The 144,179-nt window shown below is 38.9% G+C and overlaps 2 protein-coding genes, 1 long non-coding RNA gene and 1 pseudogene across 3 annotated transcripts in view; 3 read left to right on the top strand and 1 right to left on the bottom strand.

Annotated features, from left to right (window-relative positions):
• The window catches only part of BIRC2 (baculoviral IAP repeat containing 2), a 19,916-nt gene extending 5,986 nt beyond the window's left edge, over positions 1–13,930 (top strand). The window contains exons 4-9 of the mRNA XM_029208772.1: positions 2,571–2,649; positions 3,222–3,270; positions 8,827–9,069; positions 12,111–12,365; positions 13,098–13,139; positions 13,220–13,930. Of these exons, the coding sequence (XP_029064605.1) occupies positions 2,571–2,649; positions 3,222–3,270; positions 8,827–9,069; positions 12,111–12,365; positions 13,098–13,139; positions 13,220–13,413 (862 nt within the window). The 3' untranslated portion in view covers positions 13,414–13,930. The remainder of the gene's footprint in view (positions 1–2,570; positions 2,650–3,221; positions 3,271–8,826; positions 9,070–12,110; positions 12,366–13,097; positions 13,140–13,219) is intronic.
• A 21,475-nt stretch (positions 13,931–35,405) lies between these two features.
• TMEM123 (transmembrane protein 123) lies at positions 35,406–108,024 on the bottom strand. The gene is made up of 5 exons (XM_029207673.1): positions 107,774–108,024; positions 103,524–103,580; positions 42,311–42,730; positions 40,998–41,151; positions 35,406–38,435 (listed from the first exon to the last, which is right to left on the bottom strand). Exons 1-5 carry the CDS (start codon positions 107,871–107,873, stop codon positions 38,411–38,413), a joined length of 756 nt encoding a protein of 251 aa, XP_029063506.1. The 5' UTR covers positions 107,874–108,024; the 3' UTR covers positions 35,406–38,410.
• LOC114886748 lies at positions 63,629–65,428 on the top strand (annotated as a pseudogene).
• Positions 108,025–108,151: 127 nt separating the features above from the next.
• On the top strand, positions 108,152–128,464 carry LOC114887206. The gene is made up of 3 exons (XR_003791503.1): positions 108,152–108,336; positions 122,010–122,475; positions 127,180–128,464. It is a non-coding gene; the product is annotated as an uncharacterized LOC114887206 (long non-coding RNA).
• The last annotated feature ends 15,715 nt before the right edge of the window (positions 128,465–144,179 follow it).

Below are 144,179 nucleotides of genomic sequence, written 5' to 3'. Positions count from 1 at the left end.
AATTAATAGGCAGACAAATGCAGATTTTGCAGCAGACCAGGAAGAATACTGGGATTCATTTCGATTGAGCATGATAATTCATGACAGTAACAGCATTGTCTGAAGGCAAGAGTCCTAGGAATAAATAGTTGAAAGTAATGATGGGAAATCAGACATCATCATGAGGATCTTTTTTTCCCTTCTAATATCTTTTTTTTTAATTGAAATATGTGACACAATATTATATTAGTTTGAGGTGTACTACATGGTGATTTGATATTTGCATACATTATGAAATTGTTACCATGATAAGCCTAGTAACCATCTGTCCCCATACAGAGTTATTGCAATATTATGACCATATTCTTTATGCTGTATATTACATCCCCATGGCTTATTTATTTTATAACTCAGGTTTGTACCTGTTAATCCCTTTCACCTATTTCCCTATATCCCCCTGATAACTATTTTAGATGCTGGGAATATATCAGTGAATAAGACAGACAAAAATCTCTGTCCTCATAGAATTTATTGGAGAAGGGGGAAATACGGGGCAGCCAATGTTCATTATACTTCCTGTCTTTAGTCGTTATGAATATAAGTTAGTCCCAGAATAAAAATACTTTAGAACTATATTAAGATCATGAACAATGACAAGCTGTATTCTCTGCATGATGAACTTGAGTCTTGAGCATGCTTACATGATCTCTACTAAATCTAACCATTTACCAGTTGAAGGACATTTGGGGCAATAATGAATAAAGCCACTCTAAACATTAATAAACCTTTGTGAACATATGTTTTTGTTTTGCTTAGGTAAATGTTGTACTTAGGAGTGGGATTAGTGGGTTGCATGGCAAGTTTTGTTTACTATTGTAACTTTAGCAGGAACTGCCAAATCGTTTTCTGAAGTGGCTGTACCATTTTAAATTCCCACCAGGAATGTATGATACCTCTAAGAATTCCAGATTCTTAATGACACATGGTATTGTCAGTCTTTTTGATTTTAACCATTCTAATTGATGTGTAGTGGTATTTCACTGTGATTTTAATTAGCATTTCCTTAATGATTAATGATGGTGAGCTTCTTATTTGCCATCTATATACAGTTGTCCCTCAGTATCAGTGGGGGATTGGTTCCAGGACACTCCCAGGGATTCCCCTCAAGAAACCAAAATTCATGGATGCTCAAGTCCCTCATATGACATAGTACAGTCAGCCCTCTGTATCTGTGGGTTCTTCATCCTTGGAACTGTATTTTCTTTGATGCAGTGTCTCTTTTAAATTTTTTTTTGTTTTCATTACTAAGTTCCAAGACTTTTCAATATATTCTGGATACAAGTCTTATATCAGATGTCTTTTGCAGCGTTTCAGTCTGTGGCTTGTCTTTCCTTTTCTTATTAGTGTATTTGATGAGCAGAAGTTTTTAATTTTGAAGATGTCAGTTTATCAATTTTATCTTTTATGGATTGTGCTGTTGGTCTCTTAGCTAAAAAATCTTTACCTAACCTAAGGACAGAAAGATTTTCTCCTAGGGTTTCCCTGGTGGTGCAGTGGATAAGAATCTGCCTGCCAATGCAGGCGACACAGGTTCAATCCCTGGTCCAGGAAGATCCCACATGCATGAGCAGCTACGCCTGTGTGCCACAACTACTGAGCCTGTGCTCTAGAGCCCGTGAGCAGCAACTACTGAAGTCCCGTGCCTAGAGCCCATGCTCCGCAACAGGAGAAGCCACTGCAGTGAGAAGCTCGTGCACCGCAACGAAGAGTAGCCCCAGCTCGCCGCAACTAGAGAAAGCCCGCGTGCAGCAACGAAGACCAACACAGCCAAAAATAAATAAAATAAAAATTAGAAGAAAAAGAAAAGATTTTCTCCTGTGTTTTCTTCTGGAAGTTAAATTGACAGGTTTTGTATTTAGGCATATGATTCATTTTTAGTTTGTTTTTGAGTATACTATGGACATAAATCAAGGCTTGTTTTTTGCATATTATATCAAGTTGTCTAGCACCGTTTGTTGAAAAAACAAAAGAGAAGAAACAGAAACAGAAGTTCATGTTATATGAACTTCCTGGAACACCATTGAGAAATTCTAGTAGTTTGAAAGCGAGTATTTGGGAAACACTGTCACATGTATAGATGAAAATACTTGATTCTCTATTTTTTAGAGAGAGGGTTTGTGTTAAGTATAATGGTAGAGTGGACAATGGAGATAGATTAGCAGATATTTTGTGAAAGATCACATTTTAGGAATAGCAAATTAAAGTTTCTGCTATGTTAAGTCCCCAAAGTAAATTATCTAGAACAGTATTTTTCAAGCCTTAGCTTGTGCTCCTTTGAGATCCAGACCTTTTTATTGTTGTGATTGTATTAGTGCAATCAAACAAAATATGACAATGCATCAATGCATAGTAAGAATTTGTAATATTGTATGAGAGTTTTGTTCCTGTTAGATGTGTATATGTACTAGGTTGTGATGTAAAATGTTTGTACTTTGGGGTACAATCAAATAATTTGAAAGCCACTTTTCTAGAATAATCAGATTATATTTTTGATATAAAAGAACTTAAAAATTTTTCCTCTTACGTTTTAGGTGTGAGTTCTTGATACGCATGAAAGGGCGGGAGTTTGTTGATGAGATTCAAGCTAGGTATCCTCATCTTCTTGAACAGGTAAATATGTTTTTATAATTGGCAACATTGAGTTCTCCTAGATAATAATTACAAATATGATTAGAAGTGACAATTACATCTGTTTTCTCATTAATTATAGTTACATGTTTTGTGTCCATCTTAATGGACATGTTTGTTCAGGGGCTTTTAAAAAAAGACTCTTTTTTCCTTTTTTTTGAAAAATCACTCAACCTGCCACTGTACAAATTTGTGGTGGGGTTGGAGAAGAGTCCTTAGTGTCTCCTCCATATTTTTGAGAAAAACAAAATAACTTGTTAGCAGTTTGGAGTCTCTGAGAGTGATTCAGCTGAAATATGACTTTCTAAGTGGGATGAGAAACCATTAATACTTTTTCCTGTTTTCTTGAAACTAGAGAAATACTTGAATTCTAATTTGGAATTGGGTGATGTATAAGGAAATGTTTTTTGATGATTAAAGTAAAACATAGCAAATTGAAGTATGTTTTCAAAAGCGTGTATACAGTAATTAAGATAAACTTATCTTAATGTTGCTATGTTCAGGTTGTTTGAGATTTCTGATTTTATCTATTATTTTTTTCTCCTGTTTCATAGCTATTGTCAACTTCAGATACTCCTGGAGATGAAAATGCTGATCCACCAAGTATGTATGAAAATATTCCAAATGTAGGATAGGATTTTTTTGTAAGAATATTAAGAATTGAAGTATGTAAACAAAGGACTTCTGAGGTCATAGAAAAAAGTGCTAGAAAGTTAATAAATATTATGTATCTACTAAGATTCATGACATTTTTAGAGGATTCTTGGAAGTATTCTAGTTTTTGTTCTTAAAGTGCTGACATTCTCACTGGAGAGACAAGACAAGTGCAAAAGAAAAACAACTTCAGGGAATACCAAATGAGAAGAGCAAATAATAAGCCCTCCAAAGAGGAAATGTTTGTATAAGCTAGCATGTTTGGAAAGACCCAGTTCACATGGTTTGAAAATCGGGCTAGATATTAGGTATTTGCCAGGTATGTAGTAGTTTAGTGCAAGGATAGGAAATATGTCTTCTGGTTATAATCTAATTTTAGCCACATCTGGCATTTAGTGTATAGTGTTATTCAGGTCTCCTTTTTCCTTATTAACTTTCTGTCTGGATGATCTAGCCAGTCTTGAAAGTGGGATATTGAAGTCCCCTACTATTATTGTATTGCTCTCTATTTCTTCCTTTAGTTATGTTAATATTTGCTTTAAATATTTAGATGCTTCAATGTTTGTTGCATATAAATTTACAATTGTTTTGTGTACTTTTAATGAGTTGACCCCTTCATCACTACATACAGTGATCTTTGTCTCTTGTCACTGATTTTAACTGAAAGTCTATTTTATTTTATGTAAGTATAACCATTCCTCATTACTTTTGATTACCATTTGCATAGAACACCTTTTATATCTTTTCATTTTCAACCTTTCTGTGTCCTTAAAACTAAAATGATTCTTTTATAGGCAGCATACTGTTGGATCTAGTGGGGTTTTTTTAATCCATTCAGCCATTCTGTGTCTTTTGATTGGAGAATTTAGTCCATTTACATTTAAAATAATTATTGGTATTGTAATTATTGATATATAAGGACTTTTTATTATGATTTTATTAATTGTTTTCTGACTTTTTTTAGTTCCTTCGTTCATTTCTTCCTCTTTTGCTCTCTTCCTTTCTGATTTATTTTCTGTAGTAGTGTGCTTTAATTTCTCTATTGTATTTTCTGTATGTACTATAGGTTTCTTCTTTGTGTTTACCATGAAGCTTATGTAAAATAGCTTAGATACAATAGTCTATTTTAAGCTGATAACAACTTACCTTCATTTACAAAAACTCTACAGTTTTACTTCTTCTCACCCCATGTTTTACACTATTGATGTCATACTTTTTATCTTTTTATATTCTGCATCCAGTAACAAGTTATTATATAGTTAATAATATTATTGTTTTGTGTTTTTTATTTTTATGTTTTTTTCTATAAATATTTCTTTTTTCTTTTAACTTTTATTGGAGTATAGTTGGTTTACAATGTTGTGTTAGTTTCAGGTGTACAGCATAGTGATTCAGTTATACATATACATATATTCGTTCTTTTTCAGATTCTTTTCCCATATAGGTTATTGTAGAATATTGAGTAGAGTTTCCTCTGTAAGTCCTTGTTGGTTATCTATTTTATATATAGTTATGTGTGTATGTTAATCCCAAGCTCCTAATTTATCCCTCCCCCCCACATTTCCCTTTTGGTAACCATAAGTTTGTTTCTGAAATCTGTGAGTCTGTTGCATTTTGTAAATAAGTTCATTAAATCAGTTTTTAAAAAATTAGATTCCATATGAGTGATACCATATGATATTTGTCTTTCTCTGACTTCTCTTAGTATGATAATCTCTGGGTCTATCTATGTTGCTGCAAATGGCATTATTTCGCTCTTTTTTATGGCTAATATTTCATTGTATATATGTACCACATTTTCTTTATCCATTCCTCTACTATCAGTGGACGTTTGGGTTGCTTCCATGTCTTGGCTATTGTAAACAGTGCTGTAGTGAACATTGGGGTGCATGTTTCTTTCCAAATTATGCTTTTCTCCAGATATATGCCCAGGAGTGGGATTGCTGGATCATATGGTAGTTGTGTTTTTTAGTTTTTTAAGAAACCTCCATACTGTTCTCCATAGTGGTTATACCAATGTACATTCCCACCAACAGCATAGGAGGGTTCCCTCTTCTCTACACCCTCTCCAGTGTTTATTGTTTGTAGACTTTGATAATGGCCATTCTGACTGGTGTGAGGTGATACCTCACTGTAGTTTTGATTTACATTTCTCTGATAATTAGTGATGATGAGCATCTTTTTATGTGCTTTTTGGCCATCTGTATGTCTTCTGTGGAGAAATGTCTATTTAGATCTTCTGCACATTTTTTGATTGAGTTGTTTTTTTTTGACATAGAGCTGCATGTGCTGTTTGTATATTTTGGGAAGTAAGCTCTTGTTGGTCGCATCATTTGCAAATATTTTCTCCCATTCTGTGAGTTGTCTTTTCATTTTGTTTATGGTTTCTTTTGCTGTGCAAAATATATTGTTGTTTTTTAACTTATGCTAGAGATACAGTATAGGGTGTTATGAATTTGACTACATATTTACCTTTACCAGTAAGTTTTATTTCATGTTGTTACTTAGCATCTCTTCATTTTAACTTGAAATCACTTTAGTATTTCTTCTAAGGCAGGTTTAGTGTTGATGAACTCCCTCAACTTTTGCTTGTCTGGAATGTTTTTATCTCTCCTTCATTTCTGAAGGACAGTTTTGCCAGTGTTCTTGGTTGGCATTTTTTTTTTCTTTTAGCACTTTGATATATTAAGTCATTCTCTCCTGGCCTTCAAGGGTTTCTGCAGAGAAATGTGCTGATAGCCTTAGGGGGTTCCTTTGTATAGGAGGAGTCATTTTTTTCTTGCTGCTTTCAAAATGGTTTCTCTGTCTTTTCACTTTTAATATTTTGACTATAATGTGTCTTGGAGTAATCTTTGGGCTGATCTTACTTGAGGTTCCTTGAGCTTACTGTTTGTGGATATCCATATCTCTCCCAAGATTTAGGAGCTGAAGTTTTCAGCTATTATTCCTTTAAGCTTTCTTCCCTTTTTTCTGTCTTCTGGGATTCCCATGATTTGACTGTTTATTCATTTGGTTGTGTCCTATAATTCATGTAGGCTTCCTTCACTCTTTCATTCTCTTTTCTTTTTGTTCCTATAACTGGCTAATTTCAAATGATCTCCATTTGAGTTCTCTGATTCTTTCTTCTGCATGAGCAAGTCTGTTGTTGAAGTTCTCTATTGATGTTTTTCAGTTCTGTCCTTGTATTCTTCAGCTCCAGGTTTTCTGCTTGATTCTTTTTTGTGGTTTCTGTTTCTTGATTAAACTTCTGATTTTGTTCATGCATTGTTATCTTCATTTCATTTAGTTGTTTATCTTTGTTCTCTTGAATTTTGTTGAGTTTTTTTAAGGTGACTCTATTGAGTTCATTGTCAGGCAAATCATAGATCTTCATTTCTTTGGGGTCAGTTCTGGATCTTTATTGGTTTCTTGTGATGGTGTCATATATGCCTGATTTGTATGATATTTGTATGTAGCCTTGCCTTGGTGTCTGTGCATTTGAGGGAGCAAATGCTGCTTGCAGTCTTTATTGACTGGTTTTGGCAGGTAAAGACCTTCTGCTTTCAGTCTTGATGGATACTGAGCTGTTTCTGGGTTTGTAGCTGGGACCTTGGTCAGGGATTCAGGTGCCTGGTACAGGCCAGTCTTCTCAAAATGGCTCTCCTTGGTCTTGGAATACACTTGGGTTTCATAATCTTATACCTAAATCCCAAAGCCTCCCACAAAAGGCACTTTTGTCCTTGGATGGATTCTAAAATGTTGTTGTGTGGGGTACAAGTTGGGGGCATCTTAACCGGCAATCTTGCTATCATAGTTTCCTGCATCCTTCTTAAGGTACGTTCCTCACTTGGCTTCCTGGACACCACATTCTTTTTTTTTGTTTGTTTTTGTTTTTTTTTCGGTACGCGGGCCTCTCACTGTTGTGGCCTCTCCCGTTGCGGAGCACAGGTTCCGGACGCACAGGTTCACAGGCCCAGCCGCCCTGCGGCATGTGGGATCTTCCCGGACCGGGGCACGAACCCACATCTCTTGCATTGGCAGGTGGACACCAGAGAAGCCCTGGACACCACATTCTTGGTTTTCCCCTATTTCCCTGGTTGATCATGAACAATTTCCTTTGGTGGTTACTCCTTTTTCAAACCTCTAAATGATGGAGTACCTCTCAACATTCAACCCAAATGTATTTCTCCATTTCCTGAGCTGCCGACTGTTCAACTACCTGTTTAAATCTCTACTTGGTTATACTGGGTGTCTCAGAGTTAATATAACCAAAGCAAACATTTTCTCCCCGTCCTTCATCCTTCAAATTTGCTCTTTCTCTGGTCTTCCCAACTCAGTTAATGGCACTCACTTCCTAAGGTCAAAAGTTGACTTAAGTTAGACATCATCCCTGATTCCTCCTTTTACTTTGTATATTTAATCTGTTAGAAGTCCTTCCATCTCTGCCTTTGTAATATGTCCCAAATCTTACCACTTCTCTCCATCTCCACCACTATTAGCCTGATTCAAGCTGCCATGAGTGCCATAACATCCTAACAGGGCTCCCTGATTCCATTTTACCTCATTAAAATTTATCACAGAGCTGCCAGAATCATCTTTTGAAAAAACAAATCAGGTTTTATCAGTACCCTACTTAAAACCCTCTTAGAATATTGTAGCAAACTTAGAATGAAATATAAATTCCTCAAAAGGCTCTACATCTAGGCATCACCCTCGTCTCTGACTTTGCATCACCTTTCTGTTTCTTGAATATATCAAGCTTTTCTCTTGACTTGAGGCTTTTATACTTGCTGTTCTCTTTGCCTGAAAGACTTCTTTCAGGTGTTCCCATAGCTCACTCCTTATCTTTCAGGTGTGTGTTCTGGCGTGTTCTCTCTTCAGACAGGGTTTCCACATATGTTTGAGCAAGGGAGCACATGCACATTGTATATTTATTTTTATTATAAAACAGTTTTCCAGCAGATGGCGGTAAAGTGTCTTGAAGAATTATGTCATTTTGTAATTTTCACAGAAGTGCCATATTGGCTAACATTGGCCCTGTTCTCAGAAAATGCTTCTCTGATCACACTCATCTATCCACCTTTCTAGGTCTTGTCCATCCTTTAAGTTCAAACTCTAATGCCATCTTTTCCATGAAGTTTTTGTTGATTTACCCCACTTTTCTAGCTGAATTAAGATAATTTTTCACTTCTAAATTTGTGTAGCATCTCAGTTTCCAAAATTGACTGTACATCAGAATCATTTGAGGAATATTTAGAATATTCCTATGCCCCATCCCTAAGAGTCTCTAATTAAGTAGGTCTAAGATGTGGGAAGTGGTATTTTTTAAAAGTACAGCCTATTACTACACTCTCATTTGATGCTTATCAGGTTCAAACATTTGTTGGAGTTATAGGTAGTTGGTGTATATAGCTCATCTCCCTTACCAGGACATAATCTGTACTAGAGTAAAGACTGTATCATAGGCATTATTCTCTGTATTTTTATATTTATGGAATTTATACAAATACATGTCTTTTAAACTAGTTGTTCATTTTGGACCTGGGGAAAGTTCTTCAGAGGATGCAGTCATGATGAATACACCTGTGGTTAAAGCTGCCTTGGAAATGGGCTTTAGTAGAAGCCTGGTAAAGCAGACAATTCAGAGTAAAATCCTAACAACTGGAGAGAATTACAGAACAGTTAATGATATTGTGTCAGCACTTCTTAATGCTGAAGATGAAAAGAGAGAAGAAGAGAAGGAGAGACAAACTGAAGAAACAGCATCAGGTATTTGGGAATGTTAGTCACCTGCGTTACTTCCATTGAGGGCTCATAGGACTGTCTCACATGTTGCAGGACAGTGAGCATCCCCCTCTGTCCACTAACTGCTGGTGACAGCCACCAGTCATTTCTAGCCTCACATCCCCTTCTCCACTGTGGGCAATGTATCACCCTAGTCGAGAAGCACTGACTACAGTTGTTTTTGTTTTTTTGAATGCTTATTTTCCAAGAAGATTGCTGATTTATGCTAATCAGAGGATTTTAGCATAATTCCTTTCTTGAGCTATATTGCATTTCTTCCTCATACATTAACAAATTTAAACTATTTTGAAAAAGCAAGATTTTATAGTTGGGTGCCTGTCTTGTTTCTACCTTTTTTTTTTTAAGTTCCTTCAAATCATATTCTTAACATGGTGTTTGACTGTCTAATCCTTGCTTAGTGATCCTTATGCAAAAAATAGAACCCATGATGAAATCCTAGGCTTTGATGAGAAGCACCTGCCCAGTCCAAAGATAGTAGAGAACTGATTTTGGTATTCATCCAGATTATGTTAAGCCTCAGACTCCCAAAACAAGTCTTTTGAGTAATCATTCCTTTAATAAATGTTAATTGAGGATGAGCACCTGCGCCAAATACTGTGCTTGCTATTCATGGTGCTTGCTTTCAAGGAGCTTATAGACTAGCTGTGGAAACTAGTATGCAGAAGATAGGGTTAAAGGGCCAGCAGAGGTGAAGGTTGCATATATAGTGTAAATTGGGGCATTTGGGTTGGAAGACACTTTCTCGGTTTAAGCTCTTAAGTAATGTTAGGAATAGTTTGAGAACCTCATTGTTTGGCCATATTACACAGTGTTTGAAGTCTGATTTCTAGTTGAGATAGGTTTGTGTTTAAACCCTGGCTCTGTCAGTTACCAGGTTGGCAGTTAACTTAACCAGACCTCAGTTTTTCTCATCTGTAAAATGGGGATGATAACAGTACCAATTGCATGGAGCAGCTATAGGAATCAAATGAGATGTTACAAGTAAAACAGTTTAGCACAGTGCCTAGAACATCAAAAAAAAATTCTAAGTAGATTTATTTGGGAAATGGGAAGGGCTTCGTGAAAGAAAGGGCCTGAGGAAAGTGAAAAGATTTTAAGATTGTTAACCAGTAATAAAACACAGGTTAAATGAAATCACTCTAATAAAACTGGTCACCATAGTTTTGTGACTTTCTTATTCTTTGTAAGGTTCAACGAATAGTCTTAAATTATGGGTTTTTTGTTGTTTGTTTTGTTTTGTTTTTGGCCAAGTGGCATGTGGGATCTTAGTTTCCTGACCAGGGATCGAACCATGCCCCCTGCAGTGGAAGTGCAGAATCTTAACCACTGGACTGCCAGCGAAGTCCCTTGAATTACGGATTTGAAATTGTTTCTTAATAAGCAAACAAGTCAGAATAGGAATAGGGAGGAAGAATTTAGGATGCTAATAAGAGAAGATCATTGAGACACCTGACTACATCTAGACTAGAATGGGAAGTAAGCAAAGCCAGGAGACAACTCTTGTGTTAGTAGATGGGAATGACATGGAGATTGAAGAACAAATGTTAGTAGTGAGGTGAATTAGTAAGGTAGAAGGATATAAGTTGTGGTCAGAGAAGGGAATTCAATAGTTTTGAGATGAATAGAGCATTTGACTTCTAGAAAGAAGTAAAAGGTGAAGGAAATGGTCTTTTTTTTTTTCCCAGAACTTTACAATAGACTTCTTTTTTATTTCTCATTAAACTTGTAAATATAGAAATGTACTTTTTTTTTTTTTAAGGTTGAAAGCAGGCAATTAAATATTATGGTGATTGCAGGCAACAGAAGAGGAACTTTTTGAAAAATACTGTAGGAATTTATGCCCGTATTCCATAAATGTAGGAAATTTAACAATGGATTTTGTGCTTTTTAAAAAAGATTAGGCTTGATTCATACGCAGTCTTTTTTAATTGCTATAAACCTAGACCTTTATTATTTTTTATTTTATTTTATTTTTTTTGCGGTACGCGGGCCTCTCCCTGCTGTGGCCTCTCCCGCTGCAGAGCACAGGCTCTGGACGCGCAGGCTCAGCGGCCATGGCTCACGGGCCTAGCCGCTCCACGACATGTGGGATCTTTCCGGAACGGGGCACGAACCCATGTCCCCTGCATCGGCAGGCGGACTCTCAACCACTGCGCCACCAGGGAAGTCCAAACCTAGACCTTTATAAGACAATATTGGTAGCTAATTATGTGCCAGATATTGTGATAAATACTTCACATGTATCTCATTTAATCCTTACAACTCTTTGAGAAAGGTACTATTATTATCTGCATTTTACAGATGAGGAAACTGAGGTGTATGGAGGTTAGGGCACATAGCTAGTAAGTGGCTAAGCCAGTGTGGGGCTCTAGGTCTGTCCTAACTCTACAGCTCAAACTCTTCAACACTGCTTACTGCTTCTTAAACATGGAGTTGAAGACACTAATCTAGGAGACCTGATTCTATAACTGATTCTTTCTGTGACCTTGGATAGTTCACAGTTAATGATATTGTGAGTCTGTCTCTCCCTATCTGAAAATGAGAAGCAGTCATACCTGCCTTGTTTAATTGATAGGATCTTTTTATCAAAGGAGACAATTCATATGAAAATGCTCATAAAAGTAAAGTGATATAATGCAAAGAGAAGTCAGTAGTAATTCCATGGGGGCAAGGTACAGAGGTTGCAAATTTATACTGCCCTCTAAAATTCTCTGCTTACTCAGCAGGATAAAGCAGGGTTCTAAGACAGGTAAATATATAGACTTTAATAAGTTAAAGAAACAGAGACCATGTGTGTACTTATATATAATATGCCTTAGCTAAATCTTCTGAAAGTTTTCCAAGTGACAGACATTAAACTGCAGAGGAGTAATTTTGTCCTTCTTTTTCCAGCTCCTATTTATTTAGTGTCTGAATTGTTCATAGGGTTGGTTGTTAGTATATGAGTGTAGTTGGAGCAGTTTATAATCTAATGGATTTTTCTTTCTTTTTTTTTTAACATGAAGATGATTTGTCCTTGATTCGGAGGAATAGAATGGCTCTCTTTCAACAGTTGACATGTGTGCTTCCTATCCTGGATAATCTTTTAAAGGCCAATGTAATTAATAAACAGGAACATGATATTATTAAACAAAAAACACAGATACCTTTGCAAGCAAGAGAACTGATTGATACCATTTTAGTTAAAGGAAATGGTGCTGCCAACATCTTCAAGAACTGTCTTCAAGAAATTGACTCTACATTATATAAGAACTTATTTGGTGAGTTTGTTGGTAAAGTTATTTTAGAAATTCTTGGGATTATGTTCATCTTTGTGTTTGACAAACAAAACGAATCCAATTAGCAAACTATACATTTAACTTGTTCTGAAAAGTGAAGTCTTTTATTACCCAAGTAGCATGGCTAAATAATTTCTGATGATAAATAGCTAGAATCTGTGTTGTTCGGGATATAGTAGGTGAAAAATAATAGGTAGTAGATGAAGCAGTCTTGTTTTTGGTAGAGTGATGCCTTAAAAAAATTTTTTTTAATTGAGGTATAGTTGATTTACAATAAGTTCCAGGTGTACAGCACAGTGATTCAAAATTTTTGTAGATTATACTCTGTTTATAGTCATTATAAAATATTGGCTATATTCCCTGTGCTGTACCATAAATCCTTGTAGCTTGTTTATTTTATACATAGTAGTTTGAACCCCTTAGTCCCCCTATCCTTATCTTCCCCTCAACTTCCCTCTCCCCACTGGTAACCACTAGTTTGTTCTTTATATCTTTGTCTTTATCTTATTTGTTATATTCACTAGTTTTATTTTTTAGATTCCACATACAAGTGATAAAATAGAGTATATGTCTTTCTCTGTCTTATTTCACTAAGCACAATACACTCCAGGTCCATCCATGTTGTTGCACATGACAAAATTTCATTTTTTTATGAAAAAAAATTTTTTAATGAGTTATTAGAGTGATATTTTTGTTATGTTTTTCTTTCTTCAGTGGAAAAGAATATGAAGTATATTCCAACAGAAGATGTTTCAGGTAAAACAAAATTAAGACTTAGGACCAACATGAAATATTACCCTTTCATTTTTTTTAATGGAAGTTTCTGTTGTTACTAGGTCTGTCACTGGAAGAACAATTGAGAAGGTTGCAAGAAGAAAGAACTTGTAAAGTGTGTATGGACAAAGAAGTTTCTATTGTATTCATTCCTTGTGGTCATCTGGTAGTATGCCAGGAATGTGCCCCTTCTCTAAGAAAATGCCCTATTTGCAGGGGTATAATTAAGGGTACTGTTCGTACATTTCTCTCATAAAAGGAAAATAGGCTATATGTTGCCTACATATAAAAGTCTTTAAAATACTGTTTGAACATTTGAAGCTATCTGAAGTAAAAAAGGAATTATTGGTTCTTTAATTAGTAACATTTTTGTTCTACTCTGCTTTCTTTGGTACTAGTAATCTTGTTTCCAAAAGAATACCATATATAATATTTAATCTTAACCTCTGTTTATATGAAAGGTAAGATTTATGTTTGAGCTATATTACTGTACATGTATGAACACAGGAGGAGTTAAAGGAGCAGTCTTAATGCTATTATGTATCATTTTAGGAGTGACTAGGTTTGGTATTCTTTCTGAAAGCTTTGAGTACTACTTTAGAGTGTAGTTGAAAGAAATGGAAACCAGGAGCTCTGGAGTTTATCACAGTTATATTGCCAAATTCTCATTGGTGTTTTTTCAGTTGTGTTGTAAAATAAGGATTTTTCTCTTACAGGTAAAAAAGCTTTTCCCTAATTTGTGAGAAACATCTTAATAAAGGTCTTTAAAAAGACTACATTATCGATTTTTTTCCTCTGATTTAAAAAGTAATTTCCGTAAGCCTTCACAGGGTTATATAAGGATGAGATAATGTACATAAGCATAGTATCTGTCACATCGTAAGCACTTCAGATGCTAGTTATTAAGTTAAAAAATTGAATTCATGAAACATTACCATGAAGTGTTTTTTTTAATAGTAATGGGATTTATGAGAATTTCCTTTAGATGGTAATATCTGTCTAGTTGCTTTGTATATTATAGATATTATTTGAATTAAAAATCCATATCAAAAATTATTAACAAATAGAATTATGTAAATCTTCATTGGAATTTTAAAAAATAGTTTAATCATTTTGTTGTTGAGTAAGTGTTGGTGGGATGAGGAGGTGGAATACAGGCAATGGTAAGTATCTTCTTTTGGGTCCAGTCATATTTGACCTTTCCCAGGTCTGGGTCTATGGCAGACTTCTGAGGCCAGGTGGAAAGGAGGTCTAATATTAAAAACTCTTCTTATCCTAAAACTCCTTTAGATCCCTTTAAATAGAGAATATAGTAGGAAGAAAGAAAATGTATCTTTTTTTTTTTTTTTTTTGCCACAGAGCATAGGTGCTCTTTAATGACGGTTAAATAAAAATAGGCAGGAGTTCTATAGAAAACAGTATCCACAAGGCCCTGGCATGCATCCCAAGGGCCATGGGGGTGGGTCCTGTGCCACCCTGGCCACAGCATGGCCCCTTTCTTCTGTGACTTGTGGGACGCTCACCACTTTTGGCCTGGGCCTGGGTCCCCAGAAAGCCCGAGTCCTCTGCTGGGCAGAGAGCTGCCCTGCAGGCTCCACGAAATTTCCATGGGCCCAGGCCTGGCCCTATAAGAAGTCTGAGGCTCTGTGTCTGTCAGGGAGCTGCAGCAAGTTTTCCATGATGCAGGAGAGGTCCTGGCTGATGGGGGTGTGTGTGGCAAAGCCAGGAGCAGGTGTGCTTGTAGAGAGTCTGGGGCCCACCAGCCGGGCTCTTGCTTTGTTTCCATCCTGATGTGTTGATGCATTATTTAAGTCCAAATGCATATGTCTTGGTGCAAGACCTTATGTCAGTGAGAGAAAGTTTCTCCCTGCCATCATAGAGGGAATCAAATCATTTTTGACACTGGTCTTTAATAAAACCTATATTGAGGATTCACTGTGTACCAGGCACAGGGCTACTAGATTCTTTTAATAATTAAGATGTGTTGTCAGCTGAATTGTGTCCCCCAAATTTGTATGTTAAAGTCCTAATCCTGAGTATCCCAAAATGTGACTGTATTTCACGATTGGGCATTTAAAGAGGTAATTAAGGTAAAATGAGGCCATGTGAGCCCTAATCCAGTACTGTATGACTGGTATCCTTATAAGAAGAGATTAGGGCACAGACACACCCAGGCAGTGGACCATGTGAGATACCTGAGGAAGACGGTCATCAGCAAGCCAAGGTAAGGACTTCCCTGGTGGCACAGTGGTTAAGAATCCTCCTGCTAATGCAGGGGATATGGGTTCGATCCCTGGTCTGGGAGCATCCCACATGCTGCAGAGCAACTAAGCCTGTGCACCACAGCTACTGAGCCTGCGCTCTAGAGCCAGCGAGCCCTGACTACTGAGCCTGCGTGCCACGACTACTGAAGCCCGCGCACCGAGAGCCGTCTGTGCTCTGCAACGAGAAGCCACCACAATGAGAAGCCCATGCACTGCATTGAAGAGTGGACCCCGTTTGCAGCAACTAGAGAAAGCCTGCACGCAGCAACGAAGACCCAACATAGCCAAAAATAAAAATAATTTTTAAAAACTCTTGGGGAAAAAAAAAAAGCCAAGGTAAAAAAGCTTCAAAAGAAACCACATCTTCCAACATCTTGATTTCAGACTTCCAGCCACCAGAACTCTGAAAAAATAAATTTCTGTCGTTTAAGCCACCCAGACTTAGTACTTTGTATGGCAGCCCTAGCAAAGTAATACAAGGTGCTAAATAATTCAAAGCACGTTAGCTGTAATCCTTTTGTTTGGCTGTACCCTGCAGGCCTGCAAGCCCTTTACTTGCCCCACCTGTAGACAAAGACCGAAGAAAAAGCCCAAAGTCAGTGACAGAGACATCAACGGTTTAATGCAGGGGTCCCCAACCCCCAGGCCACAGACTGGTACTGCTCTGTGGTCCATTAGGAACTGGGCCACACAGCAGGAGGTGAGCGGCGGGATCTGTATTTACAGCCACTCCCCATAGCTTGCATTACCGCCTGAGCTCCACCTCCTGTCAGATCAGTGGCAGCACTAGATTCTCATAGGAGCATGAACCCTACTGTGAACTGAGCATGTAAGGGGTCTAGGTTGTGTGCTCCACATGATAATCTAATGCCTGATGATCTGAGGTGGATCTGAGGTGGTGATGCTAGTGCTGGGGAGTGGCTGCAGATACAGATCATTAGCAGAGAGGTTTGCACACAGACCATAATAAATCAGTTGCTTGCAGACTCATATCAAAACTCAGCGAGTGGCAAGTGAAAACAAGCTCAGGGATCCCACTGATTCTGCGTTATGGTGAGTTGTATAATTATTTCATTATATATTACAATGTAATAGTAATAGAAATAAAGTACACAATAAATGTGCTTGAATCATCCCCAAACCGTCCCTCCCCCCCACCCCCAGTCCATGGAAAAATTGTCTTCCATGAAACTGGTCCCTGGTGCCAAAAAGGTTGGGGACCACTGGTTTAATGGATAGGGGGATTTTCCATGTCTGAAGTAAGGTCCCCCTGGAGTGACATTTCACTGTCTGGTAGAAGGGGGCGGGACATGGCATCAGGTACCAGTTATAAGGTGAATTGATGTCAGGTTGGCTCTTCAGTTACCAGGGAAACCAGCAGAGGTGCCATGCCCCTCACTGCCCCTTTGATAAGCTATCTTAGTGGAGATGTTCTGATCTAAAGTCAGAACAATCATTAGCTGGGACATAGTGCAAGTAGGTAAGGTCAGTAAGGTGAGTAGGGTGTAGGTGAAGCAGGCACTGGTTGAGCAGGGGATGTACAGAGAGCAAGAGAACAGCCATCTTGAGGGCCGGACCATGCACCTTTAAACAACTGCAAAATAAAGTTTGAACATGGGTCTTCTTTGACTCCTTAGCTTGTGCTTTTTAGGCAAATTGTCCAACTAAGCTGTATTAATATTTTTGAAAATTTCATGTGCTACCATCCAGCATAAAAATTAACTTTCTATTTGAGTTTGAGAGTATCTTGTTTGGCTTTATTCAGCTAGTCAGTTTTAATAATGTATAAAAACATTTTCGCATTCAGTAAAAATACTGCATAAAGTATAAGTAAATGGTAATGTAATTAATATGTTATCCACTAGCCAAATCCTCTTATGCACCTAGATCAGAGAGTAGGATTTAACCTCTTGCTGGGTAAGTCCCTTTTTGCCCTTCTAATGATAATAATCAGTGTCATAATGGGATTCATTATGTTGAACAAATAGGTGAAATGTCAGATCTTTGTTAGGTTTATTTATTGCCTTATTTAATCCTTAATACCTTAAGAGACTCGTTATCCCTTTTTTTGTAAATGTGGAAATTTAGGCTCAGTGAAATGATGCAGGTTGCCAGAGATATGTGTCTCAGCATGTTGCTCCTTGGGTTTATCTGTCTGGGACTCTGTGCTTCCTGGACTTGGGTGACTATTTTCTTTCCCATGTTAGGGAAATTTTCAACTACAGTCTCTTCAGATATTTTTCTCAGGCCCTTTCTCTTTCTCTTCTTCTTCTGGGACCTCTATAATGTGAATATTTGTGTGTTTAATGCTGTCCCAGAGGTCTCTGAGACTGTCCTCATTTCTTTTCATTCTTTTTTCTTTATTCTATTCTGTGGCAGTGATTTCCACCATCCTGTTTTCCAGCTTATTCATTCTTCTGCCTCAGTTATTCTATTGATTCCTTCTAGTATATTTTTGTTTCAGTTATTGTGTTGTTCATCTCTGTTTGTTCTTTAAATCTTCTATCTCTTTGTTAAACATTTCTTGTATCTTCTTGGTCCATGCCTCCATTTTTTCCCCAAGATTTTGAATCATCTTTACTATCATTACTCTGAATTCTTTTTCAGGTAGATTGCCTATCTCCTCTTCATTTAGTTGTTCTTGTAAGTTTTCATCTTGCTCCTTCTCTGTTGTCTCATTTTGTCTAACTTATTGTGTTTGTGGTCTCCTTTCTGCAGGCTGCAAGATTGTAGTTCCTCTTGCTTCTGATGTCTGCCCCCTAGTAGGTGAGGTTGGTCCTGCTGCTTGAGCAGGCTTCCCGGTGGGAGGGACTGGTGCCTGCCCTCTGGTGGGTGGAGCTGGGTCTTGTCCCTCTGGTGGGCAGGGCCGTATCAAGGACTGTGTTTTGGGGTGGCTGTGAGCTTAGTACAACTTTAGGCAGCCTGTCTGCTGATGGGTGGGGGTGTGTTTCTGTATTGCTGGTTGTTTGGCTTGAGGTGTTCCAGCACTGGAGCCTGTAGGCTGTTGGGTGGGGCTGGGTCTTGGTGCTGAAATGGGGACCTCTGGGAGAGCTCATGCCAATTAATATTCCCTGGGGCCTCTGCTACCAGTGTTCTTACCCCCACAGTGAGCTACAACCAACCCCCACCTCCCTAGGAGACCTTCCAAGACCTGTTGGTAGGTCTAGCCTAGGTTCCTATGGAGGGACTGCTTTGTGCTGGGTCCCAGTGCATGTGAGACCTTGTGTGTGCCCTCCAAGAGTGGAGTCTCTGTTTCTCGCAGCCCTGTGGGGTTCCTGCACTCAAGCCCCACTGGCCTTCAAGGCTAAGTGCTCTGGGGGTTCTTCCTCCCAATGCCAGACCCTCAGACTGTTTTGGAGGGCTATTTTTATGTGGAAATGCCCCTGTGTAGCCTGTGTGGGTTTTTTTTTAATTTTACTTTATTTTACTTTACTTTTTACTTCACTTCACTCCACTTCACTTCACTTTTTTACCCTCCTTCCTCAGTGTATGCTGGCCATTACCCCTTTGATAGGGGGTGTAAGTGATGTTGTGGTGACCAGAGCCTGCACTGGATGTTGAGTGGGGCCTTCCCTTTGCTCTTGGTTGTCACTGCCCTGTCTGGGGTGGGGCCTGCTCCCTAGTTGTTGGCGTAGAGGCCCCCAGATCTGTTTCTTAGCCGAGCTGTGCAGGCAGCTCAGACTCTGGACTGGCCCAACCCCTGCATGTACATGCCCACAAAGCCCACAGCTGCTAAAGCCACACCCATCTCAGCTACGGGAGCACTTGTCTGGGTGTTCCGCAGGCACTGGATTTATGAAGCCGTCAGCAGAGGTGTAACTCCTGTTTGCTCATCTGCGAGGAGAGATTTCAGCTCTTCTTCCTTAGTCACACAGTCCCTGGGGCTCAACTGTGGTTTCAGCCCCACCTCTGCGTCTGCTCCCAAGGCTGCCAGAGCATGCAAGTCCATCAGGTGGGAGGGTGCTGGGGCAGCAATCGGGGGAAACAGGCAGCCCAGGTGGGGAGGGGGTAGAGGAGGTGATGGCCAGGGTTGTGTGAGCCTACTCCAGCGGGAGCCCTCCCTAGTGTCTGTGGAGGCAGGGGCTGGTGCGCGGGGAGAAAGGCTGAAATGGCGGCCTCACCCTTTGCACGTCACTCACCAATGGCACTTTGCTTCTGTGGTGCTCTGGACTTCCTTCCATGAGCACTCCTGGTTGCGGAGCTCCTCACTCCCATTGTTACTGGGCCCAAGCTCGTTCTGCTCGCCACATGGCAGGCCAATAAATCAGGAGACAAGTTGTTGGAACAAGGAATAATGATTTTGATTGGAAAGCTAGCAGACTGAGAAGATGGCAGACTAGCATCTTCAAAAAACCATCTTACCTCAGGCTGAATTAGGGCTCCTTTTATACAGAAGAGGGGGAGGGGGCGGGCCCACTGTGGCATTGACCAATGGCTGAGCAGGACCACTAGCTGTTGCTCGTTGACAGTTGCTTGCTTGTGGGAGGGGCCCACTGTGGTGCCTGTCAGTGGCTGAGTGGGACCACTACCAGTGGCTCATTGATGGTCGCTCACTTCGGGGAGAGATCCACTGTGGCACCAACCAATGGCTGAGCAGGGCTGCTACAGCTCATGCCTGCCCCGCCAGTATTACTATTACCCACTGTCAATGTCCATTCCACAATCTTGTGGGAAAGGAGGCAATGAACTTTCTGGCCAGTTCCTGCTGAACAGGGGCAATGAGGGAGTGATTGTGAAATGGAATTGATCAGCTTTGGGTCGGGAATACTCCTTAAAATTTTTAGTAACCAATACAATTCTCTTCATCTACAACTATTTGAATCTGATGAAATTACTTCTACAATGAAATTTTCACCTCAATACTTATTCTTTTTGAAGAGCAACCTTAACCCTTCTGAGGGTTCACAAACCCATTGCTCTCTAGGCCTCTCAGGAGTTATGTCATTTTCTGATGACAATGGTGCTGCTTTAACCCAAGTGTGATGAATCCATGGCTTTACTCCAGCTAACTTGACAGATGAGTGTGTGGTAAGTAATATCACTTGTGGTCCTGTCCACCTTGCAGTCAGCTGGTGTTCAGGCCCTTGCTCTCTCCAGGTTTTAAGGAGAACTCAGTCTCTAGGCCAGAAAGGATATAAGGCTACCTTAGTTGGATAGCCAGACCTGCTGGAAGCAAACTCATGAACAAAGGTTAGTATAGTGCCCAGAGTTTTAACATAATTGGCAATTGCTAGATCTTTCAGAGCATTTATATCAATAGATTCTCCCACTTGGGCAGACACCCGAATGGCCTACCATATAATATTTCAAAGGGGCTAAATTTAAGTCTCTTCTGGGAGCCACTCTGATCCATAGCAGGGCAACTGGCAAAGCCTTATCCCAAGTTAAATTAAACTTGACTTATTTTAGCAATGCTCCTTTTTAATGTATAATTCATTTTCTCAGCTTTTCCCATTGATTGTGGTCTCCAGGATGAATGTAGCTTCCAATTAATTTGCAATGCTTTAGACACTTGTTAGGTTATGCTAGAGACAAAAGCAGGCCCATTATCACTTTGAAGGGAGTTAGGCAGTCCAAATCGGGGGATAATTTCCTTAAGGAGGACTCTAATTACTTCAGATGCTTTTTCTGTCCTGGTGGGATATGCCTCTACCCATCCTGAAGGTGTCCACAAATACAGGTGTCTGAAATTTTCTGTGGCTCGAGGCATTTGAGTAAAGTCTATTTGCCAGTCCTCAGTGAGGTAGGTTCCTCTGTGATGAGTCCCCATCTGGGGAAGTCTGATAGCAGTCTTTGGGTTATTTTTAGCACAAAGCATGCAATTTTGAGTGACTCACTGGATGGCCCTTTGTAAGTTAGGACCTATTATATATTTTTGAATCCATTATAAGGTGGCATCTCTCCCGTAACGGGTACTATTATGAATGTGCCGCAGCGCAGTGTCCAAGAGTGCCTCAGGAATCAAAACAAGGCCTTGTGCACTACACTTCCAGCCAGATGAGTTGTGATCGAGAGGGAATCCCTACTCTTTGGCCCTCTCCTTGTCCTTTCCTGAAAACACTGGCTGGTATTTTGACAAGTCAATCTGTGGGAGAAGTGACCCTATCAGGGCAAATCTAAGTATTGGGAAGCTCTCAAGCTCACAGAGGTAGATACAAATTTTCTAAAATTTTAAGTTTTGCTTAAAAGCTTGATTCTTTATCATTTAGCTACAACACTATCAGCTGTTTTCTCAGACTCACTTCAAGAGAATGACTGTCAAATTCTTAAGACTGTCAGTATTTTTTCAGTCATTCTTTTAAATAAAAATGCTATCCCATGAAAAAAGCAACTATTGTACCATCAGTGAAAATGGTAAATAACATCTTAGTATTGTTTTTGAATTTCCAGAGCCCCAAAGAGTTTCAGGAACCCTCAGAGATCCACGAAGCACCCTTTAAGAACCAGTGGTGTGTGGTAACCATAAAGTATTATTCGCTACAAAAATTAATCCAGAAAAAACTGTGTTAAGGGAGAGCATTTAGTCTACTTCTTTGAGGTTTCCTTTGGCATAGAAGGAGCTCTAAACTTTGCCCCTGCAAATTACCTTCTTGGTGCCTTTTGGAGAGAAACTTGGGTATGCCTAGTAGCTCAATCTCATCTTCCCTCTTTTTCCTCTTTGGGAGCCAGCCAGACTGCCTGCAGATTTTGTGATTTTTGGCAACACAGCGGCCTGCTTTTGTTTTTCAGTATTTCCAGTAACTGAGTAGTAAAGTTTCATTTTGGGATTCAGTATTAGGAAATCTACACCTAAGTGTTGTCCTCAAAGTCTTTATCAGTAGTAAAGATGCCATTTTAATCTATGTGTGATCATTTCTTTTTTTCAAATATTTATTTACTTATTTTTGGTTGCGTTGGGTCTTCGTTGCTGCGCGCGGGCTTTTTCTAGTTGCGTCAAGCGGGGGCTACTCTTCATTATGGTGCGCAGGCTTCTCATTGCGGTGGCTTCTCTTGTTGTGGAGTATGGGCTCTGGGCACGTGGACTTCAGTAGATGTGGCACTAGGCTCAGTAGTTGTGGCTCGTGGGCTCTGGAGCACAGGCTCAGTAGTTGTGGCACACGGGCTTAGTTGCTCCACGGCATGTGGGATCTTCCCAGACCAGGGATCAAACCCACGTCCCCTGCACTGGCAGTTGGATTCTTAACCACTGCGCCACCAAGGGAAGTCCCATGTGTGTGATCATTTCTTTTACTCTTTATTGGTTCTGCACTCGGGTAAAAGAGGGGTGTATTATTTATTGGGCCCCACAAGCCCACAACAGATTGTATTGCCTGGTTGATCTGTTGGGATATATGTGATTAGCTTAGTGAAAGCAGAAAAACCATGATAACAATTGATAATTATGCGAGGTCCTGTTACATTTCTGGTATAATGGTGTCCAGACAGGTTTTAACCAGTGAATCCTTGGCACTTTTAATCCTTTGCAGCTCTGGCAATAAAAGGTAGTGTATAATTATCTTGTAAGCCAAGTGACTGTGTATTGTGGTACTGTGAAAAGAGCCCAGAATTTCAAATCCAAAGACTTTGTCTCTAAGCTCAGTTCTACCATTTAATAAGGATTTTAGCAAGCCCTTTATAACCCTCTTTGATCCTCGGCTTTTCTTTGCAGATCAATTTCTGCCTTACTTATTCCTCATAAGATTATAGTGGGGTCTAATGTGGGGCTGCATATAAGAATTTCTGTGTTCTCTGTTAGCGGGCAGTGCTGATGACAGTGTCATTGGTCTCATCCCCAAGTAGCAAGCATCTTCTTCGATGTCAGACCTGGATAAACTGAGTCACAGCATTGTGTTCCACTCAGTGTTTTTTTGTTTTGTTTTGTTTTGTTGTGCTTTGTTTTTTAAAGGCCAGGTAAAACTTGAACAGACACTTGTTGTAAAAGATTCAGAGTATTGATATATAAAGTAGATGTTTAAGTCCTCCTTAATTTCTCCCCACTGCTACTTTCAATCTCATTCCCAGGGCTTAATCACCCAGAGGTAATCATTAAATTTGCTATGTATTTAATGTGTGTGATTGTGTATACATACATGTGCATAGAAAATATGAATGTTCTTGGGACTTCCCTGGTGGTGCAGTGATTAGGACTCCACACTCCCAATGCAGGGGGCCCGGGTTCGATCCCTGGTCAGGGAACTAGATCCCACATGCATGCCACAGCTAAGAGTTCGCATGCCACAACTAAGGAGTTGGCAAGCCGCAACTAAGCAGCCCGCCTGCCACAACTAAGACCCAGTGCAACCAAATAAATAAATATTAAAAGAAAATATGAATGTTCTTTAGGTTGCTTTTTCACTCAACAGTATGCCTTGAAGAACTCTACTTTTCCATGTCAGTAGGTAAATACCCCATGATTTTTCTATGAAAATAGAAATCATAATCTTGGTTTCAAAGTTACAAGGAAACAAAAGATTTTTCTCTGTTCTTATCTGGTATATATAATCTCTGTAGCATTTCAGATGATTGCATGTACAATCTCTGTTTCCACCAGAATTCACTGTCTCTTGAGGAAGTTATCCATTTTGAAGCTATTGTGATTGCTAAAGTAATTCATAGAACAATGTAATTTGGAATAATTAGGATATGCTTTACAGATGTCAAAGGTGAAAAAGCATGGGGGCAGGTATAGAGACTGGTGATAGGTTTGGCATGTGTAAAGGCACAGAGGTGCAAAAGAATAAGATGGGGTACTGAGGCTCTGAGAGATATATTTTAATTCAAAGTAGAAAATAATTGCTGTAAGAGAGGTTCAGATAAAGTGCTATGGGGATTTTTAAGAAGAATTTTAACTAAGGTAGCAATCAATTGGGTATTGAGGATTAAATAGGATTAGAGTATACAAAGTTGGAGAACAGAGTTATTGGGAAGTATTTTCCAGGTAGAAGGAAAAATATGAAGAAAGAGAAAAATGCATGAAGTAGTTTTCGGAAAAAGTGAGTAGTTGTAGGATCAATGAAAGTATTTAGGGAAACAAGGTTAGAAAGTTAGGATGGGAACCAGATTTAAAAGGGCTACAGATTATGGGCTTTGCTGTCTAGACATCATTCTAAAGGTAAAGAAGAACTACTGATTTTTTCAGTAGATGAATTATATGATTGTAGCTGTTATAAAGAATAATGTAGTGGCAGAATTGAATTTCTATATAAAAGGAGTTTGGGAAGGCTAGTTGGTTGGACTTAAAGCTCAATTCATAAACACCATAAATAATACTGAAAAACATCATTTGTGCCAAAAAAGGGAGAAGGGGATGTAGATTATGCAGATGACTAAAGCCAAAAGAGAATCCAGTACCCTTTAAGCAGTCAGTCCCCATGCCCTCTTCCCCATTGCCCCTGGCAAACAATTTGCTTTTTGTCTGTGGGTTTATTTAATTTGGGTATTTTATATAAATGGAGCCAAACAATATGTGGCTTTTTGTGTCTGGCTTTTTTCACTTAGCACAATGTTTCACATTGTAGCATGTATAAGTACTTCATTCCTTTTTATGGATGAGTAATATTCCGTTGAATGTATATACCATTTTATTTATCCATTCATCCATTGGTGGACTTGTGTAGTTTCTACCTTTTGGCTACTGTGATTAGTGCTGCTATGAATGGTCTTCTACAAGTATTTGTTTGGGTACCTGTTTTCAGTTCTTTTGGTTATATACCTGGAATGAGGTTATTTAGGAACTGCCAGACTGTTTTCAACAACAGCTGCACCATTCATTTTACATTCCAAACAGCAATCCACAAGGGATCCCATTTCTCCACATTCCCTGCAACACTTTGTATTTTCTTCTTTCTTGCTCTCTCTTTTTTATACATGTCCTAGTGGATATGAAATTGTTTCTCATCATCGCTTTCATTTGCATTTCCCTAATGGCTAATGACGTTGAGCATCTTTTCATGTGCTTTTTGGCCATTTGTATATTTTTGGAGAAATGTCTATTCCAGCTCTTTGTCCACTTTTCAATTGGGTTGCTTGTCTTTTTGTTGTTGAGTTGTAGTAGTTCTTTATATATGCTGTATATTAGACCCTTCTTAAAAATATGATTGCAAATATTTTCTTGAATTCTATAGGTTATCTTTTTACTTTCTTGATAATGTTCTTGATGCAAAAGTTTGGTTTTTAATTTTGATGAAGTTTGATATATCTAGTTTTTCTTTGGTTGCTCATGATTTTGGTGTTATATTTAAGAATCCATTGCCAAATTCAGGGTCATGAAGATTTACCCATTTTAAGAGTTTTATAGTTTGGCTTTTATATTTAAATTGTTGATCCATTTTGAATTAATTTTTCTATATGGTGTGAGGTGAGGGTCCAATTCCATTCTTTTGCATTTTTGAACAGGGACAACAGGATATTCGTTGAAGAGACTATTCTTTTCCCATTGAATGGCCTTGGAACCCTTGTCAAAAATCAATTGAACATTGAAGGAAAAACTTAAAGAAAAAAATAAATGAAAAGATACCTTGTATAATGAATTGGAAGAATTAATATTGTTAAAATGTCCATACCACCCAAAACAATATACAGATTCAATGCATCCCTATCAAAATTCCAGTGGCATTTTCCACAGAAATAGAAAAAAATTCTAAAATTTGTATGGAACTACACACACACACAAGACCCCCAAACCTCTGACTTGCTACAGCCATCTTGAGAAAGAAGAATAGAGTTGGGGGCATCACACTTCCTGATTTCAAATTATGTTGCAAAGCTATAGTAATCAAAAGAGTATGATACTGGCATTAAAACAGACACATAGACCAATGGAACAGAATAGAGGGCCTAGAAATAAACCCAAGCATATATGGTCAGCTAATTTTTGACAAGGGTGTGAAGAATACACAACAGGAAAAGGGTAGTCTCTTCAATAAAATGTATAGGGAAAATGATATCCACATGCAAAGGAATAAAACTGGACCCATATCATACACCATACACAAAAATAACTCAAAATGGATCAAAGACTTAAACATAATACCTGAAACTATAAAACTTCTGAAGGAAAAAAAATAGGGAAAAAGCTCCTTGACATTACTCTTGGCTATAATTTTTTGTATATGACATCTAAAATTCAGACAACAAAAGCAAAAATAAACAAGTGGGACTACATCAAACTAAAATGCTTCTGCACAGCAAAGGAAACAATCAACAAAATTAAAAGGGAAAAATATTTGCAAACCATATATCTGATAATGTCCAAAATATGTAAGCAACTTGTACAACTCAATAGCAAAAAAACAACTCAATTTAAAAAGTGGACAGAGGAACTGAATAGACATTTTTCCAAAGAAGACATACAAGTGACCAATAGGTAAATGAAAAGGTGCTAATGTGACTAATCATCAGGGAAATGCAAATCAAAGCTACAATGAGATAGCAACAAACACCTGTTAGGATGGCTACTATCAAAAAGACGAGATAAGTGCTGGTGAGAAAGTGGAGAAAAAGGAACCTTGTACACACTTGGCGGGATTGTAAATTGTATACTCACTATGGAGTTTCCTCAAAAAACTACAAATAAAACTATCATGACCCTGCAATCCCTCTTCTGGGCATATAAACAAAGAAAATGAAATCAGTACCTTGAAGAGATATCTGCTCTCTCATGTTTATTGCGGCATTATTCACAATAGGTAAGATGTGGAAACAACCTAAGTGTCCATTCAACAAAGAATGGATTAAAAAATTGAGAGATTTTATATATATAATATATATATTTCAGCCTTGAAAAAGAAAGAGATCCTGCCATTTGCAACAACATGAATGAACCTGGGTGACATTAGACTAAGTGAAATAAGCCAGACACAGAAAGAAATAAAAACATGATCTCACTTGTATGTCAAATCTAAAAAAGTCAAATTTAGAAGTAGAGAGTAGAATTGTGGATGCTGGGAAGAAGAAAGTGGGGAAATGGGGAGATATTGGTCAAAGAGCACAAAATTGCAGTTATATTGGATGCATACATATAGAGATCTAATGTACAGCATGATGACTATTGTTATTATAGTTAATAATATTGTACTGAATAATGGAAATTTGCTAAGAGAATAGAATCAGGCGTTCTCATCACAAAAATATCACATGGTAAATATATTTTTTATTTAAAATATAAAATTTTAAAAAATGGGCACTTGCTCTCAAGTGTACAGCACACACACACATCTTAATTGGCCATAGATTATGGGTTTATTCCTGATGTTCAGTTCAATTCCATTGGTCTATATGTCTATCCTCTGCTAGTATAACACTGTTTTAATTACTGTAGACTTGTAGTAACTTTTTAAATTGGGAACTGTGATCCTCCAACATAGTTCTTATTTTTCAAGATTGTTTCTGCTATTTGGGGGTCCATTGTAATTCCATATGAATGTGAGGAAAAAGCTGATGGACTTTCAATAGGGACTGCATTGAATCTGTGGATTGCCTTGGGTAGTAGTGCCATCTTTACAATATTAAATCTTCCCATCCATGAACATGGGGATTTTTTCCATTATTTAAGTCTTTAATATCAGCAATGTTTTGTAGTTTTCAGTGTACAAGACTTGCACTTTCTTGGTTAAATTTTCTCCTAGGTGTTTTATTCTTTTGAATGTTGTTTTCTTAACGTCCTTTTGGACTGTTCATTGCTAGTGTATAGAGACACAACTGATTTTTGTGTGTTGATCTTGTACCCTGCAACTTTGTGAATTTATTAGCTCTATATTCCTTGTTGTTTTATTGGGAATTTTTATGTCTAGAATCATGCCAGCTACAAATAGAGATAGTTTTACTTTTTTTCCAGTTTTGAAGATTTTTCTCTCACCTAATTTCTTTGGCTAGAATTTTCAGCACAATGTTGAACATCAGTGATGAAAGTGGGCTTCCTTAGTGGGAAAGTTTTAGTCTTTTACCTTTGAGTACGTTACTGGTTTTTGTTTTGTTTTGTTTTTTAATAAATGCCATTTGTCAGGTTGATGAAGTCACTTCCATTTCTAGTTTTCTGAGTGTTATCATGAAAGATGTTGGCTATTGTCAAATACTTTTTCTCCATTGAAATGATCATATGATTCCCCTCCACGTTTGTTTATTAATGTGGTATATTGCGTTGATTGATTTTGTTGTGTTGAAACACCCAGCATTCCTGGGATAAATCCCATTTGATCAGGGTGTATAATATTTTTAATATGTTGTTGGATTCAGATTGCTAAATATTTTGTTGAAGATTTTTGCGTTTATATTCATAAGGGATATTGGTTTGTCATTATCTTGTGGTGTGTTTGTCTGGCTTTGGTATCAGGGTAATGCTAGCTAACTTCACAGAATGAGTTAGGAAGTGTCCCTTCTCAGCTGATTTTTTTTTTTTTTTTTAATATCCTTTGGTGCAGAGCATTTGAAGTTCCTAGAAACTTCCTTCCTGATCCCACAGCAAAAGCAGCAGGACAGGACGTTTTGAGAATCCTTTTGCTATATGCCCTCCTGTCAACACTTTGAAGCAGCAGCAATAGCAGAAAACACAGAACAGAAGAAAAAGAGCAGGCTTGGGGGCATGAGAAAAGTTATACATAAAAAAGGTGGCACTTTAACTGGTTCTTAAGAAATTATTAATGATTATGGTATTTTATTAATAAAAATAAGCAAGGCTTTTGAGTAGTCGGGAGGTGATAAAACTAGACATTTTGGGGCAGAAATCTATCTCTTCCTGAAATGGAATGGAAGAGGGTTAGGATGGATGGATGTGTGTAGGGGGAAGATAGGTGTAGTGGTGCTGCTGCAGGAAAAGGGCAGGAAGCTGAGTACTTTCTATTCACAGTAGAAATTTTCTAGGACTTAATTACAGATCTCCAACTAGTGTTCTTCTTAGTTATCAGCTATTTATATCCAGAGATATGTATTAAATTGTGTTCTCCCCTTTACTACAAACTCACTAATGAATCCGTGAATCTGCAATCACACAACAGCAGAGTAAATATAAAATGTTCATACTTATTAAATGTTTCTTTTTATCATGCATTACTTCTTAGGAAATTGTCAGTCACTGCACTCTTACACAAAATACTTGCAGGGATAATAACAAACATTTCTTTTGCCAGAAACATATTTAATGAAAATATACCATATGCTATTTAAATTACACTCTTAGTTCCTTGCATAGAACAAAAATTAATTTTCCTATATTTATTAAATGTAAGCTATGGATTTGGAGAGATATATTTGTACACATATTACTAATGAAAACTTACATCAAGGATATACAGAAAATTACAAATCAACAAAAAGACAGAAAACCTATCAGAAAAATGGGCAAGAGATTCAAACAGGAACTTCCCAAGAGTATAGCCAAATGGCCAACAAACAAGTGAAAATGTGTGTAACCTTGTATAAAGAGTTATCAGAGAAATGCAAAGTACACCCACAGTGGGATACCACCACACATCTGCCAGAATGACTAAAATCCAGGACAGATAAATCAAGTGCAGATTAGGATATGAGACAATTAGAACTCTCAGGCTACCATGGGGGTGCAGACTGATTGAATCACTTTGAAAAACTGTTTAGCTTTTCTTTTAATGTTCTTTTTAAAAATTTTTTTTAATTTTATTTTTTATACAGCAGGTTCTTATTGTTTAGCATTTTCTACTGCAGCTATACTCACAAATTATCTGACCCAGCAATTCCTGTCCTAGGTATATACCCAAAAGAAATGCTTACAGATTTGCATCAATGGCCATGTATAATTAGTTCATATCCATGTTATTTGTGTAAACCAAATTCTGGAGACCCAAATGTGCAGGAGATAAACAAATCGATATGCTCATAATGGAATACTAAACAGCAATGACTATAAATTAGTGACTGCTTACAATAATGTGAATGAATCTCACAGACGTTGACTGAAAAAACCTAGATGCGAAAGTAGCATGATTCCATCACATGAAATTCTAAAACAGGCAATACTAATCTATGACCTTAAAAGTCAATGGGCTTCCCTGGTGGTGCAGTGGTTGAGAGTTCACCTGCCGATGCAGGGGACACGGGTTCATGTCCCGGTCCGGGAAGATCCCATCTGCCGCAGAGCAGCTAGGCACGTGAGCTATGGCCGCTGAGCCTGCGCGTCCGGGGCCTGTGCTCTGCAACGGCAGAGGCCACAACAGTGAGAGGCCCCCGTACCAGAAAAAAAAAAAAAAAAAAAAGTCAATTAGTTGTTAACCTCAGAAGAGAAGGAGAGAAGTGTGGTTGGGAGGGGGCAGAGAGGGACTTCTAAAGTGTTGGTAATATTCTAGTCTTTGACCTGGGTGGGGGTTAAAGAGGTTTTCTCACTTTGTGATAAACCTTTGTTCACTTTGGGATAATTCATTGTGCTGTATATTTATGATTTATGCATTTTTAATTTTATTGAGATATAATTGACATTTGACACTGTATAAGTTTAAGGTTTACAGCATAATGATTTGACTTACATACACTGTGAAATGATTACCACAGTAAGTTTAGTTAACATCCACCATCTCATATAGATATAAAAGAAAAAAATTTTTTTCCTTGTAATGAGAATTCTTAGGATTTACTCTCTTAACTTTCTTACATATCATACAGCAGTGTTAACTGTTAGTCATCATGTTGTACGTTATATCCCCAGTATATATTTATCTTATAACTGGAAGTTTGTACATTTTGACCCCCTTTATCCAATTGTCCCCTCCCCCTACACCCCACTTCTGGGAAACAAATCTGCTCTCTTTTTCTATGAGTTTAGGTTTTTGTTTGTTTTTTAGATTCTACATATAAGTGAGATATTCACTATTTGTCTTTCTCTGTCCATGTATTTCACTTAGCATAATGTCCTCAAAGTCCATCTATGCTGTTAAAAATGGCAGGATTTCCTTTTTATGGCTGAATAATATTCCATTGTATATATATGCACCACAACTTTTTTATCCATTCATCCATTAGTGGTCATTTAGGTTGTTTCCATGTCTTGGCTACTGTAAATAATGCTGCTAATGAACATGGGGGTGCAGATATCTCTTCAACATAGTGTTTTTATTTCCTTTGGTTACATTCCCAGAAGTGAAGTTCCTAAGTCATATGATAGTTCTATTTTTAATGTTTTGAGGAACCTCCATACTGTTTTCCATAGTGGTTGTACCAGTCTACAATCCCACCAACAGTGAACAGGTGTTCCTTTTTCTCCACATCCTCACCAGCATCTGTTATATCTTGTTTTTTGGGGGATGATAGCCATTCTAACAGATGTGAGCTAATATTTCACTGTGGTTTTGATTTGCATTTCCTAATAATGAGTGATGTTGAGCATATTTTCATATGCTTGTTTGCCATTTGTATCTTCTTTGGAAAAATGTCTAAATGTCTATTCAGTTCCTTTCCCCCTTAATTTTTTTTTTTGTGCTATTATTGCATGAGTTCATTATACACTTTGGATATTAACCCCTTATTAGATATATGGTTTGCAAATATTTTTACCCTTTCCATTGGTTGTCTTTTCATTTTGTTGATCATTTCTTTTGCTATGCAGAAGCTTTTTAGTTTGATGTGGTCCCACTTGTTTATTTTTGATTTTGTTGCTTTTGCTTTGTGTCATATCCAAAAACCATTGCCAAGACCCATGTCAAGGAGCTTTGTTCCTATGTTTTCTTCTAGGAGTTTTATGGTGTTTACATGTAAGTCTTTAATCCATTTGAGTTAATTTTTGTGAGGAGTGTAAGATAGGGGTCTAATTTCACTCTTTTACATGTGAATATCCAAATTTCCTAGCACCACTTATCAAAAAGACTTTTTCTCCATTGAGAATTTTTGGCTCCCTTGTCAAATATTACTTGACCATATATGCAGGGGTTTGTTTTTGGGACCTGGATTCTGCTCCATTGTTCTATGTGTCTGTTTTTATGTGTCAGTACCATACTGCCCTGATTACTATAGCTTTATAATATAGCTTGAAATCAGGAAGTATGATGCCTCCTGCTTTCTTCTCTCTCAGGATTGCTTTGACTCTTTGGGGTCCTTGTGGTTCCATCTAAATGTTTGGATTTTTGTTCTACTTCTGTAAAAAAATGCCATTTGAATCTTGATAGGGATTGCATTGAATCTCTAGATGGCTTTCGGTAGTGTTGATATTTTAACAATATTAACTCTTCCAGTCCAGGAACACAGGATACATTTCCATTTCTTTGTGTCTTCTTCAATTTCTTTCATCAGTGTTTTATAATTTCAGACTAGAGATCTTTCATCTCCTTGGTTAAGTTTATTACTAAGTATTTTATTGTTTTTGATGCTATTGTAAATGGGACCATTTCTTTATTTCTTTTTCAGATAATTCATTGTTAGTGTATAGAAATGCTACTGTTTTTGAATGTTAATTTTGTATACTGCAACTTTACTGAATTTGTTGAATAGACCTAAAGTTTTTGGTGGCATCTTTAGGACTTTTTTATATATAAAATCATGTCTTCTGCAAATAGGGACGATTTTACTTCTTCCTTTCCAATTCTGATGCCTTTTATTTTTCTTGCCTGATAGCTCTGGCTAGGACTTCCAGTATTATGTTGAATAGGAGTGTTGAATAGGAGTGGTGAGAGTGAACTCTTGTCTTGTTCTTGATCTTGCAGGATAAACTTTCAACCCTTTCACTAATGACTATGTTAGCTGTGGGCTTGTCATATATGACTTTTATTATGTTGAGGTACATTCCTTAATACATAAAATGTTAAGTTTTTTTAATCATGAATGGATGTTGAATTTTTCAAATGCTTTTTCTGTGTCATTGAGATGATATTTTTTCATTCATTCTATTAATGTGATGTATCAGACTGACTTATTTGCATATGTTAAATCATCCTTGCATCACTGAGATAAAAATCCCAGGGATTTTGGTGAATGATCATGGTGAATGATCCTTTCTGTGTATTGCTAAATTCAGTTTGCTAATATTCTATTGAGAATTTTTGCATCTATATTCATCAGGGATATTGGCCTCTGGTTTTTTTCTGGTAGTGTCCTTTTCTGGCTTTGGTATTAGGGTAATGCTGGCCTCATAAAATGAGTTTGGGAGTGTTCCTTCCTCTTTGATTTTTTGGAAGCGTTTGAGAAGGATTGCCATTAATTCTTCTCTCAATGTTTTGTATAATTCTCCAGTGATGCTATCTGGTCCTGGTCTTTTTGTGTTGGAAAATTTTTGATTACTGTTTCAGTCTCCTTATTAATAATTGGTCTGTGCAGATTTCCTATTTCTTCTGAATTCAGTTAGGCAGTTTGTATGTTTCTATTTTTTCCATTTCAGCAGTGGGCCAAGATATGACTCAACTTTCTGGGATGGGGGTAGACCAGCCTCCAGGGCTGCTAAGTCTCTTTGTTTGAGGACCCAAATCAGGCAGACCTGCACCCCACTGAGTTCCCTGGTTAGACTGTGCCACCAACTTGATTCTGCAGATGAGCCAAGCTGCTGGCTGGGACTACACCTGCATGCTGCAGGTTGGAACTGTCTGCCACATTCTGAGTGTTGGTTATTGCAAGCCCTTCCCCTTTTCTCTGTCAGATTCCTGGTGGTCAAGCCCCACAGACTTCCCTGCAATTCCCATGGGGTGAGACTGGAGTGTGGGCTCCCAAGAAGTGAACCACAATACTGGGGGAGCTAGATGTCCACACTGGGCTCTTTTCCAAATGGGGTAACCAGAGGTTCAAGGGAGACCTCTTGGCATGGTGTTGTGCCAGGCTGGGGGGAGGGGCAGTGCAGTCACCATGTAGCCACTCCTCTTACCTTTTTTTTTTTTTTTAATTTATTTATTTTATTTATTTATTTTTGGCTGCATTGGGTCTTTGCTGTGCTTGGGCTTTCTCTAGTTGTGGCAAGCAGGGGCTACTCTTGGTTGTGGTGCTCAGGCTTCTTATCATGGTGGCTTCTCTTGTTGCAGAGCACAGGCTCTAGGCACATGGGCTTCAGTAGTTGTGGCACTTGGGTTCAGTAGTTGTGGCTCACGGGCTCTAGAGCACAGGCACAGCAGTTGTGGCACACGGGCTTAGCTGCACCACGGCATGTGGGATCTTCCCGGACCAGGGCTCGAACCCGTGTCCCCTGCATTGGCAGGCGGATTCTTAACCACTGTGCCACCAGTGAAGTCCCTCCTCTTACCTCTTTAATGTGGTCTCTCTTGGTTTCTGTGGTGCAAGGGGGTGTTTCACCCTCACTCCTGCATTCCAGGATTTTCTCAGTGCATGAATAGTTATTAGCTGTGCTTCTGTTGCCATCTTGGTGAAGACAATCTGCATTTTTTTTGTTATGTATAACATACTTCAATAATTAGCTGAAACTTAAAAGGTTATTTTTTTCTGGACACATGTGATGTTTATTATATCTACACTCATACCATTGTTGACCCAAACAAGACACACATTCAAGCCTGAAGTTGCTGGGGGAGTAACTTTGCCCAGAGTGAAGCCGAAGTAATGATGGGGAGGAAGAATTGTGTACAAATATTGCTGAAAGAGTACTTTTTATTATATAAATTTTCTGAAGACTGCACCTTTTCCCCTTGGTTACCTTATAATAACATATAAGTTATCCTTAGATATAGTTAAATTATTTCCAGTTGTAAAGGAAGTGTTGAAAATACCATACTATACGTTAATGCATTTGCAGCTGATTTACATAAGGAATGGTAATTTTAAAATTTCTACCACGAATATACCTGTTTTTTTTTTAAATAAAGTTATTTATTTTATTTTATTTTTGGCTGCATTGGGTCTTCATTGCTGTGTGCAGGCCTTCTCTAGTTGCGGCAAAAGGGGGCTACTCTTCATTGTGGTGCATGGGCTTCTCATTGCTGTGGCTTCTCTTGTTGCAGAGCATGGGCTCTAGGTGCACGGGCTTCAGTAGTTGTGGCATGCGGGCTCAGTAGTTGTGGCTTGCGGGCTCTAGAGTGCAGGCTCAGTAGTTGTGACACACGGGCTTAGTTGTTCCACCGGCATGTGGGATCTTCCCGGACCAGAGCATGAACCTGTGTCCCCTGCATTGGTAGGTGGATTCTTAACCACTGTGCCACCAGGGAAGTCCCGAATATACCTGTTTTTAAAGTTCTACCCAGAAGAACAAATAAGAGGCTTCAAATGAAAATCCTTTGAGCAGTGCCTCTCATACTCTGGTGTTCATCAGAATAACCTGATAGGATTGCTAAAACACTGCTGGGCTCCACCCCAGAGTTTGTGATTCAGTAGGTTTGGGATGGGACTCAAGAATTTGCACTTTTAACAAGTTTCCAGGTGATGTTCCTGCTGCTGCTGAACCAGGCAACCACACTTACAGTGTCAGATTAGCCCCCACGATCTGCCTTTTTACTTTGGACATTTTCTATTTGTTAATTTCTCTTGAGTTTGATAAAATGAAGCAAAACCATGTACTACTCTTAACAAAATTTTATTCTAAAAATAGATCTCAGTAACAATGAAATGCCAAAAGTTGGTCATTGTAATAAAAAGAAAAAAAGTAACAGAAATTTGCGTTACATTTTTTTTCTGAAAAATACAAAATTATCACTGTAATATACTGCCAGCTCTCATTATCTGTATTTGAATTATTCATTCTATGGATTATCCAAGGAAATTTTAAAATCATAGGTTGAATTCTACCTAATATTTAGACATACATCTGAATTGCTTTTATCTTCAAGTAAATACATTATCAAAGAATGCAAATAAAACTGAACATTTGCTGAAGTAAACATAATAAGGAAGATAAATTTATGCTTAGGAAATGTGCTCCAAAGGGAAATACTGGTTTATATAGCTGTTTCCCTCAATTCTGCAGATAACCAAAAAACAAAAACAAAACAACAAACCAAAAACCCCCAACACCTGATTGCATTGAAGTACTGATATTTGAAAGTAACAAATTATACAACTTATATACAGAAAAAAGACATAACTAAAATATTTCAAACCTAAAGCACAGGAAACTTTAAAGGCAAATAATGACATTTAGTACTTAAAAAGTGGTTTTATATTTTTCAAAGTGCTAAGAAACAAGTATTCAAGAAAAGTTCAGTCCTGTCTACAAAGTTCTGACTGACTTAAAGTACTGAAATATCAAGAATGCAGGAGACAAATCAAATTTAGAAAGCCCCCATTACTATAAAACGTATCTTTAGTATATTTTGCAAAGAAATGAAGCAGTGTTTAAAAGACCAGTTATGGTTAAGTTAGTAACAGACAACTTATCAGCCCACATCTCTTTTTTCAAACTAATGCAAACACATGTGTTTCATAATATTTCTTCCACATTCCATGTGTCACATCCATCCATCCTGTCATATCCATATTCTGGATAATTTTTATTATTCATTTTCATCACATCAATTGGCCATAATGCATAGTGAGTAGAAATGATCCTTTTATATCAGAATTCTTGATTCTCTGCAAACCAAAAGCTGATCACAAAAGTTACATTTAATTCCTATTAAATGTAGGTACATATTTTTTAGGACTTCTTAGCTCATTTTTGGACTGTCAGACATTGGTGTGATTTACTGTGACCATCTAAGGTAGAAGAAACAATATCTTAGTACACAGTATGACTAAATACCTCTTTTGTCAAAACTTGACCCTGAGTTTTGAGTGCTGGAATATAAACTGTAAAGCTGAAAACACTCCAAAATATGCTGGCTGATAATGGTGTCCCTCAATATTGCGTGCTTCCTCTCCATTAACATGGTATATCTGAACGTGCCTCCCCTTGTCAGCATGGGAGGAAGAGGACCCAAATAAGGAAGCAGGAACTTTTCTGTCTTAAATACTCCGCAGGAATTTATTCCAAAGTACATTGGTGTCTTAGTATAAAAATGCTGTTTCCCCAAATCTTTGAGTAACATTGACAGTGCACGAAAATGCGGCATTTTCATCCTATAGGTTTAGTAGCCTGAGGGGAGGAGCCCCACAATCCCTGGCCTGATAAACAGCATTCATCTATCGTTTGGACTAAAGAGGGTTCTAAATGTTGCTTTGGAAATCATATAAGAGTCTTTTTTTTTTAAGGCTAGGTGTGTTTACATTACGTTAACCATTTCTAGATATTGAAAGCAGTTCTACATCTGTTAAAAATATTCACTAAATATAAAATTAACAGCTGAACATGAAGTAAAGCAATTTCCAGTGGTGACAGTATTCTCACAGTAGCAAATAATCTAACTTATTATTTAACACTAATAACTAAGTCTTTAAAACATTATTATGTTAAACATTGCAATTTACTGAAATTACAGAGGAAAAAAAAGGCAATTACATCAACTGCCATTGAAAGCGCCAAAGAAGTTATTAAAAATACAGGCTCTCCAATGGCTCTCTAACAGGGATAAGCCCACATATTGTTTCTAGTTTTATTTGACTTTTTTTTTTTCGGTGGGGGAGGGCATGCATTTTGTTTCTAAACCAAATAACTAAGCTTTAAACATATGAAATATGGATGCTTTCTGAAGAGACACTTTAACTAAAATTATGCTTAAGACTTGGCTTATTCATATAATTTCTGCTATGTGGCAATGGTAATTAGGATATATCCAGCTCTTAACAGCACTGAGGTTCTTTGTGTGACCAACAAAGACATCAAAATCCTGAGTGCTGAGACAAGCTCCTTATTTGTATGAACACATGGCATCATACCCTTCACTGATGATGTTTTCCAATTACTGGCCCTATGTGACCAATGACACAAAAAAATGGGACAAGACTTGTCTTACTATATGTTTTCTAACCATTGCATTAACTGTATGCTACATATGTTCATTAAAAAACCCAAATCAAACACTTTTTACCTTTAGCAATCATGAGGAATCTTTACATATTTATATAATACATTGTATATTATATTCATGGCCTGTTTATGCTATTTTCAAGAAAAGAATACTGTTCTAAAGTAATAATAAAATTAATTGATAGGGTTGTATCAATCTTCTTTCCATTGATCCTTGGAGTCCCTTAAATGATGGCATCATGTTCATCGCTGTAATATATCAAAAGTTAAAGTGACTTTGTTTTGTATTTGTATCAAACTACTTATAGTTCATAATTTTAAGTAATAAATAAATTTCAGAATCAAAACTGTCATTGCTTTGTGTAAAGTTTCTTAAGAAAAAGTACCTGGTATACTGTATTGGTTAAGGATTCAAGCAGTGTATTCAGGTTGCGAAATGGACCTATGCTCAAATCTCTGCAGTGCCTGTGTGACCTTTCATCAATTAGCTATTATAACCCTCTTTAAAAAAGAAAACAACCAAAACAGTGATCATTTCTTGAGCATCTTCTATGTGCCAGGTGTTATGCTACAGACTTTACATCCATATCTCATTTAATCATCACAGTACCCCTAAGCAGAGAGAGGGCACTTAAAAAAAATATATATATATATATGTATATATATAATGTTATTTATTTATTTAATCAATCAATTCCATTTCGCAGAAGATCAGAAGCTAAGCAAGCATGTGAACTCTCGTCCTGACCACTGTACACTGTACAACATCATTTATATAAACGTGGGTAGGCACCCTGCTAGTCAACAGTAGAACCAGAATCAAAATTAAGTCTGTCTGCCCCAAACCCCATCTCTTACCACTTCACTCCACTGTCTCTCCATGCAACTCTAAGAAACACAGGAGTTAACACTATAATCAGTGTTTTAATCAGTGTTATTATCCAATAAGTGAAAACTAGAAATGCTAATAATTACTAGATATAGAAGGTCTCAGGTTCCTTAATGGGACAAATATTAAGTCCTTACTTATGGAATGTCATTATTTATAACTTCAAAGGAACTACTGGCTTTAAAATGCACTCTTTAAAAAATGTAGCACTAAGAAAAACATGGCCTATTAAACTACAACACAATGCTTTCTCATCCCATAGACTGTAAGATACATCCATTTCAGAGGTGTTAAAATGTGGAAATACACAAAAACAAAAATGTGTACTTAGACTCAACTAAATATGGTGTTTTCACCATCTACTGGTTCTGATATGAATAAGACTCCTGTTAGAGTCACACTGCCTTCCTTACATGCCACACAGCTCTGTCCTTACAGTTATGGGGATTCTGGACTCTGATGTTCTCCACAGGGCATGCAGCATTATGTGGTCATGTATACGTGAGGAAAAAGTCCATAAAGCTAAAATTATATACTTTGTAGTTAAGGCACATTAAAATGAAAACAACACATTTAAATTTAATTCCTTCAATATTTTATAGCCTCAAGTATATCAATAAATATTGATATTATAAAAAAGGAGTTGCATTAAATTTACTATAATCAAAATGTGCTTTCTGTTTAACTGGTGAAATTTACCAAGAAAACAGATGGTAAGTATTTCTAAAAACACAGTGGTTTTAAAAAATATTTCAAACTTTAAAGCATTTTTAGAGTCAACTCTGTTTAGTCAGTTTCCTTCATGTATTTTTTTCTTTTACGGGTTGATCTAAAAGAGAAAAGAATGAATGTTTCTGAATGTGCTTTTAATCTGACAAAACACCACCTTGATGCGCTTTTAAAGTAAGTTCGATATGATGGATACTGTATGTGGAAGGTAACTTCTAATTTAAATATACTTTTTTTAAAGTCTGGTTTTCTTAGTTCAATGAAAAATTTGAGACATATTTTCATACTATATTCTCCTCCTAAAAATTCATAATGTACATCAACATATCAAAGGCTTACAGTATTCTTATAGTAAAGTAACCTATTCTATTTTACTTTGCTCAATTAGTAGTTCCCAAGTGTTTCTGACATGGAAACTCTGTGTGAGACACATATGCATATGACAACTTAAACAAATCTTGGATAATGGTCATCTATTCTATGGTATTTATTTTATACATACATTAACAATCAAAAGAATGGATTTGCTCTTGTACATATAAGGCTCAAAAGAAAAAACCGAAAGGACTTTGTTGGAATAATAAAAATTGGGAGATGATACCTCCAAAAACCATCAGATCTTTAGAATGACATAGTTTGTTGTTGGGGACTTGTTGATAAAGCTCACCTGAAAAGACAGTTTTGCTACAGATTAACTGATAATGTATATTATACTAACAACTCAGTATCAGGGAAAATGAGGCTGTCAGAAGAATTTATTTTCTTTGTCACAGAAAGCAAAAATCACGTTTTTATCAAGGATGTTATTTTAGTATGTCTTGTGTTTGTCAGTAACACTAGGTCAACAGCCTCAGGAGACCTGATAATGGTATTTCTTGCAATTAGAGGTATAAGCAAGTGAAAAGGACTGGCTAAACTTGGGTCTCTGGTTAAAAAAAAAAAAAAAAAAAGTATGACACTAATAAAATACAATCATTTTTATAGGTATATCCATTTGCATTTGCAAATAATTATAATCACAAGCTTGCACATAAACAATTTGCTTTGGGCATAGAGGATTAATGGGAATATAACTCATAAATCTATAAATTATTAATCCCTGAGATGAACACTCGCTCTACTCTGATATTTTGTCATGATATTTAAATACAGAATTAATAATAATAAAAAAGTCCTGGCCAATCAAAACTTACATGGTTCTATACCGAATGCCTCTTCTTGAATAATACATTTTGCATCCAATGTAAAGAAAAGATAAAACTCCCAGTGTTAATACAATACCACCAACAAAGCTGCCAGTATCAAATTTTGATCCTTTATTTTCCTTAGAAATAATAGTTGCTGTGACTAGAAGAAAACAAAAGGAAACAAAAAAATAAGGCTTTAGTGCTTTTTAAACATATTGTAATAAGCTAAAACATTCTGAATTTCTATGTAAGAATGCTGATCTGGGGACAAGGGGGAATCGTAAGCACATCAAGGTGCTCTCCAGATGATTTTGTGTCTAGTGACTGGTTCTAGTTTTCTTCACTTGATCCAACACATCCCTTAAATCCCCAGTGCCTACAACCCCAAGATCTTAAGGTGAGACTGGGCTTGGATGGTCTACCAAAACCTCAGAGGCAGCAAGATTTGGTTAATTCTTTTATGAATTTTCTTAAGCGTTCATGCCTTAAACAAAACAGGTCTGGGTAACAGCTGAAATCTTGAAACTGGATCCAATTTGAGTAAATGTTTCTAATTGAAATTTCTCCTTTTGAATAAATTGGGAATTTTAACTATTTTAATTTTCTGGAGTCAAGAGCCCCTGAGACATTAAAGTTGATTTCAATACATAAATTGTAGTAATAAAAAAAATAAACTATTTGGAATAGAAGTATATAAAAACACAAAAGAAACCATGAAGTCTGCTATTTGTTCTGATAAATGTAATCACTAGCTTTTAAACAGAACTTCAACTTTGGATAACTTAAAACAGAATCTTAAGGTTTTTGAATTCATGGTTTCACAGGCATTATATTTTAAACAAATGCAAAAAAATAAAGAGTGCTGAGACTAATACTACATATGTGACTATATATAATACCATTAAAAAATATTTTTATGGCACAAGTAAATTAAAACCAAAGTTCTCCATGATTTAGGTTTAGAAATCATGGAGACTGAGCCTGCCTAATTCCTTTCTAGAATGAGGTTCAAAGAGTTAAAGGTATGACAAGTTTTCAAACCATGCAAAATAAAATCCCGTGTTAGGATAAATTATTTATTTACGGATGGATCTCATACAGTCATGATTTGGCATGGTTAAGTTGGAAGCTAATTTTTTTAAAGGGACAAGATAGTTACTAAGTCAACTGACTCTTCCTGATCTCTACAACTAATTTATTTAGGAAATGAGAAATAATTGTCTAAATTTCTACATTTTTACAGAATTGAATGATGTAAATGTGGCATTTTAACAACTATTTTTTCAGCATAGGAAAAATAGGTCCATTTTTATACATACTTGTTACTGATGAAGAAACAGACGTCACCGAACTATTGTGAGTTGTGGTCATTGTGGATGTTGGTATCTGGGATATATTTTGTGAAACACTTGTGATTTTGAGTGTAGACCTTAAGGTGGTGGAAGTCATATTTGTTGAGACCTCTGGTGTTATCATTTTAGATGTTGCTATGGGTTTTGAGGTGGTGGCTGTCCCGTTATTTGAGACTGAAGCAACTAGAATTGTTGATGGTTTTGCTATGGTTTTCAAGGTAGTGGCGGTCCCGTTATTTGAGACTGAGGCAGCTGCAGTTGTTGATGGTTTTGCTATGGGTTTTGAGGTGGTAGCTGTCATCTTTGAGACTGGGGAAACTGGAGTTTTTGATGGTTTCACATTGAAGTTGGAAGATTCACCTGTATGGCTGAAAAGTACCTGTGGGGCTGCAAGAATATGAAGAAACATTAAAGCCAGAGCTATGACGTAGATAATTAACTCCCACTTCACTGACTTTCGTGGTCATACATAAAGAAAAAGGTCTAACAAACACAGCATCATGAAAGATACTTAGCTTATTAATACTTTGCACTACCCAGCAAGAAGCCATAAAACGTATAGTAAAATATTCAACAGGAACCAAGCCTGGATTTACGTAAAGTAAGAAATTTTTGTGAACGTATGGGAAAAAAAGAAACAAGCCAGAAGACTGAGTTCTTTCGATACAGGGACAGTGTCTTAACCGTCTCTGTGTCTGAATGTTCCATGCTTCATGTCACAAATATTAGTTGAATGGATTATGAAACCAATGGATATAAAAAGGGTTTTTAAAGTTTTAAGGTTTCTCTGCCACATTCTTCCAAAAAGCTTTGAGGACAAACAGTAGCTGCATGCTTCTAACCCCCCAGTAGGATGTGAGCATAAGCAAGATACTCTTCCTAAGAGTAAAACCAGTTCCCATGGTGCATTAGGAAGTGAAACAACATCACAGAACGTGGCTAGTTGGAAATCTCACACTGGTGATAATTTTCTGTCATTGGGAAGGTATTTCTAAAATTATTTCTGAAACCTTTAAAAATGCAAAAGCCGGGCTTCCCTGGTGGCGCAGTGGTTGAGAGTCTGCCTGCCGATGCAGGGGACACGGGTTCGTGCCCTGGTCCGGGAAGATCCCACATGCCGCGGAGCGGCTGTACCCGTGAGCCATGGCCGCTGAGCCTGCGCATCCGGAGCCTGTTGCTCCGCAACGGCAGAGGCCACAACAGTGAGAGGCCTGCGCACCGCAAAAAAAAAAAAAAGCAAAAGCCAATTTTGTAAAGGAGAACCATTGGTGTTAATTTAAAATAAACAATTGGAAATAAATAAATAAGCACTATGACCAAAAATAAATACTAAATATCTATATATGTACAAAATGCCCTATGACCAAAAGCAAACCTTTCTGTCTTAACAATATTCTTTCATACTCTATCTTCATTGTAACATCACAACCTAACTGATGTTTACAACTAAAGATACTTTAGTTATTATAATTTAGTATATACTATTTAAGGAATGAAAAATCTCTTTGCCCTATTAATAGGATGTAATTTATTTCTGTGTTAGTTTCCTAGTCTCAAAGTTTACTTGCAGGTTTAGTGGTTTGTTATGTTGCCTATATACTCCCATTTTACTCTTTATGGCCAAGAACTAAAGTGGAAAGAATTACCCACCGGGCTTGCCTTCTCCTTTTCCCCAGTGACAGCAGCACAAGGCCTTCAGGTTCTCTGTACCACTGCTGCTGTCACATACCAAAAGTGATTACTTCATGCATTATCACCCTTTCACAATTATTCTGGACTTTTTTTTTTCTTTTCTTTTTTTTTGCGGTATGCGGGCCTCTCACTGTTGTGGCCTCTCCCGTGCGGAGCACAGGCTCCGGACGCGCAGGCTCAGCGGCCATGGCTCACGGGCCCAGCTGCTCCGCGGCATGTGGGATCTTCCCGGACCGGGGCACGAACCCGCGTCCCCTGCCTCGGCAGGCGGACTCTCAACCACTGTGCCACCAGGGAAGCCCCTATTCTGGACTTTTTATTCAAAGAATTCAAATATTTATTTTCAATTTTACAGGCTGGTTTTAATAGTGCTTATCTGCCCATCTGCTTTTACTCTTTAAATTCCTATCACATTTTGTGAACTTTGGGTCTTTACTGTGTGATCTCTTCCACTATTACCTAATTTTTTAAAAAAGACCAAAGGAATCAGTACTTTTGTATTATATAGGTGAATAAATCATAATTATTCAAGTAGAATGCTATGAACTTGGACTAGTCTTTTATTATTCAATTCTGAATGCTCTATAAACATATAATATAATTTAGCGTTGAAATAATCACCTATTATTTTAATGTAGAGAATGAATTCTATTATAATGAAATTAAATACAGCAAAGAACCTTCATTTATATCATATCTTTAGAACAGAATGATCTTTGCAGAGCAAAACAATGAACACAATTCTGCTTTTGGATTCCACATACACACACAGCCTACTCTCTTCTCCCTGCCATAATAAGATATTCTTCAGAGATACGTATGAAGTAACACGGGCAAAAACAGGGAGCTGTAACGGGTTAGTTCTTCACTAAGAAAATCCAAATGTGTTACAGAAACCACTAAGCAGCTAAAATTTTCTATAAATTGACAAAACAGGCCAATAATTTTTATGTTAAGGTGTATTTCATGATGTTTAAATGTGATAACTGCAATGCAAGGATGCTCTCTTCAAGTTCAGAACTCACATTCCATGACTCAACCCCCTTGTCTGTAATACAAGTAAACGGTCATTTGTGCTCCTCTGCAAATGAGACCATCCCACCATGGACGTCTGGGTGTCTTCCTTCTCCCTTAACTGTTCAGCTACTGAGCAGTGCCCTGCAGAGCGTGGCTCAGTGAGTACCTGCAGAGATGTCAGAAGAACAGAGCATCCATGCAGGGCTTGGAAAGGGTTTAGCCCTATCTGACTTTGCTGTTTTAGCCAGTCAGTCTCCCCCTGCCTCTGAGAAGCAGAAGTTGTAACGGCGTGGAGGGTGGGTGACATGAGTGAAGGTGGTCAAAAGGTACAAACTTCTAGTTATAAAATAAATAAGTCATGGGGAGGTAATGTACAGCACATGATGGCTACAGTTAACAATACTATATTGTATATTTGAAAGTTTTTAAGAGAATCTTGAAAGTTCTCATCACAAGAAATAAAATTTTGTAACTAAATATGATGAAATAGGTGTTGTATGTTATATACATTATTATAGATTATGATAGATGTTACTTATTGTGATCATTTTGCAATATATAAATCATTATGTTGTACACCTAAAACTAATACAATGTTATACGTCAATTATATCTCAATCAAAAACAGTACAAAAACATCAAATCGAAACAAAACAAGTTATAAAGGCCCAAAGAGGGTACGTTACTGGAAAGTGTCAAGTGTGCTCTGTGTCCACCTCCACCTCTGCCCACGGAGGAAAAGAGGAGAACGCAGCCGCTCACCTCAAACTAAGCCGAGGGAATCACCCGAAGAGCAGGCCCAGTATCTCCTGGACCTGAAGCGACAAAGACTAAGATTTGACTCAAGCCTGAAAAGTAACTCTAAAGGCGAGAGGCTATGGCTGAGCTGTCTCTACCTGTCAGCAGAGTGTAAAAGGCTGCGCTGGGAGTAGACTCTTATTTCCACTGACAGCAAAGGTGCGTGTTTCCCAAGAACCAAACCAGGCCCCGTGAAACATAGCCAGCATGGGGCTGCCTTAAAAGATAGCCTCCCCAGAGAGTTCTGCGCAGAGGGATGAAGATAACCAGCAGAGAAGTGGAACACCAAAAGCTAGGGGCCAAGGGTGTGTAGTGAGAGGGTCAGCTGGAGGGGAGGCCCTACTGCATCAGGGGAGCTGAAGGGGGAAGCCCCAGCTGTAGGGTCTCCCCGGAATCTACCAAAGAGAACCACATCCGCCACCTAGGGGGCACCTTCGTCAGATGAAAACATCCCAGCTGGCTTTTCCCCTTAAGCCCCTTTAGGCCTGATCCTGGAAGGGTAAAAACCAGGAGAAGTGAGGGGGAGAAAGGCAGAGCAAGGAAGGAAGCCGACAGTGTCAAATTCCCCACTGTCGGTTCCAAACGCGAAGCAGGCCCAGGCTGGCAGAGGGAGAAATTCCAATCATTGTAGACTTTTATTTATTTTGGTATTATTCTGAAAAGGAGAGACACCTTACTAAATACAACTCATTCAATACACTGGACCTATGTACGATGGATAACACCTCAGCTAACGTAAGTGGAGCTGCGGGAAGGGGTGTATGTGGCACACAGTTGTTAACACTTATTTAGTGTTATGTGTCCCCCTAAAATTCATATGTTGAAGCCCTAACCCCCAGTAGTTTAGGATGTGACCGTTTTTGGAGACAGGGTCTTTACAGAGGATTATAATGAAGTTAAAATGAGGTTATGAAGATGAGCCTTAAATACCTGGTGTCCTTATAAAATGGGAAATTTGGAGGCAGACAGACATACGGGAGGAACACCATGTGAAGACGAAGGCACAGATCACGGTGATGCTTCCAACAGGCCAAGGAAAGCCAAAGATTGCCAGCAAAACACCAGAAACGAGGCGAAAGGCACAGGAAAGATCCTCTCTCAGGGGGCAGCAACCCTGTCGACAATCTGACGATACATCTCTGCTGTTTACACTACCTAGTTAGTGGTCCTTTGTGTGGCAGCCCTAGCAAACTAATGCACTCAGGACCACAGTTCTTTCACTGCTAACAAAACGCGTCTTCAGGCAGCTGAGACACAGCACTCGCCAGTGGCTGTGCTGAGCTTGTTCCTTTCACAGATCCTTGCAACTAATCACTGTGAGATGAATTAAGTCATTCGGTACTTGTCAAACTACTCTCAAAACTTCTTAAATGAAACCTAAGATCACCTATAGATTTCAGAGCTGTAAGAATTTCTTGACCCTAATTCTTGGTTTCAACTAACATAATCACAGGAAAACAAAGTGAAGGGCTGTAGTAAGAGCACCCATGCACCCTCCGTCCCAGCAACTGCCATGTTCAGGCGCAAAAGGGACAAGACAGAGAAAGTACAAACAGGGATGAGTTGATGTTTTGTCACTGCTGAAAAAATACTCAAGACAGTCCAATCAGCACTCCGTTCCTGTTCTGTAATAAGAGAACTATCCCTGGAGCACAATTTTTCTATGACAGAATTCGCACTTCCATGTACTGAGCTCTTCTCTTTACCAAGTGCTAGTGATATTTTTCAGGCATGGTGGGAACGAGCTCAAGCTCTGGATCAGCTCAGCCACTTACTTGCTGGGTTACCTTAGACAAGTTACTTAACCTCTCTGAGATTCAGTCTCCTTCCTCATCTATAAAAAGGGATATCACAGGGGTTTGGGAGAAATAACTGACATAATTTGTATTGAGCACTTAGCACAGTGCCTCCTACGGAGGACCTGCTCAATGAATGGTTACTCTGTATCTCAGCATTTGTTCTACAGAATATACCTCTCCTACAGAGCTGCACTACACAGTTCCCTTACAGGAGGCTGAGTAGTAGTCAGTCAGATCTACTTCCATGATTATCACCACTGCCATCTGAATAACAGCACATCGAAGAGGATGCTCTTAAAGGTATTTTCAGTTCATTGATATAAATATCCAAGAAGAAAAAAGTGACGTTCCAGGCCTTTTTCTATTAACACCAGCCGGCCACCTTCTTATTACAGCAAGACCAAGGACACTATGAAGCAGACTGTTTTTTCCTGGTACCAGGTAAAAGTGCTCATCCTCTTCAAAGTCTGGATTTATTCCAAGTATCTTTGTATAACTATGTTGTGTTGAAATAACTTTCTTTATTCCTATAACCTTAAGCCCCAAACTATCTAAGTGCCATTTTTGTCCTTTAATCTAAATATTTCAAAGTTAAGAGTGACAATTTGTTTTCTTTGGGGTATCAGATACACACTTAAACCAGAGTTGAAAATTCACATTCATTTTTTAAAAAAATCTCAGTTATTTAAAAATGGGATAGTAGTAGTTTTTCATTTCCTATTATAGTTGTCAAAAATACAGAGCTATTTAAGATCATGGATCATAAGTTTTTGGTGCCACAGAGTCATTCTGAGGGTTCTATGATTCTAAGTACAGTCTGCAGCTAGTACTAGTCTTGTGTGTGTCTCTTGGAATATTTTTAAACACTGAGAACCTTGAAAACCTCTTTCCCATAGATTTCCACGGATGGAGGTGGGGATGGTTTTGTGATGATTCAAGCACATTTCATTTATTGTGCACTTTATTTCTATTACTACATTGTAATATATAATGAAATAATTATACAACTCACCATAATGCAGAATCTGTGGGAGCCCTGAGCTTGTTTTCACTTGCCACTCACTGATAGAGCTTTTTAAATTTTTATTTATTTATTTATTTTTTGGCTGCATTGGGTCCTCATTGCTGTGCGTGGGCTTTCTCTAGTTGCGGCAAGCGGGGGCTACTTTTCGTTGTGGTGCGCGGGCTTCTCATTGTGGTAGCCTCTCTTTGTTGTGGAGCACGGGCTCTAGGTGCACGGGCTTCAGTAGTTGTGGTGCATGGGCTCAGTTGCTCCACGGCATGTGGGAACTTCCCGGACCAGGGATCAAACTCATGTCCCCTGCATTGGCAGGCAGATTCTTAACCACTGCACCACCAGGGAAGTCTGCTGATAAGGTTTTGATATGAGTCTGCAAGCAAATGATTTATTATGATCTCTGTGCAGTCAAACTTCTCTGCTAATGATAATCTGTATCTGCAGCCACTCCCCAGCCATATCATCAGGGATTAGAGTCTCATAAGGAGTGTGCAGCCTAGATCCCTCACGTGCACAGTTCACAGTAGGGTTCGAGCTCCTATGAGAATCGAATGCCGCCGCTGACCTGACAGGAGGCGGAGCTCAGGTGGTAATGCAAGCAATGGGGAGCGGCTGTAAATACAGATGAAGCTTCGGTCACTCGCCCGCCGCTCACCTCCTGCTGTGCGGCCCAGTTCCTAACAGGCCACAGACTGGTACTGGTCTGTGGCCTGGGGGTTGGGGACCCCTGCTATAGAGAATCTAATTATCAGTGTAATCCCAGAAGTACTCATTATTTAGAAAGCAAAGGGGCCTTTCCTCATTGTACATTATGAAAATTCTCCTTGAATTCAAATTACCTGAGGACCAAAAATCCACAGAACTGAAAAATATAGATTAGAAAAAAAATCTTAAAATCTTTTAAAAAAATCAAGAAAAATCTAGATTTAAAACAATCTAAGAGAAAATTGGGCTTTAAAAAATATATCATCATAAAGAGCTGTCCATTTTCTGAAAATCAAATATATTTTCCTAAACTTCTAAATTCAAAAATTAAAATTCCAAAAAGGAAAAAAAACCTCTCTCTCTCTCTATATATATATGAACACAGAAAAATAACAACTGGGGTGTTTTAAATAAGTTATAGTACATCTGTAATAAATTCTGTTCCCACATTTTATTACACTATCATCACTCTACCTAAATCTTTTAATATAAACTCTGGCAGGAGCTGAAAGAGGCATTTTCAGTCAAGGCAATTATCTGCCTTACAGACAGTGAGAACTAACAATTGTGACACAGTCCAGGTTTGTTTAAGGAAATTCATTCCGAAGGGCGATCCTGTGCATTCCCAGAGCTGTACAGAAAGCAGATGAGCAAGAGAGGGTCAGAAAAGAAACTTGGCTTTTCAAGGCAGTCAGAACCCAACTCAGCCAAGGCTGAGCTGGCCGGGGCTGTGTAGACAATATCCAGGCTTTGTTATGATATTGCCATAGGTCTTTCCCATTCTATTTCATTACCACAGACCCAGCCCACAATTTGTAACCCTAGCTAATTAAAAATAAATAAATAAATAAGGCAAGAATCACATTCACAAGGGCATCAGGCAAGCTGATATTATTTTTCCTCTGTTCCTGCTCCAAACCTTCCCAGCCTCTCCTCCTGGCAATCTCCACTCTCCACAGAATAGAATTCACTCTATCTGCTATTCTTCCCCAACACATTCCAGTCAGCCTGGCTTCTCACTCCTCCCAGCACTGAGTATTATTGGGCTGGCCAAAAATTCATTCAGGTTTTCCCCTAAGACGTCACAGAAAAACTGGAATGAACTTTTTGGCCAACCCAATACCTACTCAGCGCCAAGAACAATGCTAGGAGGCTCTGCAGAAACAATAAAGATGCAATCCTTCTCAGGTACTCCTTTATTTTTAACTTTATTATTTATCTCCTTATTTTGCGTTTTTCTGGACTCTTAATTGTATTATCTTACCTTTTAAATGGAATTAGTTGGTTATTAATTGCAAGACCTACATCTTGCATTTTCATTTTACTCTACGTTAAGTGCCAGGCACCGTTTTGGAAGAACTCGATCACTTCTAGCATGTGCTCCACACTATGCAAGGAGGGAAGAGGCCAAAAGCGATCCCTTCGCCGTGATGACAAGGCCACGGTCTCCTCTGCTGCCTAATCTTCTGCTACTCTTTTCCGCCCCAGCAGATTTACTCAGCTTTCCCTATGCGGTCGATTTACTTCTGTTGCTTTGTTATAGTACTTCCTCTGCCTGGGATGCTTCCCACCCATTCTTTACCTGGTGAAACCCTATTACTGCTCCTGGCCCAGCCCAGAAATTACACTGAAGTTATATTAAATGTACAAAACAGGCCACGTAAAAGACAAAGATTATCAACTGGATAGCAAAATTATGAACTGTTCATAAAAAATATATCTTAAAACTAAGATTCCAAAAAGCTGAGAAGTATTGAAAGTGAAGGTATAGGAAAGAAATATACTATACAATTACTAATCAGAGAAAAGGTGATGAGTGGTACTGGTTCACGATGATGACACGGGAAGATCCTAAACTCACCACTTCCCATAGACACACTGAATCTACAGCCAATTACACAACAATTTCCTCTGGGAAAAAAGACACCCCAAAACTGGCTGAGTGACTCCTACACATCGGGCAAATGAGAAAAAAACCAACACTGAGGCAGGAAGGAGAGGCTGACACAATCTCGCCATAAACTCTGCAACCCGCTCCTGCCCCCAACCTGCTGCAGTGACACACAATCAGAAGGGAACTCAAAACCCGTAGCTTCTCCCTGAGGAGTGAAAGGTTTGAACCCCACATCAGGCACCCGACTTTTAAGACCTGCACCTGAGAGGTGAGCCCTCTAAGCTTTGAAAACCAATGGGGCCATGTCCTTGAGACCCCCAAGGCCATAGCCAACTGAGAAATGGCTCTTAAAGGGCACTCATCTTCAGACTCACCCCACCCCAAGGACCAGCTCAGAGGCAGTCAATTGAGAGGCACCCAGACTTTATGTGAAAGAGGCTCATTTGCTAATCTTCAAGTTTGGTATGAGCAGAAGGAATCTAATCTAACACATGTCTAAGGGCCTACTGGGGTACCCTCTAGGGACAGAGGCTGGCGGGCACCATCTTTGTGCTCTCCCTCACTCCAGCTCACCAGGATCTCCCAGAAAGGAGCCTATGCCCATCTCTGGTGCCCCAATTTTTGTGGTTGCTGCCAGGGGAGACCTTTAGAATGACTGGCTCTGGTCAGCAGGGTATATGCTCACAAGTTCCATAGGACTGTAACCAACAGAGAAAGAGCTCTCAACCAGCTACCACTCCCCAGGGCACAGCAAGAGGCAACAGACCCAGGAGCTCAGCCTTTCTGTGAAAGAGGCCCATTATCTTATCAGCTAGGCCTGAGGGGCAGGCTTCTAATTAAACACACATCTAAGGGCTGATCGCAATCCTTTCCAGAGACTTGGGGGGTGGGTGCTATCTTCATGTTCTCCCTCTGCCACACTCCAGAGCACCAGTGTATCCTGGAGTGGACTTGTATATGTGTCTGGTGCCCTGTTTTTTGTGGCTGCCCCCCCCCCCCCACACCGCCAGGGGATGCACTTGATTGCCTGGCTCTGGAGGCCAGGGGGGCTTGTGTTCCTAGGTCCCATGGGACTGTAACAAATGCAAAGGTAGTTCCTGGCTGGCTACCACCCCCAGAGAACTGTGCAGATAGCAGATCTTTCTGAGAGAGAGGCCTTCTTGCTTGTCCAGGAGCTTTGGCCTGAGGGGCAGGCTTAGGGTTTGGCACACTTTTAGAGGCCTACAAAGGCGCTCTCGGGAATGGAGTCCAGGGGACACCATCTTTGCACTCTCTCTTTGCCTCATTCCAGGTCTCTGGGATCTTCTGGAAAGGAGGCTGTCCATTTTTCTGAGGTACCAATTTTGTGATGCTGCCCAGGGGATACCTCCAGATCACCTGGCTCTAGCCGCCAGTGGGACTTATGTTTGTGGTCCAGGAGAACTGTATATATTTGCATACTTTGAAAGCTGTTACCTGAGGGTTTAGCTTCCAATCAGGTTTAGTCTAGGTGCGGACTGAGATCCTCTCCTACACTGACAGGTCTTGGCATACTCTCAGCTACTAGCATCCATTAAAAACAAAATAGACTACTTAACAATCAAAAAAGTTTGAGAGACAACCAAGAGCTAGGGCAGGATTGAACAATAAGGTTCATCTCCTGCATGGACTCACTCCTTCAAGTCTGGGCAAGGTGGCTGTTTCATCTAATGCAGAAACCAATGCAGAGAATCAAGGAAAATGAAGAAACAGAGAAATATGTTCCACAGGAAAGAACAAGATAAAACATCAGAAAAAGACTTTAATGAAACAAAGATAAGTAATTTACCTGATAAAGAGTTCAAAATAACTGTCATAAAGATTCTCACTGAATTTGGGAGAAGAATGGATGAATACAGTCAGAACTTCAACAAAGGGAAAATGTAAGAAAGTATCAAAAGAAGTCACAGAGCTGAAGAATACAATAACTGAAAAGTACACTAAAGGGGCTCAAGAGTAGACTAGATAAAGCAGGAGAAAGGATCAGTGAACTCAAGGACAGGACAGTGGAACTCTCCCAATCAAAGCTGCAAAAAGGAAACAGAGTGGAAAAAAAAGTGAAGATACTTTGAGGGACTTACAAGACAACATCAAGCAGACCAACATTTGCATTATAGGGGTCCCAGGAAAATAAGAGAGAAAGGGGCAGAAAATTTATTGAAAGAAAATAATGGCTGAAAAGTTTCCCAACCTGGGGAGGGACTGATATCCAGATCCAGGAAATCCAGAGAGTTCCAAATAAGATGAACCCAGAGAGACCCACACAAAGACACATTATAATTAATGTGTCAAAAGATAAAGACAAGGAGAAAATCTTAAAGGCAGCAAGAAAACCCCCCAACCTATTCCATATAAGGGAATCCTCATAAAACCAACAGATTTTTCAGCAGAAACTTTGCAGGCCAGAAGGGAGTGGCACAATATATTCAAAGTGCTTAGAGGAAAAACTGTCAACCAAGAATACTCAATCTCGCAAAGTTATCATTCAGAATTGAAGGAGAGATCAAGAGTTTTTCCAGAAAAGCAAAAGCTAAAGGAGTTCACCACTAAACTGGCCTTATAAGAAATGTTAAAGGGACTTCTTTAAGCTGAAACAAGAAGGTGCTAATCAGTAACAGAGAACATATTAAAGAATAAGTATCACTGGTAAAGGTAAAATTCAGAATAATCTAATGTAAAGGTGGTAGATTAATCACTTATAGAGCTAGTATGGAGATTAAAACACAAAACTAATAAAAATAACTATAATTATAATAATTAGTTGAAGAATACACAGGATAAAAAGATGTAAATGTGACATCAAAAACATAAAACGTGGGGGTGGGGAGAGCAAAACTGTAGAGCTTTAGAACCTATTTATATTTAAGTTGTTACCAGCTTAACACAGACTGTTATAAATAAGTTCTTATATGTAAGCTTCAAGGTAACCACAAAGAAAAAGACCTCTAGTAGATACACAAAACATAAAGGAATCTAAGCATACCACTAAAGTATGTCATCAAACCACAAAAGAAGACAACAAGAGAAGAAGAAAGGAATACAGGACCTGCAAAACAGCCAGAAAACAATTAACAAAATGGAAGTAAGTCCATACCTATCAACAATTACTTTAAATGTCAATGGGCTAAATTTTCCCATTGAAAGATACAGAGTGGATTAAAAAAACCCACCCATCTATATGTTGCCTACAGGAGACTCACTTCAGATACAAGGACACAGAGACTGAAAGAGAGGGGATAGAGAAATATATTCCCTGCAAACGGAAACAAAAAGAAAGCTGGGGTAGCTATACTTACATCAGACAAAATAAACTTTAAAACAAAGATATTAATAAGAGACAAAGAAGGGCATCACATAAAGGTGTTAAACAAATAAGAAAATATTTGTAAATATTTATGCACCCAACATAGGAGCACCTAAATATATAAAGCAAATATTAACAGACCTACAGGGAGAAAAAGACAGCAATACAATAACAATGAGGGACTTTAATACCCCACTTACATCAATGGATAGATCAGACAGAAAATCAATAAGGAAACACTGGCCTTAAATGACATGTTAGAAAATAGAGACTTAACAGATATATACAGAACATTTCATCCAAGAAGCAACAGAATGCACAATCTTCTCAAGTGCACATGGAGTATTCTCCAGGATAGATAATATATGAGGCCAGAAGACAAGTCTTAACAAAATTAAGAAGACTAAAATAATATCAAGCATCTTTTCCAACCACAATGGTAGGAAACTAGAATTCAATTACAAGAAGAAAACTGGAAAATGCACAAATATGTGGAAATTAAACAACATGCTACTGAACAAATGGGTCAAAGAAGAAATCAAAGAAGAAACAAAAAATACCTTAAGACTAATGAAAATGTAAATACAGCATACCAAAACTTATGGGATGCAGCAAAAGTAATTCTAACAGGGAAGTGCATAGCTATAAATGCTGACGTCAGGAAACAAGAAAAATCTCACATAAACAACGTAACTTTACACTAAAGAAACTAGAAAAAAAAACAAATGAGACTCAAAGTTAGAAGAATTAAAATAACAAAGGTCAGAGTAGAAAAATGAAATAGAGACTAAAATGACAATAGAAAACATCAATGAAATCAAGAGCTGCCATTTTGAGAAGATAAACAACAAATGGACAAACTTTCAGCTAAAGTCAGAATTGAAAGAGGTGACATCAAAACAGATACCACAGAAATACAAAGAATTTTCAGACACTACTATGAACAATTATATGCCAAAAAATTGGACAACCTAGGAGAAATAGATAAATTCTTAGAAACATAAAACCTTCCAAGACTGAATCATGAAGAAACAGAAAATCTGAACAGACCAATAGGGAGGTTGAATCAGTAATCAAAACCTCCTAAAGATAGCCTCATCCACCAGAAGGCAGACAGCAGAAGCAAGAAGAACTACATTCCTGCAGCCTGTGGGAAAAAAACACATTCACAGAAAGATAGACAAGATGAAAAGGCAGAGGGTTATGTACCAGATGAAGAAACAAGATAAAACCGCAGAAAAACAACTAAATGAAGTGGAGATAGGCAAACTTCCAGAAAAAGAATTGAAAATAATGATAGTGAACAGACAAAACCTCAGAAAAACAACGAAAGGAAGTGGAGAGAGGCAACCTTCCAGAAAAAGAATTCAGAAAAATGATAGTGAAGATGATCCAGGACCTCGGAAAAAGAATGGAGGCAAAGATAGAGAAGATGCAAGAAATGTTTAACAAAGACCTAGAAGAATAAAGAACAAACAAACTGAGATGAACAATAAAATAACTGAAATGAAAACTATACTAGAAGGAATCAAGAGCAGAATAACTGAGGCAGAAGAATGGATAAGTGACCTGGAAGAAAGAATGGTGGAATTCACTGCTGCGGAACAGAATAAAGAAAAAAGAATGAAAAGAAATGAAGACAGCCTAAGAGACCTCTGGGACAACAGTAAACGCAAGAACATTCACATTATAGGGGTCCCAGAAGGAGAAGAGAGAAAGGACCCGAGAAAATATTTGAAGAGATTATAGTTGAAAACGTTCCAAACATGGGAAAGGAAATAGGCACCCAAGTCCAGGAAGCGCAGAGTCCCATACAGGATAAACCCAAGGAGAAACATGTCGAGACACAAAGTAATCAAATTGGCAAAAATTAAAGACAAATAAAAATTATTGAAAGCAGCAAGGGAAAAATGACAAATAACATACAAGGGAACTCCCTTAAGGTTAACAGCTGATTTCTCAGCAGAAACTCTACAAGCCAGAAGGGAGTGTCATGATATACTTAAAGTGATGAAAGGGAAGAACCTACAACCAAGATTACTCTACCCAGCAAGGATCTCATTCAGATTTGAAGGAGAAATCAAAAGCTTTACAGACAAGCAAAAGATAAGAGAATTCAGCACCACCAAACCAGCTTTACAACAAATGCTAAAGGAACTTCTCTAGGCAGGAAACACAAGAGAAGGAAAAGACCTACAAAAAGAAACCTAAAACAATTAAGAAAATGGTAACAGGAACATACATATCGATAATAACCTTGAATGTAGACAGATTAAATGCCCCAACCAAAAGACATAGACTGGCTGAATGCATACAAAAACAAGACCTGTATATATGCTGTCTACAAGAGACCCACTTCAGACCTAGGGACACATACAGACTGAAAGTGAGGGGATGGAAAGAGATATTCCATGTAAATGGAAATCAAAAGAAAGCTGGAGTAGCAATACTCATATTAGATAAAATAGAATTTAAAATAAAGAATGTTACAAGAGACAAGGAAGGACACTACATAATGATCAAGGGATCAAATCCAAGAAGAAGATATAACAATTATAAATATATATGCACCCAACTTGGACCACCTCAATACATAAGGCAATTGCTAACAGCTATAAAACAGGAAATAGACAGTAACAAAATAATAGTGGGGGACTTTAACCAATGGACAGATCATCCAGTGGACAGATCATCCAAATTGAAAATAAATAAGGAAACACAAGCTTTAAATGACACAAGAGACCAGATAGATTTAAATGATATTTATAGGACATTCCATCCAAAAACAGCAGGTTACACTTTCTTCTCAAGTGCACAAGGGACATTCTCCAGAATAGCTCACATCTTGGGTCACAAATCAAGCCTCAGTAAATTTAAGAAAACTGAAATCATATCAAGCATCTTTTCTGACCACAACGCAGTGAGATTAGAAATGAATTACAGGGAAAAAAATGTAAAAAACACGAACATTGGGAGGCTAAACAATACGTTACTAAATAACCAAGAGATCACTGAAGAAATCAAAGAGGAAATCAAAAAATACCTAGAGACAAATGACAATGAAAACACAACGATCCAAAACCTATGGGATGCAACAAAAGCAGTTCTAAGAGAAAAGTTTATAGCTATACAAGCCTACCTCAAAAAACAAGAAAAATCTCAAATCAACAATCTAACCTTACACCTAAAGGAACTAGAGAAAGAAGAACAAACAAAACCCAAAGTTAGCAGAAGGAAAGAAATCATGAAGATCAAAGCAGAAATAAATGAAATAGAAACAAAGAAAACAATAGCAAAGATCAATAAAACTAAAAGCTGGTTCTTTGAGAAGATAAACAAAATTGATAAACCATTAGTTAGACTCATCAAGCAAAAGAGGGAGAGGACTGAAATCAATAAAATTAGAAATGAAAAAGGAGAAGTTACAACAGACACCGCAGAAATACAAAGCATCCTAAGAGACTACTACAAGCAACTCCAGGCCAATAAAATGGACAACCTGGAAGAAATGGACAAATTCTTAGAAAGGTATAACCTTCCAAGACTGAACCACGAAGAAATAGAAAATATACACAGACTAATCACAAGTAATGAAAATGAAACTGTGATTAAAAATCTTCCAACAAACAGAAGTCCAGGACCAGATGGCTTCACAGGTGAATGCTATCAAATATTTAGAGAAGAGCTAATACCCATCCTTCTCAAAATCTTCCAAAAAATTGCAGAGGAAGGAACACTCCCAAACTCATTGTATGAGGCCACCATCATCCTGATACCAAAACCATACAAAGGTACTACTAAAAAAGAAAATTACAGAACAATATCACTGATGAATATAGATGCAAAAATCCTCTACAAAATACTAGCAAACAGAATCCAACAACACATTAAAAGGATCATACACCACGGTCAAGGGGGATTTATCCCAGGGATGCAAGGATTCCTTAATATAGGCAAATCAATCAATGTGATACACCACATTAACAAATTGAAGAATAAAAACCATTTGATCATCTCAGTAGATGCAGAAAAAGCTTCTGACAAAATTCGACACCCATTTATGATAAAAACTCTCCAGAAAGTGGGCATAGAGGGAACCTACCTCAACATAATAAAGGCCATATACGACAAAGCCACAGCAAACATCATTCTCAATGGTGAAAAACTGAAAGCATTTCCTCTAAGGTCAGGAACAAGACAAGGATATCCACTCTCACCACTATTATTCAACATAGCTTTGGAAGTCCTAGCCATGGCAATCCGAGAGGAAAAAGAAATAAAAGGAATACAAATTGGAAAAGAAGAAGTAAAAGTGTCACTGTTTGCAGATGACAAGATACTATACATAGAGAATCCTGAAAATGCCACCAGTAAACTACTAGAGCTAATCAATTGGTAAAGTTGCAGGATACAAAATTAATACCAAGAAATCTCTTGCATTCCTACACACTAATGATGAAAAATCTGAAAGAGAAATTAAGGAAACGCTCCCATTTACCACTGCAACAAAAAGAATAAAATACCTAGGAATAAACCTACCTAGGGAGACAAAAGACCTGTATGCAGAAAACTATAAGACACTCATGAAAGAAATTAAAGATGATACCAACAGATGGAGAGATATACCATGTTCTTGGATTGGAAGAATCAATATAGTGAAAATGACTATACTACCCAAAGCAATCTACAGATTCAATGCAATCCCTATCAAATTACCAATGGCATTTTTTACATAACTAGAACAAAAAAATCTTAAAATTTGTATGGAGACACAAAACACCCCGAATAGCCAAAGCAGTCTTGAGGGAAAAAAACGGAGCTGGAGGAATCAGACTCCCTGACTTCACACTGTACCAAAAAGCTACAGTAATCAAGACAATAGGGTACTGGCACAAAAACAGAAACACAGATCAGTGGAACAAGATAGAAAGCCCAGAGATAAACCCACACACCTATGGTCAGCTAATCTATGACAAAGGAGGCAAGGATATACAATGGAGAAAAGACAGTCTCTTCAATAAGTGGTGCTGGGAAAACTGGACAGCTACATGTAAAAGAATGAAATTAGAACACTCCCTAACACCATACACAAAAATAAACTCAAAATGGATTAGAGACCTAAATGTACGACCGGACACTATAAAACTCTTAGAGGAAAACATAGGAAGAGCACTCTTTGACATAAATGACAGCAAGATCTTTTTTGATCCACCTCCTAGAGTAATGGAAATAAAACAAAAATAAACAAATGGGACCTAATGAAACTTAAAAGCTTTTGTACAGCAAAGGAAACCATAAACAAGACGGAAAGACAACCCTCAGAATGCAAGAAAATATTTGCAAATGAATCAACGGACAAAGGATTAATCTCCAAAATATATAAACAGCTCATGCAGCTCAATATTAAAGAAACAAACAGCCCAATCCAAAAATGGGCAGAAGACCTAAACAGACATTTCTCCAAAGAAGCCATACAGATGGCCAAGAAGCACATGAAAAGCTGGTCAATATCACTAATTATTAGAGAAATGCAAATCAAAACTACAGTGAGGTATCACCTCACACCAGTTAGAATGGGCATCATCAGAAAATGTACAAACAACAAATGCTGGAGAGGGTGTGGAGAAAAGGGAACTCTCTTGCACTGTTGGTGGGAATGTAAATTGATACAGCCACTATGGAGAACAGTATGGAGGTTCCTTAAAAAACTAAAAATAGAATTACCATATGATCCAGCAATCCCACTACTGGGCATATACCAAGAGAAAACCATAATTGAAAAAGACACATGCAACCCCAATGTTCATTGCAGCACTATTTACAACAACCAGGTCATGGAAGCAACCTAAATCCCCAACAACAGATGAATGGATAAAGAAGATGTAGTACATATATACAATGGAATATTACTCAGCCATAAAAAGGAATGAAATTGAGTCCTTTGTTGAGACATGGATGGATCTAGAGACTGTCATACAGAGTGAAGTAAGTCAGAAAGAGAAAAACAAATATCGTATATTAAGGCATGTATATGGAACCTAGAAAAATGGTACAGATGAACTGGTTTGTAGGGCAGAAGTTGAGACACAGATGTAGAGAACAAATGTATGGACACCAAGGGGGGAAAGCCGTGGGGAGCTGGGGGTGGTGGTGTGCTGAATTGGGCAATTGGGATTGACATGTATACACTGATGTGTATAAAACTGATGACTAATAAGAACCTGCTGTATAAAGAAATAAATAAAACAAAATAGAAAAAAAAAAAAACCCTAAAAACAAAAAACGAAACAAAAGAAAAACCTCCTAGCAAACAAAAGTCCAGGACAGGACAGCTTCACTGGTGAATTCTGCCAAATATTCAAGAATTAATACCAACCCTTCTCAAAACCCTTCCAAAAAAACAGAAGAGAGAAGACTTCAAAAGTAATTTTAAGAGGTCAGCATTACCTTGATACCAAAATCAGACAAGGATGCCACAACAAAAGAAAATTACAGGCCAATACCCCTGATGAATATGGATGCAAAAATCCTCAACAAAATATTACCAAACTGGATTCATCAATACATGAAAAGAATCATACACCATAATCCAGTGGGATTTATTCCAGTGATGCAAGGATGGTTCAACATCTGCAAATCAATGTTATATACCACATTAACAAAATGAAGGATAAAAACCATATGATTATCTCATTAGATGCAGGAAAAGCATTTAGGAAAATTCAACATTTATGATAAAAATTCTCTGCAAAGTGGGCACAGAAGGAATGTACCTCAACGTAACAGAGGCCATATATGATAAGCCCACAGCTAACATCATACTCAACAGTGAAAAGCTGAAAGCTTTTCCTGTAAAATCAGGAACAAGACAAGTATGCCCATTCTCACCACTTTTATTCAACACAGTATTGGAAGTCCTAGCCCGAACAATTAGGCAAGAAAAAGAAATAGGGGCTTCCACTGTGGTGGAAGTGGTCCAGTGGTTGAGAATCTGCCTGCTAATGCAGGGGACACGGGATCGAGCCCTGGTCTGGGAGGATCCCACATTCCGCGGAGCAACTAGGCCCGTGAGCCACAACTACTGAGCCTGCGCGTCTGGAGCCTGTGCTCTGCAACAAGAGAGGCCACGACAGTGAGAAGCTCACGCACCACGATGAAGAGTGGCCCCCACTTGCCACAACTAGAGAAAGCTCTCGCACAGAAACGAAGACCCAACAGAGCAAAAATAAATAAATTAATAAACTCCTACCCCCAACATCTTCTAAAAAAACAAAAAGAAATAAAAGGCATCCAAATTAGAGAGAAAGAAGTAAAATTGTCAGTATTTGCAAATAACATGGTATTATAAATAGAAAACCCTAAAGACTCCACAAAGAAAGTGTTAGAACTAATAAACAAATTCAATAAAGTTTCAGGATACAAAATCAATATACAAAAATCTACTGCGTTTCTATACACTAATAACAAACTATCACAAAGAGAAATTAAGAAACCAATCCCATTTACAATTGCATGAAAGAGAATAAAATACCTAGGAAAAAATTTAACCGAGTAGGTAATGGACCTGTATACTGAAAACTATAAGACATTGATGTAAGGAATTAAAGAAGACACAAATAAATGGAAAAATATTCTGTGATCACGAATTAGAAGAACATTGTTAAAATATCCACACCATCCAAAGCAATCTACAGAGTCTATGCAATCTCTATAAAAATTCCAATGGTATTTTTCATAGAAATTGAACAAATGATCCTAAAATTTGTATGGAATCACAGAAGTCCCTGAGTAGCCAAAGCAATCTTGAGAAATAAAAACGAAGCTGGAGGCATCACGCTTTCTAAATTTAAGCTATAATTACAGAGCTATAGTAATCAAAACAGTATGGTATTGGCATGAAAACAGACATATATATCAACAGAACACAGAGCCCAGAAACCACACATGTATGGTCAATTAATTTATGACAAAGAAGCCAAGAATATACAATGGGGGAAAGAACAATCTCTTCAATAAATGGAGATGGGAAAACCGGACAGCCATATGCAACAGAATGAAACTGAACCGCTATCTTACACCACACACAAAGCATTAATTCCAAGTGGGGTAAAGACTTAATAGTACCTAATGTAAGACCTGAAACTATAAAACATCTAAAAAAAAATAGGTGGTAAAGTCCTTAAGTCTTGGCTATGATTTTTGGGATTGACACCAAAAGCAGAGACAACAAAAGCAAAAATAAACAAGTGGGACGACATCAAACTAAGATGCTTCTGCACAGCAAACGAAACCATCAACAAAATGAAAAGGCAACCTATTGAATGGGAGAAAATATTCGTAAATCATGTATCTGTTAAGGGGTTAGTATCCAAATTATATAAAGAAGTCATATAACTCAATAGCAAGAAAACCAGTAATTTCGTTTAAAAAATAGGCACAGAATCTGAATAGACATTTTCCCAAAGAAGACATACAACAGACGCATGAGAAGTGTTCAACATCACTAATCATCAGGAAAATGCAAATCAGAGACACAATGAGATATCACCTCCTAACTGTTAGAATGGCTATTATCAAAAAGACAAAAAATAACAAGTCTTAGGAAAGATATGAAGAAAAGGGAATCCTTGTGCTCTCTGGGTGAGAATGTAAATTGGTGCAGCCACTATGGAAAACAGTATGGAGGTTCCTCAAGATAGACCTACTGTATGATACAGCAATCCGCCCCTGGGTATTTATTCCAGCGGCCCCCCCCAAATGAAAACACTAAGTTGAAAAGATATATATATATACACACTGCCATGTTCAGTCCAGCATTATGTACAACAGCCAAGATATGTAACCTAAGTGGCCTTTGATGAGTGAATGGATAAAGATGTGACACAGACACACGCACACGTGCACACACACACACACACACACACACAGTGGAATATTGCTCAGCCATTAAAAAAAAATCTTGCCATTTGTGACAACAGGAATGGACCTTGAGTGCATTATGCTAAGTGAAATAAGTCAGAGGAAAAAAAATACTGTACGATGTCACTTTTATGTGGAATCAAAAGAAAAAACTGAGCTCACAGATAGGCGGCTGTCAAATGTGGAGAAGCTCGGGCGGGGCGGGGCAGGGGTGGTGGGTGAAAAGGATGAAGAGGACAAGAGGTACAAACTTTGAGTTATACAATAAATAAGTCAGGGGATGTAATGTACAGACTGGCGACTATAGTTAATACTGCACTGCACATTTAAGTTACTAAGAGAGCGGCCGACCCGTCAGCAGCTGATGGCGGTCTCGAGGGGCAGCGCCATGCTGCTCCCTGCAAGCTGGTCCCGCGGCCAGGCGGGTAGCTGGCCCGAGGGCGCGGCGCCATGAAGCTGTACAGCCTCAGCGTCCCGTACAAAGGCGATGCCAAGGCGGTGCCGCTCAAAGCTGCGTACGACGTGCCCTCCTTCAGCTTCTTCCAGTGGTCCAGAGTTCAGGAATTCATGACCTTCACAAGTCAACTGATTGTGGAGCGCTCTTCAAAAGGCAGCAGAGCTTCTGTCAAAGAACAAGAGTATCTGTGCCATGTCTAAGTGAGAAGCGACAGTCTGGTGGGAGTGGTCATTGCTGACAGTGAATACCCATCCCGGGTGGCGTTTACCTTGCTGGAGAAGGTACTAGACGAATTCTCCAAGCAGGTCGAAAGGCCAGACTGGCCAGTTGGATCCCCCAATACCATCCAGTATGCAGGCCTGGACGGTCACCTCAGTAGATACCAGAACCTCCGAGAAGCTGACCCAATGACTAAAGTGCAGGCTGAACTAGATGAGACCAAAATCATCCTGCACAACACCACGGAGTCTTTGTTAGAGCGAGGCGAGAAGCTAGATGACCTGGTGTCCAAATCCGAAATGCTGGGAATACAGTCTAAAGCCTTCTATAAAACGGCCTGGAAACAAAACTCGTGCCATGCAATCATGTGACAGCAGCTGGCAGAGGCTCCTGAGCTGGAACGTCACCGTCATTCACATCGCAACTGCAGCCCCCAGGAAGCAGAGCCGCTGTGGAACGACCCGAGTGGGACAGACTCAACTTTGGCTTTGGAGCTCCTGGGAGGAACCGAAGGGTGGAAGGGACCTGGCGGTGGGGAACGTTCAAATTCACATGTCTAGTAATTTGAGGCCCCCTAAAAGTGTATTTTTGGGGCCAAATGAAACCATAAAGCTCAGTGACTCCCGTTTAAAAAAAACAAAAAAGTTACTAACAGAATAAATCTTAAAAGTTCTTATCACAAGAAAGAAAAAAAATTTGTAACTATGTGTAGTGTTGGATGTTAACTAGGCTTATCATTTTGCCAGTATACACGATTATCAAATCATTATGCTGTATGACTGAAACTAATATAAAGTTTCACATCAATTATACCTCAATAAATAAAAGGAATGACCTTTGCCTCTTTTAAAATTAAGTTTTATACACTATGCTTATGTAATAAAACAGATTCCATAGTCCTTCTCCTACCAATTTTGTCACTTAAAAACATGGTCAAGGGCTTCCCTGGTGGCGCAGTAGTTGAGAGTCCGCCTGCCGATGCAGGGGACGCGGGTTCGTGCCCCAGTCCGGGAAGATCCCACATGCCGCGGAGCGGCTGGGCCCGTGAGCCATGGCCGCTGAGCCTGCGTGTCCGGAGCCTGTGCTCCGCAACGGGAGAGGCCACAGCAGTGGGAGGCCCGCGTACCGGAAAACAAAAAACAAAAAACATGCTCAAGATTATAAGATAATTCGGTAAAGAGACTTTTTTTGGTGGGGGAGGTTTCTTGTAAATTCAAGTCAGGAAAAGCTACGAATAAGGGCAGAAATCAGTTGTGATAAATTAAAGGAATAACTAGTACCTACCAGCCATGAGTAAAAAGAAAAAAAACCCAGAGATAAGACACTGATAACACAAGCCAAATTATGACCATAAATAAAGTTTTCCTGGCACACAGCTACACTCATTCACTCAAATATTGTCTGTGTCTGCTGTGGTGCCAGGACAGAATTGATTATAGTTGCGATGGAGACCATATGGGCCCCAAAGCCACAAGTATTTACCACGTGGCCCTTCACAGAAAAAGTTCACTGATTTCCGTCACAGGTTGTGGGTTTGTTTAATCAATGTTAATGGTTTGTAAAGGCTCCTGTAAGAATCAAACACATAAAAATTACATACCAGCAGCAGACTCCTCCCTAACAGAAGAATGTGTGGTTTTTCACACCATTACTGAAATAACTGTATCCTAAGCAAACACTCACCCTGGCCATCAACTTTTTTCTCGGGAAAGTACCCATAGCACTTATAGCTTAGAGCAGTATAACTCCCCGGTATTCCTTTCAAGATAAACTAGTCGCAAAATATACTTCTAGGCCACACATGTAGTCACTTAAAACACCATTTATAAGCTTCCACTTGTGGAGGTCATAAGTACGAATGGACGGCTCAGCTGGGTCTCTGCTCAGGGTCTCCTGAAGGCTGAAATCAAGGTGTGGCTACGCTTGCCTCTTATCTGGAGGCTCTGGGAAAAAACCTGCTTCCAAGATCATTTAGGCTGCCGATAGTATCCAGGTCCTTGCATGAGGGTCCCATTTTCTTACTGTCTGTCAGCTGGGGCCACTCCATGCTCTTAAAGGCCACCGGTATTCACGTGGCCCCTCTGTCTTCAAAGCCAACAGCAGCATGTCCTTCTCACGCTTCAAATCTCTCCGACTTCCACTTCTGCCACCAGCCAGAGAAAACTCTTTGCTTTTAAAGGGCTCATATGATTATGCTAGGCCCACTCAATAGTTTATCTTAAGGTCAACTGATTACTAACCTTAAGTACATCTGCAAAAACCCCTCTGCCAGGTAAGATAACATAATCACAGGAATGATGTCTCATATTCACAGGTGAGGGAATAAGACAAAGGGTGAGGGTCACTGGGGGGGTCATCTTAGAATTCCACCTCCCACACAGTGTTTTGGGTAAAGTTGATCCTGATTTGCAAATCTGGGAAAACTAAATTCCTAGCTGTTGAATGAGAGAAAGTGTCAGCAACCCCTCATTAAATTCAAAGGCTCAAAAGTCGGGCAAACAAAATTGGCTCCCAACCACAGGCAGGCTAAAGTTCCCCTATGTGAATTTATTGAATATATTGCTTTTGGAGGGGGAGGGAAGGTTACAAAAATGTGTTTCCTCATGTCCTGAATAGTTATTAGCTACCAACAACTAATTGTCAAACCAGGGTTAATCAGGTCCCTTGTGTACCTGAACACAGAATTAACCCAGTGCTGTGAGGCAGGTGAGCTACCTTCTCAAGGCTCCAGGGAAGAAATTTAAAATGGTCCTCTAGCAACAAATCACCAAGAGAATTAAAGCCTGTTCATTCATCATCTCTCAGCTACCTCAACTCCCCAGGACAATGTGTGTCCAGTCTGTTAGACAATGGTTTCTTCTAAAGTGTTCTTTTAACCACTTTTCTTATTCAGAAAATTCCATATCAGCTTTACCTCCCATTGAAGACGTGAACATCAGAGTGAGCTCAATGGTACTCTAGTAGAAGAAAAATGAAAAAACTGATTTAGGCATAGATTTATTACTCTAAAAAGAGAATTCAATATATCTATTTATGAACAGGAATTATTGGTGCAGATTAGAAGCATATGGCATAAAGACTGGGGGATAGTTTTGCCAGCATTTCTACCTCGGAGGTAGCAGTATCAATTCTATCTATCAGCTCTTTAACATTTCCTACCATGCTTGGAATGGCTTTTCTGAATTAAGTGGAAAATGAACTGTGTTCCTCCTTTGTTTAAGCCAGGAAGTAGTAATACTGGAAATACACTTTAAGTGACTGTGAGACTTTTTCGTTCCAGTTACATGCCGAGATCACACTTCTTTCTGTAGAAACTTAGAAAATATATTGGAAGATAATGGAAAATTTATATAGAAATATGCACACATCTACATATCATATATGCACTATATATAAATATGCACTTTGTCTTAGAAACTGTGATGGATATTTTCTGTTTGTCCCTCTAGATCCCTCCCTACCCTTGTCCCACCAGCCCTCTGCCCTAAAAAATGACAGAGGTTCCCTTAACCCCTAGGCTTCTGGTTTGGTTAAGCCAAAGGGAAGGCATCATCTGTGGATAACTTTATATTCCTCCTTATCCTTATTAGCTTGTATAACTAATCTGACTGAAAGGACAGTGCCTTTTACTGTTTGGGGACAGATCCAATCTGGGATGAGCCCACAGAGCCAAGCCCAGTCCTGTGTGCTCTATGCTCTACAGCTGTCTGTCTGCTATATTTATTTGATGTGTTTATTTAATGAATCTTTAAACAGTCCTCATTCTGAGCCAGACACTGCTCTAATATATTGTAAATATTAGCAATCTTCATAATCCGAGAGGCAGATGTTATGGTCATCCCCATTTTACAGATGAAACTGAGGTACAGAGAGGTTCAGTGACTTGAGAACAAACTAGTAAGGGGAGGAGCCAGGACGTGAACTGAGCCTCTGCTTTCAAGCACTGTGTTCCGTTGCCAGTCACGAAAAGTAGTGGCACCAAAACAAAAAGCTTTGGTTGGGATGGGTGAGTGACTGTGTCATTGCCCCAATGTTGACCTTCAACATGTTGTTAGATAAGAATAAGCTAGAAAATAGATTTTAGGGAGAAAAAATTATAACATACTCAGAGTTACTCTATTTAACAAACCTCAGCTGGGTATATACCGAATACTCTTGCTGTTCCATGTTCTACAATCCTACATATAGCAAATACTACCAGTCTGTCTCCATTGTAAAATACACAAAAAACAATAACAATAACTTCTCATATCCTGAAATATCATTTCATTGTCCCAGTAGCGCTAAAATGTATGAGAAAACAGGTCTGAAATATTTTGAAATAACATTATTAGTGCTATATCTGCAACATCAAAAGACTCTGCAGGTGGTGTTGTCACTCAGTCACAGAAGATTTATGGTCTGAACATGGAGAATAAGCATGTGTAATGTGCAGCTGCCACATAAGAATTTGGTCGTTAACGAGCTCAAAGCAACACAACAAAGAGATATTCAGTCAGCAAAAAAACTGTCTGCTCAAATGTCAGCAAAAAGAAATCCCTAGAGATGACAACCGTACAGTTTATAATCCACTATTAAATAATTTTAACTCATTGTATAAAGGCATTCAAAAATTTAATATTTAATACTGAACATTTTTTCTTACATGACAAAAGAAAAATGCAAACTTTACATAATTACCAAAAATACATACTTGCTTAAATGCTAGACATGGTACCAGAATCATGATGGCAGTAATCTGTGGGAGTAGGAAGAAAATAATGAACATCTGCTGCGCCAGTAACTGGACTAGGTGCTTTTCATATTTTTAATTTTTAAAAAATTTCATGTGATCTGTATAATAGCACCGAGAAGTGGGTTTGCTCCCTGCAATTTACAGATGAGAAAACTGTGACTCAAGTTAACTAAATGCTCCAAATCGCTGTCAGACATGGTGGTGAACAGACCATAACACAGGTCTTTGGACTCCTCCGAGCCTGGTAATCTTTTCATTGATTTGCTCATTGTCTCCTGATGAAAATCCACCTGAATTCCAGAGCCTACTGTATTTACTTTAGGTATTAACTTTACCTAAAAATTAATTAATTTTTGACTATCTTCACTGCACTAAAATCACCATCAATAAACAAATGTATATACTTAATACCCCAAAAGTTGAAGCTAAAATAAGAGCTCAGAATTTAAAAATCAAGAGCCTCTCATAATTTTCATTGTGATAACTGTAGATGTACCAAAAAAGTACAAAGAATAATACCAACATCTGTGTCCTCATTATTCTGATAAAGAAATAAAACTGCCAATTAAGAAACCCCCTAAAAGTGTGTACCTCCTCAACTGCAGTCCATTCCAAGTAACCACTACCCTGAATTTATCATAGATTTCTTTATATTTTTACTGTACACTATTTCTAAGCAACAAAATACTGTTTTTCACATTTAAATTTTATATAACTAGCATCATGCTATATATTTTCCTGTTCTTGTTTTTTGTACTCAATATTACATTAATAAATTTCACTCATGTTGACATCTATACCCCTAATTCACACATTTCTCATAGTATTAAACTTGTTTTTAATACCGAGAATATTTTGAGATGTTTTCTGTTTGTATGAGTCTGATTACATGAAATGACTAACTCCAATATCTTTCTGAACTATCTAGCCAGAACACAGCTGAAAGGCAAAACATGCCTTCATGCATCCCAGCTCTTTAGTTTTAAGGGATCCATCCCCTTTGGCCCACCTTCAGAACCCAACAACTACTTTTACGTATCTGGCTAAATTCTAGCTCAAGTTGGTAAAGGTGTATGTGTGTATTCTCTGAAGCACTGTTTAGAAGAGTAACAGTATCTACTAATGGGGGCATGGTTAAGGAAATTATGGTACCTCCATACTATGGAACATAACACAAACATGAAAATGAATGAGAGAGCTATACATACTTTGGTGGTTTAAAACATATCCACAAATTCTTTGATATGCCTCCCTTCAAAAGGCGAAGTCTAATTTCACTTCCCTTGTATGTGGACCTAACTTAGAAACTTGCTTCCAGCAAAGAATATGGCAAAATGATGTAACTTCGGAGGCTAGGTCAGAAAAAGGATTGCTTCTACTTGGCTCTCTCTAGGATCTAGTGAATCTCTAAGATGGCTCATTCTTGGGGAAGCCTGCTACCATGTTGTGAAGATCCTCAAGCAACCCTATAGAGAGAGGAACTGAGGCCTCCTGCCAACAGCCTGTCTGTGAGTTTTTTCACCTTAGAAGTAAAGCCTTCAGCCCCACTCAAGCCTCCAGTACTGCAACCTCAAATCTACCTCCAGCTAAGCGCCCAGTTAAGCCGCTACTGAACTCCTGACTCACAGGAACTCAGGTAATAAATATAGTCAAACCACTAAGTTCTGGGGTTCTATTATGTAGCAATAACCAATAATGTACTGACACTAAAAGCTCAACAGTTTGGTCAAAAAAGCAAGTTGCAGACCATTATGTGCCTATCTCATATATTCATACCAGTAAATAGTGATTATTTCTAGGGAGTTGTTGGGAAGGAAAGGGAGGATGGGATCAGATCTTTTTATTTTATATGCTTTTGCATTGTTTGAAAGATTAAGTGCATGCATTATTAATTTCTAAAAATGCTTAAAAACTTATGATTTAAAAAATTAATATGAAATTTTAAGCCAATTGAGATCAAAAAAAATTTCCTCTCACCCCTTGTTAAAGAGAAAACAAAATTTCTTTAATTTTAGACATACTGCCAGCAAGTTCTATTATGTGGTTTCCTAGTTGACTGCTGATTAAAAGCAAATTGAGAGAGGAGTGGGCTATTGGAGGGAAGCATAATGACAGTACAAAGACATGACAGTTGAGTCTGTTAGAAAAAAGGAGAAGCTAAAATAAGCCATCTGAAGCCACTCAAGTGTAGGAACAAAGACCCCTATGTATCCTCTGAGGATGTAACTGTTTCACAAGACTATGATTATAGAAACAATATTTATAAGGCAGTGAATAGTTTATGAAGTATTCCATGTACTAAATTTTATCTTATCCCACAATAAACCTTGAGGCATATAAAAGTATTTTTACTGCTATTTTATAGATCTGGAAACAAAGCCAGGAAGTGAATGGAGCCAAGGCACAGAGTCCCTGAATTCCATTCTGAGTTTGAACTTGATTACACAGATAACGCTATTTATCTGATACTGAAAAGGGAGAGGGTCCAGCTTGTAGATGTGGGACCCCAAGTCACTACAGCCAGAACGACCATCCAACTCTGCACGGACTGTATGCTCACCAGCAACCTTTTCAGAAACAGTCTTGGGGAAAGACAAACCTTCTTATCAGGGGTTTCTGGGAAACGCTGGAGGCAGAAAATCTGTTTGCTGAAACTGTAGAAGTGGTAATGAAGAAAATTCTAATTGGTATCAATTAGTATTCTCAAGATGGTAGAATGTGTTTAATTATCTGTCAACCAATCGCTTGCGATTTTGAAGAGGCAGCCAGGTATGTTAGAAAGAAACCCAGGCTTTTGCCATCAACCACTCCTGTGCTTAAATGGTTGTGCAGTTACTTTCTAAGTATACAACTTTTCCTCACCTCAAAAATAGGGAAAATAATACTTAGCTCATCTGGTTATTGTATGGAATTCAGTAACAAGTGTGAAATACCTGCAAAATGCTTGGCAGCAGTATTATGTTCAACCAGTATGTACCATTTTTAGCACCTCCACCCTCATTTTACAACAGGGAAGGTACAACTAAAGACAGCCTGGACCACCTTTTTCCAGCACAGACCCACTCCTTTCCCCACTCCTTTCCTCACATCGTGTCCTCCAATGACAAATCTGTTTCTTCCTCACTCCACCTCTGAACGTCACATCCACTCAGACCTAGTTCAAGTGCTATTTACTTCAAGATTTTCCTAACTGAAAGTAAATCTCTCCCTCTTCTGAGTGCAAGTTCCTACTATACTTAGCATATTTTTTTATTATAGCTATTTTTGTTCTTATTTAAGTATCATGAGGGCAGTGTCTATATCCATTTGGGCTCCATAGCTCTCACAAAACCTGGCACACTGCCCGACACATTAGGTTCAGAATGAACATTTGCTGAGTGGATATAACAAAAGAATACCAGAGGCTTATGTAGCAGAATTATCACTGAACTTTGATAGGAAGGTCAGCTAAATTTTTATAGCTTTGAGTCTAAGTTACTATAGCAACCTATTAGAATTCTGACTTCTCCACTCTTGAGCACTGTATTTGGATCGTTCTTAACAATAACAATAGTTAACATATACATAGTGTTTATTATGTGCCAGGCACTGTTCTAAGTCCCTTACATGTATTAACTCACTTAATCCTCACAACAACCCTATAAAGAAGTACTAGAAGAAAACTGAGGCACAGAGATTTTAAGGTCATATCATAATTCCTTTCCCTCTAACTGTGTAAGAAAAACAAAGGCCAATGAAAACTCAGATTGGTAAAAATAAGAGACGACAATTTAAAAAAGCTATAATGGCCAAAGAGAATTTATTATGTATTGTAACACTCCTCAGTTTACCTCAGCCAATCTTCATAAAACCCCTGTGGGTTGGAATTAGTTCTATGCCTTATTTTCCATTCTTCCCCTGTTCATATTTTAATGGATATTATTGACAATATTTATGTTCTCCTCAAGGTAAAAGAAGTTTCTACTATCTAACATCCAAAATCAATTTCCACTGATCTACCGAAACACTTATAGTTACTTCTAACTAAATAGTGTCAATGTCAAGCAAAATTGTCTCCCTATCTCTAGGTACTGGACTTCCCAAGGGACTTAACTTTGCCTGAGGTCAACTGCTTTGCAGCTAACTAGTAGATGGACACAGCATGTATAAGAGATTTTAAAACAGAACAAAAATGTATTTAACCAAAACCCTGTCCTGAGTAGAAAATAATGCAGGATCAATTTCTTTATAATAATTTATCCCTACTTAAAGAGGTTGCTATGTAAGTTTTAGCTATCTCAAGGAAGTTATAAATTTGTCTTTGACTTCATAATAATGTAAAACCCCAGAAAAGTTTACACCCAAAGGTATACAAGGATTTTGGTATGCCTTTTGTTGCTGTTGTTTAACACGGAAAGCAAATTTACTTACTAGGATATGAAGATAAAGATTGAATGAGCATGTGGCTTAACGTTTACAAAGGCTGTTTCATTTCCCACTTATTGATCAAAATCCATGGCTGGCTAATACATTCACAATTAGAAAACTTCTATTTGGTTTAGTGATATCCCAACTACCACAGAATAGCAAATAACTGATGTATATGCCCATTCACAAAACTTTTTATTAACTGAACAGCAAGCTGTGGATAAAAAGGTTTGTGTCTGGGCACATGCAGCAGTTATTTGCTGTTCTATGGTAGTTGGGATATCACTAAACCAAACAGAAGTTTTCTAATTGTGAATGTATTACTGTCTACTGTGGGACAATTTAAGTTGCAGAATCAAGTTGCAGGGTTTTGGCTTCTTGCAAGTTCTCTTTTCACAGCCTTTAGTCTGTGGTTGGAACACACTACATATATCTTATCCACCCTCTATATCTAGCTAGTGGGCTGAAAAACACTAGTATTCACAGTTGGCTTAATGTCCCAAACAGTATATGCTTTTTCCCTGTAAAGGTTGGATTATGTACCTCAGGGAAGGAGGCTGAGTCCTTCTTGGCAGCTGTTTTCCTTAAAGCTGCTCAACCCCTCCCTCTTCCTCTAGGCACGGATGTGTGTCCCCACCCTTTTCCTCATGAACTTGAGGGCCCACTTGTCCTTGGAAACCTTGACAGTCCCACGTGTACACTACTCACACAGAGCGAAACCATATACCTCTGGGATTAGTCCAGCACAAACTGAGCGTGCTTGGCCGCCTTGTGGTCCTTGCTGAGGTCTGTGGCCACGGCACAGAGTAATGACCACTGCTTTTCAGTGGCCGCTGCAGCAGAAGGTTGAATTAAATTAACACATTTAAATTAATTCTTGTTCCCTGGGCTTTTTGATTGTATTTAGTTTCACGAAAGCCACCCCAGGTCCCTGCTGAAGTAGTACACGCCCAAGAGCTATGAGGAACAAGGGGAAGGGTAGAAGTGGTAGAGAAGGAATAGGGTGGGTATAAGTTCTAAGGAAACAGACTTTAAATGTAAACAATCTGTCAGTCCATTCAGGGAGACAAAGAATATTTTCTCTACGTTGAGATGTAGAAAAGAAGAATATACATATACCTTTTGAGAATTATCATGATAACTTTCTGGCAAGACATACTTCTAGTGTAAGAGCTTCCTGAAAAAAAAATGAAAAGCAAACAAGAAAAGTGATTCTAGAATATTTTTACTCCATATCAGAAATTCCTGGCCATCTGGACAATTTACAAAGATAAATGATAATGATACTCTGAAATTCATGAGAAATGGTCCCTCTCCATCAAAGTGGCATAATATTTTTCCCACAGCTCACATATGAATACAAAGCTGACAAGAGATGTTTCTGAAGAGAAATACCAATAACTATTGGCCATGTACTCTGGTCGGGCAAAATCATTACTACTGATTGTGGCTATGTGGTGTAGTGAACATCCACTGTTTTTTCCCTGTCCAGCTCCTGATGCTCATTTTTTTTTTTGCGGTACGCGGGCCTCTCACTGTTGTGGCGTCTCCCGTTGCGGAGCACAGGCTCCGGACGCGCAGGCTCAGTGGCCATGGCTCACGGGCCCAGCCGCTCCGTGGCATGTGGGATCTTCCCGGACTGGGGCACAAACCCGTGTCCCCTGCATCTGCAGGCGGACTCCCAAACACTGCGCCACCAGGGAAGCCCGTGATCCTCAGTTTCTGTCACAGTTTCCGCTCTTCCTTAGAGATGCATCCCTCACATTCCATGTAGTTTGGAGGGACTGTCAATGGGTGGGCAAGTGATTCAAATTAGGCCAATCAGACTCTCCCAGGAATCTGAAACTCGAGCAGTGTACACTAGGATGGAAAACAGTTGACAGTCATTTTAATGGCAACCCCCTAAAGATATCTTCTGTTCACTCCTGCCCTTGAAATCCCTAGGACTAGGTCTAGTTGTTCAGTTCTTTCTCTTTGATTTTGTGAGTGACCCCATTGGTGTCCAACAATTTCTTATTTGCCTAAGTTAGCTAGAGTTGGTTTCTGTTGCTTGCAACCAAATACTTTCAACAATATGAAAACTAAATCTGTGACGATGTCTACTTTATTCTTCCTGTTCTTTTTCTTCATAAACAAGTTTATCATTTCTCTTCAGTTTTTTCTTTTTCCTTTCCAACAATGTACTTTTCAACTTGTGCCAGCAGGAAGATTACACAAGCTATTTATTGAAAGGCAAGCTTGGTGTGTAAACTGCAAGCTTCTAAAATTAGACTTTTCTCTTTGAAATGGACTTTGATACCCCTCTATGAACCTTTGACTCTAAGCTAACAAACACGAAAACATGAATGCCTGTGTCTGTGTGCTGTAATGCTACTATATTTATGCCAAGCCAACTGGATTATGTCTTGATTGTAAACTGTTATAATCATAGCACTCAACTAAGAAGATGTTTTACATCTTATACATAGCACCTTTAATTGGTAAGCTAGTATGTATTTCAGATGCAGCTAGACTCACCGAATTTATAGGGACTTAGCATCATATAAAGCACTTAGTCTAAAGATTTTATTCTGGGTCAGTATGATCTAGAGCTTAGTTATAAACAGAATCATTCTCAATCAAACCTAACATGAAGAGAGATTAACCTCTTTACAGAGATGGCAACACGTACGTTGTACATGTGATGCCAAGTCTCATCAATACAACTATGCAATGCAACTAAGAATGTATTATCCTTGGTGTGTCAGAATTACTACGGATTGCTTAATCTCAAGGCTACTTTGTGAAACAGAAGCTTTTTGAATAAAAAGAAAGAAGTCATGGCAAAACTTGGATTACATAACAACTCTTACAAGAAAATTTAATACCTAGGACAATTAAACTCAATTGAAAAAATTAGGAACTGAATACTTTCTCCTCTCTGGTAAGTTTAGGCATTCACTGAGGAACTATATAGTACTTTTTGGTTTATAATTTTCACACATAATTAAGCATTAGCATAGCTACCAGCATAAATAGGTTAAATAAGCAAAAGAAAAAAAATCATACAACTAAGGGAAAGACAAGTGATGTTTCCTGCTGACATCTTCTAAATCCTATGGTTTCTCCATGATAACCCCCTGAGAAGTTGGACAGTTGACTTTCCTTCGGAGGGAGATTCCACAGAGACTTTCATTTTTCACCTATGCCCTTGGACTTTCTGTTGCCTCAATCTGGAGTGTCCTGTTCTTCTCCTGGTGAGCTCCTATGGGTCTGGCAAAGCTGGTGACTTGTTTCCTCACTGGGTCTTGAGAACACACATCACATGGTGCTGGTCACTCTCGTTCATGACCATAGAGCATGATCTTGACAAGAGCAAGGATTCCCTTCTTTCACTGTTGTATACTGAGTCTAGCAGTGTTCCTGGGACTTGGGAGCCACACATTAATTGTTTACTAGATGTAAAAAGACAGCTTCTCATCTATGAAAGGAAGCAGATCATAAGATCCACATTTTGAAAATTTTAAAATTCACCCCTCCCTTTACTTAGAAGTATTTGTATTCTTCCTCTTCCTGAAATGCTGAAAGTAGTACATGTTGATGAAAAACAATTCAAACAGCAGTGACTGCATATTTGCATATACTAAGAAACTCTTCAGAGTGACATCACCAAGATGGCAACATAGAACATTCCTGACTTCACTCCCCTTCACGAGAAAAACTAACGATGACTGTTCACTGACAAGACACCACTGAGAATCCAAGAATACGAGAGTGAGGCTAAAGCACCCCCGCCTCCACCGCACCATAGAGACCAAGACAGACTCCCCTGGACAGCACAGCACCACGCCAGGAGGTCCCCCTGCGCCTACAGTTCCTTTAGGGGTAAAGAGAGCCCAGCGTGGACATCCAGCTCCCACATTTTGTGGGTAGCTTCTCGGGAGCCCCCACTCCAGTCTTGTCCCCTGGGGACTGCAGGAGAATCTGTGGGGCTTGACCACTGAGCACCTGACTGTGATGAAGAAGGGGGCTAGGGGCTTGCAATAAGCGGGCCTAGGATCTTGGTAGACCAAGTCCCTGCCTGCGCACCCAACTAGTAATCCCAACTAGCAGCTTTGCTCATCTGCAGAACCAAGTCGGGGCAGTCTGACTAGTGAACTCAGTGGCATGCAGGTCTGCATGCCTCAAATGAAGAGATTTGCTGGCCCTGGAGCCTGGTCTCCGTCCACTCCCAGGCAGGGGAGCTGAATCAGACCAGAAAGCCTGACAGGGAAAACCTGCAGGTGTTTGCCCTCCCACCATACCCAGGCAAGAGAGCTGAGTCATAGTCCTGGCCACTGAAGAGTGAAGCTCCCAGCCCTACCCAGGAGCTTCTGACAAGAATGCCTGGAAATAGCTGAGCAGTCAGAGCTGGCAGTCAGAGCTGGTAGTCTGCAGAGCAAAGCAAGTGGCCCCGTTTGGCCGGGAAGCTTGGGGAACAGGTGGCTTGAGTCAAGACCACAAACAGCCTTACCAGCCTTGGAGCTGGTTCTCCCCCTGTGCCTGGGTAGGAAAACTAATTTGTAGCCCTGACTATTGCTGAATACAGCCTTCAGCCCATCTCAGCAGAGCACATGGGTGGCTGCGTGGCCCATCCAACAGCCTTGCTTACTGTTACTTGTCACGTGCTCACAGTGACACCTGAATAAAGAGCCAGTGGCTCTATCTGGCCAGAGAATTCAGTGTACAGTCTTGCCTGATTCAGGTTCCTAAACAACAAGCTGTGTAGGCCCTGGGACCCATTTTGCTACCACACCAGGGGAGAGAAGCTAACTCATAGCCCCATCTACTTCTGAATGTAGTACCCAGTCTGGACTGTCTACTAGGATTGACCAGAGAATCCAGGCAGTCGTGGAGCAGGGGACAAAGTCAGCAATCCTATCTACCTGCTCTTGGTTAGTGGTACCACCCCCTTACCCCTGACCTTAAAGCCCAGGCAGTGGCCTCACTCAAAATATACCCTGATAGCAAGCCCCACCTGCCCAAGGATGTTACCAGCAGACATATGCACAGACCCAAACTGAGCTGACTGGTAAAGAGCTGTCTCTGCCAAACCAGACCCGTAAAGACTGGAAGCAGAGGCCACTTACTCAAATGTGCAGATACCAATACAAGGAATGAAGGATCATGAAAAATTTGTTGAGCATGACACAACCAAAGGAAACTAATAAAGCTCCAAAAACTGAACCTAAAGAAATGGAGATCTATGAATTGTCAAAGAATTCAGAATAATTAAAGAATTTTAGTGAACTGCAGAAACACACAGGCAACTAAATGAAATTAGGAAAACAATGTATGATCAAAACAGAAAGTTCAACAAAGAAATATAAACAATTAAAAAAAACCCCACAAATCCTAGAGCTAAAAAATACAATGACTGCACTGAAGAATTCAACAGACAACTCAAAAGTAGACTTGACCATGCAGAAGAATCAGTGACCTATAAGACAGAACATTTGACATTATCCAGTCTGAAGAGCAAACAGAAGAAAGAAAAAAGAGTGAAGAAAGACTATGGGACTTATAGGACATAATCAAAACAAACAATATCTGCATTATGGGAATTCCAGAAGAAAACAGAAAGTATATTTAAAGCAATAATGCAATGTTCACAGCACCACTATTTACAAGACATGGAAACAACCTAAATGTCTGTCGACAGATGAACAGATAAAGATGTATGCATGTATACACAATGGAATATTACTCGGCCATAAAAAAGAATGAAATTATGCCATTTGCAGCAACATGGATGGACCTAGAGGTTATCATACTAAGTGAAGTAAGGCAGACAGAGAAAGACAAATATATGATATCACTTATATGTGGAGTCTAAAAAAATGATACAGATGAACTTATTTACAAAACAGAAATAGATTCACAGACGTAGAAAAAAAAAACTTATGGTTACCAAAGGGGAGAGCAGAGTGAGGGGGGAGAGATAAGTTAGGAGTTTGGGATTAGCACATACATACTGCTATATATTAAACACATAAACAACAAGGACCTACTGTATAGCACAGGGAACTATACTCAGTATCTTTTAATAACCTATAAGGGAAAAGAATCTGAAAAAGGAAAAAAAATGTATAACTGAATCACTTTGCTGTACACCTGAAACTAACACAACATTGTAAATTAACTATACTTTAATAAAAGAAAAAAAAAAAAGCAATAATGGCTGAAAACATCTGAAACTTGAGGAGAGAAATGGATTTCCAGATCCACAACGACTAAAGGACCCCAAATAGGTAGAATCCAAATAGAACTACATTGAGATACACTATAATTAAATTGTCTAAAGTCAAAGACAAAGATTTTTTTTGAAAATAACAAGAGAAAAGAGTACTTACACACAGTGAAACCCCATAAGACTAGTGGTGGATTTCTAAATAGAAACATTTCACGCCAGGAGAGAATGGAATTATATATTCAAAATATTGAAAGAAAAAAGCTGTCAATCAAGAATTCTATACCTGGCAAAGGTGTCCTTCAGAAATAAAGAAGAGATAAAGATTTCCTGAAAAAACAAAAGCTGTGGGAGTTCATCACCACTGGACCTGCCTTGTAAGAAATGTTAAAGAAATAAAATGGGACAATATAACTACTAAATGACAGTTTCTAAGATTTATCCTGCAAGAAACCCCTAATAACTGGCTCATACAAGAAGTTAAAACTGCCTAATTTTCACATTGTAACCCCTACCTCCCATCTTTCTCAAAGGCAAGGAAGTGTAATAAAGTGGGATTCTCTTCACCTTTCACTTATGTAACCCCCAACTTTGTCCTTACTCTTTTCCTCTTTCATCATGAGGCTTTACCTCTTTGGATACTGCCCACTCTTCCCCTCCAGCCTGCCATGATCTCTCAGCTGTTCTCATTCTTAACTTCTCCCCTGTAATAACCGCCCAGATACGTGGTGGCCAGGTGTCTGGGTTTGACTGGGCCAATAAAACATTTGAGCTCAAACTCAAATACCCAGCCACCAGCCATCCCTTCCTCTTACCTGCCATACCCAATCCATCAGCAGAATCTATCTTCATCTCCACCACTAGCCACCTGGCCCATCATCCATTTAAACTAATTTGTTTAAAATCCTGCAATGGCTTCCCACTGCATTATTATCAAATCCATACTCCCTAAGGAACTTCAGCAACCCCTTCCCCTCCCTCAACATCAGTAAAGCCTCCCAACACCTCTTCCCTGCATCACCTTTATGACCCTCTTATGTCATGCAGAGCACAGATGTCTTGCCAGAAGGTCACCAGGGCTGAACAACCTGGGTATCTCCTACTCAGCAGGAAGACTGACCACAGCACAGCCCTGGTGAGCCTGGCAAGGTCCTCTCTGTCCTCTTGGATCTGAATGGCCCTGTCCCGCCCTTTCCCCACACCCCTCATTGCATCAGGGCCTTGTTGGAGGGGCTTTATGTGAACAAAAAGAAAGAAAAGAGTTGTCCAGAGACACAGTAATAGAATTTGTAAAGTGAAAAGCCTGGGTCTGGTTAAACATCAGGCAGAGAGCAGGTGGTGATTTATTTTGACCAAGGAGCTCCCAAATAACCTCGCAGGTAAGCCTGGGGCAGCAAGCGCAAAAACTGGTTTCCTCATCCCAGAGCATTCATTTATCCTATGTTTCAAAAAAATGGGTCAGGTCTGAGCTGAGCACCAGCGATGTGGTGCTGAGTGAAATCAGCATTGCCCCTGAAGATGACTTTCTGGTCGGGAAGGCACTCTTAGCTAAAGCATCACACAAACATATATGGTCCTCTGAAGGCCTGTAACCACAGGTCTATTCCCTGAGGAATTGAAGCTGGCGCAGAGATCTGAAGGCTGAATGGGTGTTAACCAGGCAAAGGCAAAGATGGGAGGGAAGAGTTCTTCAGGGAAACAGAACAGCATATGCAAAAGCTCTGCGGCAAAGAGCACAGATGGGAGGAATAAAAAAAAGGCTCATTCTCACAGGTACAGAGAATAAACGGGTGGTTGCCAAAGGGAAGGGGGTGGAGGAACAAGCAAAATAGGGTGATTAACAGGTACAGACTTCTAGTTATTTATAAGTCTAAGTCATGAAAAGATAATGTACAGTATAGGGAATATGATCAATAATATTGTAGACACTTTGTATAGTGACAGATGTTAACTAGACTTATTGTGGCAAACATTTCTTAATGTTTAAGAATACCACATTACTGTGCTATAAACCTGAAACTAATACACTATTTTAAGTTAACTATATTTCAATGAAAAAAAAAAGGACCATTGTGGCTGGAGAGCAAAGAGGAACACATTTATTTACTTTTTAGTCTGTGTCAGGTGCTATTTTAAAGCCAGGCGCTTTACTTGTTATTTATCCCATGAGACAGCTATATTATTTTACCAGTTCTAGTTTTTACAAAAGGAAATGAGGCACAGAGGGGTTACGCAACTTGCCCAAGTTCACTTAACAGCAAAGCAATTATTTTTCTCTTTGTATCTTCCCCAAAATACAACAGGGCACACACACATTGGGTGAAAAACACTAAAACTAGTGAATCAAATTCATCGCAGAGTGAAAAAAGTTGTCAAACCAGTTCTTATTGAACAGTCAGGTAATAGACTAAAATTGTCACTTTTCAACTAGTTGTTTTCATGTCATAAGTTGTAACCATAATAAAATGTCTTTTATTAGAAGAGGATTAGTTTCCATTTTAAGAAACTGTGCCTATATATTAAGTTTGAGTTTAAAAAAACCTAAAACCACTTGGTGGGAATAATTTGAATAATTAAAAAATACTTGCTCTAGTTTCCAAAATTTTGACAGGAACTATATACTATTTTATAATCAGAAAAAAATTAATAAAAAGACACAAACCACTCCCTCTTGTGAGAGCACCAGAATCACAACTAACTACTGAACATTCATCAACAGGAAGACAATGGAACTCACCAAAAAAGATACCCCACATCCAAAGACAAAGGAGAAGCCACAGTGAGATGGTAGGAGGGGCACACTTGCAATAAAATCAAACCCCATAACTGTTGGGTGGGTGACTCACAAACGGGAGAACACTTATAAAACAGAAGTCCACCCACTGGAGTGAAGGTCCCGAGCCACACGTCAGGCTTCCCAACCTGGGGGTCCAGCAATGGGAGGAGGAATTCCTAGAGAATCAGACGTAGAAGGCTGGTGAGATGTGATTGCAGGACTTTGACAGGATAGGGGAAATAGAATCCACTCTTGGAGGGCACACACAAAGTAGTGTGTGCATCGGAACCCAGGGGAAGGAGCAGTGACCCCACAGGAGACTGAACGAGACCTACCTGCTAGTGTTGGAGGGTGTCCTGCAGAGGCCGGGGGTGGCTGTGGCTCACCGTGAGGACAAGGACACTGGCAGCAGAAGTTCTGGGAAGTACTGCTTGGTGTGAGCCCTCCTAGAGCCCACCATTAGCCGCACAAAAAGCCTGGGTAGGCGCCAGTGTTGGGTCACTTCAGGCCAAACAACCAACAGGGATGGAGCCCAGCCCCACGCATCACCAGACAAGCTGATTAAAGTTTTACTGAGCTCTGCCCACCAGAGCAACAGCCAGCTCTACCCACCACCAGTCCTTTCCAACAGGAAACTGGCAGAAGGCTCTTAGCCTCATCCACCAAACGGCAGATAGCAGAAGCAAGAACAACTACAGTCCTGCAACCTGTGAAACAAAAACCACATTCACAGAAAGAGAGACAAGATGAAAAGGCAGAGGGCTATGTACCAGATGAAGGAACAAGATAAAACGCCAGAAAAACAACGAAATTAAGTGGAGATGGGCAACCTTCCAGAAAAAGAATTCAGAATATGATAGTGAAGATGATCCAGGACCTCAGCAAAGAATGGAGGAAAAGATTGAGAAGACGCAAAAAATGTTTAACAAACACCTAGAAGAATTAAAGAACAAACAAACAGAGATGAAAAATACAATAATTGAAATGAAAAATACACTAGAAGGAATCAATAGCAGAATAACTGAGGCAGAAGAATGGATAAGTGACCTGGAAAACAGAATGGTGGAATTCACTGCTGCAGAACAGAATAAACAAAAAAGAATGAAAAAATTAAGACAGCCTAAGAGACCTCTGGGACAACGTTAAACATACCACCATTCGCGTTATTGGGGTCTGAGAAGGAGAAGAGAGAGAGAAAGGACTCGAGAAAATGTTTGAAGAGATTATAGTCAAAAACTTCCCTAACATGGAAAGGAAATGGCCACCCAAGTCCAGGAAGCGCAGAGAGTCCCATACAGGATAAACCCAAGGAGAAACACGCGGAGACACATAGTAATCAAATTGACAAAAATTAAAGACACAGAAAAATAACTGAAAGCAACAAGGGAAAAATGACAATATACAAGGGAATACCCATAAGGTTAACGGCCGATTTGTCAGCAGAAACTCTACAAGCCAGAAAGGAGTGGCATGATATACTTAAAGTGATGAAAGGGAAGAACATACAACCAAGATTACTCTACCCAGTAAGGATCTCATTCAGATTTGATGGAGAAATCAAAAGCTTTACAGACAAGCAAAAGCTAAGAGAATTCAGCACCACCAAACCAGCTCTACAACAAATACTAAAGGAACTTCTCTAAGTGGGAAACACAAGAGAAGAAAAGGACCTACAAAAACAAACACAAAACAATTAAGAAAATGGCCATAGGAACATACATATAATAACCTTAAACGTGAAAGGATTAAATGTTCCAACCAAAAGACGTAGGCTCACTGAATGGATACAAAAACAGGACCTGTATATATGCTGTCTAAAAGAGACCCACTTCAGACCTAGGGACACATACAGACTAAAAGTGAGGGGATGGAAAAAGGTATTCCATGCAAATGGAAATTAAAAGAAAGCTGGAGTAGCAATGCTTATATCGGATAAAATAGACTTTAAAATAAAGAAGGTTACAAGAGACAAGAACATTACATAATGATCAAGGGATCAATCCAAGAAGAAGATATAACAATTATAAATATATATGCACCCAACACAGGAGCACCTCAATATACAGGGAAACTGCTAACAGCTACAGAAGAGGAAAACGACAGTAACACAATAATAGTGGGGGACTTTAACAACTCACTTACACCAATGGACAGGTCATCCAAACAGAAAGTTAATAAGGAAACAGAAGCTTTAAATGACACAATAGACCAGACAGATTTAATTGATATTTATAGGACATTCCATCCAAAAAAGATTACACTTTCTTCCCAAGTGCACATGGAACATTCTCCAGGATAGATCACATCTTGGGTCACAAATCAGAACTCAGTAAATTTAAGAAAATTGAAATCATATCAAGCATCTTTTCCAACCACAACACTGAGATTAGAAATCAATTACAGGGAAAAAAATGTAAAAAACACAAACACATGGAAGCTAAACAATATGCTACTAAATAACCAAGAGATCACTGAAGAAGTCAAAGAGGAAATTAAAAAATACGTAGAGGCAAATGACAACGAAAACACGATGATCCAAAACCTATGGGATGCAGCAAAAGCAGTTCTAAGAGGGAAGTTTACAGCAATACAAGCCTATCTCAAGAAACAAGAAAAATTTCAAATAAACAATCTAACCTCACACCTAAAGGAACTAGAGAAATAAGAACAAACAAAACCCAAAGTTAGTGGAAGGAAAGAAATCTAAAGATCAGCGCAGAAATAGATGAAATAGAAACAAAGAAAACAATAGCAAAGATCAATAAAACTAAAAGCTGGTTCTTTGAGAAGATAAACAAAATTGATAAACCATTAGCCAGACTCATCAAGAAAAAGAGGGAGAGTACTCAAAGCAATAAAATTAGAAATGAAAAAGAAGTTACAGGAGACATTGCAGAAATACAAAGCATCCTAAAAGACTACTACAAGCAACTCTATGCCAATAAAATGGACAACCTGGAAGAAATGGACAAATTCTTAGAAAGGTTATAACCTTCCAAGATTGAACCAGGAAGAAACACAAAATATGAACAGACCAATCACAAGTAATCAAATTGAAACTGTGATTAAAAATCTTCCAACAAACAAAAGTCCAGGACCAGATGGCTTCACAGATGAATTCTATCAAATATTTAGAGAAGAGCTAACACCCATTCTTCTCAAAGTCTTCCAAAAAATTGCAGAGGAAGGAACACTCCCAAACTTATTCTATGAGGCCACTATTACCCTGATACCAAAACCAGACAAAGATCCTACAAAAAAAAGAAAATTACAGACCAATATCACTGATGAATATAGATGCAAAAATCCTCAACAAAATACTAGCAATTAGAAACCAACAACACATTAAAAGGATCATACACCATGATCAAGTGGGATTTATCCCGGGGATGCAAGAATTCTTCAATATATGCAAATCAATCATTGTGATACATCATATTAACAAACTGAAAAATAAAAACCATATAGTCATCTCAGTAGATACAGAAAAAGCTTTCGACAAAATTCAACACCCACTTATGATAAAACCTCTCCAGAAAGTTGGCATAGAGGGATCCTACCTCAACATAATAAAGGCCATATACGACTAACCAGCAAACATCATTCTCAATGGTGAAAAACTGAAAGCATTTCCTCTAAGATCAGGAACAAGACAAGGATGTCCACTCTCACCATTATTCAACATAGTTTTGGAAGTCCTAGCCATGGCAATCAGAGAAGAAAAAGAAATAAAAGGAATACAAATTGGAAAAGAAGAAGTGAAACTGTCACTGTTTGCAGATGACATGATACTATACATAGAGAATCCTAAAGATGCCACCAGAAAACTACTAGAGCTAATCAATGAATATGGTAAAGTTGCAGGATACAAAATTAATGCCAAAAAGTCTCTTGCATTCCTATACACTAATGATGAAAAATCTGAAAGAGCAATTAAGGAAACACTCCCATTTACCACTGCAATGAAAAGCATAAAATACCTAGGAATAAACCTACCTAGGGAGACAAAAGACCTGTATGCAGAACACTATAAGACACTGATGAAAGAAATTAAAGATGAAGCTTCCCTGGTGGTGCAGTGGTTAGGCATCCGCCTGATGATGCAGGGGACATGGGTTTGTGCCCCGGTCCGGGAAGATCCCACATGCCGCGTAGCGGCTGGGCCCGTGAGCCATGGCCGCTGAATCTGCACGTCCGGAGCCTGTGCTCCACAATGGGAGAGGCCACAACAGTGAGAGGCCCGCATACCGCAAAATAAAGAGAAATTAAAGATGATACCAACAGATGGAGAGATATACCATGTTCTTGGATTGGAAGAATAATATTTTGAAAATGACTATACTACCCAAAACAATCTACAGATTCAGTGCAATCCATATCAAATTACCAATGGCATTTTTTACAGAACTAGAACAAAAAATCTTAAAATTTGTATGGAGACACAAAACACCCCGAATAGCCAAAGCAGTCTTGAGGGAAAAAAACGGAGCTGGAGGAATCAGACTCCCTGACTTCACACTGTACCAAAAAGCTACAGTAATCAAGACAATAGGGTACTGGCACAAAAACAGAAATACAGCTCAATGGAACAGGACAGAAAGCCCAGAGATAAACTCACGCACCTATGGTCAACTAATCTATGACAAAGGAGGCAAGGATATACAATGGAGAAAAGACAGTCTCTTCAATAAGTGCTGCTGGAAAACTGGACAGCTAAATGTAAAAGAATGAAATTAGAACACTCCCTAACACCATACACAAAAATAAACTCAAAATGGATTAGAGACCTAAATGTAAGGCCAGACACTATAAAACTCTTAGAGGAAAACATAGGAAGAACACTCTTTGACATAAATCACAGCAAGATCTTTTTCGACCCACCTCCCAGAGTAATGGAAATAAAAACAAAAATAAACAAATGGGACGTAATGAAACTTAAAATCTTTTGCACAGCAAAGGAAACCATAAACAGGACAAAAAGACAACCCTCAGAATGGGAGAAAATATTTGCAAATGAATCAACGGACAAAGGATTAATCTCCCAAATATATAAACAGCTCATGTACCTCAATATTAAAAAAACAATCAATGAAAAAATGGGCAGAAGACCTAAATAGACATGTCTCCAAAGAAGACATACAGATGGCCAAGAAGCACCTGAAAAGCTGCTGAACATCACTAATTATTAGAGAAATGCAAGTCACAACTACAATGAGATATCACCTCACACCAGTTAGAATGGGTATCATCAGAAAATCTACAAACAACAAACACTGGAGAGGGTGTGGAGAAAAGGGAACCCTCTTGCACTGTTGGTGGGAATGTAAATTGATACAGCCACTATGGAGAACAGTATGGAGGTTCCTTAAAAAACTAAAAATAGAATTACCATATGACCCAGCAATCCCTCTACTGGGAATATATCTAGAGAAAACCATAATTCAAAAAGACACATGCACCCCTATGTTCATTGCAGCACTATTTACAATAGCCAGGAGATGGAAGCAACCTAAATGTCCATCAACAGACGAAAGGATAAAGAAGATGTGGTACATATACACAATGGAGTATTACTCAGCCATAAAAAGGAACAAAATTGGGTCATTTGTGGAGACGTGGATGCATCTAGAGAGTGTGATACTGAGTGAGCTAAGTCAGAAAGAGAAAAACAAATATCGTATATTAATGCATATATGTGGAACCTAGAAAAATGCTATAGATGAACTGGTGTGCAGGGCAGAAATAGAGACACAAATGTAGACAACAAACGTATGGACGCCAAGGGGGGAAAGTCCCTAGCGGGGGGTGGTGGTGTGATGATTTGGGAGATTGGGACTGACATATATACACTAATATGTATAAAATGGATAACTGATAAGAAAAAAAAAAAAGACAAAAAACAAATAACCTAATTTAAACATGGGCAAAATACTTAAATATTTTGGAGTGGGAGGTTGGGGTTAGCAGATGTAAGCTTTTTATATACAGAACAGATAAACAACAAGGTCCTACTCTATAGCACAGAGAACTGTATTCATTATTCTACGATAAACCATAATGGAAAAGAATATTAAAAAATAATATATATATGTATAACTGAATCACTTTGCTGTACAGTAAACTAATAAACAGTAGTTAACACATTGTAAATCAACTATACTTCAATTTAAAAATACGTAAATAGCTATTTCTCAAAGCAAGATATGCAAATAACCAATAAATACATGAAAGATGCTCAACATCATTAGTCAACAAAGAAGTGCAAATCAATGAGATACTATTTCATACCCACTAGGATGGCTAGAATCAAAAGTTTAAAAGTGCTAGAAAGGGTGTGGAGAAATCAGAATCAGGATACACTGCTAGTGGGAATGTAAAATGGTACAGCCATTTTGGAAAACAACCTGGCAGTTCATTGGGCATGGTGTTACCACATGACCCAGCAATTCTGCTTCTAAGAACATATATCCACACAAAAATGTGTACACAACTGTTTACAGCAGCATTATTCATAGTAGTTCAAAGGTGGAAACAACCTAAATGTCCATCAATGGATGAATGTATAAACATCATATGGTATATCCATACAGTGGAATATTATTCAGCCATAAAAGGGCTACAACTTGGATGTATCTCGAACACATTATGTTAAGTGAAAGAAGCCAATCACAAAAGACCACATACTACAATGATTCCATTCATATGAAAGTCCAGAATAAGGAAATCTATAGAGGAAGTAGATTAGTGATTGCTTGGGGCTGGGGGTCGGGGTGAGATGGGGGATAAGGGGATGATGGCTAGAGGGCACAGAATTTCTTTTCTGAGATGATGAAAATATTCTCAAATTAACTGTGGTGATGGCTGCACTTATCTGAATATACTAAAAACCACTGAATTATACACCTGCAATGGCTGAATTATATCTCAGTAAAGCTGTTTTTAAAAAAAGAACCAAAAAACCCCCCAAAACCAATATGAAAATATTCTAAACTTAAAGGACTGTAACTCCAAACGATAAGACTTTTTATTAATCACGTATCAGACTGGCAAATATTAAAATGTTTGCTATTACCCAGTGCTGTCGAGGCGTGGAAAGCAGGCACCTTTTACTGCCAGTGGGAGTAAACTAGTGTAATTTTCTTGGAAGAAAATTTAGCAATATATCACCAATTAAAATACATGCATGATTTGACTCAGCAATCCCACCACTAGAAAAGAACACCACAGGTGCCCTAGCAGAGGTATACCAGCATGGAATAGGAAGGATGCTCACTGCAGCACTGCTTAAGTTAGCAGAGACTGCAAACAACCTAAATATCCATCAGTGGGGGCCTGGGTGAATGACTTATGCTGCATCTGTACCGTGGAGTCCACACAGCCATTAGGAAGGATGAGGATAAGTGGGACCAGCTGAGTAGAGAACAGTGTGCTGCTTAGCAGTATCCATTCACGTTCGTAAAAAACACATATGCTAGATTTGCATTATGCTTAACTTGTTTTTTGGAATGATACATGTAAAACTGGTAACCATTTCTCGCTTTAGATATGAATGGTTGGTCCCTCAAGTGAGATACGAAATACAAGGGCAGATCTTTGGGTGGATAATGAATCTGGCTTTTGACTGTTGAAGTACATTTGGGAAAAGGACTGAGTGGGACTCCACAGAGAAAAGAAGATTGGTATTATGTATTTCATATTTTCAAGTACTGTTTGAACTTTTAAATTATGTACACGCATTACTCCTATTGTATAATAAGTTGTAAACAAAATTAAAATATGAAGGAAAAAAAGAAGATACTGCAAGCAAAAAGATGAATGTCTGATACCAACTACCGCTTAACTCTATAATCAGTATATCAAAGTCTCTTCCTTGGAACATTATGCATCTGGGGAAGTTATTCTTGAGAAATCTCTATGTATTACTGCACATAATTGGGTAGGTAAGTCACTAATCTTAGTCTGAAAGAAGTCACGAGAGTCCAGAGCAAGCCTACCAGATTTCCATGAAAAAGAAAGATAAAAAAAGAAGTGCTGTGTATTCAATCCCAGTTGAGTCCATTTTCCTGTTCAAACTAGAATTCACATTCAACAGAGACCCATGGGGCACTCAATGTGTGGCAGCCCCTTCATGGGCATACTGAAAGACAACAGGAACCGAGGGTCTGATGGATGACTTTTCTGCCCTAAGCCTACTTTTGCAGGGAGAGAGGACCTATGTTTATCTTCTACACCATCTTTTGTTTTTCTGGCTTTTCAAAAGGAACAAAAGCATAAAAAATTGCTCAAACTTTTCTCAGTGCATGTGCATCAGCACTGTTTCTCTCTCCTAACCCCCGTTCATCATGACCTTCCCCCCTCCCGCTGACCCCACGAACTGAAGCTAACATTCACAATTTCCTGGGTTTTCCCAGAACTCATACAGCAGGCTGGTTACTCAGCCCCATTATCTCTAACCCTTAAAATGATTTAAACGTTAGATATTCCCTTAGATGTTCACATCACAATAAGGTGCAAGCAACAGTTCTTCATCTGAATTGGAAGCATTTCATTTGGCTCCTAATTGTAACTTCAGGATAGAGGCACGCTTCAGGAAAGAAAACACCAGAACAATTCCAATTTATTATTACACCTGCTGTCTTGAGTGCACAGTATGAAGGTGCATAGTGGTTTAGAATCACTGTAGCATTTTAATGCTTGAAGAAATAACACCCACCTCCCAGCAAAAAAAAAAAAAGACCCAGAAAAATTAATGAAGTCGGCAGAATCCACATCCCTCGGCCTCCTATTCTGGAGCCTGCTTTGCTTTTGACGTTTCAAAATACAACTCTTACATCTTAAATACTGTATTTCCACTTCAGAATTTCCTATATGTGATAACATAACTGCAGTGTACACCCACAGCTGCATGCCACATGACCTGCAGGCAGCCACATGACCTGCCTGTGCTCCTTGGACACAAGAGGCTCACTCCTGTTTCACACCTGCACCATTTATTCCTTCTGCCTGCAGTGCTCTCTCCCTGGTATATGCAGGGCTGGCTCCTCCCTGTTAGTCAGGGCTCAGCTCAGATGACTCCATCTCAGAGAGGTCCTCCCTGACCATCCAGTCTGAAGCAGCCCTTCCTCAGTCATTCTCTACCACATCACCCTGTTTATGTATTTACATATTTATATCACCTTGTTTATTTCTAAAAATCACGATCTGAAATCCTCTTCTTTAGTTGTTTATCTCCTTATAGTCTGTATCTCCCCTCCTGATTATAAACTTTTTGAGAGCAGGGACTAATCTGTCTTATTTATCACTGTATGCCTTGTGCCTAAAACAGTGAATAGTAAAGTGGGCATTCAAAACAAACATCTGTTCACTATATAACTGAACATAATATTGCATGATTTCCCACTCTACATTCCTTGAGACAAAACCCGATGCTGTTAAAAATTACCGCAATTTTCAAATGCAATCTCAAAAACATGAGTTGAACACACTAAACAGTCTTTGAGGAGTAGAAGCAGTTCCTTAAGTACGAATTAATCCTTCAGAGTGGTCAGGGAAATTCTTTCCTACATCAACTCTCTAGTTAGACACAAGTATCAATATCTATACCTACACGTCTGTCTGTCTGTCTGTCTATCTAACACCATTTGCATCTGAAGCAACCTGTCAGGCCAACTGGCTCCTGTCTTATAGCAGCTTACAACCTAACAGGAAGTTTCCATCTAATGTTTCTTTCACACATAAAACATTTTACCCAAAGTGAATAAAAGAAGGTAGTAAGGAATATGGGATTATATACCTGAAGTAAAATTCTTTCCACTTCAGTAAGACTTTTAGTGTTTCCATTGGGGGTAAAAACTGGAATAATTACTTGAGTAAGCTGTTCCCAAATTTCCGCTGCCCTCTTCTGCAGAAATCTAACCTCCAAATCAGGTCCATCTGTTCAAAATTGCTATGGTCCTGCCAGGTCTGTGGATAAAGCCAACCCTACTAGAGTGGCCCAAGTGACTGTACCAAGGATGGGTTACCAAGCCAAAGGCAATTGTGTATGGATAGAACGTTAAGGAAGATCAACTGCTTTGAATCTGGTTTTGTAAAATTATGCCCAAGAAAAGCGCTTCAGACTGGACAGTGATACCCTTAACCTCTGAGATTCCCTTTTTGGGGAAAGCACTGATGCTAACTGATTGAGGAGAAGGCTGTATCCTGAATGATACTGAGCTGTTGTTCTGAGATCTACTGTCCATTCTACACCATGTTACATCTCCTTGTATCCTTGCCCAAACCCCTTTTATGAAAAATAATCTGGACATGTGCCTTCCTTGCACCATGAAGAATAAACCCATCCATCCACAGACCCTAAATTATAAGCCCCTGACTGTACATGAAATGGGGGAAATTATTTTCTCTATAAGCTTATAAATCATCAAACAAGTCCCTGCACAAAAGAATGTCAAAAGTATGTCTGTCTTCAAATAATGATTAGAGCATATTAAAAAAACAGAACTGTTACATATAATTCGGTGGTACAGTTAGAAAGTAACCTTAATTCCTGTTTCTTTGACCTCCAGTATCTACCTTACTCTATAAACAAACAAAAAAAAATCCAGCTACGATAATGGATAAGATTGGGGCATGGACCAGTCTTGTCTGAAAAACATATATAATGGTTCTTTGATAAGGTAAATCAGCAACTACAAAATATGTACTTGGTTCCACAGTTCAGTTCAACCAACATGTGTGCATACCTACTATATGTACCAGGCATAGTGTTAGGTGCCAGGATGAATAAATCATAGATACCACTCATAGAACTTAGACAGAGACCAAAAAAACAAACAAAATAGAGAAAAATTGGATTTGTTGAATCCAATGTGGTGAGTCCTACAAAAGTGATAGGCACCGATGCTGTAGTATTGCTGGCTGTCCCCACTTTTCCCAACAGCACATTCCTGGAATACACATCATACAGGATTCCCCAAAGACGTTGTTCTCCTTTTGGGATTGGTGCCAAATAAACTGTGCTAAATTGCATCCAATAAATTGGCAAATGGTACGTCCAAAAGACAACATTTCAACGATTAGAAGTGTGTTACTACAAAAGAGAAAATAGAGGATATAAGAGGAATAAAACAGTTATGGAAAATGTTACACAATGAACAAAACATTTTAATAATATTTGTATTATCTGGTTTCTTCAGAAAAATATTTTGAGGCAATGCTTTTTTTCCCCTCAGAATAAATTTCCCTGTGCTAGAAGGGGTATTTGAAATCATCTCACTGACTCTGAAGCTGTTCTCAAAGTACTGAATTGATCTTTAATGATCATTCAGCAAGAAAAATAACTTAGTATGATCAGATTGTCATAATTAATCTAAATATAATTGTTAAAAGCAAGTAAATAGGTGTACACAGAATACAAAGTTTTTGGGTAAACTTTTAAAATAGTTTCCCCAAATCTTTTGGTAATCTGGAACCTTAAAGTTTTGCTAAGTTCAGTTAAATAATGAGTTAAGTTAAATTCATTGAATACCTGAATCATTTCCAAATAAGATACAACACTGAAACACTAAATACTGAACCCAGGTTTATCCACTTTGGGCTTTCTTTTATAGAGTCACTAAAGATATTAAGTTCTCTTACTAAACATGTTTTGTGCCATGCTAAAAAACTGTACTATGAGAAAGCATATGTTTCTAGAAATTATGAAATATCTTCATAAACTGACCAATCTAAAGAATGCTGGCCTAACAGTTCACAGTTCTTTTTTTACTTTCACTAGAAACTAAGGTTACTTAGTGTTAAGAATTTTAATGCTTCAACATAATTAAAGCTACTAGAAATAATAAGGGAAACATCTCCATATGCAAGAAAACTAGGATGTGCGTTTTGGTAAAAGAAGGTATGAGAGATGTGTTTTTGTTGAGAGAAAAGAAAGTAATTTGTCCTAAAGTGAGGCTTGTTATTTCAGAAAGGGAAAGAGGAAAAAACACAGAACAAAATCTGAAGGGATATTAAGAAAGTTGTAGGAGGTTTGTGGAAAGAGAATCTTGGGAAAGAAGTATTATGTGTGATCAAGCTGGATAAGATTGAACAACTTTGTTCTAAGGGTTTCAAAAAATAACCTTTAATATCAATAGTGTACTTATGTAAAACTGGAACTTAATTTTCTTTCATCTACTAAAAGAACAAAGTTTGCTTGGACTATTGATCTGCTCCTGATAAGATTCTGTGAAAGGTTTATTCTTATCTTTTAAGTAACCTGCCTAGAAAGCAAAGATTTTGTGTTTTATCAAAATTATTTCCTGTGCTTCATGTTATCTTAATCAGGTCTTTGATTACTTGGGAAAACAGAGTCTTCTCAATTTTAAAAGAACTAAGTTTTGCTCAGAACTATGTAAACTTTTTAGATAATAAAGTATTGCTTTATAATAATCTGTGATTTCATTTAGTCAAGTGTACAAAACCTTTTGATAATTTTGACAAACTTCCCAAAAATCAAGTTCTAAATAATGTCTTTTTGATCTGAAAGTAACCCTGGGCATTTCCAGAGCTCCTACAACATCTCAAAAGATTTGTTCTCTCTCTTTACAAAGAGATATTAAACTAATTAGGCTTATTTGGTATGTTAAATTACATGGGAAGCATTGTCAAATAAACGATAATAAACCTTTTTAAGTTATATTGCATGGGTGAATGTTATTAACATAAATGTTCTAGAAATTGTATAAAATTCTGATACGTCCTGGTATGATGTTATCAGTCATAATTCTAGTTAGCATCCTAAAATGTGTGTCACAAAAATAACCATACTTTAGTAGAGCAATCTTTTCATAGTGCACTCCTGGGAGATGAAGGCCTCAAAGAACACACACTGCAGCCTGGAGGTTTCATCTATTGGAAAAGACATCTCTAGAAAGACTCCTTTCAACCCCACTAGAAAGGCCTCTATCAGGTACTGTTAACCAACCCTTGTGTTGCCAAACTTCAAAAAAATAGACTCTTGGATTTAACACATCACATCTCAAGAAAGCATCAAACACTAACTGGACCAGTACACCAACTGGTGACCTGAAAATAAAGATTTACAGGAATTGAAGCAGATGACACCTGAAGGAGACAGCTCTTCCAAGATGACTGAACCAGGCCTGTACAGGTATACACCTTTTTCTCCCCTTCTTTCTTGAAAAGACAATTCTCTTATCTGCATTTCCCAATGTATTGCAAAAGGGGAAACCTCTCTGACTGCTGGATCTGTCACTAGATACTCCAACCTGTTCATGATGTTGGAGATCCATCGTTTTTACCTGTAACTGATTTCTCATTAGTCCCAAATGCCACTGTCAATTATACCTACAAGCCTACAGGTGTTACCTATTTGGTTAGGCTGTTACATGCAGGTGTTCCCATGCCTTGTTTCAATCTTTCTCCAACCATAACAATACTAGTTCAATAAAAAACCTCCACCAACTGTATGACCTTAACTCTCCCACACTCTTTTCCTTATTAAAATACCATCTGTTTTCCTACACCCAAGGGAAATACAAGCAGGCAAACTTCTCTTTGCAAGGCTTTTAGAATAGACCCCTTTAGGCTAGGACAGTACCTTACAGAATGTCATCCCAATTCCTCTGACCCTTGGCTTGAAAAGGTCAATCAGGAAATTCTAGCTAATGAAGAACCAGACCTTAGATGGAGTTCTCTGCTCCACCTGGTTTTATCTTTTTCTGCAGTGGATGACATTTCTCATGGGTATATGAATGTTTAGATAGATGGTGAACTGGAGGCCAATGCTTATTGGGACATTTAACTGTCAACATTTGTAACAAATCAGAAGCCTCCCATTTGTTCTCCCCATTAAACCTCCATGGCTGCCTTAAACAGGAACTTCCAGGAAGCACACATGACTCTGGGTTTGCCTCCACAGGGAGAGCCCTTCTCCCATGGGTTGGGGTAAGAACCAGGGAATGCATACTCAAAAATCTTTCCCTAACATCAGAAGAGCTAGCCAACTCCACAGCCGAGGCAGTAGCTGCCTAACAATAATTACATGACTTGTTGGCTAAGGTAGTTTTGGACAATAATATAGCCTTTGTTTATCTACTTGCTGAGCAAGGAGGCATTTGTATAATAGCAAATACCCCCTGTTACATATGGATTAATGTCTCTGGGAAGACAGAAATTCAACTGTACAAGACCAGGGAGCAAGTGTACTGGTTACAAGGAATTTCACCTGACTCTCTCCATGGTCCTTTGATTTGTTCAGCTGGCTACCTTGGGGTCTAGGGTTATGGTTTAGAATCATCAAATAACTTGGATTTGTCCTGTTACTTTTGTTTTACATAATTATTTTTCAACTTTGTACTGGTTGCCTGTCAAATCTCTGCAGAGGCTTTGCATCAAATAGAGAAAATGCTAACTCAGTACTCTGAGATGATCTCCAAATGCTATGACCTTGATAAGATATAAACTTTAGATGAGAAGTGTCTGAGAGTTCTCCCTCCTACCTTTCCCTGTTACTCAAATGTAGCTTCAACAGTTTCCAATTTGTGCATTTTCCCTCCAACGTGGGATATGACAACCAGGAAAGGACCTTCCTCAAACCAAGGAACAGAATCACCAAAACCTGACTCTTGATCAGTGACGCTTCTGAGGAAAGATACTAATCAACAGGGGGAAATGTGAAAATAAAGGAACTCTTACTTAAAAATGGAGTTGAGAATCCCTGAAGGGAGAGCTCTCATACACTACCTCTCACTGCCAGTTGCAGACCCAGCAGGAAGAAGCTTACTTTACATGCCGCAGAAGAAGGAAGAAAGACTTTCTCCTTGCCCAGCAACAGCCCAGCCCATGAGAAACTACCACATTCAGCCAATGAGAAGCTGCTATTACCCTGCACTCCTGCTCTGCTCCAGCGAACTTGTTTGAAGCAGGCCCCCCCTAACTTCCTCCCTTCCTCTATAAAAGCACGCTTCTCTCCTTTGTTCTCCAGACTTGCCTATGATTCACCATATTTTGCTTGTGCTGAATTACAATTAGTCTGCTGTTCCCAAATGAACTCATTTTGCTGGTAAAATAACTGGCTATTTAGTTTTTAAGGTTGACACACCATACACAAAAATAAAATCAAAATGGTAAAGACTTGAACAAAAGACCTGAAACCATAAAACTACCAGAACAAAACATAGGTGGTAAGCTCCTTGACAGTGATGTTGGCATGGTAATGACTTTTTTTTTTTTTTTTTTTTTTTTTGTGGTACGCAGGCCTCTCACTGTTGTGGCCTCTCCCATTGTGGAGCACAGGCTCCAGACATGCAGGCTCAGCAGCCATGGCTCACGGGCCTAGCCGCTCCGCGGCATGTGGGATCCTCCCAGACCAGGGCACGAACCCATGTCCCCTGCATCGGCAGGTGGACTCTCAACCACTGCGCCACCAGGGAAGCCCGGTAATGACTTTTTTTGAATCTGACACCAAAAGCAACAAAAGCAAAAATAAAGAAATGGGACTGCATCAAACTAAAAAGCTTCTGCATAGCAAAGGAAACCATCAGCAAAATGAAAAGGCAACCTATTGAATGGGAGGAAATATTTGCAAATGATATATCCAATAAGGGGTTAATGTCCAAAATACATAAAGAGCTCATACAACTCAACATCAAAAAACAATCAAATTAAAAATTGGCAGAAGATCTAAATAAACATTTTCTCAAGGAAGACATAAAGATGGCCTACAGGTACATGGAAAGATACTCTACTTCATTAATCATCAGGGAAATGCAAGTCAAAACCATAATGAGATATTGCATCATACCTGTTAGAATGGCTATTATCAAAAATATGAGAAATAACTACTGTTGTGAAGGATATGGACAAAAGGGAACCCTTATGCACTGTTGGTGGCAACATAAATTGATGCAACCACTGTGGAAAACAGTATGGAGATTCCTCAAAAAATTAAAAATAGAACTATCGTATGATTCAGTTACCACTTCTCGGTATTTATCTGACGTAAACAGAAACAATAACTCAAATAGATATGCAAACCCCCATGTTCATTTCGCATTACTTACAATAGCCAAGATATGAAACAATCTAAGTGTCTATCGATAGGTGAATGGATAAAGAAATTGTGGTATATACACACAATGGATTATTATTCAGCCATATAAAAGAAGGAAAATCTTGCCATTTGTGACAAATATGGATGGACTGTGAGGGTATTATGCTAAGTGAAATAAGTCAGACAGAGAAAGACAAATACTGTATAATATCGCTTATATGTGGAATTCAAAAAATAAACAAAACAAGCCCATAGATACAGAGAACAAATCAGTGGCTGCCAGAGGCTGAGGATGGGGCCATGAGAGTAAAGAGTGAACTGTGCTTTATTTTTAGTCTGTTTAAATAAATTGAATTTTTAAAAATGAGAAAAAAAGTCCAATAGGAAAAGACACCGAACAACTGAGTAAAGTATTTAAAAACAAAAAACCATTCCCACAACTGCCCAATAATAATCACAAGTACATTTAGGGTAATCTATCTAGTCATTTTTTTCCAATTGAAAATTTTTCTGTAGAATTACTGTAACTAGAATAAAAGTATATTCTGACTATGTACAGCAGAAATAATAAAAAGCAAGCCCAGAGGCAACTGAGAATATGAACTACATGGAGCATTAGGAAACCCACAACAATAAAAATCCATGACAAACACAAGAAGAGGATTTTTACACTTGTCAACATGTATGTACCTAAAATAGGAGCACCCAAATACGTGAAACAAATACTAACAGACATAAAGGGAGAAACAGATGGAAATACAATAATAGTAGGAGATTTTAACACCCTACTCACATCAATGGACAGATCTTCTAGACAGAAAATCAATAAGGCAACAAAGATCCAAAGGATACAATAGAACAGTTAGACTTAATTGATATTTTCAGGACATTACATCCAAAAAACCCAGAATACACATTGTTTTCAAGTTCACATGGAACATTCTCTAGGATTGACCACATACTAGAGCACAAAACAAACGTCAACAAATTAAGAGTACAGAAATTATTTCAAGCATCTTCTCTGACCACAACAACATGAAACTAGAAATCAACCACAAGAAAAGATATATGAAAAAAAAAAAACGATTACATGGAAACTAAACAAAATGCTACTAAGAAACCAATGGGTCAATGTGGAAATCACAAAGGAAATTAAAAAATAGTTTAAGACAAGTGACAATGAAAACACAACCATACAGAATCTATGGGATGCAGCAAAAGCAGTTCTTAAGAGGGAAGTTCATAGCGATACAGGCCTTCCTCAAGAAACAAGAAAAATATCTCAAAAAATAACCTAACCTATCACCTAAAAGAATCAAAAAAAAGAAGAACAAACAAAACCTAAAGTCAGCAGAAGGAAGGAAATAATAAAGCTCAGAGAGGAAGTAAATAAAATTGAGGTAAAAAAAATAGAAAAAAATCAATAAAACCAGGACCTAGAAGAAAAGACAGAACCCAAATAAAATAAGAAATGAAAAAGGATAAATATCAACTGATACCACAGACATGCAAAAAACCATAAGAGAATACTATGAACAATTATATGACAACAAATTTGACAAGCTAGAAGAAACAGACAACTTTCTAGAAGCATACAGCCCACCACAAATGAATCAAAAAGAAATAGATAATTTGAACAAAGCAACCACTAGAAGTGAAATAGAACCTGTAATAAAAAAAAGAACTCCCTACAAACAAAAGTCCAGGACCAGATGGCTTCACAGGCGAATTCTACCAAACATACATAGAAGAAATTTTACTGATCCTTCTCAAACTCTTCCAAAAGACTGTTGAGGCAACACTCCCAAAGACATTCTACAAAGCCAGCATCACGCTGATACTAAAACCAGACAAAGATACCACTAAAAAAGAAAAGTACAGGCCAATATCTTTGACGAACGTAGATGCAAAAGTTCTCAACAAAATACTAGCAAACTGAATCCAACAACACATAAAAAAGATCATATACTGTGACCAAGTGGGATACATCCTAGGTTCACAAGGAAGGTTCAACACACGGAAATCTATCAATGTGATACACCACATCAACAAAAGAAAATACAAAAACCACATGATAATCTCAATAGACACAGAAAAAGCATTTGACAAAATTCAACATTCATTCATGATAAAAACTCTACCAAAATGGGTATAGAGGGAACATATCTCAATATAATAAAAGCCACTTTTGACAAACCCACAACCAATATAATACTTAATGGTGAAAAGCTGAAAGCCCTGCTAAATTCTTGAACAAGACAAGGATGCCCACTCTCACCACTTCTATTCAAAACAGTACTAAAAGTTCTAGCCACAGCAATCAGACAAGAAAAAGAAATAAAAGGTATCCAAATTGGAAGGGAAGAGGTAAAACTGTCACTATATACAGATGACATGGTACTATATATAGAAAACCCTGATGACGCCACACAAAAACTATTGGAACTGATAAATAAATTCAACAAGGTAGCAGGATACAAGATTAACATACAGAAATCACTTGCATTTCTTTACACTAACAATGAAATAGCAGAAAGGGAATGTAAAAAAAATTACTTTTTAAAATCACACCAAAAAACCCCCCAAAAACTTAGGAATAAACCTGACCAAGGAGCTGAAAGACCTATATGCTGAGAACTATAAAACATTAATAAAGGAAATTAAAGATGATTCAAAGAAATGGAAAGATATCCCATGCTCTACTACCCAAAGCAATCTACAGATTTAATGCGATCCCTATCAAATTACCCATGACATTTTTCACAGAACTAGAATAAATAATCTTAAAATTTATACAGAACATAAAAGACCCAGAATTGCCAAAGCAATCCTGAGAAAAAAGAACAAATCAGGAGGTACAACCCTCCCAGACAATACTACAAGGGTACAGTAATCAAATCAGCATGGTATTAGCACAAAAACAGACATAGTGATCAACGGAACAAAATAGAGAGCCCAGAAATAAATCCACACCCTTACAGTCAATTAATCTTCAACAAAGGAGGCAAGAATATAAAATGGGAGAAAGTCTTTTCAGCAAGTGTTGCTGGGAAAGTTGGACAGCTGTATGTAAATCAATGAAGTTAAAACACACCCTCACGCCATGCACAAAAGTAAACTCAAAATGGCTTAAAGACTTAGATATAAGACATGACACCATAAAACTCCTAGAAGAGATCATAGGCAAAACATTTCTGACATAAATCATACCAATGTTTTCTTAGGTTAGTCTCCCAAGGCAATAGAAATAAAAACAAAAATTAAAAAATGGGACCAAATCAAATTTACAAGCTTTTTCACTGCAAAGGAAACCATAAAAAAAAGAAAAAAACAATATATAGAACGGGAGAAAATATTTGCAAAAGATGTGACCGACAATGGCTTAATTTCCAAAATATACAAACAGCTCACAAAACCCAACAACAAAAAAGCAGACGACCCAGTTGAAGACCTAAAGAGGCATTTCTCCAAAGAAGACATACAGATGGACAATAGCACATGAAAAGATGCTCAACATCTCTAATTATTAGAAAAATGCAAATCAAAACTACAATGAGGTACCACCTCACACCAGTCAGAATGGCCATCATTAAACAGTCTACAAATAACAAATTCTGGAGAGGGTGTGGAGAAAAGGGAACCCTCCTACACTGTTGGTAGGAATGTAAGTTGGTGCAGCCACTATGGAAAACTGTATGGAGGTTCCTCAGAAAACTAAAAATAGAATTACCATGTGATCCAGCAATCCCACTCCTGGGCACATATCTGGACAAAAGTATAATTCAAAAAGACACATGCATCCCTATGTTCATAGCAGATGCAAACTATTACATACAGAATGGATAAGCAACAAGGCCCTACTATATAGTACAGGGAACTATATTCAATATTCTGGAATAAACCATAATGGAAAAGAATATAAAAAAGAATGTATATATATGTATAACTGAATCACTCTGCTGTACAGCAGAAATTCACAGAACATTGTAAATCAACTATATTTCACTAAAAAAATTAATTAATAAAAAACTCCATGACATTGCACAACAATGTGAATGTACTTAATGCCACTGGGCTGTACACTTAAAAATGGCTAACATTGTGAATTTTACATTATGTGTATTTTTCTACAATGAAATAAAACAAAAAACAAACAAAAACTCCAAGAAGTAAGGGCTTGGTCCATTTTGTAATGTGTCCTTACATTAGAGGCACTCAATAAATATTTGTTGAATAAAAGTAGAGAAAATGGGTCCAGTGATAGGATTTGTGTACCTTTTTCTAGTTTCTACCTCTGTCAACTCTTAATAACAAGGACAGTAAGAAGATAAACTAAATACTGCTTACAAGAAACATGCCTTGATGGTTCACTATTTATAACATCAGCCTGGTTCCTATCTTTCCATGCTAATGAACTCAGAAAATCAAGAAAGAAATCCATTTGTCCCAAACTAAAAGCACGAGAAAAGTGCTTGAGCATCTTTTTGGGACTTCCCTGGGGGTCCAGTGGTTAAGAATCCGCCTTCCAATGCAGGGAACGCGGGTTCGATCCCTGGCTGGGGAACTAAGATCCCACATGCTGTGGGGCAACCCATGTGCTGCAACTAGACAGGAGCCCGTGAGGTGCAATGAAGACCCAGTGCAGCCAAAAAACAAAAACAAACAAACAAAAAGGGCCTCGTCTATTGTTTCAATAGGGAAGCAAGAGGGTGGGTTGAAATCTAACTGATGGGTGAAATATAAGTAGGGTCTCCCTGGAGTCCACCAAGGCAAATTAAGGCTACTGTGGCTGACCAGCTTAGCGTGACTTGTTCTACCGGCAAGATCAGCAGACTTACATATTCATAGTTCTTATCTATAGGCAGAGTGCAAAATGTCATACCTAAAAATGTGCTTCAGAACTCAGTAATAAATTCCAGTATGCTTTTAGTTTCAGAATTTATTCACATCTTTGCTAAACTGAGAAAGACTATTAATCCAGTGAACTATCATTTACTGATGTCCACTAAGGGCAGCCCTTGATGGTAGGCTTTAGGGATTCACGAATGAACAAATCATGGTTAAGACAGGTCAGTGTACCAGCTTACATGTACTTGACTAGCTGATATTACTTTATGTATCCTAGACAGATAATCTGTTTCCGGACCTTTTTAAACTCACCTATTGGGTTATCATTGGAGTCTTCCACAGACATAGGATTCTTCTTACCTGGAGATCCTATAAAAACAAAGAAATATCCTGTGATGAAAGGACATTTAATATTTAACTAAGAACACTGGCAATATGTTTCTTTCTGTCTCTGGGGTGGTGGTGGTGTGGGGGAAGGGTAGATTATTCCACAGGAAGTTCTACTTTTGCCACTGTTGCTATGAAATATACCTTGAAACTGTCAGTAAATCTGGGACTGTATTATTGGATTTTTCAAGACAGAAAACATATGGCTAATGTAACACTTATATAGTACTTACTATGTGCCAGACAATGATACAATAGTTTGCCAAAGTTCATTCACCCACATGAGGACACAGTGGTTGGTAAGGAATTTTTGCTACTGACAACTCTGCTCTTCTGAGTAGAGTGGACCATCCTGGGAGGGGCCCTTACTATTAATGGGTGCTCCTAGGTCTTGTACCACCAACATGCCTAACTGCATACAATGGAGAGAAGATGAAGTGGGTTAGGGTTTTCATTTAAAATTGCAAGCCTTCTCAGTATAATTCTTTGAATTTTTAGCTAGTACCTTAAATTTTGGAAAAAGTTTGGAAGAATTCTATGCCCCAGTTAAGCAACTTTTCAGAGTGGATTATTCATCTTTGGTCTTTGTATAATGGAAGATTAACACATATACTACATGGGAGGCAAGTAAGTTTATTATTGTGTACTTTTCACAAAGATAGTTTTCCCCTACCCAAAAACCCTTCAAAGTACAAAGAAAGTAAGCAATGACAACTTTGAAGGAGCTATCTTTACTGTGCGTTTCTTCTTCTTGCTGGAACCATAATCCATTTATCACAAAAGGATATAGTGTGAAGATTAAACTTGAAAAAGATCAAGGTCAGTAGACTGTACAGATGTATTTAGCAGCAGGTAGCAAATAACTGCCAACATTATTAAGGGCTTACTACATGCCAGGCCTCATGGGGAGCATGTAACTTGCATTAGCTCATCTAACCCTCCCAACAATTCTGTGACAGGAACACTGTTGTGCAGTGACAGAACTGAGACCCAGAGGAGGTCACCCAGCCAGTAAGTGGCAGAGTCTGGATTTGGACCAGGCTGTTTGATTCCAAAGCCTGTACTTGTGAATGCCAAAACGGAACCGTTGATTTTCTGCTATAAACCTGCTTCTGCCCCAGTGTTCCCAGTTGTTGCATTACCAGTTGTTCAATCCTAAAACCAAGAGGTCATCTTTTGATTCTTCCTTCTTCCTCACTCCACCATGCAATCCATTAGCAAATGATTTCAGTTCTACCCCCCCAAAAAGATCTAGACTCTATCTACTTATCTCCATTACCACATGCCTTCATCTTTTATCTAGACTGCTACGAGAGCCTCCTGTTTTTTGTCTACCTACTGTTGTCACTCTTATGAGGGATGATTTCCTGGCAACCCTTTTTTTTTTTTTTTTTTGCGTGAGGAAGAAGGCAGAAGCAGCGTTCTTTCTAAGCTCTTTCTAGCTTTAGGACCTTTTCTCCTCTTTTCAAAAAATACTTATGAAGTACCTACTATGGTCAGGCACTGTTTCTGTGTCCTAAGAGATAAAGAATGTCATGGACAATCTAAGAACAAGGAGGCTGATGCTTTACCTGACAAAACGACCAAGTATTAAAATAGAATATTGCACTAAATAGAAGAAAAGAAAGTTAAGTTCGTGAAGTGGCATAGGCTCATTAAAGATTAATTTCATATCCTAATTGGCTACCCATTATGGTGGCTTTTGAAGCCTGAGAATCACTTTAGAAAGTCCCTGTTATTTGGATTCCCCCTGCAGGCTAAGAACACTTTAACTAGGGCTTGCCTATGGTTTGATAGATGTAATCTAGAGAGTCGGAAATGGCCATCTCTTAGCAACCTATTTGAACTCTTTAATACAGCATTTCTGGAGCCACCTTAATCCTTGGACTTTTCCATTTAAGGGTCAATAAAGTCCTTCCTTTCCCCTAAGGCTGTTTAAGGTGGGTTTCTGTCACTTGCCACCAAAAGTCCTGATTAATAGCCTCCCCCACCCTTATGTCTTTCATTGCACTACCACAATCTATCCCGTCTGCTGGCTTGCTAACTTGTTCATAGTATCCCTCCTCCTTCAACTGAAGATATTTATGAAACTATGCAGCAGACTGTGAAGGATATTTTAAAAGAAGAATTTCAATAATGTTTTTATCTTCTCCCACAATATTCTGGGCAATGTCAGTATTGTGGATAAAAGTATTATCTACTTGAAGAGCCAACATCACCTACTGTAGCTTAGCGGCAAAACGGTTAATTGAGAGTTTAGATTCTGGCCTCTGAAATCAAACATGTATTAGTTGTTTCACTTTGAATAAATTAGGTAACTTCTAAGCCTCAGTTTCCTCATTTATAAAATGGGGATAATACTGCGAGGATCCAATGGGAGGAAGTATGGACCTCAATTAGCATAGTGTGAGGAGCACAGGAAAAGTGTCTAGTAAAAATTAGCTATATAAGCTCTAGTATGACAAAAATCACTGTACTTCATAATGACACTTTATACAGATTACACACTGTATATAAAGACTAGGACAACATTTACTTGCTCTTTTGAGACATCCTCTACAGAACCTTCCTTTACTCTAGTTTCAAGGTGACCTTATAGTCTGCAGAAATGGATTCCAGCTCACATTGGTTATACTAGCTCATGAAATCAAGGCTTTTATATAGTCGAGCATTCCAAGTTTCCCAAATAGCATTAACGTCTAGTGAGACATCAAGTAACAAACAGAACAAACAGTGAGTATTAAAACAGGGCAAAAAAAATCTGTTATGAGGGCAAAAGAAAAGCAAGCACACTCAGTTTCTCTACTCAGTAATTCTTTAGAGAAACAATAAGCAGGTATACTTTCACAAAGTAACAAATAAAAAAATGGAAAGCAACTCACATAAATATTGGCATAAAATTAGCAGCAAAATATACTGTTTAATTCCAGATAGTTCACTTTTACAATAAAATACCTCATAATACTGAAACTATGACGGACATGATTTTACTGATCATTCTTTCCTGAAATGATCTCAAAATTAGCTCTACAAAGCCAGTCTGTCACATGTGCAATTCAGCAAACAAAAAAATTCAGCAAAACAAACAAAAACTGTTATTGTCTAAGTCACCCAGATTATTCTGGCAAAAGCAGGTGTTGTGCCTGAACCCTCTGGTTTTGCAAACTGCTGGATAAAACTAATGTAATATACAGTGGATAGAATTTAAAACCAGGAAAAACTTGGGTCATTTAAACTAACTTTTTCTAGTTTACTGACCATTAATCAGTGACCTGACCTCTATAAGAGCTGACAAAGAGAAAACAGAATTTACACAGCAAATCAGTTTTCAGGACTTTATCCAAAAAGTCCCCAAAGGGCCAAGGGCCTAAAGGGACACCTCCACTTCCCCCAGAAGAGAAATGTCAAAATCATTTTGTTATGATTTTACTGACGACGTCGTGTACTCCTAACAATAGTGCAGCTGTGATCGTAAGGCTGCACAGCTGATATGCGCCTCGGCCCGCCTCGGTCGGTGTTTACGGTACACGAAGGGCCGGTAGCGCCCATCCACAGAAGCACAAGCATCACCTGCGCCCGGGAGCGCTGTCCGCACCCCAAAAGCTCCCAACCAGCTACACTAGCCCCAAAGCGTCTGGGGTCCTTAAGACTATAAATAATTGGTTTGATATTACACAATTAGGCGATGAAACGCCGGAAAACGCCTAAAGGTTCCGCAACTAACTGGTAGACATGTTTGCTCAGGAATCGGTAGACATATTTTTCAATCCATCTAATCGTTTACAAAAGGAAGGCTTAGATAATCTCTAACCTCCCAGGAAAACATTAACTTCGGGGAAAGACTGTAACAACTGAGTTGAACCCCTGCTGAAGGCCCATCCTTCGGTAACTCAACAGGTTATACGCACTCCTCCAGGCCTGCGTCCGCTGCTTGCAGAAAAACTGAGGGGAAGGACTGGACCATTTCTTAAGCAGGCGGCCTTGGGGCAGGTGGGGGACTGGCCCAAGTCTCAGTTTTCCCTCTGATGGGGCCATCAGGTCACCTCCAGGACTGCCCCGTGCGTTCGGCCTAAGACTTGCAGAACTTTCTGCACAACCAGATCCAACTTGGAAACTCCCGATAGGCAGCGCGACTCCTCCCGGAGCCGGGGCTGGCGACCCCCGCGGCCACTTACCCTCCGGGTCTGTGCTGTCGGCGATGATCTTCAGCAGCGCTACCCCCACCACGACCCCCAGGGCCAGCACAGCCAAGATACCTCGCGAGCCGAGTCCCATTGTTCCGAGGCAGGACGCAGAGGCCGCGTGGATTCCCGAGGAGGTGGCGGCTGCGCTGGTTAGAGCTGTGCTTTGGCGCACCCGAGCCCGCCCCGCGTCCCCTTCCGCCGCGCACGCCTCACCTCCCACCGCCTGCCCCCCAAAGACCAAATAGGGCGCGGGAGCCTGGCCTGGAGAGGGCGTCGCGTGCCTGCCCCGGCGGCGGGACGGGGCGGGGCTGAGGCGGCGGGGCGGGGCCGACACGCGGGGGCGGGGTTTGCCATTCGAAGCACCCGGACCCTCCTAGCAGCTTCCCCGTGTGACGCGCGCATGCGAGTCTCGGAATGCTGGAGCAGTTTTCTTTTTTTTCCGGAAAGGGCAGTTTTGTTTTTTTGGATAGAAGCGAGTACCTCTGCCTCTCCAGAAACTGCGTACGCCGGGCTTTGCTGGGCCCGGAAGCAAGTCTTTGAAGAGTAGTTTTCAGGTGAGGCACGGAGGCTGCGTGCGGCTCAGAGTGAGAGGGAGAAGTCGCAGGCGAGGACAGCATAAAGGGAGGTACAGGAAAGAGGGTGTTTTTCCTCCGAGTGACCCAGCCTAAGATGGGGCGGGGGTGAGGGGCTCGACAAATTCATTAAGTGCATACGTAAAACATCCATGATCTCTATACCCCAAATAACACCTCATCCTCTTCCACAGGTTCCCTGCTTCTCTGGCTAGCTAACGTGCCTAAAGAGATTATCCGAGTGGACGCGGGGGGATGGTGGCGGGGGGATTTGGAAGAATTGGTAGCTGTTCATAGGCAAGTATAGCCAGCAAGGCCGAGGCTGCACACGTCTAACCTAGTCCCTTTTCTCCTTGGTGTCTGCTGTCCCAGTTCAGATGGATTAACCTGTTTTGAATAGTTTTTGGCTAGGTTCCTCTTCAGCCCTTGGAGCCAATTCTACTCACCTGTCTTGACTTGCAGTGCTCCTACAGACTGCATTTCACTCCGAAGTGACCTGTAGCAACCCGTGGCTGATGTAGGAGAACGACAAAGATTGAGTCCTCATCTGGGTGGGAAACCTTCAGTTGAAAAGGATCCAGGGCACTTAAAATCCTGGTGAATCCACCCCCCTTCCCAACACTCTAAATGTTGCAGATCTAAATGTTGTTGATTCTCTTGGTACCTGACCCAGATTCATGACATAAGGACCACGATATCATAGTTGTATTCCCAAAAATATGTTATGAGAGATAGTACTTTCTGACCTCAGGTAAGGCTATCAGTATAGACATGATTAATCATAGAGATTAAGTGGGGCAGTCTGTCCTAAATTTGCAGACTCCCATCTGTTGTTTCAACCAAACTAGCAAATACTCATTGGCATCCACCATGGGCAAAAAGCAAGCACTGCACATTTAGCTTTTGGTTAGTCCATTTGATTGGGGAATCTGGTTTAAGAATAAATTGTTCTGGTGACTGCCTATACCTTTGTTCAAGCATTTCACAATCCAGGCTCAACCTGTCTTTCCAACCTTGGTTCAGCTACCAATGAACAAGGGTGCTCTCTGGTTCTTTGGCATTTGATAGGAGTAGCAGCAGAGGTGGCTGACTTTGTTGGCAGCACTGGCAGCAACAGCAGTTTCTCAGTGGTTGCAAGATTGAGTTTCCGATGCAGAAGTGGCATGGGTGGGGAACTGCAATGGAGACAGTTTCCTCACTGGACTAGTTCTGCAGTGATTTTGTGCATTATTCCTGGAGGCCTAGCGTCTGCCATGATTCTCTTTACCCTCCAGTAATTCTGAGAGCCACCCAATATCTTCAACATGCTCCTTTTCTGCTATATCAGCAAGAGTTACCTCTTCTTTCTCAAAACTAAGAATCCTGACTTTATACGGTTCATTATGTCTTTTCCCCCTAGTAGGCTACAATTTCCATTGGTAAATTGGTAATAGCTGGTAAGGCATCTTTAAGCAGATGCTTTACCAGCTATTTACTGAGTGCTTACTGTGTGATGGGCAGTGTCCTAATAGAGCTTACAATATAGTGGCAAGACAGATACATTGACAGTTATAGTCTAGTATCTGAAACAGAGTGTGATTAGAGGCTATGATGTAGTCATGGAAAAGCACACATTGGATCCAGGGTCTGTATCTTTATATTTGTACTTGACGGTATAACACACTTCCTGTGACATAGAAGTCATAGAAGGCATTCAGTTTCTATTCGTGGAATGAATTTTAGGTGGAGATAAACAAAGCAGCAAAACTCTGGTAATCTTCTCCCTCAATTATGTCCTTTTTAAAAATCCATCCTGTATTTCCCGTATGTCTGTATCTTTGGCTTAAGTTCACCTAAGGGTGCATCAGAGATTGGAACCATCATTTATTCATTAATCCAATCAGTCAGTATCCAAAAATTTATTGCACACATGACATGTACCAGGCACTATGCTAGGTGCTAGGAAATAGCAGTGAATAACACTGATCTACCTGATAGACCAAGTGAGTGGTTTCAAAGTGAGTTAGTTTCTGGATAGGAATGGCAGAAACCGCTTCTGTTATGACTGTACAAGAGATATTGAGATTTCATGTTATTCCACTGAAATTTACTTATATCCCACAGTAAGTTTTTAGTTGTAAAAAGAAAGAGGTGATAGAGGAAGGCTCATCCGGTTTGATGTCCCCAGATGATTATTACTTTCTAGCTATGTATAAATCAGTCTGTTGATAAATCCATACTTGCATGAGGAACAAATCGGAATCTACCTGGCTTTGAGACCGTGAGGTAGCTGCAAATAAGGCAAGGCAGTGGAAAGATTTAACACAAGAGTATAACTTGGCCTGTGGCCATTTCCCTGTCTCTGCCAGTTTCCTGTCAACTTCCATTTTAGCAGATTGACAACATGTTATAAACTGTGATTAAGTCTTCACAGTGAAAGCTGATTTTTTGGGTCCTTTCCCTCTTCTGCACCCCTGCTTCCTTTCCCTGTATATTAGAGTCCCTGTTTTTCTCACACCTTCTTCTTCCCTCTCCTTTTAGTGTTTCCTGCTTTTTTTTGTCCCTGAGGGTACAAACTTCAGCCAGAGTGTGAATCTGTTCAATTAATCCAAAAAAAAAAAAAACCCAAAAAACCTTACTGGGTATCTTATGTTCAGTGCTACATAGGATTCTAAGATTAAGACGAGCAAAAATAAAAATAAAACAAGCAAAAAAGAAAAAAACAAGTAATGGTAAAGATAAACAAACAAAGACAGACCAATGAGCTCCACAATTGGATTTTACTTTTGAAACAAGGAGGTCACAGAAGAGAGTTCTGGGTGGACTAAAGTTTTAAGGAATGACTTCTCAAAAAGGAATTGGAGAGTTGTGTCTGAATCTGAAGGGTTTGGTTGGGAGAGAGGTGGTGATGGTGAGTTTTCAGTACGGATCTGGCAGGATTATGTTGTGCTATGAAGACAGTAGGAAGGTGAGATCTGAGTTCAGAGATTTCAGTGGCAGTCACTAGGAAGTCCCATGGGCCTTTCCGTTGTTAGTTCCAGGTTATTTGTCAGCTCCTACTTTGACTCTTTTTGTTTCTTCTCTATAGGAGGCTATAGGGATTCAGCATACTTTCCTTTCCTGTTTGAAGTCACTGCCACCTATCCCATTCTTTGGTGTTCTTATTTCTTCAAGACTTCATATGGAGTTAGTTGCAAGTCCCCATGCTATTCTATAGTAAGAGCTAATGACGATGGAGAAAACTGACAATAGATAAAATAGCTATTGTGAGGAAGTTAAAGAAAAATCTGAAATAAAGTTCTTGGACATTTTGTTTTTTTAAAGAACTTCACATTACCTTTTAATTAATTTATTTATTTTTGGCTGTGTTTTAGGTCTTTGTTTCTGTGCGAGGGCTTTCTCCAGTTGCGGCGAGCGGGGGCCACTCTTCATCGCAGTGTGCGGGCCTCTCACTGTCGCGGCCTCTCGTTGCGGAGCACAGGCTCCAGACGCGCAGGCTCAGTAGCTGTGGCTCACAGGCCTAGTTGCTCCACGGCATGTGGGATCCTTCCAGACCAGGGCTCGAACCCGTGTCCCCTGCATTGGTACGCAGACTCTCAACCACTGTGCCACCAGGGAAGCCCCAAGTTCTTAGACTTTTGATCCCTGCTCAGTATTTCCTATCTCGCATATAGGAGATGGAAGAGTAAGGCTTACCATCCATTCACCAAAAGTTTGAGCAATTGAAAACATACATACACACAAGAAACAACTAGAAATGTGTCATGCTGATAAAACACAGCAATGTGATGGAGAACAACTAGAAATATGTCATGCTGATAAAACACAGCAATGTGATGGGAGAACAACTAGGTGGTTACTTTAGAATAAATAGGTAAGTCCTCTCTAAGTAGGTAAAAGTTAAACTGAGTCCTTAAAAGGAGCCATGTGAAAACCAGGGGAAAGTACATTTTAACCAAGCTTGATGTGTCGGGGAAACAGAAAGAAAGCAAGTGTGGCTGAGGCAGAGAAGTATAAAATGAGGTTTGGGGCTTTTCAGGTTAGTTGGGTGTTAATTTAAGTATGATGAAAAGCCATTAAAGAGTAGGCAGTGGCATTTTATGATTTATATTTTTATAAAAGATTACACTAGCTGCTATAGAGAGGAACAAGAGTAGAAACAGGAAGTGCAGTTAGAGGCTGATGCATCGTGGGCTTGAACTAGGGTAGAAGTAGTGAAAGTGGAAGAACTGAATGGATTTGGGATGTGGATTGAGTGTGGAGTCAATTGGATGTGGTGTTTGAGGGAAAGAGAAATTAAGGCAAAATCCTAAGCTTGTGGCTTGAGAACTGGATGAGTGGTAGCTCTACATCCCTTATCCTGGAATATTCAGTCACACTTTCTGAACTCCGTCCCACTGTCCTTCTGTCCTTCTGAGTCTCTGCATACAGAGATAGCCAGGGAGAACAAAAAGTTTCAGTGATTGTCTGTTGGTACTTACTCGACCCATGTCAAGTAGTATTAAGTGTTACTTAAGTCTGCTGTCACCTAGGAGTAGTGCACTTTGAATATTACTGGACTGGGGGAAGAGATGAAATAAGAAATATAGTTAAACAGATGTAACTGTCGTTTGGAGGACCATATCATAGTGCTGGGGAAAGAAAACAAAGACTCCATCAAAAGACCCCTCTGTACCAATATAGAAGAGAGAGAGAATGTAATTTTACTATTAGGTAAGCATTATCAGTGATAACATGCATATATCACAAAAGTGAATACAAAATTTGGAGAAATTTCCACACAGATTTATGCAGAAAGTAGAAGAGAGAAAAATGAAAACTTATCTCTGTGAGAGACAAGATGATGTACCTTGTAATTGTCTCATTATACCCATGTGAGACCTCTGAGCTAATTCCAGAGTAAATGTTTACAGTTTCAAGGGTCAGAAGGCCTGTGACTCTGCTTTGTAAGATCAAAAGATCAGACCATTTTTATCAGCCTATATATTTTATATGCCCTCAAGGTGACACCCCAAAGAGGAGAGGGTGGGTAGGCCGTGACCTCCATCCTCAAAGAAAATTTCATCATTTTACCTTTACAACTTGTCACATTTTTTTCCAAAGAACTTTCATGTAGCCCACCCCAAATAAATAATATATGAGAATTTCATTGCGTGATGAGAATAAAAAAAAGGACAGTACATTATAAGCATTTGTGATTTCTCCCATTTCCTCCGCCTTCTTCTCCCCCAGTCCTAACTCCTGGGTCTCCTTCCAAGAGAGGGGCTGAGTGTGCCTGCTCTATTCCTGAACTTTCCTGAAAGAGAATCAGAGACTGAGGAGAGAGGGGCTGAGCTGAAGAAGTAAGAATGAATGCCAAGATGATACAAATGGCTGTAATTTTTTGGCTGAAAGGAAGAAGAAATAGAAGATAAAGGGGATGAAAAGCAAAACCAAGAACCACAAGGGATGAAGCTGAGAGAGAATTTTTGGTGAAGATTTTGAGACTGGGCCTTTAAGTCAGCTGTGGACTTGAAATGTACTGAAGTGAAAAGAATGGGGCCAAGGAGGTTTTAAGAAGTGCTACTGGGCTTCCCTGGTGGCGCAGTGGTTGAGAGTCCGCCTGCCGATGCAGGGGACACGGGTTCGTGCCCCGGTCCGGGAAGATCCCACATGCCGCGGAGCGGCTAGGCCCGTGAGCCATGGCCGCTGAGCCTGTGCGTCCGGAGCCTGTGCTCCGCAACGGGAGAGGCCACAACAGTGAGAGGCCCGCGTACCGCAAAAAAAAAAAAAAAAAAAAAAGTGCTAGTGTGGGTTACAAGTTGAATTACCTATAATATTCAAGTAATGGAAGTAAAGATTCAAATGACTTTTAAATTATCTTTGATTATGGAACCAAATTCTGTGGAGTGTGAAGCCCTGCCGAGACTGGGTCCTGCAGTGCCTGAATTGGGTTACCCCTTATGGAGACTCTGAGGGGTGTTAACCTTGAAGATGGTATGAAATCAGTAATAATCATTCAGAAGTTCTTTACTGAATACCAACTGTATTTGTAGCACTTTATGAGGCACAGAGGGAGAAACAAAATAGTGCATCGTGTGGCCATGTCCATATGGACAGGTAAGTAAGAACATACCACCAAAAGGGATGTCATAAGACTGTGAGGGCTGAGACTTGGTAGGAAGGAGTGCTAACTCTATGTTGGGTGCTTTCCTAGACTTTAATATCTACTTTTCCTTATTCTGTTTTTTAAGCTTACTCCCCAAATTGTAATAATTTTCTTAAGCTTTAAGATTCTATCTTTTCGACCATGTATACCAAACAAAAACACCATGTTTAGAATAACTAGCATGGAAAAAAGTACTAAAAAGTGAATATTTTTCAGGTTGACAGTTCTCTAGGTGACCCTTTCTTTTTCCTTTCCACTTTTCTGAATTTTCCAACTCCTCTAAAATAAGTCTTTATTGCATTTCAAGGAATTTTTTTTAAAAAAGCCCTTAGTTCAGAATGTTAAGACTAATAATGATACAAAAATGTTTCTATGATTATTCTACAATTAGGTACTAGGCTTAAGACAAGTATGACTTAATCCTTAGAGCTTAGACCTGAAGAAGAAAAACAAAATTCTCTCCATTTTGGAGAGCAAAATCCAGAACTTAATTCAAATTCTTTCTTCTAATATATCAATTTATCTATTTCCAATGACCCACTCTTTGTGTAGAAAATACTGCAATTTGCCTAGTCATCTGAGTTAAATCCTAGTGGAGTTAACCTTTGAAAGAGGACTGTATTGGGAGTCAAGATACTTGGTTTCTGATGTCAGCCCTGCAGTTGACTTTCTGTGTATATAGTCAAGCTATCTAACAAGTTTTACTCTTGCTTTCTTCATCTTAAAAATGAGGGATTTACATGCATTGTTGGTAGGAATGTAAAATGGTGTGGCTGATGTAGAAAACAGGTTGTCAGTTCCTCAAAAAGTTAAATACAGAATTACCATATTACCCAGAAGTTCTACTCTTAGGTATATACCCAAAAGAATAAAAAATGGACTCAAACATATTTTTATACAAATGTTCACAGCAGCATTATTCACAATATCCAAAAGGTAGAAACAACCCACGTGTCCATTAACAGAGGACTGGGTAAACAAAATGTGCTATATGCATACAAATGGTTCTGAAGACAGTTCCATAGTGGCAGCAGAGGGGGGTTTCCCAACAAACAATGCTTTCACACCAGTTAGGTATCCTGCAATTTAACTCAATTTTGATACTTCCTACCAGGAGATAGCATCAGATTCCACAGGTCAGGGGCTCAGTTCTACAAGGCTACCCTGTACTTCACATGCCAATCAGAAGTCCAGGTTGTTACCTGTGCTTCTGACCAACTGGCTGTAAATCAGAGGTTCCCATGACCCCCTCTTTGGGTTCAATTTGCTAGAGTGGCTCACAGAACTCAGGAAACCAATTTATGTACTAGATTATGGGTTTATTATAAAAGGGTATAACCCAGGAACAACTAGACAGAAGAGCTGCATAGGGCAAGGTATGGGGAAAACGTGCTGAGCTTTCATGCCCTCTCCAGGTGCATCACTCTCTCTCAAATCACATGTTCACCAAGCTGGAAACTCTTCAAACGATGTCCTTTTGGGTTTTTACAGAGGCTTCCTTAAATACTCACAGTTGATTAAATCAATAGACATTGGTGATGATTCAACATCTAGCCCCTCTCCCCTCTCTGGAGGTCAGGGGGATGGAGCTGAAAGTTCCAAACCTCCAATCACAGGGTTGGTTCCCCTGGCAACCAGCATCCATTCTTAGGTGACATAGGGGCATTCCAAAAATCACCTCATTAACATAACAAAAGAAGCCTTTATTTCTCACACCACTTAGAAAATTCCAAGTGTTTTAGAAGCTTTTGTGCTAGTAATGGGAACAAAGACCAAATACATGTTTCCTAATATGAATCACAATATACAATGAAATATTACACAGTTGTAAAAAGGAATGAAGTTCTGATACATGCTGTGCTGTGGATGAACCTTAAAAATATTTAACTAAGTGAAATAAGGCAGACACAAAAGGACAAATATTATATGATTCCATTTATGTGAGGTACCCTGAATAGGTAAATTCATAGACAGATAAGAGGTTACCAGGGACTGGGGGAGGGTGGGGTGGGGAGTTATTGTTTAATGGGTACAGAGTTTCTGTTTGGGGTGATGAAAAAATTTTGGAAAGAGCTGGTGGTGATGGTTATGAAACTGTGCAACTCAGACTGGGACTTGAACCCATGTCCCAGGACTCGAACCCAGCCAAAACCCAGATTGAGACTTGAACCCACATCTTTTAATTGAGATCACACACCTGGTCTCAGGACTTAATGAAGCTCAGGTTCTTGATGTCTCATTGCAAAAAGAATTCAGCGAGAGACAAAGTGTTAGATAAGAAGTGGATTTATTTAGAGAGAAAAATACTCCACAGACAAAGTGGACATCTCAGAAGGCAACAGGCCCCAAAATATGGCATGGTTAGTTTTTATGGACTGGGTAATTTCATAGGCTAATGAATGGGAGGATTATTCCAGTTATTTCAGGGAAGGGGCAGTAATTTCCAGGAATTGGGCCACCACTCACTTTTCTTTTTTTTTTTTTAAATTTTGGATTTTATTTTATTTTATTTTTTATATAGCAGGTTCTTATTAGCTATCTATTTTATACATATTAGTGTATATATGTCAATCCCAATCTCCCACCACTCACTTTTTGACCTTTTATGGTTGGCCTCAGAATTGTCATGGCACTGGTGGGTGTGTCATTTATCTTGTTAATGTATTACAATGAGCATATAGTGAGGCTCAAGGTCTACTGGAAGTCGAATCTTCTGCCATCTTGGACCGAGTTGATTCTAACCAGTCCTTGTCATGTCCTATGGCTATGTCATTTTTTTTAAAGCTTGTGCCCTGCCCCCTTCCCTCCTGCTTCATTTGCATAGCATTGTGAATGTAATTAAGGTCACCAAACTGTACACATAAAAATGGCTAAAATGGCAAATTTTATGTTATATGTATTTTGTTACCATAAAAAATTGATATTTTAATGAGATTTAAAAAAATATGTTTGAACTCTAATGTTCTATAATACCATGGCCAAAGTGCTAATGGAAGAAGAGGGAACTGATCTGGGTGATGAAGGATGTGTCTGTCAGAATTAGTCCACTAGAACTCTGTGGAGACAGTGAAACCCAAAAATGGCAAATGGGAGGCTGCAGGCCACATCCAGCTAGGAGATGTGTTTTGTTTGGCTTGTGCAATGTTTACCAACGTAGCATTTATTTATTTATTTTTTAAAATATTTATTTATTTATTTTGTTGCACCAGGTCTTAGTTGTGGCACTTGGGCTCCTTAGTTGCAGCATGTGAACTCTTAGTTGCAGCATGCATATGGGATCTAGTTCCCTGACCAGGGATTGAAACCAGGCCCCCTGCCTTGGGAGTGCAGGGTCTTATCCACTGTGCCACCAGGGAAGTCCTCCAACATGAAATTTAAGATTTTAAGAAATCGGTTGTTAAAATGTAAAACCTGGGTGTATTGCTATTAAAAATTCCGGTTTATGGGCTTCCCTGGTGGTGCAGTGGTTGAGAATCTGCCTGCTAATGCAGGGGACACAGGTTCGAGCCCTGGTCTGGGAGGATCCCACATGCCACAGAGCAACTAGGCCCATGAGCCACAACTACTGAGCCTGCGCATCTGGAGCCTGTGCTCTGCAACAAGAGAGGCTGCGATAGTGAGAGGCCCGCGTACCACGATGAAGAGTGGTCCCTGCTTGCCACAAGTAGAGAAAGCCCTCACACAGAAACGAAGACAAAACACAGCAAAAATTAATTAATAAACTCCTACCCCCAACATCTTTTAAAAAAAAAAATTCTGGTTTCTGATTTCCTTTGAAATATTAAAAGATCTGATAACACCAGATCCATCTTCTCACTTAGCTGGAGTTTTGAAGTAGCTGCTCCCTTTAAGCAGTACACACTCTCCAAATAGTCCCTCTGGTCCTTGCTGTCTTATTCCCAGCTGGCCTCATTAATCTGTTACTTTCCAGTCTCCTCTGGCATTTGTATTTGTGGCCCCTAGCATAAATCAATGATCAGGTGAATTATTTCTGAGAGCCCTCTGCTTGGTTTGTCAATTTCTTTAAAAAAAAGTGTTGTCAACTAAAAAACAAAAAATACACAACCTAAAAGTTGAAAATTATGTTTTATTCGGTGGACTTACTGAGGACTTAAGCCTGGGAAACACACTCTTAGATAGCTCTGAGGAGCTAGCTGTTCCAAAGAGGTACAGGAGTAGCCAGGATATATGAGTTTTTGCAATATACAGGTAGTTGGAACATCAAAAGATTACTGTTAATTAAAGAAAACCAGACATCTCAAGTTAATGACTTTAGCCCTTCTTTACGTATGGGAAGGTGCAAGAGCCTGGGCTTATTAAAATCATTCCTTTGATATGCACCTTAACTGTTTAGGGCCAGTATCCTGTTCTTTCCCATCTTGAGTTCCCTCAGGGTGTACACTTGGAAGGTGTCTGCAGTTGATGGCTTGATGGCTGCAGCATCCTTTGTTTACTGATAACAGGTGACATTCTTCGTACACAGTGTTAAAGGAATTTCTTTTTTCCTTTCTTACCTCTTCTAAAACATGGAATGACTGTTTTATGCTACCACATAAGGTTTCAGGTTTTGGTAACTGACACAAATACGTGTGAATAATTTTGTGAGCATAGAGTTCTAAAGAATACTTAAAGAGATAATTCATGCACGCAGTTCCTGAAAGTTTGATCACTGCTTTTGTGAATCTTCAAACATTTTATAACCACTTTAATTAGGTTTATTTTTTATTTCAGAAAAGTCAAAAGTATTACTTTGATGTTGCAAGAAAATTTAAACAATGCATAGAAATACACAACAGGAAAAGCCCTTCCTGCTTTACCTCCCTAGGGGTAACTGCAGTTAGCAGTTGGGTGTTTTTCTTTCCAGACCTTTGTTTTTGTTAGTATGTTCGTTTTTTTTTTTTTTGCGGTACGCGGGCCTCTCACTGTTGTGACCTCTCCCATTGCGGAGCTCCGGACGCGCAGGCTCAGCGGCCATGGCTCACGGGCCCAGCCGCTCCGGCATGTGGGATCTTCCCGGACCGGGGCACGAACCGGTGTCCCCTGCATCGGCAGGCGGACTCTCAACCACTGCTCCACCAGGGAAGCCCGTATGTTTGTTTTTATTTTTGTTTTCGCACATAGAGTTATGTAGAAATTTGTGTATTTATATGAACACAGAAACATGGAACACGTCTTTTTTCCCCACAAAAAAGAAATTATACATTTACTGCTTTGCAACTTGCTTTTTTTGGACAATATATTGTGATCACTTTCCCATACCTACATATATAGATATGGTTCATTCTTTGTGATGGCTATGTAGCATCAGAGTATGAATATAATTTACTTAAACATCTCACTTTTGACATATTTAGGTTATCTCTGATTTCTACTAATATAAATTTAATGGCACTGGGAACATTCTTCAGCCAATATCCTGGCAATATGGAAAAAGTTATTCTGAAGAGTAGATTCTTAGAAGTGGGCTTATTTAGTAAGGAATGTGTGTTTTAAAAATTTTGATCAGTATTGTAAAGTACCTTTTAAAATTTACATTCCCACCATTGCTGACACTGAACATTATCTGTCTCTGCCTTTTGCCAGTGTGGTAGGCAAATGATGGTGTCTCATTTTTTTCCATTTGCATTTCCCTCTTTATTAACTAAGATGGCACATCATTGTCTATTTCATTAGCCATTTGTATTTCCTTTTCTGTGAACTATCTGTTTTTGTCCTTAGTTGCTTAACTCTTGTTTGATCTATGTACATGAGAGTATGTAATCGGGAAATAGATCTGTATGTCTGCATACTAAGAGAGGTTTCAAAACCTGGCTCCTGGCTTGCAGTGTATGTATGCTCTTGTTCCTTGCTAGTGTGTTAGCTTCCTCTTGTTGTGGCTTGTAGTTATACCTCAGTCAACCGTCAGACAAACAACATTTGTTTTTTGCCCAGAACAACTAGCTAGGTACAGTGTGTAACTTAAAGAGAAATTAAAAAAAATAAATGGGTCTCTTACTGGCCTTTAGAAGATCATAATCTAATGGATGTGAAATGTACATGGAGGCAAGTACAACAATAAAAATGAAGATTCCTTGCCTTTGATCAGTGCTTTACAGTTTAGATTCTTCTGATAAAGAAGACAAGAACATAAGTAGTGAAAATATTAGATTAAAAAAGATAAGTACCATAACACTGTAATAGCAGTTTGGAGGATATAGAGATAAGTTGGGAGCATGGGGCTTGGGATTGTGGAACAGCAGAGTATTCCAAGAAGGACGACGGAGAAATGAAAGATGAGATGGAAAGGATTTTTATGGGTGGAAGAAAACCATGTGAAGAAACAGGACAAAAGGGTGAGAGTCTATCTTGGAAAGAAAGATCAGTTTCCTTTGGATTTGAGCATGGCATTTGGAATGCTTGGGAAGTGACCGTAGGAGTGAAGAATCCCTTACTAACTTTTCTTTGAGTATCATACTCTTGTTAATATCAAGGTTATATCATAATTTTTTTATCAGCCACATCTCACTGCTGGTTTATGTTGAGTTTGAGAGAAACTTAAATCGTCTGCTGTTTTCACACAGACCTTGTCTGTGACCACAGAAGGAAGATGCCATAACCGAACCATCCTGTCCCTGACCTTCAGTCTCACTCACATCCGTTAACTCATTGACTCCTTCATTTGTCTAACCTTTACAACATTCCAAAGCCAGGTATGGCCCACCCGCTAAGCATTAGGACCATGCTAGGTGCTGGGGAGACAAAGATGAACATGGCAAATTCCCTTCCCTGTGGAAGTTTCAGGCTGGAATAAGTGAAGCCCTTAAACACTTAGCTAGCTAGAACACCATGAGCATCCCAGTCTCAGAGATAGCATGTCCAGACCTGAATCAATTTGAGGATCTCCTGATCTTCACTCTTGTTAATGAGGACTAACTTCGCTGAGAGGGGCTGCCAAGTGGCCTGCTGGTACCTGAGACTCAAGGAACTGGTGAGATGAGCTGAGTCTGGGAGGTGGTAATTCCCATTCTCATTCAGGACAGCCTTAGTTTTATTTCTATTGTATTTTGCTATATCTGTTCACAGAAGATGAGTATGCTTCAGTGGAAGGAGGAAGTTTTACTGAGGCTTGAAACATTTTTTTTCTCGCTAACCAGGTGGTTCACGTGACCCTCTAGCATATTAGAAAGATGGTGTGGCACTAATGATGGCGGCATTATAATCCAATCTAGTTAAACCTATTTCTCCTTTGAAGATACTTTTGCTCAAATTGCTTGGTTTTGTATTATTTGTTTTATTGTTTGTTTTATTAATATAGAAATCCAGCAAGTTCAAAACGTTTTCACCTAAGTTTATTATTGTTACATTTATAATTTACATATCAAATAACTCAGGTGGTGTGAATTCAGATGGTGTGAATAAATAAAACTTTGGCTTCAGGATTAAGGAAGTAAATGAATAAGTGTTAGAGTGTTGTGTTAGAAGGCCTCATTTCTGCCACTTCTAATTGTGGAGCCCAAGTCACAAACTTACAGCCCCAATTTCCTCCTAGGTAAAATGGAGAGGATTCATTTGACAAAGGAGTCTTCAATGTCCTATCCAGCGGCCAAAACAACAGCAACATGGAACCAAACCCATGAATTCAAGGGATGAAAGCGTGAGCTGACTCCAGAGATGTGCTGCCCACCTTCTTGGTTAAACATACTCACTGTGAGGTCTGACAGCCTGACTTTGAATCTGGGCCTTCCTCCATCACAAGCCTAAGTAAGTCCCCTTACGCTGGGCTGCACCCCGCAGGCCTGCAAGCACTGTACTTGCCCAGCCTCAAGACCGAAGGAAGAGACCAGAGTCAGCAACAGAGACATCAGCGGTTTAATGGATGGGGGATCTTACATGTCTGAAATAAGGTCCTGGAGTGACACCTTACCGTGTGCAGCTGATGGCCGGCAGGACATGGCAGCAGTCTTCGCTTCAGGGGAGAGAAGAAGGTTACCGGTCAAAGGGGGAATTGACGTCAGGTGGGCTCACTGGTTACCAGGGAAACCAGCAGAGGAGCACTCTCCTCATTGCTCCTTTGATAAGCTATCATAGTGGAGATGTTTTGATCTAAAGTTTTGAACTATCACTAGCTGGGACCAGGTGCAAGTATGTAGGCATTCACTGATTAGGATCTATAATTAAGAGGGAAAGTCAGTTAGATGAGTAGGGTGTAAGTGAAGCAGGAACTGGTTGACCAGGGGGTGTACAGAAAGCAAGATACAGCCATGTTGGGTGGCCCAATCATATACTTTAGCTTCTCAGAACTTCCATTCCTTAAACTGTAATATGAGAAGAATAATACTACCTGTGTTACAGTGACGTTAGAAAAAAAAGATAATTCATAGAAAGTCCTTACTGTTATGCCTGGCACAGTACATGTTCAGTGTTAATTCTTTTATATAAAACACTTAGGTCTTGTTTCTCTAAGGTTCGTATGGGTATGGCTTTTATATGGTTTTTGAGCCAATGAAGCACAGGCCTCTAGGATTATGTGAAAAAAAGTCACTAATTTATAAATGTTGTCACTGACAGGTGCCAGGTAGTTACACTAATTTTAATAATTTAATCATATTACAGTTTTAATGGTACAAAAAATATAACACTATGTGGCAAGCTATGTTCTAAGAGCATTACATATATTAACTAATTCAGTCCCTAATGTTAAAAGATTCAGCCCAGTAAGTTTGAAGATCTAATTGGCCTTAATGAATGATTCATGAATCAGGCAGCATCCCGTCTAGAAAACAGAAAGGCACTCTGAGGGGTTGTACTAAATGATAGGTTTTTATAGGAAGAAGTGTGGGATGAGGAAGTTGTTAGCAAAAGAAAAGAAAGGATATCTTCTTGGGGGGAGGAGAGAGAAGGGCAAGGGTTTTATCATGTAGATTGCCTCTTATTCCTCTGGGATGGGGGAGAATGGAGAGGGCCCACTGTGGCAGATTACCTCCTTGATACTGACCGGGAAATTCCAGACTGGATGAATAAGATTACATTTCTGGGGAAGGTTGAAACTGCAATTCAGTTAGGTATTAAATCTATGTTTGGCATCATGGTCTTTAGCAGAAGTGATGCCATTTTGGGCCTGTGGTTTTCTCTTTAATACTAACAGGAGGGTACTATTATTATCACTTGCATTTTACACATGAGGAAGTTCAAGATACAGGTCTCCCAGCTAAGTGGCAATGAGTGTTTGAGCACAGGAAGTTTGGGTCCAGAACTCATGCTCTTAACTACTCTGCTCTACTGATTATTTTATGAAAATTGCTCATACTCCTGACCACTTACTTGCTTTAGTCAAAGGTTAGAAAATTGTAAGACACCCGGGAAAACTTAGACAAATTAATCATGAAATATGAGAAGGAAAATCATATAGACTAAGACATTAAAATATTCTACAATAATAAAGATAGAAGACGCTAAATAAAGGAAAGATTTTTGAATGAAAACAGTGGAAGTCCGTAAGAATAGTAAATAAAACTACCAGTCAGAGACTTGTGTTTCTGGCGAAATGGCAGTCTAGATATCTTGGTTGACTCTCACAATAAAAATGCTGGATAAAGGATAAAAGGACATTTAGAAAACAATAAATGGATGAGGAAGTTAGGAATTTTAGAGGCTAAAAAGTAAGTGAAAGCAGAAACACAAAAAGGTCAACAAATTGGCTTTAACTGTGGGAACGTTTGCCAAACCAAGCTCTGGTTTTCAAGTGATAGGGTTTAGGACATGCTATCCTAAAATATGACGTCTTGGTATATTGAATATTTTAAGTTGAAGGAGTCCGAGAAAATGGCAGAAGCAGGAGGGTCTCTCTGACCTTCCCCTGGCCCTTCCCGCATTAAGCAGGTCATGAGACCCTCATGTGAGAGGGACATAACAAGAAAGGTAGACATATTTCCTGTCCTTCCAAAGCTTACAGTCTGACTCTAGGAGTGGGCTCTTTTTATTCCCAGATAGCAAACAAGGCAAATGAAGCTCAGAGAGGCTAATAGTCACATAATTATTAAGTGGAAAAACTATATTTGTCTCAATCTTTAACCCTTTCTCTTTCTACCACACAGGCTACTTATTGAAGGTTTGTATTAATGAAGGCTTTTGGGTTGCAAGTGACAGAAAAGGAACTCAAACTACCTTAAACCAAAAAGGAATTTTTTTGTTTTATGAAACCAAGCCCGAGACAGGGAAGAGAACGTGCTGGCTTCAGGGATGACCTGGCCCAGGGAATCCCACAGTTTTGGGAGTCTCTCCTTTGCACTCTTGTTCTCATTCTTGTTCTATCTCTATGTCTCTCTGCATTTTGAATTTATTTTTTTCCCCATGTTGGATAGATTTTTCTCCATGTACTGGGGAATACGCTACTGGTGACCTGTACCATGTCCTAATGACTCACAACAAAGGAAAAAGGGCAACTTCCCTGCTACCTATAGTTAGAACAATTCTGGGGAAAATTGACTTTTTCTACATGGGTAATGAACACACCACTGGATCCATCATTGAGGCTAGAAGGGTGAGGTATTTTGATTGGCTCTTATGTCGCTTACCAGCTTCTGTAGCCAAGGATGACAAAGCCTATTATCAAAAGAAGGGGGAGTGGCACAAATGTGGCTGCCAAAGGGACCATGAATGGTGCCAACATTTAGTAAGTACCTGATAAATGTTAAGTAAAGAACAAATTCTCACAAGTGTGTAGTACAGCACCTTTGCATCAATATTTACTAATGACATTGCACTAGAATTTTCAAATGCTATATTGATCAGGTTTGTTTTACTATGATGGCTTCTAAAAAATTAATTGGAAAGCCTGTCCTGTTTTATTCTTGTCTAAATAACATTCGATATATATGTTCCTTGAATTAAAAAACAATCACCCATAAAAGTCCTTGTACTTTTTGTGGAATAGGTTTTGAAATAGAATGCTAATATTGATTTAGAATTGTTTCCTGGGAATTGGATGTATTTAAATGTGCACAATTAATAACATATGGTAGACACTCAAAATATGTTAGTTTCCTCTCCAACTGGAAAACAGAGGAGATCGTAATGTTGGAGATGCTTGAGAAAGAGCACAATATATTGAAAGCAGACTTTTCAAAAGATTAATGTGATAGCAGCGTTGAAAAAGAAAAGAAAAAAGTCCTGTAGGACGATGCCTCTCAAACAATTTGTAATGGAGTATCAGTTTCTTTTTTTCTTTTTTAAATCTATTGCAGATCATTTGTAAGATATAATTACAGATTACTAGAAAAATAAAATTTAAACAACTGGTATACAAAATATAAGCAATCTTCTATTTTTAGATTCAACAGACGTAAAATTACTGTCTCAAATGGTTGTCAATGTTTCTAAACAGCAAATCCTAATTTTTACCTTGCATTGGACTGGGAACGAACTGTTCATGGAAGGTTACTGGTCCCCACTGACTAGGAGGTTGTGCAATAATTCTTATGTCAATGCCGTCCAGTCAAAGACCACAGGAACACATCTGTTCCTGAGAAAGGTGGTTATTACTTGTTGTAGCAAGATGAGTTACACACCCTGCAACATCTTAGTAAGAACAGTAATATCCCCCCCATCCTCGGGGGATACGGTCCAAGACTCCCAGTGGATGCCTGAAACTGTGGATAGTACTAAACCATATACATACTACATTTTAAAAAAAAATACATACATACCTATGATAAAGTTTAATTTATAAATTAGGCCTAGTAAGAGATTAACAACAGTAACTAATAATAAAATAGAATACTTATAACAATATACTATAATAAAAGTTATGTGAATGTGGTCTCTGTCACAAAATATCTTATTGTACAAATTTAAGATGGCTTTTCCATCTTAACTAGCACTTATCATGCACTGTGGTTATAACTTCTTCAGTCTGAGGTGCAGCAGCAAAACTGGCATGAATTTCTTTTTCCTTTTTCACAATTTCATGGATAGAAGACTTGTTCTTACTGTAGATCTTAGCAACCTCAGCATACTATTTCTTATGTCGAAAACTTTCACCTTTTCACTTAAAGGAAGCACTTTGCCTCTACTCTTGGGCAGATCTGAATTGCCAGCATCATTACTCTTGAACTTGGGGACCACTGTTAAGTAAGGGTAACTTGAATACAAACACTGATACCGTGACCAGTCGGTCTGATAACTAAGTTGGGTACTAAGTGACTAAGGAGCAGGATAGCTGGACAAAGGAAGGATTCACATCGTGGGTGGGATGGAGCAGACGGTGTGAGATTTCATTATGCTACTCAGAACCACACACAATTTAAAACTTATGAATTGTTTATTTTTGAAATTTTCCATTTAATATTTTTAGACTGAGGTTGACCACAGGTAACTGAAACCACTAAAGTGAAACTGCAGATAAGTGGGGGCTTATGTAATTAGAAAGGACTTATTTTAGGATTTGGGCTTGTGTCAGGTAATATTGAGAGATGGGGCTTTGTCTGGGATTGGATGCTGCCAGGAAGTGGGGGCAATTCTATGATTGGGTATCTTATAAATCTTATTGGAAAGGGGCAGGAATAAAAAGAGCCTAAACTTTAATTGGCAAAGAGGCAGTGGCCGCTTATATTAGCTAGGATGGAAAATATTTTGGTTATTTTTGTGGTTTGGACATGTTCCTGTTTTTGTCTGTGTTCAGATGTGATTTCGGACTGGGTTTGTTTTTGTCTTGATCACAGAGTGGCCTGATCTGATGATGTTCTGTGAAATTGAATATGTTCTACACCAAGACCTAAGCCGTGAGTGCCAGATCAGCTCCCAGATGTCAGTGACTACTTTTCTCTTTCTCACCTCTGTAAGGTGACAAGGCCCTGTCTAAGGGTAAGAACATTGCATTTGAAATGTACAGGAAAGGATGTGGTGAACTGCTATTACAATACAGTGTCAATCCTCAAACTTTAACGTGCATCAGAATCACCTGGCAGACTAGTTAAGACACAAAATGTTGGGCCTCACCCCCCAGAGTTTCTGATTCAGTAGGTCTGGGGTAGGACTTGATAATTTGCATTTCTAATCAGTTCCCAGGTGTTGCTGATGCAGCCAGACCACACTTTGAAAACCACTGAAGTAGATGGAAGTATCAGAGGTGAGGATGATTACAGGGAAAGAAAAGACCTATTGTAGTTAGCTGCAATTCCCAAGATAAAAATCTACCACTTTGTCCTGGTAATACTCTGATGCAATTCTGACACTGTACTGCACTGTGCATTTTCCTGTTTTAAATTACAAATCTTTGAGGGGGAAGTTCACAGAGGAAAATCCTCTCCAAAATAATTTGTGCAAATTGTTGACTACTAAAGTTTGTACTTAACGTGAAAGTAAAATTTATGTGCTTATTATCCATTTTCCAGGAAGTTTCCAATTACAAATAGGCAGATCCATTTTAGAAAAATGGGTTAGAAAACCAGCTCTTCAACTGGATTATCTGCAAATTGGCTTATTTGCAAATAGACGTTGTACCTACTAAAAGCAACCCTTACCATCCCTCTGTTAATTATTCTACTCCATCAATTTTAAGACAGAATTCCTTAAAAGGTATGTAACTGCCCATGCCTTTGAAATATTTAAATGTCTTTACTAAAAATTTGACTTTGTTTACTTAATTTTGTTCATTCTTTTCTGGGATAAGAAAAAGTGGTAAATAGAAAAGAGGAAGTGGTAAATCAGTGTGGGATGGGTGATCCCTTCTTGTTCCAAAAAATTCGTTTTAATTTAATTTCCTCTACATTTGCCTGATATGGGATAAAAGAAAAAAGTGTGGCATGGACCTCTTGTGGTTCAGCTGGGTTGCCTCTGTCATATAATGTACATTGAGATTCAGTTAGTTCTTGAACTAAAAAAATTTAAGTATCATGCAAAGAATCTGTATAAGAACTTAATAAAATGATTTTTATAGCTCTTATAACAAGTTATAAACCATTTTATTAACTCTCTTTAAAAGGCTACCAAGAATCTGGTGATTCATGAAAAACAGCTTCAACAAGTGTAAATTATTGCTTATAGAATTAGGAAACTTGGCCTTCTTTTTAAAATAATTTCATCACATCTCTAGAGAGAATAGTCTTTGGCAGAGAGCTAGATTCTGCAAATCTAAGCTTTTTCAGTTTAGCATCCAACTAAGAATTCAAGTAGAATAAGATGATTAATCTTGGGGTTGAGATGGGTCTACGCCTGATTAGCTACTGGACCAGGAGCAGGTCTTGCTCTGATGAGTAATTTAACTTCAGTTTCTTCATCTGTGAAATGAGGAGCTTAAACTAGTTAACCCCTAGGGATTCTCTGAACTCTTTAATGTTCAAGTTGTTATACTAGGCCTAGGGCTGTGGGTTTTAATTACATTATACCCCTCTCTTTCACAGCTCCTCTTAATTATTTTTTCAGTATCAGAAGGATGTTGATGATAAGGGCATGCATGGAGATGGCAAAGGGACTGGGAACAGATTAGGAAGAGTTGAAGGAACTGAGATTGTTGAGCTTGGAGAAGAGGAGGTTCATGGTGGGGGAGATATGAGATCTCCCTGAAAAATATGTGGAACTTGTCATGTGAAGAAGAAAAACATATATTCCAAGTTCAAAGGGTGGAAATTACAAGGAGACAAATTTGGGTTCAGTGTCAGGAAAAACTTTTCAACTATTCATTCAAACATTACTAAATATTTGTTGAGCATCTACTATGTGCCAGGCACTGATCTAGGTTTTGGGGATTTGCCAGTGAAAAACACACAAAAACTCTTGTCCCAGTGAGGTGTACATTCTGTTAGGATAGTCTTACGTGGCAGTCACTGGAGGTTTTCAAACAAAGATGGGCTGATCAGAGAGAATACAGTGGCTGGGATTCCTTCTTTGGACTGGATAACTTCCACAGTCTCTAAAGTCTCTGTGTGTGTGAACATTAATCAGTCAACACACATTTATTAAACAACTTCTAAGTGTCAGGTGTAGCCCTGGGCGCTGGAAATGCAAAAATGCATAGACAGATCTTGCCTTCAAGGAGCTCTCAATCTTGTTGGGGAGAAAGACATAAACAATGTAAAAGTTTGGTATGAGAAATAGACAATGGAACAAGAGTATGCCAATGGGGAAGAAAAACTCAGCTTGAAGGTGTTCTGAAAGAGGGGACACCTGAGGTAAGTGTTAAGTGTTGAGGACTTCACCAGACCTCAAAACAAGGTCATAGAGGCCATAAACATATGGTGCATGTAGAAAACTGCAGATAGTTTTAGGATCCTAGTTTTTATTTTAATTCCCCATGGATAAAAATGGGATGGAGACCATAGTGACTTAGGATTATACAAGTATCTATGCCCTTTGAGGGTGGATCCCAAGATTTGGTAAGGTAAACTGATCATATATATTGACTTATTCCTGCATTCTTTCAAAAATCATTGAGTACGTATTATGCATTAGATACTCCATTACACTGATTGGGTTACAGAAAAAAATTAGACCAAGTCTTTGTCCTCAAGGAGGGTCCAGTCTACAGGAAGGAAACAGACAGAAATGAGGTAGAATAAAGTGTCAGAAGTACTGTGGTAGACATTTGTGTAGGGCATTTGAGGCCCTAAAAACTAAATGAGAAATGATGAGACATGAGGGAAGAGAGACTAGGAAAAGCTTCATTGAGGAGCTGACCTTGGAGTTGAGTCTTGAAATTGAGAGGATTCCACCAGGAGAATGGACAGCAAAAGGGAGGCAAGTCCATGGGAACTTGGTAAAACAGCAGGGTGCACTAAGAGTCAGTCTTGTTAATGCTTGTCTTGAGTGTGGAATGCAGGGTACCACATCATGAAAAGTTTTCCTTATCACGCTAGGGAATTCTAAAAGTATCCTGAGCAGACCTAGGGAATTCTAAAATATCCTTATACTTGTGGGGCCCAGGCCAAAAACACAAGTACAGTTTCCTGGCTGGTCCCCTTCTCATCTTACCCTCTCTCCTGTAATTCTCCTCACACACATGTGTGAACAACCCAGCTTGCATGTCCAGGCTTTGTCCCATCTCCCTGAAAATATCTGCCTTTGGCCACTTCTAAGGCCTAAGAGTGAGCCCTAGCAGTGGGATCAGGCTGTTTCGGTTGGGAATTCCAGGACTGTTGTCTGGAAGGGAGGAGGACACAGGCTCTCAGTGGGACCACCCTTTAGATAGATGGGGACTCCTGGCCCTGAGTGGGGAGGGGAGTGGTTGGAGGAGGGCCAAAATGGAGTCCTTTAAACTTAAGACGGGCAGTAAACATTTTCTGTAAAGGCTAGATTGTAATATGTTAGGCTTTGTAGGCCATATATGGCAATTGTTGGGTATTCTTTTTTTTTTTTTTTTTTTTGGTTAAAACACTTAAAAATGTGAAATCCATTCTTATCTTGAGGGCTATACAAAAAGAGGGTACAGGCTGGATTTGGCCAGGGTCCGCAGTTTGTATGACATGGGACAGCAGAATAGTGAGGTACCACTGAAGGATGCTAAAAAGGGGAGTGACAGTCACTTTGTGTTTTGGAAACATTGATCTGGCTTTGTGGAAAGTATATTGGAGTTTGATGGGTTAGGAGGCTAACAATCCAGGAAGGAGATGATGAAGTCCTGAATGAAATCAGAAGTAATGGGACCTGAGAAGATGGAGAATAAAGAACATTTAAAAAGAGTTGGTGACTTTGGGTTTCTGATTAAGGCAACTGGTTGGTGGTTCTAATTACTGAGATAGGGACATCTAAGGGCAGAGTGGCACAAGCTAATGAGTTCTAGTTTTAGCATCTGGAACTTGAGTTCTAGGTAGGGTACCGAGGGGATGTCACATATATGAACTGTTATTCTATAGTCAGGACAGGGCTGGAGATACAGACTTGAGAGTCACCAGGGGATAGATGGTGAACATTTGGAAAGTAAAATTGAGGAAGAGAAACTTCTCCATCCTACAAATATGTCTTTCTTGAGATAAACCACATCAAGACAAGGTGGGAGAGAAGATACAGAAGGCTTGCCCTGGACACCTGGCAGGACTGAGGATGGATGCTGAGGCTGGTGAGCAGTGTCATGCCAGAGCCTGAGGCATGGTTGGTGTGGCAAAAATGAGTCTGGAAGGGTGACCAAGGAATGGTCAACAGAGATCTCTCCTCCTGGGGTTAGTCCCTCAGCTACTGGATTTACACCCCAAGTAGGAATCTACTATATTGTAACAGGTCTGAATCTAAGACCTTCTGGTGTGCAAGAAATATCACATTTCTTTGTGATCCCTGAATCAACCTAGTTTTGACTCCAAGGTGCCACTCCACTGAGCTGGTAGGAAGGTGTACACAACTTATTCTAGCAGCCTTGCATTGCCGCCTCAACTGTGCTCCCTCATTTCACCAAGCTTCTGGAGGCCTTTCTTACTCATGAGTCATCTCTCCCACCCAAGTTACTGCTGGTCTGCCCGTTGTCTCTGTCCGCACAATCCTGTCAGGTCGGGCAGCTTTTGGCAGTTTCCCTGACACATTTAGCATACTAGAATATTTGTCAATGCTCTGAAACCCAGTGCCTAGGCCTCTGCTTCCCTAGGTAAACCACGTACCTCCTTCTGGAGTCTTGCTGCTTCCTGGGGTAATGACTTGGAGCAGAGCCTGGCTTCCTACTGCTTCTAGACCTATGGACCTCTTCTCCCCACCATTGCCAAGTAATCTCTATTATGGGTGGAAGTTCCTCCCTCTTGCTCCTTCACCATACACTTTAAGTTCATTAAATCTGTAACTTGAAAAACATGTTCTTCTTTGCTCCAGGCAAGGGAGGGCTTTCTTCACCAAAGATGAGGAAAAATATTTGCATTTCACTTTCTAGTGCATCAAAGAAAAAGAAGAAAAACAAAATCAGATAAGATTATGCATTGGAACAGTGTGAGTATTTGTATCCTGACACATATTGGTAGAGAGGAGATTGGCAAGTGCAAGGAAGAACCCAGGCCTCTAAAGGGCTTTATGAATGAGGTGGGACTGGAGATGGGGACGAAGAGTAGCTGAAGGTGACATCTTTGGACTTAGGCTTCCCTGATTTTTAGAATGGAGCATTGCAGGGAGCCTGCACTCAGGGTCATAGATCAAACCTTGAATATCCCCAGTTACCTAGTAAACAGGGTTGCAGGTGGTGGTGGGGTGGGGAGGGGGGAGCACTGGGCACTGTTGCCTGTGTAGGAAAAATACCCAGTCTTCCTCCTGTGTTTCTTCTTGACTCCTACATTGCCACACTAACAACACTTCTGACACCAGATGTGTGGAGATTTTCCCCAACAATGAGCAACACCAGGTGGATGTCCTATAATTTAACTCAATTCTGACACTGTCTACCTGGAGATAGCCTCAGATCCCAGGAGATCCCCCTCCCCCAACCCACACACACACTTCAGATGCCAATCTTGAGTAATAGGTCCTAGGTTACCCACAACTTCCTTCCAACTTGGCTACAAATCGGAGGTTCCAAAGAACCCCCTTCTTAAAGTCAGTGATTTGCTAGAATAGCTCACAGAGCTCAAGGAAATATGTATGTTTGTCTACCACTTTATTAAAGGATGTGATAAAGAATACAGATGAACAGCCCGTAAAAGAGATACATGGGGCAAGAATTCTGGAGGCTCCTGAGCTTCTGTCCCCATGGAGTTGGGGTACACTAACATGGATGTGTTCACCAACCTGAAAGCTCTCCAGACCCCTTACTTTGGGGGTTTTTATGGAGACTTCATCACGTAGCCATGATTGATGATTAACTCATTCCTTCTCCCTCCTCAAGAGAATGGGGTGTGGTTGGGAAAGGGGCTGAAAATTCCAAGCTTCTAATCATGGTTTGGTTTTTCTGGTGACCAGCCCTCATCCAGGAGCCCACCCAGACTTGCCTTAGGAGAACAAAAGTTTATATCACTCAGGAAATTACAAAGGGTTCAGGAATCCTGTGTAAGGAACTGGGGTCAAAGACCAAATATGAGAAAAGAATATGTTCTTGGTGCTGTTATCACTTTGGAAATCACAAGGGTTTTAGGAGCTCTGTGGCCTGAAGTGGGGGCAGAGACCAATATATATTTTGTCTATTATTTAACAGTGGTATAGCCTCATACATACTTCCCTACCTGTAGTCAAGATGGCTTTGGAATTCTGTTGGGTTGTATCTGGGTGCTGGGATCATTGCTCTAATCTGTGGATTGCTGGGAATGGCTGGTGCTGGAATGAGCTAACTTTTGTTTAGAAGTTAAGCATTTACTTGCTTTATTCAATTATCTCTTTAAACCACCCAGGGTGGTAAATTTTACAATTTCCATTCTGCTGATGGGAAACCTGAAGCTCAGAGAGGCCAGGTGAATTTACCACAGTAACACAGCTAATGTGTGGCCTAAACACTTGTCAGTTGTAGGTTCAACCTATGGATGATTTATTGCCCAACAGCAATATTTTCAGAATGAAAGGGGCTGCTCTTAATAATTATGCCAGCACACTAGGTGTACAATGGAGTTCTCTTCAGCAGATTGGGATGTGTGGGCAACTGGTTATTTTTCTATTTTTATTAACTTTTTTAAAGAACGAATTGTAATTTTGGTAAGCATTTCTACTTTAAAAAATTCTCTACCTTACAGATTTGTAACAGTTTTATTATTTCCTTCCTTTAAGAAAGATATGATTGCCACGACCTTTTATGAAGCCAATTTAACCCTAACCTCAAAACTTAATAAAAGCTGTACAATAAACATAGATTACAGTCCAGTCTCACTTGTGAACAAAGGTGCAAGAATCCTAATATGTACTGGCTAACTAAATTCAGTAATGATTAAACAATGAAATATAGAAATATAAACAAGCCCCTTAGATAGCCTCATCCACCAGAGGGCAGACAGCAGAAGCAAGAAGAACTACAGTCCTGCAGCCTGTGGAACAAAACCCACATTCACAGAAAGATAGACAAGATGAAAAGGCAGAGGGCTATGTACCAGATGAAGGAACAAGATAAAACCCCAGAAAAACAACTAAATGAAGTGGAGATAGGCAACCTTCCAGGAAAAGAATTTAGAATAATGATAGTGAAGATGGTCCAGGACCTCGGAAAAAGAATGGAGGCAAAGATCGAGAAGATGCAAGAAATGTTTAACAAAGACCTAGACAAATTAAAGAACAAACAAACAGAGATGAACAATACAATACTGAAATGAAAACTATACTAGAGGGAATCAGTAGCAGAATAACTGAGGCAGAAGGACGGATAAGTGACCTGGAAGACAGAAAGATGGAATTCACTTCTGTGGAGCAGAATGAAGAAAAAAGAATGAAAAGAAATGAAGACAGCCTAAGAGACCTCTGGGACAGCATTAAATGCAACAACATTCCCATTATAGGGGTTCCAGAAGGAGAAGAGAAAGAGAAAGGACCAGAGAAAATATTTGAAGAGATTATAGTAGAAAACTTCCCTAATATGGGAAAGGAAATAGCCACCCAAGTCCAGGAAGCACAGCGAGTCCCATACAGGATAAACCTAAGGAGAAACACACCGAGGCATGTAGTAATCAAATTTGCAAATATTAAAGACAAAGAAAAATTATTGAAAGCAGCAAGGGAAAAATAACATACAGGGGAACTACCATAAGGTTAACAGCTGATTTCTCAGCAGAAACCCTACAAGCCAGAAGGGAGTGTCATGATATACTTAAAGTGATGAAAGGGAAGAACCTACAACCAAGATTACTCTACCCAGCAAGGATCTCATTCAGATTTGAAGGAGAAATCAAAAGCTTTACTACAAGCAAAAGCTAAGAGAATTCAGCACCACCAAACCAGCTCTACAACAAATGCTAAAGGAACTTCTCTAAGTGGGAAACACAGGAGAAGAAAAGGACCTACAAAAACAAACCCAAAACAATTAAGAAAATGGTCATAGGAACATACATATCGATAATTACCTTAAATGTGAATGGAGTAAATGCTCCAACCAAAAGACACAGGCTCGCTGAATGGATACAAAAACAAGACCCATATATATGCTGTCTACAAGAGACCCACTTCAGACCTAGAGACACATACAGACTGAAACTGAGGGGATGGGAAAAGATATTCTATGCAAATGGAAATCAAAAGAAAGCTGGAGTAGCTATACTCATGTCAGATAAAATAGATTTTAAAATAAAGAATGTTACAAGAGACAAGGAAGGACACTACATAATGATCAAGGGATCAACCCAAGAAGAAGATATAACAATTATAAATATATATGCACCCAACATAGGAGCACCTCAATACATACGGCAACTGCTAACAGCTATAAAAGAAGAAATTGATGGTAACACAATAATAGTGGGGGACTTTAACACCTCACTTACACCAATGGAAAGATCATCCAAAATAAAAATAAATAAGGAAACAAGCTTTAAATGACACAATAGACCTGATAGATTTAAATGATATTTATAGGACATTCCATCCCAAAACAGCAGGTTACACTTTCTTCTCAAGTGCTCATGAAACATTCTCCAGGTTAGATCACATCTCGGGTCACAAATCAAGCCTCAGTAAATTTTAGAAAATTGAAATCATATCAAGCATCTTTTCTGACCACAACGCTATGAGATTAAAAATGAATAACAGGGAAAAAAACATAAAAAACACAAACACATCGAGGCTAAACAATACGTTACTAAATAACCAAGAGATCACTGAAGAAATCAAATAGGAAATCAGAAAATACCTAGAGACAAATGACAATGAAAACACAATGATCCAAGACCTATGGGATGTAGCAAAAGTAGTTCTAAGAGGGAAGTTTATAGCTATACAAGCCTACCTCAAGAAACAAGGAAAATTTCAAAAAAAAATCTAACCTTACACCTAAAGGAGCTAGAGAAAGAAGAACAAACAAAACCCAAAGTTAGCAGAAGGAATGAAATCATAAAGATCAGAGCAGAAATAAATGAAATAGAAACAAAGAAAACAATAGCAAAGATCAATAAAACTAAAAGCTGGTTCTTTGAGAAGATAAACAAAATTGATAAACCATTAGCCGGACTCATAAAGAAAAAGAGAGAGAGGACTCAACTCAATAAAATTAGAAATGAATAAGGAGAAGTTATAACAGACACCGCAGAAATACAAAGCATCCTAAGAGACTACTACAAGCAACTCTATGCCAATATAATGGACAACCTGGAAGAAACAGACAAATTCTTAAAAAAGTATAATCTTCCAAGACTGAACCATGAAGAAATAGAAAATATGAACAGACCAATCACAAGTAATGAAATTGAAACTGTGATTCAAAATCTTTCAACAAACAAAAGCCCAGGACCGATGGCTTCACAGGTGAATTCTATCAAACATTTAGAGAAGAGGTAACACCCACCCTTCTCAAACTCTTCCACAAAATTGCAGAGGAAGGAACACTCCCAAACTCATTCTACGAGGCCACCATCACCCTGATACCAAACCACACAAAGATACTACAAAAGAAGAAAATTACAGACCAATATCACTGATGAATATAGATGCAAAAATCCTCAACAAAATACTAGCAAACAGAATCCAACAACACATTAAAAGTATCATACACCATGATCAAGTGGGATTTATCCCAGGGATACAAGGATTCTTCAATGTATGCAAATCAATCAGTGTGATATACCATATTAACAAATTGAAGAATAAAAATCATATGATCATCTCAATAGGTGCAGAAAAAGGTTTTCACAAAATTCAACACACATTTATCATAAAAACTCTCCAGAAAGTGGGCGTAGAGGGTACCTACCTCAACATAATAAAGGCCATGTACAACAAACCCACAACAAACATCATTCTCAATGGTGAAAAACTGAAAGCATTTCCTCTAAGACTAGGAACAAGACAAGGATGTCCACTCTGACCACTATTATTAAACATAGTTTTGGAAGTTCTAGCCATGGCAAGCAGAGAAGAAAAAGGAATAAAAGAATACACGGCTTCCCTGGTGGCGCAGTGGCTGAGAGTCCGCCTGCCAATGCAGGGGACGCGGGTTTGTGCCCTGGTCCAGGAAGACCCCACATGCTGCGGAGCGGCTGGGCCCGTGAGCTATGGCCGCTGAACCTGCGCGTCCAGAGCCTGTGCTCCGTAACGGGAGAGGCCACAACAGTGAGAGGCCCGCGTACTGTAAAAAAAAAGAAAAGAATACAAATTGGAAAAGAAGAAGTTAAACTGTCACTCTTTGCAGATGACATGATACTATACATAGAGAATCCTAAAAATGCCACCAGAAAACTACTAGAGATAATAAATGAATTTGGTCAAGTTGCAGGATACAAAACTAATGCACAGAAATCTCTTGCATTCCTATACACTAATGATGAAAAATCTGAAAGAGAAATTAAGGAAACACTCCCATTTACCATTGCAACAAAAAGAATAAAATACCTAGGAATAAACCTACCTAGGGAGACAAAAGACCTGTATGCAGAAAACTATAAGACACTGATGAAAGAAATTAAGGATGATACCAAGAGATGGAGAGATATACCATGTTCTTGGAATGGAAGAATCAATATTGTGAAAATGACTGTACTACCCAAAGCAATCTACAGATTCAATGCAATCCCTATCAAATTACCAATGGCATTTTTTACAGAACTAGAACAAAAAAGTTTTAAATTTGTATGGAGACACAGAGGACCCCTAATAGCCAAAGCAGTCTTGAGGGAAGAAAACAGAGCTGGAGGAATCAGAATCCCTGACTTCAGACTATACTACAAAGCTACAGTAATCAGGACAATATGGTACCTGCACAAAAACAGAAACATAGATCAATGGAACAAGATAGAAAGCCCAGAGATAAACCCACGCACCTATGGTCAACTAATCTATGACAAAGGAGGCAAGGATATACAATGGAGAAAAGACAGTCTCTTCAATAAGTGATGCTGGGAAAACTGGACAACTACATGTAAAAGAATGAAATTAGAACACTCGGTGACACCATGCACAAAAGTAAACTCAAAATTGATTCGTGACCTAAATGTGAGACTGGACACTATAAAACTCTTAGAGGAAATCATAGGAAGAACACTCTTTGACATAAATCACAGCAGGATCTTTTTTGATCCACTTCCTAGAGTAATGGAAATAAAAACAAAAATAAACAAATGTCACCCAATGAAACTTCAGTGCTGTTGCACAGCAAAGGAAACCATAAGCACGACAAAAAGACATCCCTCAGAATGGGAGAAAAGATTTGTAAACAAACCAACGGACAGAGGATTAATCTCCAAAATATATAAAAAGCTCATGCAGCTCAATATTAAAGAAACAAACAACCCAACCCAAAAATGGGCTAAAGACCTAAATAGACATTTCTCCAAAGAAGACATACAGATGGCCAAGAAGCACCTGAAAAGATGCTCAACATCACTAATCATTAGAGAAATGCAAGTCAGAACTACAATGAGGTATCACCTCACACCAGTTAGAATGGGCATCATCAGTAAATCTCCAAACCGCAGATGCTGGAGAGGGTGTGGAGAAAAGCGAACCCTCTTGCACTGTTGGTGGGAATATAAATTGATACAGCCACTATGGAGGACGGTATGGATGTTCCTTAAAAATCTAAAAATAGAATTACCATATGATCCAGCAATCCGACCACTGGGCATATACCAAGAGAAAAGCATAATTCAAAAAGACACATGCAACCCCAATGTTCATTGCGGCACTGTTTACAATAGCCAGGTCATGGAAGCAACCTAAATGCCCATCGACAGACGAATGGATAAAGAAGATGTGGCACATGTATACAATGGAATATTACTCAGCCAGAAAAAGGAATGAAATTGAGTCCTTTGTTGAGACATGGATGGATCTAGAAACTGTCATACAGAGTGAAGTAAATCAGAAAGAGACAAACAGATATCGTATATTAACGCATGTATGTGGAACCTAGAAGAATGGTACAGATGAACCGGTTTGCAGGACAGAAGTTGAGACACAGATGTAGAGAACAAACGTATGGATACCAAGGGGGGAAAACTGTGGGTGGGTGGGGATGGTCGTGTGCTGAATTGGGCGATTGAAATTGACATGTATACACTGTTGTGTATAAAATTGATGACTAATAAGAACCTGCTGTATAAAAAATAAAATTTAATTTAAAAAAGTATATAATATATTGTGACCAATTATGGTTAATTTTTAGGAATGCAAGGAGAAAATTCTATGTGAAAAGAATCTATTAATATAATTTCCCATACTAACAAATTAAAGAAGGAAATACATTTCAGCAGATGCAGAAAAAGCATTGTTTAAAGTTTTATACTTATTTATGATTTAAAATAGATGTAGAAAGGAACTTCCTTAATGTGATAGAAAGGTATTTATCCTTTTACCTGGAGAAACTTGAAAAGCATTTGCCTTAAGATTAGAAACAATGCAAGGATATATGCTATCACAATGTTCTGCATAATGCTGGAGGTTCCAGCCAATGTTATAAGATAGGAAATAACACTAAGAAATACAAGATTGGATGGGAAGAGATAAAATTGTCATTTTCAAGTGTCATGATCATTTACATAGAAGACTAAAGAAAATCAACAGACTCTTAGAAGTAATAAGAGAGTTCAGTAAGTTTGCTGATTATAAGATCAGTATACCGAAATCAGTAGCTTTCCTCAATACCAGCAATATTAATATCAAGAAGATAGTAGATAGTAAGATATCATCCAAAACAACAACATCAAAACTGGAAAATTTCAAGGACTTACTGGATAAAAACTCACAAGACCATTACAGAAGAACATTTAAAATCTCTACAAAAGGGCCTAAAGAAAGAGTTGAATTAATAGTGAGGTGAATCATCTTCATGAATGAGAATGCAGTATTTAGACATAACAAGTTTCCCCAAATGTAATGCAGTTCCAAGCAAAGTCATAGCTGCCTTTGGGGAGATGCTGCGCCTTTCATATTTTGAATGAACCATCAAATGACTCGTGATGGAAGGCGGGACTCTACCTCTGTCTATGGAAGTAGAAGGGTCAGACACTCCTTCTCACTCTTTGGAAGCTAGCACATGAGTATGTGATCCCAGCTTGGACATAAAATTCTCCTTCCCAGGACTCTGAATCTTGAGTGAGTGTTACAGTAGTGCAGGGAGGGTTCAGAAGGCTTTTCATTGTGGTGGCATGGTGGCATCTTAACCAGGTGTCCCTTGCATTGTAGCCTTGTCTGTCATTGCTACTGCCAGGCCTCCCTTAGTTCTTGCCCATTTTTGAGGCTTCTTCTATAGCCTCCTTCCTGAGAACTTCTGTGAACTCACTGATATCTTCTCCAATAAATTTATTTTGCATTAAACTAGACAGAACCAGTTTCTGTTGCTTGCAATCAAGAACTTGGAACTGGGAAACTTGCCAAAATGATTCTGTAATTTATGTAGAATTCAAGTCAGTGAGTAACCTAGACCAGGAGTTAGCAAACTTTTTCTGTAAAAAAGCTAGATACTAAATATCTTAGGATTTGGTGGCAGGATGCAGCTACTCAACTCTGCTGTTGTAGTGCTCAAAAGCAGGCGAAGATGGTATGTAAGCAAATGCATGTAGTTGTGTTCTAATAATGCTTTATTTACTAAAATAGTGGGCAAGGTTTGGCTCAAGGACTGCAGTTCCCTGATCCCTGATTAAGACAATCATGAAAAAGAAAAGCAAAGAAAAGACAGACTCGTTCTACTAGATATTTAGACATATTACCCAGCCATCCTAGGTAAACAATGTGGGACTGGTATAGAAACATACAAATGCACTGTGGAACAGAATAGAACTCAGAAAGATGCACATGGGAGTTTGGGTTATTTAAATATTTTGTAGGAAAATTTGGTTCGCTATGTGAAAAAAATTAAAGGATTCCTACCTCAGGCAAAATATAAAAATAAACTCCAGAATATAAAAGTAAGTAAGGTGCTAAATATGAAAGATTAAAATTGCTAGAAGAAAATAACTATCTTTAGGACTTTGGGGTAGGGAAGAATTATGATTGTTAGGCCAATATTAAACTACTTTGCATTCTCGGAGGACACGTCACCAGAGAAATTGATTGTGTTATTAGGGCAAGTTACCCTGTAGCTGAAATCTTCATGGTAAACTCAGGTGAGCATAGGCTCAATCAAAGAACCGAGGACTGGTGATGCGCTGGTGGCTGAACCATTGTCTGTGTTGTGAAAAGAAAGGAATGCCAGGCTGAATAAAGAATGATTGTTTTTTTTGGTCGACAACAATGGTGGGAAAACCTGAAGGGGCAGACTTTGGAGGCAAAAAGCAATATGAGGCTCTGATTGAGGATTCAATTGCAGGGACAAGAATAAAACAAGTGACCAAGTCCAGACACAGAATTAGATATACAGTAATTTTGTTTGTTTTTATTTTGTATGTATCCTTAGTGTTATCTTCTTGGAGAGGCAGTAAAAAAAAAGGCTGGAAATATACAAACATAGCTTCAAATCCAAGTGCCATTATTGGCTGTGAGAATTTCCTCTTTTATGAAATGGAGAAAATAATACCTACTTTTCAGGGTTGCTCTAATGATTAGAATATAAGTATGTAGGGTGGATTGAAGATGGTTACAAATTTTTTGTTGTGTTCTCCCGTTGAGAAATGGAGTTTATTTTCCTTCTCTTTGAATCTGGGCTGACTGGCACTGTGGCTGCTTTAACCAGTAGCACTTGGAAGAAGTGATACTTACTTCTACTTCTTCCTCCTTGGAAGCAGTAGGTCCGGGGATTCAGTCACTGCATACAGAAGAGACCATTTGTGGGGAGAGAGGTCCCAGCTCTCCAGCCATCCTGCTAAGGCACCAGACATGTGAATGAAGCCATCTTGGATATTCTAGCCCCACCACCATCTGCCTGAAGACTTATGAGAGACCCTAAACAAAACTAGCAGAACTACCTAGTCAAGCCACAGAATTATGTATTAGAAAATGGTTGTAGTAGTTTCAAGACACTAAGTTTGGGGTTTATTTGCTATGTAGCAATAGACAACCCAAAGAATATATTCAACAACCACCAGAATGCTTGGAACAGTATTCCAAGTAATTCTTCTAAGCATTTACATGTTAGCAATTATTATTCCGGTAAGCCCAGCACATGGAGGAATCATTCAGGAAAAAGTCAATTTCTAGCCAATGCTTTTTCAGGCCACTAATATATACATTAATTAATTCCTTCATTCAGAAAATATTAAATGGGTGCCCTACTCTTTGTCACATACTCTTCTGGATACTAACAAAGCAGCTAAATTCCCTGCCTAAAAGTAATTAAGATGATATCCTTTAGTCTTTGTTTGTGATATTGATATAACCAGAATATTAGGGTTTAGCTAGAAAGGACTAATTATCTGATATGAACATATAAGAAATGAGGTTCAAAGGAAATTTGTCCTAGGTAGGTTATAATTAACATCTTCTAAGTATTAATCCTTAATAAGCTGAATAGAAACCATTAAAGTATTTCAAATTTAAATTAACCTCCACCTCACCATTCTTGATTTATACCATCATCTTTTAGAAGATGTCTAAAATGAAAATTTTAATTGAGCAAGTTAATTCAAATACTGTATTCATTCAATCATTCAACCATTCAACAAATAAATTTATCAGACAATCTTTATGTGCCAGTGATGGTGCTAATCCTTAGGCTTCTAATTCAGAACAATTAACTCATAGACTCTGCCTTTTCTGTCAAGAACTACACTTTTCTTATCAATGTCATGGGGGAGAAGAAGTTTTAAAATACATTAGATTAATCATGTTTTTATACCAGAATGATTCCTTAGATAGAGGTTGTAATCTACTTACTTTGAGGTAGATTCATCCCTGAATATGATCTAGTTATAGATAACCAAAAAAGTATATTAGGTATTAAGTTTGAATAGAAGTCCAATTCGTTATTTAAGTTTCCCAAAATTTTCTACATAGTTGCTTGTTTTTATTCAGGGCTAGGTGTATTTGCTAATTTGAGGGGCAAGAAAAAGAAGCCTGTCGAATGTATTTGCTCTGATGCTGAGGTAGTTCTCAAGGCTTCTTCCATGTGAATGTTTAGTCCATACACATGCACATAAAACAAACGACAATCATTACTATTAAAGTCTAGGAAAGCAAGTCCACCCTTACTTGGGTACTTTATATCCAAGGAGAATCGTTGGTTCTTGGCCCTAAAGTCTATAATCCTCAGGAAAATGCTTCAGCAAAAGAAATCAGGGATTGGGCTTCCCTGGTGGCGCAGTGGTTGAGAGTCCGCCTGCTGATGCAGGGGACACGGGTTCGTGCCCCGGTCCGGGAGGATCCCACATGCCGCGGAGCAGCTGGGCCCGTGAGCCATGGCTGCTGAGCCTGTGCGTCCGGAGCCTGTGCTCCGCAACGGGAGAGGCCACAACAGTGAGAGGCCCGCGTACCGCAAAAAAAAAAAAAAAAAAAAAAAGCAGGGATGAAAGACTGTTGTTCCTTAAAATTTAACCCATTATCCTTTGGTAATCACAACACCATGCTTCTTTCTCACCAATTAAAGTTGCAGTAGTAGCTCACAGCTGTCGTTTAGCTGGAGTCAAGCCAAAGGGCAATTCACCATCCTCCTTATGCTTGCTATAATGGGAATAACTCTTTCACACACTTAGCATGATCACTGAATAAGTGGGCAGGGGTCATGTTGCATGACAGCTTTCAATACATGCAGAAAGTAAAAAAATTACCCCCA

This window comes from Monodon monoceros, unplaced genomic scaffold (genome assembly GCF_005190385.1).
Source record: "Monodon monoceros isolate NGI ecotype Baffin Bay Population unplaced genomic scaffold, NGI_Narwhal_1 Super_Scaffold_7, whole genome shotgun sequence".
Taxonomy (NCBI): domain Eukaryota; kingdom Metazoa; phylum Chordata; class Mammalia; order Artiodactyla; family Monodontidae; genus Monodon; species Monodon monoceros.
Note: the sequence above shows the minus strand (reverse complement) of the source record. Positions and strands in the feature narration are given on the sequence as shown.

Excerpts from the sequence above, each read along its gene's own strand:
- TMEM123 (XM_029207673.1), bottom strand. The coding sequence starts at position 107,873 with ATGGGACTCGGCTCGCGAGGTATCTTGGCTGTGCTGGCCCTGGGGGTC. Across the intron at positions 103,581-107,773 it reads CGACAGCACAGACCCGGAGG|GATCTCCAGGTAAGAAGAAT; the intron begins GTAAGTGGCCGC and ends TTGTTTTTATAG. Across the intron at positions 41,152-42,310 it reads TGTTTCTTCATCAGTAACAA|TCACAGCAACTATTATTTCT; the intron begins GTATGTATAAAA and ends GTTTTCTTCTAG.